This window comes from Podarcis pityusensis (genome assembly GCF_964106645.2).
Source record: "Podarcis pityusensis genome assembly, chromosome: 17".
Taxonomy (NCBI): domain Eukaryota; kingdom Metazoa; phylum Chordata; class Lepidosauria; order Squamata; family Lacertidae; genus Podarcis; species Podarcis pityusensis.
In genome coordinates, this window is record NC_138042.1 from 19,218,935 (window position 1) to 19,335,682 (window position 116,748).

At 43.3% G+C, this 116,748-nt stretch overlaps 1 protein-coding gene across 1 annotated transcript; it reads right to left on the minus strand.

Moving 5' to 3' along the window:
* Positions 1 to 11,871: 11,871 nt before the first annotated feature.
* On the minus strand, positions 11,872 to 72,564 carry LPAR1 (lysophosphatidic acid receptor 1). Its single transcript, XM_080987915.1, has 4 exons — positions 72,259 to 72,564; positions 46,883 to 47,030; positions 38,549 to 39,296; positions 11,872 to 14,440 (listed from the first exon to the last, which is right to left on the minus strand). Exons 2-4 carry the CDS (start codon positions 46,940 to 46,942, stop codon positions 14,139 to 14,141), a joined length of 1,110 nt encoding a protein of 369 aa, XP_080844041.1. The 5' UTR covers positions 46,943 to 47,030; positions 72,259 to 72,564; the 3' UTR covers positions 11,872 to 14,138.
* Between the last annotated feature and the right edge of the window lie 44,184 nt (positions 72,565 to 116,748).

A 116,748-nucleotide genomic window follows, 5' to 3' on the forward strand; every position in this document is an offset into this window, starting at 1 on the left:
ATACACCGCATGAAGCCAGCAGGGTTATGTGAATGAAAAGAGCGTCATTCACTCTCCTTGGCGGTGAGATCATTGCCTTCTAAATTTATCAGTTTTCGTTGGGGGAGTTGGATTCAGTTCACAAGACGGGGATGCCAGGGAATAAGGCAGTCGGAGTTGGGTTACAGCGAAGGGGACTTGGAAGTCTTTGGTACCCTGCCGATCATTAACAGGATGATACAGCATGTCTCCCAGAAAGGAACAGCAGGGGGAACGGGAAGTTCTTAACATCCAGACATGTGACAGTCTGTTGAGAGATACGCCAAGTGCACTTGACCCCTAGAGAGAAAAGCCTGCAGAACTATGGAGTGCCTTGGGGTCCTCTTAGCTGCCGTTTGCAACCACCACAAAGTCCCAAGCCACATACTGACAAATGGTCAGGGACCACAGCTGCCCTGGTTGCAAGGCCTTGAGCAAACACGCAGTCACCCAGACAAGAATGCCTTTGCACATAGTCAGATAAATGTGTAAACTTCCTGAGCTAAAGTTTAGGGCCCTGCCCAGGACTGGAAACTTCATGCTCCCATCTCTGTTAGTCATTTCTCTCTGTTCCTCCACCAATCTAGTTTACGTAATCAGCTGTCAGCCAGCACTCAATCACACCGTTCAAAGTTTGAGTTAACTCTTCGTTGCGTGGCAAGACCCCTCTCCCTTTGTGAAATGAAGACACAGGACACTTTATTTAAAGTTAATGGGCGTAAAAGTCCACAACGTTATTGATTACAGGAATTGAGAGGTATTGGCCTTAGGCACTGGTTCCTATCGACTACCCGGCTTCAGCCCAATTGCATGAAGACCGGGAAGGGTTAACCACCAGCCGGGGGAGTCCTGCTGAAGTACGCCAACTAGGATCCCCCGGGTGTCACCGCTCGGGGGCGTGCCTTAGGCCCACACCTCCATAGGCTTCGGACAGGGCAACGCCCCCCGGAGTCCTTTACCAGATTACCCATTGCTTTGGGGAAGGTGATGGCGCTTCCTCCCCCCTTCATTTGCATAACAATACCCCTGCCAATGCCTAACCACCAATACCGGGAAAGTTGTGACGTTTGCTACGAGGTAGGCGAAAAACCAAATGGCTGGAAATTTGCCAGATGGAAAAATTCCTACCAGGCCCCTTGTGGCGACCAACCGGAGTCCATAGCAAGGTCAGGAAGCTAAACCTAAGGAAGGGAGGGTGGGAAACCGCAGCAGCTGGAACGGGGAAGAGAGGAAAGTCCCCGGGCGCGCCAGCCTTAAATGTGCTAGGCCACGACTCCCCGGCCCACCGATTGGCTGGCCGGGGCGGTGACGCGCCCGAGGATTCCCCTACTCTCGCGGGGGCTGAGAGCCAGCCCCCGCGTGCATGGGGAGGGGGTGGGCCCACAACCCCACCTCCTCTCCAGCTCAGAAGTGGCTTTAGCAAAAGCACAATCTCTGCACACTTAGCTGAAGCTCAGGCCTAATGAGCACAGCAGCTCATCCCCAGTAGGTCTGGCCCCATGAATCAGCTGCCAAGACTGAAAGTTCCTGCCTCCCCACTGCCATCTATGTCCCCTTGTCTCCAGGGCTTTCCCCAAGCAATTGGAGACTGTGTCTGCATGCAGTCTGCCTCTGCTCTGCCCTTTTCAGCTCTCTTCTGGTACTGGGAGACAAGGCGGGAGGGAAGCTTGTTACAGCAGGAGGGGGAGACCCCTGTGACTCTTCATCAACCTGACTCATCTCTGTCTATTGGCTTTCCTCCTCCCACCCTCTTGCTTCAGCTTCTGCCTCTGATTCTGGACTGCTCTCTGCCACCATCTCCCCCAGCTCACGAAGCCCTGTTATCTCTTCATCTTCTGACACCTTCTCTTCCCAGTCTTCTCCCTCTGGCCACTCATCAGTCCCCCCACCAGTTCCCAGGCTCTGAGCCTTCTTCTCTTCGGGGTTCCCCAGCTGGTTCCTCCCACCCACTCCTCCAGTTTTTGACATCAGTTGTGATATGGAATCTCTCAGCCCTTCTGCATGGTGTGGAGGAAAGAGAATTTTTTTTCTTCCTCTCTCATAATTCTATAACTTGGAGGCATTTACTGAAGCTGAATGTTGTAAGATTTGGGAGAGGTATGGAGGATAAGTCTACCAATGGCTTGATGGCTATATTTCCACCTCCACTTCTCTGAATATTAGTTGCTGGGAAGCCCAAATGAGGACAGTGCTGTTGTGCTCAGGTCCTGATTTCAGACTTCCGGTTCGCCACTGGGAGAACAGAATGGAGCAATGCAGGAATTAGAAACAACAACAACATGTGAATATTATCGAGATTTCCAGGCACTTCCATCCCTGATCTCAGCCTTTCCCACCCTTCCAGTTGCTGCTTTTAACTTCCACCTTCCCTGACAGTTGCTCATGCTGGCTGGAGCTGATGGGAGTAGTGTTTCCCAGGTTGGGAAAAGCTGGCCTTTCCAATGTGGCACCCTGTGTACAAAAGCAGACTTCTCTAGGTGCTGTCTGGAAGCTCAGAAGCAGGGTCCGAAGGCAACAGTTCTCCTACCTTGCCTGTCAAGGCCACTTCTGGGTCCCTGTAGGGATGAGGGCAACACATAACGTTGAACATCTTCTGCATCTGGAATGGAAAACCTGATGTCTTCTGGAAGTTGTAGAACTCCCAACTCCCATCAGCCTCAGTGAGCATGTCCAATGGTCAAGGATGGAGAGAATGTTAAGCTAACTTTGGAGAGCACAAGTTCCACAGCCCTGTTTGGCATCCTTCCACACTGGCTGCTCTACATATATCTTTAAAAAATCCAGCTGGGTCTATACACCAGCGACAAAGCCTTTATCTCAATGTTATCTCATAAACACAGTGCTATAAACACTCTCTTGGATCCCGGAGGAGGACAAGCTGCAGCATCTCAGTGGCCATCATGTTTTGCCAGCGACCTTCCATGACACAAACCATTGCGCCAAGCAAAACGAGCGCATTGTTTATTCTGAACCATATGTTGACTCAGCACGAAGCAGCACAAATATTTTTCTTGGCGAGCTCACTGCACTATGAAGCAGATGCTTCAAAACAATGTTCCTTTTTCCACACCAGCCTATGTCGAACAAGCCCAAGGGTTTACTTACTGGACGGCAGTGTTTAAAAAGCGTTGGATAAAATATTATGGTATACTACATACTAGACGGTTTAGAAAGATAAGCAGGTTTTCGACATGAAAACAAGAATATATGGTTCAAACGATAATGAGCTCAGAACAAGATTCTGATTCAGGACAGAGGAGTTTGTTTTGTTCTGTAGTGGGGAATCTCAGGCTCAGGAACTGAGTGCGCCCCCCCAGGCCTCTCTGCCTGGCCCTTGTGACTCTTCCCAGGCCTCACCCCCTCTGTGGCTGTGCTCTTCCCCTCCTCAAATGTTTTTGCCTGGCTGGAAGTGTGCTAATGACTTTTGCTTGCGTAAGGTTAGGTGTGAGTGTCTGGAGGCAATTGGAGGGTGGATGGTGGCTAACGGATTGAGGTTGAATCCCAACAAGACAGAAGTATTGTTTCTGGGTCACAAGGGATGGGCAGGTGCGGGGGATTCCCTGGTCCTGAACAGAGTAACTGTGCCCCTAAAGGACCAGGTGTGCAGCTTAGGAGTCATTTTGAACTCATAGATGTCCATGGAGGTGCAGGTCAATTCTGTGTCCTGGGCAGCTGTATACCAGCTCCGTCTGGTACGCAAGCTGAGACCCTACCTGCCCGCAGACTGTCTTGACAGAGTGGTGCATGTTCTGGTTATCTCCCGCTTGGACTACTGCAATGTGCTCTACGTGGGGCTACCTTTGAAGGTGACTCAGAAACTACAACTAATCCAGAATGCGGCAGCTAGACTGGTGACTGGGACTGGCCGCCGAGACCATATAACACCTAAAAGACCTACATTGGCTCCCAGCATGTTTCCAAGCACAATTCAGAGTGTTGGTGCTGATCTTTAAAGCCCTAAACGGCCTCGGCCCAGTATACCTGAAGGAGCATCTCCACCCCCATTGTCCAGCCTGGACACTGAGGTCCTCCTTCAAGGGTCTTCTGCTGGTTCCCTTACTATGAGAAGTGAAGTTACAGGGAACCAGGCAGAGGGCCTTCTGGGTAGTGGCACCCTCCCTGTGGAACGCCTTCCCATCAGATGTCAAGAAGATAAGTAACCATACAACCTTTAGAAGACATCTGAAGGCAGCCCTGTATAGGGAAGCTTTTCATGTTTAATGTTTTGTTATGTTTTTGTATATTCTGGAAGCCGCCCAGAGTGGCTGGGGCAACCCAGTCAGATGGGCAGGGTACAAATAATAAAATGATTATCATTATTGGGCAGGGAGAGAGTGGTTCCAGACTATTCAATGAACTTCCTGGCTAAGCAAGGATTTGATCCTCAGTTAGCCACATCTGCTGCCAACTATCCAAACACTACAGTAATCAGTATTTCCACTCACAACATTCTCCTGTTGTATATATTTGTATTCAGACTTGGTGATGAAGGCCAAGATTCTCTCTCCTACAGTATAAACATTGCAGCCAATAATCTGTGCCACTGGCTTCTTGACCTCCTCTGGGAGCAAGGGTTTTGCTCCATGATTCAGCCATAGATGGCTCTTTGGATGAGAAGGTGGTTAGATTGCCATTCAGAGTATAGCCAATCCTAGCACACTGTCAAATTAGGCCCAGGAATGAGAAGCCCCCTTCGCTTTCGTTCACTCTCATGTTCCAGAGAGTGTCCCACCCATTAAGGCCCCATTAAGTTACTAACCCATTAAGAACTAACCCATTAAGTTAGTTCAAAAATATACTGGTTCTGTATCTCATTGCTTTGTTTCTAATGATTAGGCATTTATTCCAGAAAAATGCCTAGCTACGATAAGAAAAGATGTTTAAAATGATTATACCTTTTAAAAAAACAAAAAACCTGAAGCTTTTCTCTTAGGCATTATAGTGATATAAGTTCCAAAACCATTATTAAGCTGTATATGTATGCAACTAGGATTTTGCATGCACAAACATGGAAGGAAGAAGAAGTTCCCACCAAAGAAAAATAGATAAGTATCGCCATGGACTATGTGGAATCAGCAAAGCTAACAGCTAAAATAAGGGTGTATCTACACACAGGGGGAAAACCCCCACTATTAATAAGTCAGAAATTAAATCGTTATAACAAAAGAAAAAAAGTGCTATGGAAAATTGCTAAGAATTTTTTTTGCTTTACTGAACCATCTGGTGTTGCACTTTTATAACACATTCAAAACACTGTTTTTTGACTAATGTAGCTGAGTCCTAAGAAAACCTAGTTACGATTGTTTTGTGGAAGAATGGAAACCTTTTTTGGACTACTTAAAGAAATATTATACTACTATGAATCTGCGAGCAGGATTTGAACTATGAGCAACTGAAGGAATTGGCTATTTTTCTGAATCATGCAGAGTGACGCAGCGGTTTCACCCTCGAAGCCCTAGTGATGGAGTAGACTCCACACACAAGGTTTTGAAGATGACTCTTCATGGCAACTATTAACAAGCAGTGCTATTTATGCATATCAAATCCAATGCAATGCATTTCTCTCCCTTGAGCCCAAGAGAGGATTTTCTTGCTTCTAAAACTCCTTTGAAGTGGTCCATAAATTACATCTTGTCTGTCTTCACCAATTCCTTCCAACGTCTCCACACTTGGCAAAACAATGGCAAAACAACCAGTCAACTTCCCAACTCCCACCCAGACTTCCTGGTTTAGTTGTGGCTTCCTAAAAGAAGAGGTGAAGGGGCTGCAAGGAGGTGGGAAAAGCTTGAGATTTGTTGTTGTTTAGTCATTTAGTCGTGTTCAGCTCTTCGTGACCCCATGGACCAGAGCACGCCAGGCACGCCTGTCTTCCACTGCCTCCCACAGTTTGGTCAAACTCATGCTGGTAGCTTCGAGAACACTGTCCAACCATCTCGTCCTCTGTCGTCCCCTTCTCCTTGTGCCCTCCATCTTTCCCAACATCAGGGTCTTTTCCAGGGAGTCTTCTCTTCTCATGAGGTGGCCAAAGTATTGGAGCCTCAGCTTTAGGATCTATCCTTCCAGTGAGCACTCAGGGCTGATTTCCTTCAGAATGGATAGGTTTGATCTTTTTGCAGTCCATGGGACTCTCAAGAGTCTCCTCCAGCACCATAATTCAAAAGCATCAATTCTTCGGTGATCATTGGCTTAATCAGCTGAGATATTATCATCTGAATGGGACCAATGGCAAGCTGATTTTAAGACACACACACCCCTCTGCTATTTAGTGAGCATCTCAACACAATGAACAAGGCAGATTTCAGAACAGTCCAGCACCATTGCTGCAGAATTTCCCTTCGTTTCCCCAAAAAAGTTGACCTCTTATACTTTGGCTACCCTACCTGCAACATCTGCTTTGTGTCCCATGTTGGAAATAGTTCTGTGACACGAGGTGATTATGTATGTGCATTTTCGAGAAACACTCAGCTTCACCTGAAAGGTTCGCCATTGTATTATTGGCTTCAAGGGGAGCAGAAATAGTGTAACGCTGACAGTTTTTTTGTTTTTAAAATCCCACCTGGGACTCCCAAGTTGTGGTTCTTATAACATTGGCGGTTCTGCAAGATTAAGATTTATGGCTCCAAAGGCAAGGAGCGGCAGAAGCTTTTCCCGTGCACTCATAGACTGTTAACACAGATTTATGAATTGTTTCATGCTATTGCTAAAGTTACATAAATGTGGCCTATGGCTGACCTTCCTTGGCAGCTTCCCGGGTTTGCGACAGGAGATCTATTCATTACAAAAATGTGTTGGGATCCCAACCATTTGACTGATCCTAGACACTCGTTTTTCAGCAAGCTGGACACAGCAAACACCCTGAAGCTCTCCTCTGTAGAATGTCACTCCCTGAGAGTTGCATACTTCTCCTGGCAGATGCAAGGCATAAGAGGGCCTCAAAACACATGCACGCACAATCGCTTTCCATTAGAATTCCCAAGAGAGCAAAACATGATGTTCAAGTACCTAGGAATTCCACAATGCTTATTGCCAAAGGGAGAAAAAACAATTAATTCTGTACCTCTTTCTCTCCCTCTCTCTGATCAGCTCCAGAGGGTAGGGTACACCCCAAAAGAGATTTAGTAGGGAACACGGAGGGACAGGAGGAGAATGTTCCATTGCATAAGGAGAAATTATCGCAATGATGGAATGGTCTATGTTGAATACAACTGCCCCATCCCACAAAAAATGTTATTTGCTTTAATAAACTTTTTTTTTTTAAAGACAGCTTTACATTGATTTTCATAATCTTTGCAACACTCTGAACTTCTCTCTATTTTTTCCGATGAGATCAGTCACCGTTGTGGTTAACAGAAATATAAATTGACGAGCTGCTTCCTGGCAGGAGATATTCCCCATCAGATACACTGCACCTCAGGGTGGGGCGACCTCATCCTGAGACACAATGATTTTCAAGAAAAAAACTATAATAATTTATAGTTTTGGCCTGTGTGGCTTTTCAAAAAATCCTCCATGGCTTAGCTATCTGTTTATTTCATTCTCTCGTGTTTCCCGAAGGTTCTAAATGAAGATCTCCAGTTTTAAAGGGGACCAGAGTTCAAAAGATCTCCTTCCAAAGTCGATATCCAACAATCCTTATGTGGCCTTTCAGACCACACACAAGCTGTTTTATTGCACGCAAGAGGCAGGCTTCCAGAGGCGGCCAAAGCTCAAACAGGCAATCACAGAATTAACCATAACTGTTAAGCGTAGCTCAGTGCTAGAGGAACAGCTTTACGGGCAGAATGTTGCAGGTTCAATTCCTAGCATCTCCAGGTGGGACGAAGAGGGATCCTTTGTCAGAATCCCTGGAAAAGTGCTGCCACTCAATGCAGTAAGTTTGTGCATTTAATGTTGGGAACTATTATGAGAAAAAGGTAAAGGTAAAGGGACCCCTGACCATTAGGCCCAGTCGTGACCTACTCTGGGGTTGCAGCACTCGCTTTATTGGCCGAGAGAGCCGGCGTGTGGCCAGCATGACTAAGCCTCTTCTGGCGAACCAGAGCAGCACACGGAAACACCATTTACCTTCCCGCCAGAGTGGTACCTATTTATCTACTTGCATTTTGACGTGCTTTCGAACTGCTAGGTTGGGAGGAGCAGGGACCGAACAACGGGAGCTCACCCCATCACGGGGATTCGAACCACTGACCTTCTGATCGGCAAGTCCTAGGCTCTGTGGTTTAACCCACAGCGCCACCCGCGTATCTATGTGCAAAAGTCGAAAATTGAGCCTAGCTACCAGAATATTATCAGCAAAAGTTGATATTAGATTATTATTAAACACAGCTTAAATTTCACTTAGCGTACACAGTACACTTTCATATTGTCAACCTCAGTCCCAAACCATTTCACACACTGCCATATATGAAACTCTGGGGTCTACACGGATGTCCTTATTTTATTGGAGAGGAATGCTGGAGGGTATGGAGTTATCCGACCCCCGAGCCATCTGAAGGCAGGCCTGTGTACAGGGAAGGTTTTTTTTAGTGTTTTATTATGTTTTTATATATGTTGGAAGTCTTCTTCTTCTTCTTGATTAGGGCGTCCCTATTTTTATCAGGGAAATGTTGGAGGAGATGCATTTTTGGTTCCTCCATAATGTGGGAACTTCTTTTGTGATTCAACCAACCTACGTGATTCAGTTATTCAAATGATGCTGAAATTGGGTGGAATCCCTCCCTAATGACTCCTACATCCCCCTGGTTAACAAACAAATTAGATTTAAATTATTAGACCAAACAGAGGGGGAACTAGTAAAAACTAGAACCGCTTTATAATTCTGAAATCTTTTTGTAGCTCCAGCACCACATTGGTAATGTGTGAGTCAGTCTTCAGCACGCACTTTTTGAACCACTTTGTTTTCCCTCCCTAGAAAGGATGTTTCAGCAGGGAGTGTTGAGCAGAGCAGAGTTAAAGTTTATATGAAATTCAGGGGGCATTTCATCACACAACCAGCTTAAATCCAAGAAGCCTAGGTGAATTTAAACAGCACACATTCTCCTGATACCTCCACATCAAGTACTGTTACGTGAACTTCAAAGGAATTTTTAATAAAACCGTAACATCTTTGATCTATATTTATAAAACTGAGCTCAAGTATAAAATGGATCATGTAAAATAGGAAAGCACATATACGAAGGGATTAACACTGGAATGTGCGGATGAGCTGCCTGGAAACTGAGCCAAGAAAGAGCAAACACACACTTTAAAACCAAGGTAACACATTATAGTCCTTCCAACAAGTTTCCCAATCTTCTTTAAGGCCTGAATTAAACTTCTATCCAGCCGGGCAGGTGACTGTGGGCACTTTGAAGCTGTTGGTATTTTTGTGGGTGAGATTCAACAGCATACCTGCAAAATCAATTTTGTGCGGTTAAAGTGGATTTGGAGCTATTGAACAACAGATCTGCTTTTTCCAAGGGATTTTTTCCCCAGGCATGGGGAACTACATTGGAAAGTGTGGAATATCTACTGTTTGATAGTACGCTGTATAGCCTTCCTGCAAACAAACAAGGATGAACGCCCAATAAACAGGTCATCTGGAAGTGACCTGCTTAAAGCATAGCCCTAAGAAGAAGGCCATTTATTTGCCTCTTCATGCTATTTGGACCATGCATCTTCACAAGTTTTTTGCTCCACTCAAAAGATGCAGATTGTGTATGCTTAATAGAGTGGTACCTCCGGATACGAACTTAATTCGTTCCAGAGGTCCGTTCTTAAGCCGAAACCGCTTGTAACATGAGGTGCGCTTTTGCTAATGGCGCCTCCTGCTGCTGCCATGCTGCGACTTCCGCTGGCATCCCGGGGCAAAGTTCACAACTGGGAGCATCTACTTCCGGGTGAGCAGAGCTTGTAACCTGAAGCATTAGCAAGGGGGGTGGTATGTAACACGAGGTTCCACCGTATGCTGCCCCTCTTGTCCGTGCAAGGGGGATGCCTCTTCAAATAATTTTGGGTGCACCTTTCAGCGTGCTTGGAAGTTGTGGGTTTTGGGGACACACACAGAGAGGAACAGCCACCACCATTTCTCAAACAGAAGCTGCTAATGCTTTTGCACACTAGAACTGCCAATGACTTCTGTAAATAATGTCGCTGCAAAGAAGGTGACAATAGAAGCATCTGCTGGAGCAAACAGCCTTCCATAAATGGAAGGACCCATTGGAATGAATGCGCTTTTGTCACATTTATACAAGATGCATCCCTTATGTGTCAGAGGTTGTGTGTCCACTGGGAGTTGGGGCTAGCGCAGTTCTAAGACACAGATATATTACACTAAACGCAATCATGCTACAAGTCTTAAAGGGAGACAAAGATGGGATGGATCTGGAGGAATTCTCATGTGTGATGTGCACAGTCAACTGGTTTTTAATCTTGACATTTGAGAAACCATTTGCTAACCACTACACTTGGCCTTTCTATTTTGATCTAGCCTGCCAGATTGTTTATTTCTTCAGAGGTCGCTCTGTGCGAAAGATCAAAGAGCAGCCTTGGAATTTCTGCTACCGAGAGAGAAGAGGCATGTCATCATATTAAAAGTTGGTCCTTGGGTGGGCCTCCCTTCTCCCTTGAGGACCACCTCCTCTTTCTTCAGCGACATACTGAAGTGTTGGGCTGCCTTTGGGAATAGAATTACTAGGAACATTCCTGGCTCATTCATGCTTGCCTAGCAAAACACAAGCTGGGAGGGAGTTCCTTATGAATGCTGATAAACAAGCAATAGAGTTAACATTCTCTATGGTTGCCCACAACGTGCTTTGATGTTCTGTGTTTGCGAGACAGTAAGGATAGCTCTTGTAGGAGCAGGTGACTGGATGAGCCAATGTGCCTGCGGACAGCTGTCCAAACCCTACCAACAACCCTACAACTCATAGGGCAGCACAAGGGGGAGGCAGGCGCAGTGACATGCAAGATGGGTTGAAGGTCTGCTTGCCTTTCGCTAGAGAAGATTTAATGCTACAGCAACAATCGCAGAAGAGGTAGATGAATAGTGAGGTGAAGCTAGGGATGAGTGCACCTGTCAGTTTTGGTTCCTATCGGTTTCTCATTTTCCATTCTTAAGCTCAGTTCTTCAAATATCCTTATCAGTTCGTGGGTGTGAGGTTTTGTGTTCCCTTTGTGTATACATTACAGTACAGTCGTACCTTGGAAGTCAAATGGAATCCATTCTGGAAGTCCCGACTTCCAAAACGTTTGAAAACTAAAGCGAGGCGAGCTCCTGCAGCCAATCAGAAGCCGTGGAAGCCCCATCAAACATTTGGCTTCCAAAAATAGTTTGCAAACCGGAACAGTCACTTACGGGTTTGCAACATTTGGGAGCCAAAACGTTCGAGAACTAAGCTGTTCAAAGACCAAGGTATGACTGTAGAGTCTTGCCTACACATCTTATTGCCACAACTGTTCTGGATATAGCTACTTTTCTACTTACAGTGGTACCTTGGGTTAAGTAGTTAATTTGTTCCGGAGGTCCGTACTTAACCTGAAACTGTTCTTAACCTGAAGCACCACGTTAGCTAATGGGGCCTCCTGCTACCGCCACGCTGCTGCTGCACGATTTCTGTTCTCATCCTGAAGCAAAGTTCTTAACCTGAAGCACTATTTCTGGGTTAGCGGAGGCTGTAACCTGAAGCGTATGTAACCTGAAGCGTATGTAACCCGAGGTACCACTGTATTTATAAACTGCTTAATTGCCAAAGTGGCTTCTAAGCCATTTATACGATTTCTATAGTTGTAGTATAGAGGAACATTTTAGTTCTGTTTGGTTGAGGGATGCCAAACAAATCCAGTGAATGATGACAGGCACATGTACATCAAACATTACATATTCATCAAGAGAACTTTATTAGTGGCTTAGCATGGAGGGCATTTTAAAAAAAATCTAACAGTCTGACTTCTTCATTAGGCAAATTACATAAGTAAAGAACAATGGGTTCATTGCTTTTAATTTCATTTCATATTTGCCATCTCACAAACTTTTAGTTAACTGGCAGGTGATTTCTGGGTACCTTTTGGTAGGATGAGCCACACTTCTCTGTTACTTTCACTTAGGATATTACTAAATATTCTATGTTTGTACATACTCTTTACCTTTTTGACATTGCTATACGTTGTTCTTAGAAATCTACATACTCTACCTCACAAACATGGTACTATCTTGAATGTGTTGCTCCAGAACATTAGAATGAGGGATCTATTTTAAGCAAAGGTCTCAAGCAAATGTTCTGTCCGATGTACGCAGATTCTCAGCACAGAAGGCCTGCAAATTTGTTACTGATGTAGCGAGCTACACCAATATCACAACGGTCCCAAATTCTTTTTTTTTAATCCTTAGCCTTCGCTATAGAGAGCTCTTTATATTTAATCTCCATCAAGAGATTACAGTAACGAAAGCAAAGGCTTAACTCTAAATCCATTTTTCTAAATAACAAATCTTGTTTGTAGGAACAGAATACTAACACATTTTCATTGTGATACTGATTTATGTTGTCTGTAAAACAAAAATCAAAACCAAACAGAAATTGGACTCTGAGTCAAGGAAATAGTTGGATGACAAGGAAAATTAGGGCCGAGGTGCAAAAGCACTCAGAATTTGCCACCTCTTTCTTAGGTAGTAAATGTGGGGTTACTTTTTTGTGTGTGTGGGCGGGGAGGGGTGACTGAATTGGTTCATCTGATTTTCGGTAAGAGTTGCCTACCGTAGTAAGATTGCCTTTTCCTACATCTTAAAATACGCTGTCTGCGAGGGTGATGGTGGTGATAAGTTCCATCTCTCTACCTACTGCCATTTGAACCTTAAACCTCAGTGAACAGAATATGAAATCCAGTCCTGGCATGAGTGGAGAGAGGCCTGCTGTTGCCATTCTCACAGCCAATGGCTTTAAAAATAAAGAAAAGACGGAGATATGCCCACTAGATTAAGCATTCCCCACTGGAACTAGATAAATCTGTCATCCCCCTCAATCCTGTCACAGGCTTTTTAAGGGCGAGTAGGAGGAAAACTGGCCACATACATCCCAGCCCTAAGCAATCTGAAAAATCAAAAAGAAATATCTCCCACTCTGTGCAAAACAGCGAAGAAAATTCCTTCTTTAAAAAAAGTTTTACTTTCCCCCAAAAGTAAAATCCCTTTAATTAGAAGACTTGACACTACAAATACATTTAAAAAACATACGCATGGTCATGCTTCACCTTAGCCAATTTGAAGGTGGCTGTTTCAGAATTTTATAATCCACCATAAGATCTGGCCATGAGAAACTTCTTAAAACTTCCAGTATATGTCACGCAGATTGCTTAATTCTTTACTAAAGAATGGTAAATGTCTTGGGGGCAATATAGCCAGTCACCAAACAACTCTTAATTCCCACCGATTTCAGTGTGAGAATTAAGCACATCCATATCTGCAACAAGCCTGCTTTCAAACTCTAGTAAATCAAGGGAAAGACATTCATTTCCCAGCAGCTATATTGACAACTGTAGTAGTAAAACAGGTGTTTTTCATTGTTATTGGCAGTGTAAATAAAAATGAAGGCTACAACAGGTTTCTGTCCTTGCCCTGAAAATGTCCATCACAAAGCATGCTGATGGGGATAATTATTAATGAAATGCATTTTAAAAACAACAACAAGGAGGAAGCCTAAATTTCTAAATGAGAAGGCACTGATGCAGTTATTAAGCTTAATTAATTGGAGAGGCTTTCAGTTAGGGCCATCACAAAAATATCATCTGATGAAGGCTAGTTATGAGTAGCTTTAAAAATGGCTTTCCCAAACGTTTGTCAGCTTCCCAGTGTAAGCAGCTGGTTTTCTACTTCCACCAAGCAGAAGATAAAAACAAAACAACAGTGAGGCTTCTAAAGACTGGGCAGTTTTTGTGGACTGGGCACTGGTGAATAAAGTACTATCGTCCATTAGTGATTAAAGTAGAGCTTAGTAAAATTGTTATTTTCCTCTGCTTCCAAGACCTCCAACAATGTTGTCAATTGTTTTATAACTAGTAATCCACCCAGCACTAAATTCTCATGTGTGGGTGTCTTGTTTTTGTTTCCTTAAAAAAAGAAAAACAAAAAAACCCCTTTCAGTTCAATTTCAAACCACTGAGTGATCATTACTACACACTCCGGCCAAGATGGTGTGGTTGAGCGATGAGGCTGATCGGTCAGAGCCTTCTGTTGGGCCATTGGCATTTTCGTTCCGCTGACAACAAAGAATCTGTTTGAAGGTCGCGCTCATTTCCTTGTCCCGGTAAGAGTAGATGATGGGGTTCATGGCAGAGTTGAATTCAGCAAGTAACAAGAAGAATTTTTCATATGCCAGGACGTTGCACTGTGGGCAACAAACATCAAGGAGCAGCAAGACTAATCCTGGAGTCCAGCAGATTATAAAAGCACCTGGAATGAAGAGGGAGAAATAATATATATGAATATCTCACGAGTAAGACTATGGGCTAAACTGAACACCTCAAGCATAGACAGAAGATTATTATATCTGATTAACTGCCTTTATAAAGACACTGTGCTGAAAGTGTGTTGCTCTGCAAATGGCCAACTTATAGGATCTGTACCAGCCACAAGGATGCATTTTAGCTCAGGCACTCTTTAACCTATACATAAGCGACATAGTCCAGTGTCTAACATCTCCAGAGTTCCATGCCCCTAAACTGGCCTCAGATCCAATCTCTGTACTATTATATGCTGATGATGCAGTTCTCTTATCCCAAACAAAAATAGGCCTAAAAAGATTGATAAGAGAATTCTCAGTGTATTGCCAGAGAAAACACCTGGTTGTAAACTATCAGAAAACCAAAGTTATGGTTCTCTCAATAAAATATAGGCCCCACAGTTGGCGTATGGACAATCAGCCAATCGAACAGGTCAAAGCTTTCAAATATTTGGGCCTTATCTTCCAGTCCACTGGGTCATGGGAAGCAGACCTTTTCTGCATATACTGCAATGTTTTACTGTTGCTATGGCCATTGGCTAATGCGAATAAAGTTTTATCTGTCCGTCTGTCTATCTATCATCTATCTATCTATACACATATTTTGCACACGTTCACCACATTTTAAATATTATGCCTTTCCTCCAAGACGCTCAATGCCACACATGGTATTCAGTTATGTTCATTACTTTCAACAGGTCTACTTTGAGTGAAGACCAGTTAATCCTCAGCTTTGTGTGGTAGGCTAGGCTGAGATATTGATTAGCACAGAGTGCTTCAGGACTAAGCAGGGATTTGAATCTAAGTCTGTGGTAAGAATCCAGTATCTTGGTGCTCCCCAGGTATTTTTAGAAGTGAAAAATAAATAAATAATACTACGGTTTTTAAATGGACAGTGTAATTTATAAATTTGGACCTGTCATGCCAAAAATTGGCTGAAGCCACACCAAAGTCATCTTTGGGTCTGCCATTTTGATTCAAAATGGTGGCCAGCATCCCAAAGTTGTCGAAGACCTTCCTCCACCCCCATTGGGAACTCTCATGCCAAATTTGGCGGTGGTACCTCAAGAAGTGGCTAAACCTACAGAGAACAGACAGACAAACCATATTCCAAAATACGTGTTGTAAACCTCCTTGTGACCATTTTTGGTGAAAGGTAGTATAGAAATCTTTTAAGTAAACAAACAAGCCTCAAAGTAGGAAAGAACCCATTTCATATGCCTTTCAGGGAAAGTTTGCAAGACACATTCAGTGGAACATGAGATGGGGGAGAAGCAGGGACAGTCATATCGGTCTATTTCTGATCCGCGTCAGTTTTGTACTGGTTGGTTCACTTCCGTCCTGTTTCCTCATAAATATGTGAATTAAAAAGTAAAGCATGAAAAGTCACATTTAAATTTGCATTTTATGGCAAAATACATTTTACACATGTATTTTATCTCAACACACGCATTTCTAAGGGTATTTTATCCCAAAATACGCCAAACAACAGTCCAGTGTTTTGCCCCCACCAGTAACTGCATCGCAAAATTTGGATAAGTGTGGAATCTAAAAGGTAGGAATGTTCCAACCTGTATATTCATTCAGCTTGCCCAAATATGCTGTGGTATGGTCCCCTAAACCACAGGGTGTTTGCAGCCCCCTTTTATGCCAGATGGCAGTGTCATCAACTCCTCTTGGCCCGAAGAGCCTCAGCTCATCATAGAGTAGGACAGAAGACAGCCTCTCTCTTTCTGCTCCTTCCTACAAACCATTAGCCATGCTCAAAATCTTCCTTACAGGTGTGTTTATGCCTGCTCCATTACACCTAAGCTTGCTTTGTCCAGCCTCATCACATAGGCAGACCAAACAAAATTCTCCTCTAGCCATAATAATGCCATTTTTCCTGAGGACTGTGAGAAAAGTAACCCTCGTACTCTTGCATTAATCAGATTTTCCTTTTTACATGCTTTTCCAGACATGGCTATATGAAAGGAATAATTCTATCAAGGACTGACCTTCCAAGATTCTGAACAGATGGCCACTTACTATAAGTAAGCAAAAGTCTAATCTATTATTTGACTTGGGAACATACCCTTTCAAAATAACTATGTGGATTTCTGCAGCACAGCTTCTCAACATCTATTAAAATACCTGCAATAAAGATAAGCAAGATTACCTATTGTCCCCACATTTTGGGGGGTGGGAGGCGATTTAGCTATTCCTTGAAGGAAATTGCTGTATTGAACTGTTTAAGCAAGCCAGAGGTAACATAACAAGAAGGTTGGTGGTGGTGTATGCATAGGAATAGTTCAGTTGCCAGAGCACGAGACTCTTAATCTCAGGGCCATGGATTTGAGTGCCACATTGGGAAAAAGATTCCTGCATTCCAGGGGCTTAGATGGCCCTCATGGTATATATTCCAACTCTAAAATTCAAATAAAAAAATTCCTTCCTGTAGCACCTTAAAGACCAACTAAGTTAGTTCTTGGTATAAGCTTTCGTGTGCATGCACACTTCTTCAGATACAAGTGTGCATGCACACGAAAGCTTATACCAAGAACTAACTTAGTTGGTCTTTAAGGTGCTACAGGAAGGAATTTTTTTATTTCGACTATGGCAGACCAACACGGCTACCCATCTGTATCTAAAATTCAAATATGATTTCGAATATTTCAACACATGACTGAAAAGCAAGAGCTGCAACCATCTTGAAATGAAATCCATACGTAAATAAGGAAAGAATATGGCATGCTACCGGCTCCTGGGCCAAAAATATGAAAAGGATCAAAATAGTTGTCTCGGATCTCAGTGGATCATCTCTCAGCATGGAGATATTGGAGAACAAGGCTCTACACTACAGGTTAATCCCCACGGAAGCCTTAAAACAGTGGTATTCAAGCAGTTCAATTGCCATGACAGATCCCATTGCTGACAGTGCACTGGCATACATAGCTGTCCTCTTCCCCAAAGGTAGGTTAGGCTGAGAGTGAGTGACTGGCCCAAGCCCACCTAGTGAGCTTCATGGCTGAATGGCAACTGGAACCATGGTCTTCCAGGTCTTATGGTGTCACGTTCCTGTTCATGGGTGATCAAAGTCCTGGCAGGGGATGTCAGGACCGGGGGCAAGATGGCGGGGTGGGAGCAGGAATGGGGTTCCAGAAGCCAGGAATCAGGAAGCAAGGAGTCACAAAGTCAGGGATCCGAGGATCAAGAAGCAAGGAATCACGAAGTCAGGGGTCCGAGGATCAAGAAGCAAGGCAGGGAATATGTTGCTGTGGCAAAGAGCCAAAGGGAAAATGCTGACCTTATATCCCTTCCTGGCTCTTGCCACCAGGTGCTGTGAGTTACCAATCGGCCTCACCTGTGTGGCCACGCCTTGCCTCTTCAGAACAAACTTAGGAAGGCCCCAGTCCTGCAAGGTCCTATTGGTCACAGGGCCCAGCTCCTGCACGCACACCTGACATATGGTGACATTCCAACCACAACATCACATTGATCTGACGCTACTTAGAGTGCTGCTGCTGCCACAGCCAAGTAAATCCTCCAGGACCTACTGATAGATGAGGAGGCTTTCTCAAGAGCACAATGCCTAGGGACCACTCAAACCTGGAACTGGTCCCTGTTCCCGGAATAAGAACAGCTCCATGAAGTGCTGCTCAGTAAACCAAACAGCTTGAAAGAAAGGTTTTCCATTGTTATGTTTCTTCCCCTGCAATGTGCAAATATATGGTATGGCATGACTCACTTTGCATGACACGACAGCTAGATTCAACATGCCTGGCCGCTGCTGTGGACAAACTAAGATCCGATTTAAATGTTGCACCAGGGATGCGAGAAAAACCCATGTGAGGTTCTATGCAAGTTGGTATCTCACTTAAATCAGGTCATATCACTCATGCATGCAGCTTTACTACATTATGGATCGATGATCTCTATAGGTGTTCAATACATGGTGACTGTGGTCTGGGTCAGTTGAAACATGAAGCAGCAGGTAGAATGCCGTTAAGTGTCTTGTTTTCTTTTGGTTTTGTTTTACATTTCCAGTGTTACCTTTTAATCAGGCCTAAGCATGTGCTCCAGGGATGCGGGTGGCGCTGTGTGTTAAACCACAGAGCCTAGGACTTGCCGATCAGAAGGTCGGCGGTTCGAATCCCCGCAACGGGGTGAGCTCCCGTTGCTCAGTCCCTGCTCCTGCCCACCTAGCAGTTCGAAAGCACGTCAGTGCAAGTAGATAAATAGGTACTGCTCCGGTGGGAAGGTAAACGGCGTTTCCGTGCGCTGCTCTGGTTCACCAGAAGCGGCTTAGTCATGCTGGCCACATGACCCAGAAGCTGTACTCCGGCTCCCTCGGCCAGTAAAGCAAGATGAGCGCTGCAACCCCAGAGTCAGTCACGACTGGACCTAATGGTCAGGGGTCCCTTTACCTTTACCTTAAGCATGTGCTCCAGATAGAACATAGTGGAGGTTCTTTTGCTTACAATATGCAAAGGGTTCTCCAAGGATATGAAATCTGAAATCCAAAAGCTCAAAACTATCCTGTTTCAACTCTTGTACTAATTGCAATGGGACAATATTCTTATTTCAAATGACAGGGTAAGAGTCTGTTTGAAAAGTTATCCAACAAACAGCTGAAGTATCTCTCAAGCATGATACATTTTATTTTTCTTATGGGGTAGGATTATCTGGTGACACAGGAATGCGCCTGCCCTTTCCAAATCACACACCACGGGGAGTCTACTATTCTAGGCTACTCCCAGTTCCAAAATATTTCATCCCTTACTCCTGAACATGAAAAGAGGATCAGCATTTTTCATGAACCAAAAAAGGATTATTATTTTTTTGTTTCGCCTGGAGAAGGAATCAATGAGGCAAAACTAGAAGGAATGAACAGATGGTGCCAAGGTAATAAAAACCTTAAAGGTGAGCATGGCAGAAGGGAAGTTATTTCAAGGCTTTGATAAAAAAAAGAGAGGGGGGGGAAGCATTTGAAAGGGCTCAGTTACTCCTACATAATTTATACCTCCTGGCTTCTAGGCCTGTCTTATCCTTGTAATCCAAAGGAATCTTGTTTTTATCATCATTGCTTCCAGATTCCTAAACAAGGGAATAATAAGGCATGGGAAGAATGTTTGCAAATCCAAAGTTGTGGACCAATTAGCTTCATCCGTGGAGTGAAGCAATGAAGTCTAATGGGCATGGCTGAGTTGGGGCTGACGGGATCCCTATGTAGGCTTGAGAAGATGGATTGGGATAACAATTGGATTGATACGTGTAAATAATATAGGTTACCTAATTCATTCACCACCTGCTCAAGAGTGCCTGTCAAGTAGATCTGGCCTACTGTGGGCTCGCCAGTTCTTTGAACATATGTTGCAACAATTAAAAAGTACCTCTTTATACTCTGACTGCAGTTGGGCTGCGCCTAACCCACAGGTCAAGGCAAAGTCGTGTGAAACTGACCCTAATGACCAGTCACCCAGAGCGAGGGGGGAATATGCCTGAAGCTTTTCCACAAATCCAACTTGGGAGTTTCTTCTCCATGTTTCAAACTAACATTTATTTCAGTCACATGTTTTGGGACAGGAGTGATGCTCAAAAATACTTATCAGCATACTTAGCTTAAAAGAAGAAATACGGAAAAGCCAGGAACATTGTATTAAAAGGAAGGTTTTTGCACAAAATAAGGTTCTGGGAATATCCGTCTGCTGTGCCACTGATTTCTGCACAAACCATATCACATTATATTCTAAGGTTCAGAGTATAGCTTAGGCAACACCACTCACGTCTGAGCTGAGCTAAGTAACAGGCTTCACACATATAGTGGTACCTTGGTCCTCCAACTTAATCTGTTCCGGGAGTCCACTCAACTCCCGAAACCATTTGAAAACCAAGACATGGCTTCCGATTGGCTGCAGAAGCTTCCTGCACGCAATCGGAAGCAGCGTCGGACATTTGGGTTCCGAAAAATGTTCGCAAACTGGAACACTCACTTCTGGGTTTGTGGCGTTTGGGAGCCTATTTGTTCGGGAGCGAAGCCTTTCGAGTAACAAGGTACCACTGTACATGTAATGATTTTTATTTTTTTTAAGAACCCATTAACACAGTCTTCTTTTATGGAGCAAAAAGTCATAGTTCTTAGGGTGCCACGTAGAATGGAATTTATATCTCAGTATCAATTGGGGAAAACTGAAAGCACTTCAAATGCTACGGCTGGATTTCTTAATGACGCAGGCAAAGTAAGTTTTCATTCTTCAGTTAACAAACTGAACTGCTTAGATAAACAGAGGAACTTTAAAGAGGACAGAAGTATTTGAGTTAGGACAGTCGGGATTTTCATTGGTATCTAAAACCAGAAAGATAATGTGAAACTAATGTTATGAATGAGGCCCAGCTGTTGTCAAGACAATTTGAAGCATTTACCCACTACAAAAGTTATAATGCAGTCCCCATGGAATCCCATCCCTGCCAAAACTCTGACACTAACAGGAAGTGTTTGTGTCTTTATCATATTTTATCAGTTAAACAACTCTGCTATGCTGCTTCAGTGCAAATGCTATTTAAAAAGTCTGAGATATGGCATTAAAACATATGAGGCATTTGGCCAGTGTTGGTGCCTATAGATTATGACACGAGTTTTAATTTGATGCTCTGTGAGCAGCCAACTGGGGTTAGAAGGGGACTATTCTGCTGTTTTCTATTTGTGCTGGCAATGTGACTATACTCCTTAAATACACCAGAATAGGAGATATGGTTAATGTAGAGCAATCTCAAGTTAAAGAACATCAGGAATAGTGGTGAGCTGGAAAGAGAGGGTTGAGTTTCACAAAAAATTCTCCCTTCCTCAGCTATTTTTGTGTGAAAGTGTTAATGGGGTTTACTAAAGCAACTTTCAGCCTCTTTGTCTTCCTCTGTTGCACTGCATTGGCAGTTTCCTTGGTTTCATCAGTGATGGGCCAATACATTCGGGCAAATAACTAAGGCATCTCAACTTTGCCCTGTTGAAAAGGCAACCAGGCCGACACATTGTCATGTCTTGACCATTCTGATGATGATCATTACATTTATATCCCATGTTTCCTCCAAGGAACTCAATGTGGTGTACATAGGCTCACAATAACCTTTTAGTAGGTCGGGAGAGAAATTCCATTTAGTTTGCATTTAAAGGTGAATCCAGCTACCTTACACTTTCTGAAGCAATACATGAACTGAAACACAGGTCTTAGTATAACCACTACACACCACACGTGGTGGCACTCTGGTCTAAACCATTGAGTGTCTTGGGCTTGCCGATCAGAAGGTCAGTGGGTCGAATCCTGGTGACGGGGTGAGCTCCTGCTGCTCTGTCCCAGCTCCTGCCAACCTAGTAGTTCGAAAGCATGCCAGTACAAGTAGATAAATAGGTACCACTGTGGTGGGAAGGTAACCAACGTTTCCATGTGCTCTGGTTTCTGTCACAGTGTTCCGTTGCGCCAGAAGCGGTTTAGTCCTGCTGGCCACATGACCCGCCACAACCCCAGTTGCGTAATGGGGTTGCATGAGCGCCACAACCCCAGTTGCGTAATGAGCGAAACGGCACCAGGTGGCAGCACAGAGGGAAATCACAATAACGGGAAACAGCCATAGAAAAAGAATATTGGGGTTTTTTGGGGGGTGGAATAAGACTGAAATCCTACGTGCACTTACTATTTAAAGAAGTGTGACTTAATTCCAGGTGGGTATGTATAGAGTTGTACTACATGTCTTATTAAACTCAGTGAGGCTCATCTCTGAATAGGTTCCTTTAATGTTGTCTCAGTTCTGGCCTTGTGGGAGGGGAAATGGCGGAGGTCGTAATAAGCTGGCAGTTCCAAGGTTTTAGTTTGCCACACAACACAATAGACCCTAGCTGTTACTCTTAGCCATGTGTTTTTGTGTAACTCAATGTACTTCTTGCTCTATAAGCTCCTCCAGTATAACGGAAGTTTGGTTGCTTCCAGGTGGGTGCTTATTGTTTGATCGGTGCTCCTCGTGCATGGAAATTCCCCACAGCTTCCATATGTTGGCATCAAACTGGTAGTCTGTATTTTCCCCTCACTTAATCCTGATGGGCCCTTTCCACAGAAAATACAACCAGTTATTTTAAAAGGGAACCTGTTTCCAAAAACCCATTTACAACATCTGTACGGTCCTTCTACAGCAGGCATTTCCAAACTCGACCCTCCAGATGTTTTGGGACTACAACTCCCATCATCCCTAGCTAACAGGACCAGTGGTCAAGGATGATGGGAACTGTAGTTCCAATACATCTGGAGGGCTGAGTTTGGGGATGCCTGCTCTACAGTATTAAGCTGCAAGCACCCTTGGTGCTGGCAACCCATACATCTGGATACTCTTGCTAATTCATTAAAAATTTTGAGGCATAAGGGATCTTGCGTGAGTGCAAGCAGTTGCACTGAAAGATCTTCCAGCTTTCTGAGATACTACTACCTGAAAAATGTGGTTGTTGAAAAACAAGCATGAGGAAATTCATGCAGCACTTTCTGTCTTTGGCATGAACCAAAGTACTGCCACTCATTAGGCATCGGCCAAAATAAAGGCAGGCTAATTAAAGGATGCAGATTACAGGCCTGGGAGCAGAAGGAATTCAGGGAGCCATTCATTGCTTCTGAGCTACAGTGTTGAACTGGGTCCATTAATTGACTGATAGCTGAATCAAACAATGCTCAGCGGTCCCACATTTCTAAGCACTGTTTTGGAAAGCACCACATCCCTGTAAAAACACAACATCTAAAAGGGTTGCCATCTAAAGCTGCTCCTTAACGCACTGGTGGAGCTGACATTTTCCCACAGCAAACAACAATGGTCTAAAAGGGGCATGCTATTTTCAGAAAAATGGCAAGCAACCCTCTTTTTTAAAAAAACCATTCCCCAGATGAAAACATGTAACTTAGGCAAGCTGAATTGCTTAACCACCTTCCAGGATTTAATCCAAATACATTCAAAACACTACAAAACACTTGCCAATTTTGCTTTAAGGACAATAAATACACCATCTTTGTGAATGCAGAGGTATTCTGAAATCGGGGCCACTGCTGGAACAATCACCGTGGCAATGAAGCAGCAACACAACCATGTTATTGCAAGATCTATGGCTCACCACAAGAGGTCACCTGAAGCACAAAGTCAGAAATAACTGGCTCGAAGGCACTATTCACATTTGACTTCTCAAGTGTGTGATAAATATATCCAAGAGCTTTGTAATTTCTCTAGTTTATCCATCACAGGGCAGGGGGCTACTTTTAAATACGTTAAGTATTATATTTGCTACTATTTTTTAAAATCCATCTTAAAGTTCAGCAATATATATATATATATATATATTACATTACAGATTCCTTATTGGTGCTGCCTGGGAACTTGACCCGAGGGCAAAATTCAAAAGCAAGTCCCTTTGAGTAATCTCCATGCTACTGATGGGGATGCCCTTGTTTTCATTTGCACCAGTGAAATTCTGGGTAGATTTGAATCCAAGCGACAAATCCCAAACTATAAGACAGCCTGCACACTGGAACAAATTAAAACCACCTTTCTTGCTTTTATGCTTTTAAAAATATAGGCCTGCCAACATTTCCCTGTGTTGTTGAAGTATCGTATTTTACTAATGCTTTCATGTCATATTGACATTCAATCCAAAGCACATATTGGCCTATATTTAGAGCCAGCTCTTTCTTAGCTTTTATATAAGGACTCAGTACTGTACCACAAGGGTTGGACTCCAACTCTCATCCAGCCACCCCAGCCAGCATGACCAATGGTCAAGGATGCTGGGAGCTGTAGCCCATAAGCACTTGGAAACATTCCCCACTCCTGCCATATAAGAAGAGTGTTAGCAGTCGGCCAAGGATGCGACTCAAGAGCTAAGGGGTTGGTCAGGTTGGATCCCACCAGTGGGGGGGGCACACAAATCGTGCCTCTCTGGCTCTCGGTGTGGCTAGGAGCGCACCTGCCCGCTCCCTGGGCTGCCTTATAACGAGTCAGCCCATTGGTCCATGTGCTCAGTATTGTCAACACTGACTGGTCATGACTGCCTCCCCCCAGGTTTGAGACAGGGTATTCTCGGCCCAACCTATAGATGCTGAGGGTTGAATCTGGGGTCTTCTGTATGCAAACCAGGTACTCTGCCAGTGAGTTTTGGCTCAGTAATTTCTATTTCTCACTCTGCCAGTGAGTTTTGGCTCAGTAGTTCCAACAGCACTTTTCATTCAGTGTTAGAGCTCAGATACTCAACAAATAACTCGGAGGCCACATTAACCCTTATACTGACCTCTGTTGGTAGGCACGCCTTTGCAAACACCCTAAATTGAGTTCTAATTAATATTTTCTGCAAGGAAGAGGAATATATCAGAAAAGAATAATATCTCCTTTAAGAATGTATGGGTTCAGTGGTGACTCTGCAGTAGTTTTCCTTATTCGAAAGTCTTCATTCAGTGTCTATTCTAGAAACAGTCCATTGTGGAAGTATCTCTCATTTTTTGATATTTTGATTTTTTTAAAAAAGAGGGGTTTAAGTGGGTCAAGTACAGCCTGTAAGCCCCAATGCACTCCTTAGCATTCCAGAGTTACTAAGGAAGTTTTCCACTGAAGAGAGGGGATTTTAAATGTAAGAGCAGCCATGCCATGTGGAAAAGCAATGGAGGCTCCTAATGCTTGGTTGAGCTGAAATAACAAGCACTGCTGATGAAAAACCCAGCTAAAAAGAAATTAAATAGTTCTTCTCTATTCAGCAGCCATCCACTCAAGAATGTCTTTTCTCCAGCTTCAGGCTTTGCCTAACTCAGTAAAATCTTCTGGAGCTGTGCTATATCTCAGAGATGGTGGTTAAGTAAATAATAATAGTACTACTATTAATAATAATAATAATAGGCAGATGAGTGCAAAAAGAATTCACCCTAAATGGGGGGGGGGGGAAGCATAGTACACAAAGGCCAAAAATTACAGCCACCAAGGAATCTTGCTGCAGCTTACACATCTGTTTCTATCATTAGAATTGTAGCTGCCACTCATAGAACAATAATTTTTATGCCCTTATGGGTTTGCCTGCAATTTAGATGGCAAATATAATAAGAAACACTGAAACAATAACATGAGGTCATGAATTAACCGTTCAAGGGCTGACTCAAGATTTGCTAAGACTTTAGAATGTTGCTTTAGCACAATCTCAGTTGCTTGGCACTGATGATACCCGTGAAAATAGTATGCAGATGTATGTTAATGATATGTACCTAAGCTTACAATTCAGCCACACCCTCTTTATTTTTGATATGGCTCTTCTGCCTAGAATTCCCACAATGGAACCGAGGAGTTTTCCCACACCGTTAGTTATGGACTCTGGTCCAGACTTCTATCATTGCTGCACTTCTGTACTGCACCTATGACATTTTCTGAAAGCTCTTAATTTTATTTGGCGGGGAAATACACTTCTTTCCGGGGACGCGGGTGGCGCTGTGGGTTAAACCACAGAGCTTAGGACTTGCCGATCAGAAGGTCGGCGGTTCGAATCCCCGCGATGGGGTGAGCTCCCGTTGCTCGGTCCCTGCTCCTGCCAACCTAGCAGTTCGAAAGTGCAAGTAGATAAATAGGTACCACTCCGGCGGGAAGGTGAACGGCGTTTCCGTGCACTGCTCTGGTTTGCCAGAAGCAGCTTAGTCATGCTGGCCACATCACCTGGAAGCTGTACGTCGGCTCCCTCGGCCAATAAAGCGAGATGAGCGCCACAACCCCAGAGTCGGTCACGACTGGACCTAATGGTCAGGGGTCCCTTTACCTTTGCACTTCTTTCCCTGATGCATCCTCACCTGTTGTAAACCTTGTGTCAACTGCTCCATGGGAAAGTACCATAGGCTCTCTATTGCAGGAGTAGGAACCTCATTTCAGAAGAGCATGAGATTTCAACTGTCCATGGTTCCTTGGGCAATTTTGAATGACAGATCATGTGAGAATGAGCTAGTGTGGACATCCAAAGATTATTAGATCTTCTTGGCCCTTTAGTTTTGTTTCATTTCACAGCTTGTCACCACATCTTTTTCTCTTTTTTTATGAGTAGCAATGCTACAGAGCCTTCGTCACCTCTGAAAGTCAGCTGCTTTCCTATGGGTCCATTAACACACAGTATTATCTTTATTTTTAAAGCCAACAAAGCATCACACTGCCAGATAACACATAACACTCATGTCATGACCTAACCTTCCCTCACTCCAGTCAAATATTTAGCAATATACCACCTTTTTAAAATTTAAAGTAAATAAAGAGTTGAAGGCGGAGGGGAAAACGTAAGCAGGAACTCGATCAGTTCTGACATATTCACAATTCGTAAGTGGGGTGCCACAGGGATCTATCCTGGGCCCGTTGTTGTCCAACGTCTTTGAAAATGACTTGGATCAAGGAATTGAGGGGGTGCTCATCCAATTTACAGATGACACCAAACTGAGAGGGTTGGCTAATGCCGCAGATGACAGAATCAGAATTCATGATGGCCTTAACTGATTGGGGAACTGGACCAAAACGAACAAAATGGATTTCAATATGGACAAATGTAAGGTTCTACACTTAGGCAGGCATAACCAGCTGCAGAAACAGAAGATGGGAGGACACCTGGCTTGCCAGGGGTACATGTAAGAAGGATCTAGAGGTCTTGATAGACCACAAGCTTAACGTGAGTCAATGGAGTGTTGTAGCAGCAAAAAAGGCTAATGCTATTCCAGGAGGACCTTTGTGAAAGTAAGAGCTGTTTGACAGTGGAACAGATTCCCTCAGAAAGTGGTGGACTCTTTCACTGGAGGTTTCAGGCAGATGTTGGATCTGTCATGGATGCTTTAGTTGAGATTCCTACATTGCAGGGGGTTGGACTAGATAACCCTCAGGATCCCTTCCAACTTCACAATTCTACAGTTCTATGGCTGTTGCCATCAATAATCAGGAAGGGTTGACAAAACAGGAACAGACATCCAAACTTAAAGCTGCTGTAGTGCTTTCCACTCAGTTGCAGCAGCACCTCTTGAAATTCTTCCCTTTTTTATATATAAAGAGCAATTCACTGAACAGGTTTCCATGACCTCATATAGATACTTTACTGAAAATAACCACCTTCCACTTATGTCACTAATCCTCATTGAAGCTATGAAAATGTAGCATTTCCTTGAGCTGTACAGCAAACAGAGAGTAAGGCCTGCATGGTGAAATGTCAGCTTCAATCTGCAATGACAGCAAAGGGTTCTTGCTTGCAGGGGGAGGTCGGAAGTGGGAAATGGTCAAAACTCCAGCATGCCTTGTTAAACTCTTTCCTATTGGAATCGCCCTTAGCTGATGTGTTGCACTGCTGGAATTACTGGGTCGTCCAAAACAAAGCTTTCTTTTTGTGGAGGAATGCATCAACACCTTAACTTGTAGCTTGTCAGGAATAAAGGTGCTTGTACTATACTTTGGGCCAAAAAAAGTAATTTTCTATAGCTTTGCATTGAATTAATTAATATTGTAAATCTCCTGTAAAGGTAAAGGTACCCCTGACCATTAGGTCTAGTTACGGACGACTCTGGGGTTGCGGCACTCATCTCGCTCTATAGGCCGAGGAAGCTGGCGTTTGTCCGCAGACAGCTTCTGGGTCATGTGGCCTGCATGACTAAGCTGCTTATGGTGAACCAGAGCAGCGCATGGAAATGCCATTTACCTTCCCGCCAGAGCGGTATCTATCTATCTACTTGCATTTTGACGTGCTTTTGAACTGCTAGGTGGGCAGGAGCTGGGACCGAACAACAGGAGCTCACCCTGTCGTGGGGATTCTAAGCGTTGACCTTCTGATCGGCAAGCCCAAGGCTCTGTGGTTTAGACCACAGTGCCACCCACGTCCCTTTACCTTATTTTAATAGTTTTTTCCTTTACAAATATTAGCACTCATCACAATTTAAAATGGGCAGTTCTTTATAATATTTCTCCTAGTAACAACAGATATGGATTAACTGGATCTTGTACTTCATTGTTCCAACAAATGATAACCAAACTCAATTTTTTCTACAAATATTGTCATTCATTTTGCCTTCTTTCTCTCTAATTGTGCCTGTCAGCTTGACCATATATAGACAATTTCCCATACCTTAGCAATCCAAGTGTCTATAGATGGTGGTTTAGGTTTTTCCCCATGTTTTGACAAATTAGCATTCTAGCTGACATTAATAAATAAGACTACCTTTTCAAAATCTTCCTCTGATGTAGTAGCTCTAAGATAACCAAACAAAATCCCAACTTGATCCCATAACCAAGGATACTTCTTATTTCTTGTAAAACAGCTTGCCAAAAGGTCTTAATTACGGGACATTCCCATAGCACATGATCTGTACTGGACGCTTTACATTTCCAACAATGATCAGTCCAAGCTGGATAAATTCTATTCAGTCTGGCTGGTATTAAATCCCACTGAGTGATGGTTTTACTAAGAAAAATCCTGAAGATTCTTACAGAAGGTAAATCATGGAATATTTTTCCATATCCATTTTTCTACTGGTATTATTCTTAGAATGTCTGCCGTCCATTTTGCCTGGCAATGGTTACTAAGCATTTCTGATTCTGCAATGATTTTACAAATTTGTGCTAAAGTTCCTGGCAAGTGATTTACATTTGTAATTAACAGTTCAAAAATTTTATAATTTAATCTGTATCTTCTTTTTAAGTTATTTAACATATGCTTTATTTGTAAATACTGAAGAAACCCAGCTGTTCTATTTGGTGGCATTTTGACTAATCAATCTTTCATTGAGTTTCTTTGTTTGACCAGCCTACTTTGCTTTCAGTTTCACAAGTGATTTCAAACTAAACTATTAGGTGAATTATTGTTAACAGTAATGATGATCAGGCAGCAATGAAAACAGGTAATATAAAATATAGGAGGAGACTAGGATACATGCTTTTTAACAGAACATGTGGGTATAAAACGGAGCTATTGTGCAAAGGAAAAAACAATCCTCCTTTCTCTTTCTCTCACTCACTCACACACTTCAAAGTACTTGGAATACCCACTCTTAACAGGCATCCTTTAACTGCAGCTGTGCAAACAATGATCTGCTCCATTGGCCATTCAAAAACCCTTACAAAACCCAGTTATCTTCCAAAATCTCTAGGAACACCAAGGCTGCTGTGTCAGAGGTCCTCTTGGGAGCCAAATTCAATAAGGTGAATCTTTTATTAAAGACACTGGTCCCTGTCTAAGCCCAATGTGCATATATATATGTCTGTACAAAATTTATTCATGCAGCGCATTATTGCAATTGACTCAGTATTCATCTCATAATTTAATTCGCTGTGTACAATTATTTATGGTGCGAAGCATGTAGACAGAGACTCCCTCTCCCTTTCTTGCAGTACTGAACCTCAGCTCACTGGAGCTGAAGAGTGATGAGATTTGTCAGGACAGACAAAAGGCAGCATGCCGTGAAACTACAGAATTCAGTGCCACAGGATTTGGTGGTTACTTGCTCATGCAAAGTAAAGCAGGAGAAGGCTATCAATGGTTAGTAGGATCAGAGGCAGCTTGCCTCAATTACAAGCTGTTGGGAGACAACAATATGAGTGATGGCTACTGCCGATATGCCTTGCGTTGACCTTGTGTGGGGGAGGGAAGGTGTGGCCATCACCTGCCCCTCCATGCTTAAGGGTATTCCATTAAAGGAATCCGGGGGTGTTGATCTAGTCTGAAGCCCTGCTGGGAGGCTAAGGCCTTGACATGACCCCAACGGGAACACCAGGGGGAGCTTGAGTTGGTTCGCATCGACAGCCCCCCCCCCCCCCCACCGGTGGCTTACCCTTACTTGGACTTCTTGCACAATGGGCAGGAGTCAGATATAGTCAGGTCCAATCAATGCCTAAGCCAATACCACTCACATTCTGTAATTTCAATACAGTGGTACCTCGGGTTAAGTACTTAATTCGTTCCGGAGGTCCGTTCTTAAGCTGAAACTGTTCTTAACCTGAAGCACCACTTTAGCTAATGGGGCCTCCTGCTGCTGACATGCCGTCGGAGCCTGATTTCTGTTCTCATCCTGAAGCAAAGTTCTTAACCTGAAGCACTGTTTCTGGGTTAGTGGAGTCTGTAACCTGAAGCGTATGTAACCTGAAGCGTATGTAACCCGAGGTACCACTGTAAAGTTGTGGCCAAAATTTGCCCAATAACATAAACCTAATATCCGTGTCCTTGTGTGAGTTATTTCCAACGAGGGGGGGGGAGGCTGCAGGGTCTCGACACGCAACAATATGAGTGATGGCTATTGCCGATATGCCTTGCTTTGGGGCTCTCCATAAGTAGCTTCTTAGCTACTGTGGGGAAGAGAATGCTGGACTAGTGATAAGACAGCTTTCATTTTATGTTCATTGCTCCCACTGCATAAGGGGACATTTATTAAATGGCCTAGTTTTCACATAACATTAAGCCATGATTGTTTAACAAACCACAGGCTAGCCTCCAGATGATCAAACAAACCATAGCCTGTCTCTTCAAAGCTTGATCTGCCGTCTATCTGCTCTCACACCTTATAGTTTCGTGAACTTCTGGGGTGTGGTGGTCAAACAAACTATGGTTAAAGAAATGTGGATGGGTTTGATCAAGCATAATGCCAAGCCATACTTAAAACAAACCACAGTTTGTAAGAAGCTATGGCTTCAGATCATGGTTTATTGGCAGTAGAGAAACCAAAGGTAGGTAGCTGTGTTGGTCTGTCGTAATAAATAACAATGATGTAAGATTTTAAAAAAAAATTATTGAAAGATGTTCCAGTAGCACCTTAAAGACCAACTAAGTATAAACTTTCTCAGTGTGAGCTTTCTTGTGTATACACACTTCTTCAGATTCTCTGAATGAGAGGTCACTATAACCTTATAACTGTTGGTGACTGTTAATGATGGCAGTTGGTTCCACAGGGAAGGGCAAGGGATTTTTAAAGGGAAAGATGATCAAAATTAGCTTTAGCATGTACAATGGGACATGAATCCAATCTCTCTATTCAGACCAGGTCTCTCCATAGTTTTTAGTTTGGTAATGAGTTGTAATTCAGCAACTTCTCTTTCAAGTGTATTTCTAAAATTCTTTTGCAATAAGACAGCTACTTTAAGATCTTGTATAGAATGTCCTGGGAGACTGAAGTATTCTCTTATTGGTTTTTCTGTTTTATGATTCCTGATGTCAGATTTATGTCCATTTATTCTTTGGCGTAAGGTTTGTCCTGTTTGTCCAATATAGAGAGCTGAAGGGCACTGCTGGCATTTGATAGCATATATAATGTTGGAAGATGAACACTTAAATAGGCCTGAGATTCTATGATTCTATGATGTTACTGGGGCCAATAATGATGTTGTCCGGGTGTATGTGGCAGCAAAGTTGGCATCTAGATTTATTACAAAGTTAAGTATGTGGGAAGTGAGAGCTGGACAATAAAGAAGGCCGATCGCCGAAGAATTGATACTTTTGAATTATAGTGCTGGAGGAGACGAGAGTCCCATGGACTGCAAGAAGATCAAACCTATCCATTCTTAAGCAAATCAGCCCTGAGTGCTCACTGGAAGGACAGATCCTGAAGCTGAGGCTCCAATACTTTGGCCACCTCATGAGAAGAGAAGACTCCCTGGAAAAGACCCTGATGTTGGGAAAGATGGAGGGCACAAGGAGAAGGGGACAACAGAGGATGAGATGGTTGGACAGTGTTCTCGAAGCTATCAGCATGAGTTTGACCAAACTGCAGGAGGCAGTGGATGACAGGTGTGCCTGGTGTGCTCTGGTCCATGGGGTCACGAAGAGTCGGACACGACTAAACGACTAAACTACCACAAGTATGTGGGCATGGTTGGCACATAATGCTAAGCCAGTTTAATAAACCACGGTTTAGTATGATGTGCAAACCAGGTGAAAATGTTTGTTACAGGGGTACCTCAGAAAATGCCTTCCCAATGACAACTGCTCCAAAGTTTTTGTAATGTGTGATGTGGCCAGTCCACTGCAAATTTCCTCCATGCCCCGTTAGTGGCATGAGACAGAGCTGTGTTTAAGTGGCTCCTGGGCTGCCAGCTAATGTACTATTTGTCTTGGAAATTCCATAAAACTAAAAAAAAATAAAAATAGTCTTTTAACACCTGAATCCTGGACATATTTACTCAGAGGGTCTTGGATCCAGGAAAGGATGCCTAGTATTTCAATCTGCTTGAAGCACAAGTAGACTGCACTAACCATGTTCCCGTAAGCTCTCTTTTCTAAAGCACATTTCAAATTTAAAACTTTTCTCTTAGGCTTTGAATCAGTGCCTGACCAAGGTCCATTTCCATGCCTATGTATGCTATATAAATCAATTTCTATGTAAGCCCCAGAGCAAAGAGGCACACTATGGAGAAGGAGTTTTATGTTCTCCATTACTTTAACTATTTCAAAAGCAGCCTTGTTAAAAAGAGAAAAGAGCTCAAACTATGAAATCATTTCCTTCTGTTTAAAATATTTTACTCCGAGGGGGGAAAACACAAAAAGAGCATGAATGGGGAGGGGGGCATCTCTTCTGTTTTGACTTTGCCCCAAGATTAAACATTTCAGCAATTCTGTGGGATGATGCAGTGTGCCAGCTCCCGACTGCTCCAGCAAGAGGCTCAAGTCATCTTAGTCATAAGTCAAAACAATGAACCCTCTTGTGAAACTCGATTGGATCCCACATCACTCATGCTACCAGGAGCAGATTCCCCCCCCCATCTGGAGAAGGGAAACCATCCTATTGGAGCAAAGCAAGGCTGTAAAAGAGATGGCAGGCACAATGTTAGGCATTTACTGGGCAGATAAACAAGATTCTCTTGTTTGGCCCTTCTATGAGTACAGAGGGGATGGATGAAAACGCTTTTCTGTTCATTGGAAAGATCCGAGGCCCCCCCCCCCCACTATACTAAAAAGGGAATTACTTCAGAGAGAAAGAAAGAGAAGTTGCCTGTATACAATGTGGGTTTAAATGGATTCACAGGCTCTTCAAAAACGAAAGCACTTAACCTCTGATCTTAAACTCATTGCACAAAAGCACATCTCCATGACATGAGTGCAGCTTCCTTTTTGAAGAGCCGCCATATTCTATACATGCAAGTGAGGATCATATTTTGATTGTCGTTAGGACGCCTCCTCTTTCAATATTCAAAAACTATTGCGATGGCTGAATGACTTGCCGCATCTCCGATTACGTTCCTAGCTGCGTGAAGGGAGAACTCGCACACTTCTTCATTCTGTCACATGCAGGCCACGACTCTAAGGCATTCTTTGCCACACATTCATGCAACAGACATTAAAACGCCATTTATCCAGTAATCGGATTTGGTGTCTACTTAATTCTCCCAATATAAAAAGAGTTAAGGCAGTTCAAACTTTGTTTAAAAGCTAGCTGCGGGGACTTTTCCTTTAAAAGAACACAAATATTTATTTTCCCCCTTTCCTCCTTCGCAGCAAGAGCCTTCATTTTGTCTCAGATAACAGATGCAACAACCAGGTGCTGGGGCAATGGAGAAGCCGGAGTACTTCTCTCTCTCTCCACACAGTATTGTATACAAGGTTTACTGATGCATAAAGCCAAAAGTTTATTTGGAAAAATCCATGCAACATGCGGATAAACATTCAGTAATCTTTTCCACACGCATGTCTGAGAGCATATATTAGGCCTATTTAGCTTTTCCAAAACTAGGAAATACAGTCTTGGCAGAGACAGATCGCTAACATTGCCATTCATGCTGTACAGAAAGAAATGCCTGAGGTAGAATGCAGAATTTTCCACTCATTTGCTCTTTCAGTGATGGCAGCTCTTTAAAAATGAGGGATAATTGGCAGGTTGACCTTCTACTCAGGAACTCCATTAAAACATTTCAGTTTGGAAGAACCAAAGTGCTTGATAAGTTATGGAAGCCTAAATCTGAAAGTCCAAGCAGAAAGTATTATGCTCCCACTTCCCTGAAGCCTACTAAACTGGTGATGAACACCATACAGCCATGCTTCTGACACTGAAAAATAATGTATACTTGGGGTACTATTCAAATTTGTTAATTGTCTGAACAAAAACTACAGCTTTTGGTTGACAGGCAGATATTGGGTAGCCAGTAGAATGTGGTGCTTAGAGTCCAGTTTCAGACTAGGACTGAGGAAGCCTAGTTAAAATTCCCAAGCAGCCATAAAACTCACAGGGCTAGTTATAGTCTCTCAGTCTAACCCATGGGTAGGCAAACTAAGGCCTGGGGGCCAGATCTGGCTCAATCGCCTTCTAAATCCGGCCCACGGATGGTCTGGGAATCAGCGTGTTTTCGCTTGAGTAGAATGTGTCCTTTTATTTAAAATGCATCTCTGGGTTATTTGTGTGGCATAGGAATTAGTTCATTCCCCCCACAAAAGAAATATATTCCGGCCCTCCACAAGGTCTGAGGGGCAGTGGACCAGCCCCCTGCTGAAGAAGTTTGCTGACCCCTGGTCTAACCTATCTCACAGGACTGTGAAGATAAAATGGGAAAACCACATACAGCACCTTCAGTTCATTGGAAGAAAGGTAAAGAATATAAACCTAATAATAAACAGTGCTATACAGTGGTATCTCGGGTTAAGTACTTAATTCGTTCCGGAGGTCCATACTTAACCTGAAACTGTTCTTAACCTGAAGCACCACTTTAGCTAATGGGGCCTCCTGCTGCCGCCGCGCCGCCGGAGCATGAGTTCTGTTCCTATCCTGAAGCAAAGTTCTGAAGCACTATTTCTGGGTTAGCGGAGTGTAACCTGAAGCGTATGTAACCCGAGGTACCACTGTATTCAGATATGATGTGACAGATCTCAGTAGATATTTATTCTCAATGTGTTCAGAACTCTGTAGAAGTGTTTACAAGTTTTTAATTATAAAATTGCTTAAGCTTTCGTAGAATTCTAAAAATATGGTCTCAGGAAACCATCAAACACATTTCTTTCTTCTCCTTATTAAAGAAAACTACCATATTGGCCTGAATATAACCCACACTATTTTCCAAAATTCCAACAGTGAAAAGTTTTAAAGCGGCTTATATTCATGACCTTATGCCACTGGCAAAGTGGCGTGGCTCGCCCTCCCCAGAGAGCAGCCTGGGACAGCAGGGCAATGGCGCACAGTCCGCCCACCGCTCCCAAGCTTTCTCTAAGCCGTTGGAAAGAAGGAGGAAGGAAGCAGCCCAGATACTGTATTTTTTCTCTCCCCCCCCCCCTTCAATTTAAAAGGTGCGACTTATTTGCGAGTACGGCTTATATTTGGGCCAATACGGTAATGTTTTTATCTTATATATTTAAAAGTAATTATCACCTCTGAAAAACCAGGCAACCTCTTCTTGTAAGCCATCAAAGCAACATTTGCACTTGGCATCCCATGGTGTTTGTGTAAAAGGTAAAGGGACCCCTGACCATTAGATCCAGTCGTGACCGACTCTGGGGTTGTGGCGCTCATCTCACTTTATTGGCCGAGGGAGCCAGTGTACAGCTTCCGGGTCATGTGGCCAGCATGACTAAGCCGCTTCTGGCGAACTAGAGCAGTGCACAGAAACGCCGTTTACCTTCCCGCCACAGTGGTACCTATTTTTCTACTTGCACTTTGATGTGCTTTCAAACTGCTAGGTTGGCAGGAGCAGGGACTGAGCAACGGGAGCTCAGCCCGTCGTGGGGATTCGAACCGCCGGCCTTCTGATCGGCAAGTCCTAGGCTCTGTGGTTTAACCCACAGCGCCACACGCTGTTTAAACACGCCACCCGTGTTTGTGTAGTGCAGTCTTAAACATGCTTATTTAGGTCCATCTGCACTATGTAATAACTGCTTAAATTGCTTTAATACTGCTTTAAGCGCATAGTGCAGATGGGGCCTTAGATAGCGACCGGGTGATAGCACTCACCTGACCCCAGGTTGTCTGTGTCACTTCTGCTTTCTAGGAGGTAGAGGGGCAAGGGGGTGGTGAGGTGCAAACACACTAGCAAGAGTGCCAGACTGGCTCTGTTGGTGTATTTGCAGTGTTGGCCTTGCCCCTGCACCTCCACCTTCAGGTAAGTGGCGGTGATGCAACTGATGAGGGATCAGGTGAGTGTTGTGGCTGCACCATGCTATCCGCTACTGCTTAGAAGTAAGCAGTACTTCTAAGTCCAGCACAATCCTGAACTTGTTTACTCAGAAGTTAATCCAACTCAAATCAACAGGCCTTACACCTTAATAAGTGGAATTAAATTTTTCCCCATTTGTGTTGATATTTATGTCCTGTCTTTCTATGCCAAAGGCAAAGTCAACTTAGTATCTCTCCTTGAAATTAGTTTTCACTCATAGTCAAACACCAGTTCCTGAAAATCCTCTTCTTTAGTTTTAACTTCCAAGATTTTTAGCATAACACGTTCAAACAGCTGCCTAAGTTTCCTGTATTTCTTACAGTATTGCTTGCAGATATGTTAAGGGGAAAAGAGGGATAATCTTCTTTTCTACAGCTAGCAAAGTTATTGTTAACAGCTTCATAAACAGAAGTACATCTCAGTCCCACAGACAATAATTAGTAAAGGATAATGGACCATGATTAAATTCACATCCCTGTGCATGTAAACACTGGAGAGAGACTGTAAAATGAGGGCTGATGCTGCTGAGAGCTATGTGTGTGTTTAAATATTTTGAAAGCCACAGCACGTGCTGGCTCCGGTCCTAACAATTACTATCAAAACAATGTAAGAATCATCACTGTTACTTAGTGAGGCTTAGTCGGGTATGACGAACATTAACATGCAAAGCCTTTGTTATATTTTCAGCAGGGGAAAATGAGCATTTCACTCCTATTAACTGCCTGAATGTACATCCAGCTTTCAGAATGTAGTTATCTTCATACTGAACCAACAGAACAAAAGGATGCTGAATAATAGCCAGCAAACCATCTGGTGCCAAGACATGCTAAACTGCACATGCTAGGCATTAACTATCAAACAAAAAGACCCTAATATAATATCTGCAGATAGTTATTTTGTTGTATACCATACCAGTGCCGAGGGCCTTCTGGCGGTTCCCTCGCTGCAAGAAGCCAAGTTACAAGGAACCAGGCAGAGGGCCTTCTCGGTAGTGGCACCCGCCTTGTGGAACGCCCTCCTCCCACCAGATGTCAAAGAGAAAAACAACTACCAGACTTTTAAAAGACATCTGAAGGCAGCCCTGTTTAGGGAAGCTTTTAATGTTTAACAGACTATTGTTTTTAAAATTTGGTTGGAAGCCGCCCAGAGTGGCTGGGGTATTAATAATAATAATAATAATAATAATAAATAAATAAATAAATAAATAAAATGAAACGGCCTTTCTTATGCCTTAAAAGTTAAGTGTACCTTCCAATGAGCAAGGAGGAAGTCAATGCAGTGAGCCTCCTTTCCACAGTACAGTGGTACCTCAGGTTAAGAACTTAATTCGTTCTGGAGGTCCGTTCTTAACCTGAAACTGTTCTTAACCTGAAGCACCACTTTAGCTAATGGGGCCTTCTGCTGCTGCCGCGCCGCCAAAGCACGATTTCTGTTCTCATCCTGAAGCAAAGTTCTTTACCCGAGGTACTATTTCTGGGTTAGCGGAGTCTGTAACCTGAAGCGTCTGTACCCGAGGTACCACTGTACTATATTAGCATCAATAGCTGGAGCTCATGTGGAAGGCCTTCCATGATTGCAGCAGCACTTCCACCTGCATGATAAATGCTGGATACAGCTGGGGTGCAGGACGGAGGGAAGTTAACTCTGTAACTTGTACAATTTAGAACGCTGGTGTTAAGTGTTGGTGAAAATGATCTTATAAAAATAGGAATGCAAACTGAGCAAGTCATTCATCCCAGCAGTCTATGACTTGGAAGACTTAGAAGTAAACAGTCACAGAACAAGGCACAACTGAAATGTGTATTTTACATCATGAAATACTTTTAACACGCAGCATTTTCTTGAAATGCAATGCAACAAGAGTATTGGCGGGGAATGAGTCCTCCATCTTCCCAGCAAGGATTGAATGGTGTCCCATTTGGGATGGCTGTGAGAAAAGAAAATCTGCCAAACATACTCACCAAGCACAATGACCACAGTCTTCAGAAGACTCATCATGGTATCCCGATTCCTACGTGGTCCAGAACTATGCCTAGACATTCTCATAGTCCTCTGGCGCACGTACCCAAAGATATGAGCATACAAGACCACCATGACTACAAAGGTGACCAGGTTGAAAATAGCCCAGAAGACCAAGTAAGAGTCACTATAGAGTGGTGCCATGTTGGAACAGTGGGCGAGGTCACAGATGCAATTCCAGCCCACGCTTGGTATGGCGCCCATGACAATAGCCATAGTCCAAATGACAACAATTACCACCACCACGCGCCGATTACTCATCCGGGTATGTAGCTGCATGCGGAACACTGTGATGTGCCTCTCAATGGCGATAGCCAGCAAGTTGGCAACAGAGGCTGTCAGGCTAGTGTCAATGAGACCCTGGCGAAGGAGCCAGGTGCTTACAGTCAGTCTTCTAGTGTTGGGTCCTGTGTTAAACATTAGGTAAAAATACGCCAGCCCTGCAAAGAAGTCCGCAGCAGCTAAGTTAGCCATTAGGTAATAAATAGGAAAGTGAAAACGCCTGTTGACGTAGATGGCCACCATAACTAAGAGGTTGGCTAGCATGATGAAGACACATACTGTAATCCCGAGTCCCATCACAAGCTTGCTCACAGTGTTCCATTCAGTGGCTAGGTACTTCCCACTTCTGTTGTAAAAGAAGGCAATGGTTTCGTTGTAGTAGCACTGGGGTTCGCTCATCACTGTAGACTGAAAAGAAGAAGACAGAGCAGAATTAGAAGTTGGGATATGGAAGTACTGCAGTGCTAGAAAACTAAAGACCACAAGAACAGGCAATCAAAATCAAAGAACAAAACAAAAGCTTTAAAACTATGGTTATAAAAAAAAGAACGTATGGAAAATGACATGTTGGTGGAGCTGAATCTGTCTAATTTAACAGGTGGTATAGTATATGTCAGCTCTGTAGTCACTGGTATCCATTTCAAATTTACCAATTTTGTTCGAGATACTATTAATATATTTCCACAAGAAGTATATGCATTGAATAGGGATGCTGGTGAACCTGTCTGGGCTCAGGTCTGGAAACAACGCCTTGCCTCCAAAAAAGAAAAAAGGAAAAAACTCAACACATTCCCAAGCCCCAAGTTATAATCTGAGCCAGAGAAGAATTCCCAGTTCCATGCCTACCCTCCACACCAGTCCATGCAATTCCCAACCCACCTTCCTCCCTCCACTTTAAAGATAACTTACCAGGCTGCTGAAGGTGAGAGAAGTGGTGGGGCAAGGGGGGAGAGATGTGGGGAGGTTTGTGCCACATAACTATGTGCAGGACAAAAGACCTGGTGGACAAGGTGGACCTTGGGAGAAACTGCAGGAGATGTAGCTCATATGCCCAAGAGACTTTAATCTTGTCCTGGAGGGATAGATTCCTCTAATTCTCTCTCCCCATGTGCTGCTGCTTCCATTGCCACTAAACTTGGCCAGTTATCCTTAACGAGAAGGGCAGTCCAGGGCATGACAAGACTGGGTTGGCTTGGGACTTGTTTTGGAAATATTGTAGCTCAATTCATTTCTGAGCTAAACTGACATGAGGGAGAGGGAGCTTGCCCATCTTTAATAGTAAAGTGTAGTATTGAACAAAAGTTACCTCTATGGGTAAAAAAATATGTAACAGATAAAAGCTTTTCAAGCTTAATTAATTTCCCACCTTGCTGTCTAGTTAGTGGTCAAATAGACTGCGTAAGAATTACAAGCCACCGGAAGAGAAAATTCAGCTACCATATTTTTTGCTCTATAAGATGCACCAGACCATAAGATGCACCTAGTTTTTGGAGGAGGAAAACAAGAAAAAAAATATTCTGAATCCCAGAAGCAAGAGGGATCTGGCGTCTGGGATAACGTCTGGCTGTTCTGGTTTATGGGATAGCTGCGCACAGCCTCTCCCGGGCAGTGGGAGGAAGGCTCCCTCAAGTGCCGCGCTCCCTTTAAAGAGCACACAAAGTGTGTGTGCGGCTTTTGGGGGCTTTTCCCCTAGGAGGGAGAAGGGCAGCCCTTCTCCCTCCTCGGGGAAAAGCCCCCAAGAGCCGCACACACGCTCCACGCAGCTCTTTAAAGGGAACGCTGAGCAGAGCCTCTTGCCTGCATTTGCTCCATAAGACGCACACAGATTTCCCCTTACTTTTTAGGAGGGGAAAAGTGTGCCTTATAGCGCGAAAAATACGGTAATTAGGTTTCACACCAGTACTGCATTAACTATCACTGCGCTACAAGCGTTAAAACTTTTGTTAATAAACAGTTTTATTGTATTTTTCTATAGGTTCAAAACAAGGAAAGCAACAACAAAATCAAAGGAGGGGAAACATAAAAAAGATAAAGAACCAAACATTCCTTTAGGCATGTATGGTACAAAAGGATAGCAATGAATGAATAAAGTAGTTCAGTTACATAGCACCCTCAGAATTAATGTGAGGAAAACAAAAAGTGTCCTGACAATTTAAATATATATCATTCCAGTTTATGTGGGGTAGCTTCTCCCATACAAAGCTAAGGAACATCTTTTGATGAAATTGTTGCATGCTATCAGTTAGCGAACTCCAAGTTTCCTCGCAGAATTATAGTCCTAAGGCTTCTTTAAGAAAAGGGAACAACTGCTAAACTAGTTTTGTCTGTAATGTAACTGTGCCTTCTAGTGTGGCCATATGTATGCATGCTGTAAGTAATTAAGAGAATGCAATGTATATTAGATGTCATCTAGCAGGATTACACCTAAGAACATCAGTGGATTTCAGTTTCTAGCTAAAAGACTATGTGGAACTAGCAAGTCTGAAAACTATTCAGTGGAAATCTTACTGGAGCTGAAAAGTCAACAGGAGAATGCAATCTATCACTGCCTCTGTAATAGACTAAGTTATTTGAAAGGCTTCAGCTAAGAATATCCCAGCACACAATACTGCCTAATTTTTTCAAAGTTAATTATATTTGTACCTTGGAAGTCGAACGGAATCCATTCTGGAAGTCCGTTTGACTTCCAAAACATTCAGAAACCAAAGCCGTGGAAAATTCTGAAAATCGTTTGGAAGCCAGAACACTCACTTCTGGGCTTCGATCATTCAGGAGCTGATTTGTTCGAGATCCAAGGTATGACTGTATAAGCAACAATTTTTATTCCGAGACATTGCTGTGAACAGATCCTGATTACAGAATGCAATTCACTGGGTTTGCTACTCTCTGCTGTGTTACCTATTTATGGGTGGTATTTAAAGGAGGGGGGAACCCTATTACTTAGGTGCAGAAAATGTAAATTATCAAGCCTGCTTGCACTACCCTGCTGCATGACAGTAAACCTTACACTGTATAGACCGTGGGCAGAGGCAACATGAAAATTTCATTTTATGGAATCCATGCTGTTCCCTTCTGCTCACGCTGTCCCTTAATGTTTGTTTGTCTTTTGTGCCAACTATCTATCTCCATTATCCTCTGGTTCTCTTCATTCATTCCATTCACATAATAAATTTGTGTATATTTATATTTAGACATTTTAAAAGTACCAGAACATACCACTTTCAGTCATTTCCACTATTTACCATATTTTTCACTCTATAAGATGCACCAGACCATAAGACACACCTAGTTTTGGGAGGAGGAAAACAAGAAAAAAAATATTCTGAATCCCAGAAGCCAGAACAGCAAGACGGATCACTGCGCAGCGAAAGCAGCAAACCCTCTTGCTGTTCTGGCTTCTGGGATAGCTGCGCAGCCTGCATTCGCTCCATAAGACGCACACACATTTCCCCTTACTTTTTAGGAGGGAAAAAGTTAGTCTTATAGAGCAAAAAATACGGTATATCCCCCACTTTTGGTTTTGCAAGGACAAAGAAGATTTGCACTGTAGTGGGCTGGGAGTCAAACACTTCTGTCCTTGGCAAATATGTACTGAGTGGTTTGTCCCCTATATTACCTGGCTTACTTCAAGTGCTGAAAAGTCACAATAACCTAACAAATAAATAAATAAATAAATAGGAATGAAGAGCTGTAGTATGAGAAAATTGGGTTGTGGTTTCCTGTTCTTCTGATAAGCTTTAAAAACTTGCTACTGTTCCTAAATTTTGGTTCAGAGCAAATGGTATGCTAGGTTGGATTTCAGTAGAAATATATTTTTAAACCTTGAAAATTGTGAGATAGGGACTTTTTCTTCTTTGTGAAAGGAATTTAAAAATAAGCAAACTCTAAATACAGTCTATTCAATAAAATATAAGATACACAAACTGTAATTTATTTTAAGAAAATAACAGTATGCCAAATAAGATTCCATTATCCTTCAGTCATTGATCCAGCCAGCTACTATTCCAAAGCAGTCAACAACTGCAAGCAAACAGTCCTTCCAACTAAAGTATTATGTAAAATATGGCTACAGATTTGAACTCCAAGCAGAAGGCATTTTAAGACACCATCTTCTTGATTCTATGTTTACTTGTTTTATAAAAAGCAAACCAACTATTAGCGTTTGAAGGAAGTTCTGGTTTCAGCATCTTGGTGTCTGAATCTTGTCTTGCACCTCCTTGCAAGTATTTTAGAAAGCAGAATATTATTGTTCCTATCATCAAGGACGAAAGGAAAAGTTCAAGAAAATCCCATTATCTATTTTCTCCTATTTGCATTTTAGTTTGAAACCTGAGTATATAATATGCAGCAACTGTCGAAGAAAGTCATACGAGCTGGACAGTTGTGTGTGACAGAGGAGCTTGTCCAAAGTGTGCATTACCAAAAAGGGATTTTTAGCAACTGGGAGTCTGTGGAAACAACTGTGTGTCAAGGAGGTCAGAGACCTCTTTGGAAGCTATGATTACAAACCATAAGAGACCCTGTTGGAAGCTATGATTACAAACCTCCACAGACTGCCAGGAAAAAACCAAATAGGGTGTTGACCTTCCTTACTATTTATTCATTGTAAAATTACTACAAAGGAACAACAAAATGAAAATAGCTTGAGAGAGAGAGAAATAGAATACACACAAGGAAGTCATATTGTCCTTAACCCTCAAATGGCGTTTTTCTTGAGAAAGAGTGAAGGAATAGCCTAAACTCAAAGTGCCACATTCCCTAAGGGCTACTTCCAGTATTTTATCACTGTCATTTATACAAATAACATAGCACACTCTTTCATCAGGGCTGACATTGTGTTAAGCTGAATCCAGGGGCAGCATACAAAAATAGTGGTGGCCAAGACAGTTATGACCCACACGACACACACTCCCGAAGAATTTATGTAATCAGCAGAAACCCTACTGTGCTCATCTGGGTTACTCCACCTCTTGCCCTCCCTCCTACCACACTTCCTTTTCTGCTGTGGTGTCAGAAAGCCAAGCATGGGTCTCATTCCCTTAGAGGCGGGACAGCCCTGTCAGGCTGATTCAAACCAGGAAAAAAAAATGCACTGCCTATTCAGGCCTTACATAATCAATCAGGCTATGATTTTTAAATGTGGTTAGCATTCTCAAACTCACAGTCTCCAACTATGTAATAAAACATGCTAACTATTATTCTGTGAATTGTTCAGCAAACAGCAAGAGAGAAGTCCATGCCCCACACAACTGGCTTGTGGGGTGGGGAACTGGAAGAACCTCCAGAACAGCAATTGGGGGAGGTATAACAACAACAACAACAACAACAACAACAACTTATTATTTGTACCCCACCCATCTGGCTGAGTTTCCCCAGCCACTCTGGACGGCTTCCAACAAAGATTATGTATGGAATCTCTACAGGGAACCAGGCAAAGATTAAAAATACATTAATATGCCACACATTAAAAACTTCCCTGAACAGGGCTGCCTTCAGATGTCTTCTAAATGTCAGGTAGTTTTTTTATCTCTTTGACATCTGATGGGAGGGCGTGCCACAGGACGGGCACCACCACCGAGAAGGCCCTCTGCCTGGTTCCCTGTAGCTTTGCTTCTCGCAGCGAGGGAACCGCCAGAAGGCCCTCGGTGCTGGACCTCAGCGTCCGGGCAGAACAATGGGGGTGGAGATGCTCCTTCAGGTATACTGGACCAAGGCCATTTACGGCTTTAAAGGTCAACACCACCACTTTGAATTGTGCTTGGAAATCAGTTTATTTTAAAGACTCTCCTCCTGCAAGAGAGGGGAGTGGTTGTGGTCGGGAGCCGGACTCCACCTCAAGCAGGGGGCGTTAGCCCCCCTGCCTCCCACTCACCAGGCTGGGGCCCACGCCCACGGGCAGGCACCCAACCAGGTGCCTGCGAGGGGGCGTGTTTAGCAGCCTAAATTGCTGTGGCGCCAGCCTTCCGGCCTCACTTTTCGTCGTCCCATCGCGAGTCACCCACCCTCCACTCCCTTAGAGCCCAGGGTCTCAGTTTTTCTTTTGGCCTTGCTATGGACCTTAGGTTGGTCGCCCTGGTTGTCCGGGGGGCCTGGTAGGAAGTTTTCCATTTGGCATTAGGCTTTTTGGTTTTTTCACCTACCTCATAGCAATCGTCACAACTTTCGTGGTATTGGTGGGTAGGTTAGGCATTGGAATAATGTGTTGTGGTGTGTCAAAGGGCTAGGTGTGGCCATCGCCTACGCCTTCAATTTTTGGGTATCCCGTTAATGGAATCTGGCGGTCGTGTATTCTGTCCGATGCCTGCGTGGCGGGAGGCCATGGCACGACCCTCGGTGACATCAGGGGAAAGCATATAGTTGGATTAGCATCAACAGGCTCCACCAACTGGTGAATAAACCCCCCTGTTTGAGACTCACCCCTCTCTGAGGGGCTGGAGTCAGCTGACGTAATCCAATGCCTAAGCCAATACCTTTTCACTTGCTGTAATCAATAAAGTTGTGGCCTTTTCTTGCCCATTAACCGTATATCACGTGTCCTTGTGTTTTCATTCCATTATGCGGGGATCGGGTCCTTGAAACACAAACATTTGCTCTTCTTCAACTTCAGAGAAACAAACCACAAATAATGAGAAGGCCGTCTTGTAGTTTGTTTCCTCTGGTACACCAGGAGTAGGGGTAGAACAACTTATTTTAAAGTATGGTATAAAGTGATGTGCAAGTGGGTTTTTCAATGCTGCCTGGTTTTTATAGACATACACTCCTCAGTATGAAATGCCATAACACTCAGATGGTAATGAACAATCAACTTGTGGAACTCATGGAATGGCAGAAAAAGTAAGTAAAGCCATTATCCAAACCCCATTAAGTTATATTTCCTTTGGACAGAAGGTTTTAGGGGGCATGATCATACCACTCAACTTTTTACTTTAAAAAAAATAAATCCTGGCAGTATACTAGACATAGCAAACATAGATGACATTCAATCAAGGTTTACTTGCTTTGATGAACCTTCCCAGGGGAAAAAAATATGTAAACAGCATATACAACTAAGTAAACAGAAATCTGAGGCCTTGGAAAAAATGGGTTTTCTATCAGTGACCCACTGAGGTCAGGTCAGGCAAGCAGACCACAATTTCATTATAGCCTTAGTGTTCAATATATGCATTACGTGCTAACTATCCTACATCATGAAGGGGAAAATACTTGGCATTCTATAAAGCATTGCTTTTGGAGGCTGCCCTAGTTGTTTCAATTTGTTTGCTTTTCACATATTTTCCATCTTATCTTAAGCCACTACAATTCATCTTCATGTAACTTTGGAAGGTTAATCATTTGGGGGTGGGGGGGTGGGGGTTTGACGGGAATGAATATAAAGTGCAATTACTATGCTGACAAGCATATTCTGTAACAGGCATACCAAAAGTGAAAAAATGCTGTCAGAGGATTACTTCTCAGGATACACTACTCCTTAGCAATAACAGGCACTGTCTACACATTACAGAATTTCACGAACACCTTTATCAGTTTACAGTTTATCAACTGTACATTTTACAGTGACAGTTTATCAACGTCTTGGATATATGTTTTATTTCAAAATCATCTGAGAAAGGCTTCCCTCATTTTGTCCTTTAAGAATGGATATAGACATTTCACAAAGCTGTATCTGTGTTGGCTTCTAGCCAATTAGTACCTCTTGTACTGCAAAACCAGATATGGTCTTACCTATACTACATTTGCAAAATGTTGGCTGAATTAAGTTAAGTCCCCACCCCCCCAAAACACTTCTGAAACCCTACCAGCGGTGGTAGCTAGAAAAAGCTTAAAATATGTCACAGCTTGGGGTCCTTTTCAGCTGACCAACTGTCAACTCTTGCCATTTAGTATGGTACATGATTGTTTTACATAAGAGCTTAGAAATGTAAGCTTGACAATTGCACAGGCATAAAAATTTAGCAGCAGAGCTTAGTAAAAATCTTGTAACTGTTTCTGCTTACCTCAATTAGCTGTGGTTGTGTGATCACAGAAAAGGGAACTTCGGCTGAAGGGTCTGCCATGGTTAGTGGTCTGTTAAACCCCTTCCTTTCACGTATCAGATGTTTAAGTAAAGTCTGAGTCAGTTCTCAATCCTGCTGACATTTGGGCCTAGAAGACAGAAAACACGTTTTAGAACCTTAGAAAAGTCAAATGAAATTACTAGGTGGATTAACGCGACAAACCTGTGTGAATAATCATTTACCAAAAAACACCCCAAACTAAAACAAAATGAAATACCATTTTTTAAACATAAAACAAGAAAGTTGTGCATAAAAAGACCAAGTGCTACTTCCAACAGCCATTTTCATCCAACATACACAGCAATACATTATTTCACACAAGGAGAAAACCTACATAAATTTCAGAAATCCTTAAAAGATGCATTTTAAAGTTAGATTTCAGAAAACCTTTAATGTGCTAAAACTCCAGTTAAAACAAAGCTGTAACTGCAAAGGATCTTAAGTGTTTTGAGATCCCAAGTTCAGTATGCCCCAACTTACGCTGGGTTTACATTCTGGGGAGTGCGCCTAAAGCCTAATCCACATACTGTATAGTCAAAACACAGGACTGCCAAAGTCCTTTTCCTCCTGGGACGCACGCCCCCTTTCTCTTTCTCTCTCTCTCTCTCTCTTTTTTTTTTGCTAAGTGCATAGAGCTAAATATGCATAAGCTGCAGGCTTTCTGTATACAAATTTGCAATTGCAAAGCATACTGCAGAATTGGGTGGTGGGTGTACCAGCACCAGTGTAGGAAACAGACTATCCCTTCTATTTTGTGCTGCGGCCACTGCACCTCAGCTCATATTTGGCACAGCTATATTTATGAAAATCTTTAGATATTTCTATGCGAGTAAAGTTTGTGTTTTCGTTTTGGCCAACTGAAAAATCCTGGGTATTGAAATGGGTTTTGCTTCTTTGAGCTACAGAGGGGCTGAACTCTATATGTTCTGATGGCCTCCTTCTGGAACGTCTAGAGGAGCTGGGAGCAAAGTTATGCAGCGGTTTCGCTCCTTTCTCCTGGGCCATGTCCAGAAAGTGGTGTTGGGGGATGAGTGTTCGGACCCCGGGTCTCTCACTTGTGGGGTGCCTCAGGGCTCCGTCCTCTCCCCCATGCTTTTTAACATCTACATGAAGCCGCTGGGAGAGCCCACCAGTATGGAGCTGATACCCAACTCTACCTCTCCTTCAAATCAGAACCAGTGAAGGCGATGAATGTCCTGTGTGAGTGTCTGGATGCGGTTGGCAGATGGATGGTGGCTAACAGATTGAGATTGAGTCCTGACAAGACAGAAGTAATGTTCTTGGAGGACAGAGGGTGGGCAGGTATGGGGGATTCCCTGGTCCTGGGTGAGGTAACTGTGCCCCTGAAAGACCAGGTGCACAGCCTGGGAGTCAGTTTGGGCTCACAGCTGTCCATGGAGGCACAGGTCGATTCTGTGTCCAGGTCAGATGTTTACCAGCTCCATCTGGTACACAGGCTGAGACCCCACCTGCCCGCAGACTGTCTCACCAGAGTGGTGCATGCCCTGGTTATCTCCCACTTGGACTACTGCAATGCACTCTATGTGGGGCTACCTTTGAAGGTGACTTGGAAACTACAACTAATCCAAAATGCGGCAGCTAGACTGGTGACTGCTCCTGGGATCATATAACACCGGTCCTAAAGGATCTTCACTGGCTCCCAATACGTTTCCAAGCACAATTCAAAGTGTTGGTGCTGATCTTTAAAGCCTTAAATGGCCTCGGCCCAGTATACCTGAAGGAGAGTCTCCACCCCCATTGTTCCTCCTCCAAGGGTCTTCTGGTGGTTCCCTCACTTTGAGAAGCAAAGTTACAGGGAACCAGGCAGAGGGCCTTCTTGGTAGTGGCACCCTGCCTATGAAACACCCTCCCATCAGATGTCAAGGAGACATCTGAAGGCAGTTCTGTATAGGGAAACCGTTTACAGTGGTACCTCGGTTACAGACACTTCAGGTTACAGACACTTCAGGTTACAGACTCTGCTAACCCAGAAATAGTACCTCAGGTTAAGGACTTTACCTCAGGATGAGAACAGAAATCGTGCAGCGGTGGTGCAGCGGCGAGCCCCATTAGCTAAAGTGGGACCTCAGGTTCAGAACAGTTTCAGGTTAAGAATGGACCTTCGGAACGAATTAATTTCTTAACCTGAGGTACCACTGTAATGTGTAATGTTTTATTAGGGTTTTATTACTTGTTGGACGCCACCCAGAGTGGCTGGGGAAACCCAGCCAGATGGGCGGGATATAATCATCACCATCATCATTATTAAGAATCCTGTTAGGTTCTGCTTGTCCAACATTTTTCATTTTCATGCTGTAAACACTGTGGCTACACAAAAAGATAATCGACTGAATCATGGTTTGGTTTGAAACATTAGGAATGAAATGCAGACCCTTAATATTGTACCCTCATTCCTTTCCTTCCCCTGGACCTAAAGGGAGGAGATGAAAATGAAGAGAGGATGAGCTACAAACAGTGCTTGAAAAGTTTGTTTATAAAATCCAGTAAAAACAAAACACACACACACAGACACAAACACACAATCTAATTGTTTTATTTTTTCCCCCAATCATTTCCCAATAATTATTTATTATTTATTATTCCCAATCATTATGATTTATAAGCTTCAACAGCAGCAACACTTTTCAGATAGTAAAAAATGGTAAATACAGTGGTACCTCAGGTTACATACGCTTCAGGTTACATACTCTTCAGGTTACAGACTCCGCTAACCCAGAAATAGTACCTTGGGTTAAGAACTCTGCTTCAGGATGAGAACAGAAATCATGCAGTGGCGGCGTAGCGGCAGCAGGAGGCCCCATTAGCTAAAGTGGTGCTTCAGGTTAAGAACAGTTTCAGGTTAAGAACGGACCTCCAGAATGAATTAAGTACTTAACCAGAGGTACCACTGTACAGTGGGTGCAATAAAACCAACTGGTGCACGCTCTCTCTCTCTCTTCTCTCTCTCTCTTCTCTCTCTCTCTCTCTTCTCTCTCTCTCTCTCTCTCTCTCTCTCTCTCTCTCTCACACACACACACACACACACACACTTCTCGGTGCTCCAAACCACGATCTGAATGATCATTTGACTGCAGTTTGTATCTAAAGATTCCACAAAGAATCTTCCAAAGTAAAGGATTTTAGACAATCAAGTATTTTTCAGTTGAGATTGTCTGAGTTGCAAAGTTCAATAGCCACTGGCATTAAAGAACTTACCCAAGTCTATTGAAACCGAGCTACATATAACTTCAGTGAAGATTGCTAACAGGTTTCATGTAACGGCTGCAAAATGTGCAGATACAAATGCATGGAACTTAATTCCATGACAGCTGACAAATTCTTCAGGAAAAGTGAGCTCCTGCAACAACCTTTTGCAGGGTATTCCCAAGCCCCAACAGAACGCTCCTGTTCAGGCCACCAGACAGCCTTGAACAGAAGCTTTGTACTACTGTACTATTTAGGGCTTGCAGAGAGCATTTTTTTCTTTCCACTATTTCTGTGCTATTCAATAAAATGTTAAAAGTGTTGCTATCAGAGCTTGCTTTCACCCTTCACTCAGCGCAAGCACTTTATTTCTCTATAGGAAGTGGGGGAGCATAGGGTGATTTTTAAAAAAACCTCACGCCCTCAATTTCCTCCGTTGTCCTTTTCTTAAAATGACACTTAACACATTCCGTGTCTCAGCTGCCCCCAGCCACAGACTTGATTGCTAGACTTGCGCAGTCTGCTGACTTCTCTTTAGATAAATATACCCAGATTCAGTTCCATCCTAGCACTATGTTACTGATGCTCAGGCAATGCTAGTTTATTACCCAGGACATTCTTTCCTCTGATTTTTTTTGTTGTTGTTTAAAAAAATGTTGAGAACTTCCCATACTGATTATATACGGGCATTAGCCCATTAGATAGATAAGTGATATTTGCCATGGTGCTCATAGTACAGATTGATTAGCACCAAGAAGGGTCCTTTCTTTAAATATCTTTCTAGCATTACTAGCTGGGACATGGGTGGCGCTGTGGGTTAAACCACAGAGCCTAGAACTTGCCGATCAGAAGGTCGGTGGTTCGAATCCCCACAACAGGGTGAGCTCCCGTTGCTCGGTCCCTGCTCCTGCCAACCTAGCAGTTTGAAAGCACGTCAAAGTGCAAGTAGATAAATAGGTACCGCTCTGGCGGGAAGGTAAACGGCATTTCCATGCGCTGCTCCGGTTTGCCAGAAGCGGCTTAGTCATGCTGGCCACATGACCTGGAAGCTGTACACTGGCTCCCTTGGCCAATAAAGCGAGATGAGCGCCGCAACCCCAGAGTCGTCCACGACTGGACCTAATGGTCAGGGGTCCCTTTAGCATTACTAATGATGCCCAGTGAGAGCCCTGCTTTTCTGAGTCAGGTTTAAACACAAAGCAACAATCTTAAGCATCACATGCCATGGTGGAATTTACTTCTGCCTCCTTCTTACACATGGTTGTTATAACACATTTTCTTCGGTGTCCTACACACTTCCCAATATTCCATGAGCAAAGAAACTTTTTCAGCCTGAAGGCCATATTCCCTCATGGAAAATCTTTTTTTTGGGGGGGGGGAGGCCAGAAGCAACATTGGGCGGAGCAATGGATCCAACTCTTGCCTTTGTAGTTGGTTATAAGTGAGAGCTGGACCATAAAGAAGGCTGATCGCTGAAGAATTGATGCTTTTTGGATTACGGTGCTGGAGGAGACTCTTGAGAGTCCCATGGACTGCAAGAAGATCAAACCTATCCATTCTGAAGGAAATCAGTCCTGAGTGCTCACTGGAAGGACAGATACTGAAGCTGAGGCTCCAAGACTTTGGCCACCTCATGAGAAGAGAAGACTCAGACCCTGATGTTGGGAAAGATTGAGGGCACAAGGAGAAGGGGACAACAGAGGACGAGATGGTTGGACAGTGTTCTCGAAGCTACCAGCATGAGTTTGACCAAACTGCAGGAGGCAGTGGAAGACAGGAGTGGCTGGCGTGCTCTGGTCCATGGGGTCATGAAGAGTCGGACACAACTAAATGAGTCAACAACAACAACAACAACAACAATATTCTAGCCACACACACACAAGGTAGAGGTTTCAATTCTCCATCTAGCAAAGTGAGAAGCATTATCAGAGTTCAAGGCCACATTTCAGCAAAAAATGCTCGAGAATGATGAAGAGCAGGGTCAGTAAGGGCTATGGCCTGAGAAGAGGGTCAAACAGGAGACTGTAGGGCTACATTCATCCCCCAGGCCTGAGGTTCCCAATCCGTCATTCTTCTTCAAAGGTACATTATTTTTGATATTTTTCAAGCATCATGGTCAGGAAGAATTTTATTTTTCTTATTAGGTGTGGAAGGATAAATAAATGCATGTACCACTAATGCTTCCAGGTTTGTCTGGAGAGGCAAAGTACCCAAAGGGCAAAGTAGCATGTTCTAGGAGTGATGACCTTCCATTCCTGAACTCAGTTTAGCTATTGCATCTCCATTCTTCTCCCTTGCCTCTACACACCACAGCCTCTCCCTTGACCTAGCAAATCTGCAAGATTGTATCAGGTCATTACCCATGAGCTCTCACTCAGTCACTTTGTATAATTGTTCATATTCATTATTTGGTTCATCCTCACAAGATATTTCAAAACATGCACTTCAGCATTAATCTGTTCTGGAGTGCACAATTTGTGAGCCACCAAACCAAACATAGCCCACCAGCTATTTTGGCAGCCCACCAGGAGATCCATAAATCTCCTATTTTTTCTACCTAGCAAACAGCTAAACAAGACCGTTTGAAAAAACACTTTGCCAGTCCCCATTTATTGCTGGATAGACTGTCCAAAACAGGCCTGCGTGGTCTACAAAAATTTGTGAAACAATAGAAGATTGCCTCTATGATTCCAGAACCACTGGACATGGCTCCTGTTGTGGAATTAATCTGTATGTTGGTTTCATTTTGCCTCAATATCTGTGAAAATGTGATTAATTATTGTTAAGAAGATCTCACCTACAGGTGAATACCTACAAAGCCGCCTAAAACTATATGGCCCAATTAATGTCCATGAATATTACCAGTGCTAAGGTTCTAAATGTTGTTCTTGTTGGCAGAATCTGTCCGTCTTGGGAGACAATGGAGAAGTGCGCCTTTGGGGGTAAAGTCGAACTGTTGGAATTTTAGAGCCTATTGTGGTTGTAGAGATCGATAGTGGAGAGAGATGTTTTGTTGCAGCTGGAGCCTATGAAGGCATTCAGTTGTGCTGCTGCAGATGTTCCACAGTGCTTTTTCTCTTAGTGCTCCTCCCAGCAGCCTTTCCTCCTCTGGTCACTGCTATGGATGCGCAATCTGTCTGTGTCCAGGCACTGCGGTTGTCTGCAAGGGATTCCGACACGGCAGGGCTGATATTGCCAGCTTTCATGTCATGTTTGCGGACATCTTTGTAACGCAGGGTTGGTCTGCCAACGAACCTGGTGCTTGAAGCCAGCTCCCTGTAGAGCATATCCTTGGGGAATCTTACCATCTTCCATTCTGTGGACATGACTAAGTCAGCATAGATGTCACTGAGACAGGAGTATGGACATGCTGGGAATGTGGGCTTGGAAATGCCCATCTTTGTTTGAGAAACTGTCTTGCCATGTGATACCCAAAATCTTCCTGACGCAGCACGTGGAAGGTGTCAAGGCATTGCTCCTGGTGGTTGACCACGACTCCCTTCCATAAATCAGTGTCTTCAACACGTAAGCCTGGTAGACTTTCATATTGGTATTGGACATCAACATCACATTTTCCCATACTCTTTTGGAGAGGCAAGCCATTGCTGTAGCTGCCTTGCTAATACACTTGTCCAGCTTAGCATCAATGAATAAGTTGCTGGCAAAATATGGTCAGTACCAAAACCAAGTTCTTTTTTAATGACATCATGGATGGTAACATTTCATATTCAATTTGTGATGTAGATAGTGTAGTTCTGCTAGTGTGGACGACTGGAGACCAATTAAACTGGGGTAGACATCACCTTGTCGACAAAGGTCCGTATAGTTAAAGCTATGGTTTTCCCAGTAGCGATGTATGGAAGTGAGAGCTGGACCATAAAGAAGGCTGATCGCCGAAGAATTGATACTTTTGAATTATGGTACTGGAGGAGACTCTTGAGAGTCCCATGGGCTGCAAGAAGATCAAACCTATCCATTCTTAAGGAAATCAGCCCTGAGTGCTCATTGGAAGGACAGATCCTGAAGCTGAGGCTCCAATGCTTTGGCCACCTCATGAGAAGAGAAGACTCCCTGGAAAAGACCCTGATGTTGGGAAAGATTGAGGGCACAAGGAGAAGGGGACGACAGAGATGGTTGGACAGTGTTCTCGAAGTGACCAACATGAGTTTGACCAAACTGTGGGAGGCAGTGGAAGACAGGAGTGCCTGGCGTGCTCTGGTCCATAGGGCCACGAAGAGACGGACACGACTAAACAACTAAACAACAAGGCATCTGTTCTGCAGCTTGTCCAAAAAACAATTTTCAGGAACTGGTACAAGCAGCTACAACTGAGATGTAATTTTCAAGTCTGTTCTATACCTTAAATTTGGAATACTTTTTTCAGAAAGGAAAACCACAAATTCTTCAGAAATTATTTATCTACATTTGGAACTGAGGACTTTATTTTAAAGCCCAAATATAAATATGCCCCCCCAAAGTTATGCACATGGGAATTTTTCAACCTAAGAGGTTCCACAGCCTTTGTAAAAGTCACCAATTAGAAGGTCAGTCAATAAAAGCGACTCACCATTTACATGGGGGCTACATTCCAAACCCAAAGTGTGTGTCAGTGAAATTGCATAAAATAGGGAGTCACCTGTATTTTCTTTCAGGAAATTTATTGAAGCCAGAGGCTTCTAACGTTTCTGCAGGTGCTGTTTCTGAATCCAATGGTGTTTTTACTTTTAGGTTTGGTTAAAACCCTTTAAGCTGGGAAATGAGTAGGAGAATGGGCATTAATGTAGCAACTGGCTATAAAAATACATTATACTGACTTTTACAAGTAAGTAAATTTTGATTTATACCCCGCCCTCACCGGCAAACATCAAATATCAAATACATTAAAACACAATCAAACAATTGATTAAAATACAGCTTAAAATTAGAATCAGGATAAAATTAAATGGCTGCCCACTAATTACAACCATAGGGGTCGGGAACCTCAAGTATTCATCAGGGCTAGCTATCCATGTTGGTCCCACATGAGCTGATAAAAGAGCCAAAGAGGTCGGTGGAAGAAGAGTGGAAGAAATTCAAAGATTATCTACAGAAATATTGTAAAATTAATGAATGTTAGAATGATGTTGGATAGAAATTAAGTGGTTTCCAGCTGTAATGCTTTAAGGGAATATGAAAAAAGGGTTATAAATAGGTAAAAATCTAATGCTATTATTTTTAAGATCAAGGATTAGGATAATTAAAGAGGGTAAGGATTTGCTGAACCAACAGATTGAAGTGGAATACAAAAAAGGGAGGTACGAGGAGGTCCGGGAAACAAGCTAAAGGAAAATAAGTAATGGAAAATCTGGGTGTTTTTAACCATTTTTATTTTGTATTTTTGTTATTTTTTTCACTTTTATTGTAATATTTTAAAAAATCTTAATAAATATCTTATTTAAAAAAAAAATAAAAGAGCCAAAGAGGTAACTTACAGGGTCCCATAGAGGGGTCAAACTGGGCCCGGACTGAAGGCCAGGTGGAACAGCTCCATCTTGAAAGGCCCTGTGGAAGGATGTCAAGTCCCGCAGGGCCCTGGTGTCCTGCAATAGAGCATTGCACTAGGCTGGGGCCAAAGCCGAAAAGGCCTTGGTCCTAGTTGAGGCTACTTTAACCTCCTTGAGGCCCGGGACCTCCAAAATATTATTATTTGCAGACTGTAAGGTCCTCCACAAGGCATACCGGGAGAAGCGGTCCCATAAGTACGAGGGTCCTAGGCCGTATAGGGCTTTAAAGGTTAAAACCAGCACCTTAAACCTGACTCTGTACTCCACCAGGAGCCAGTGCAGCTGGTATAGCACTGGATGAATGTGGTCCCATGGCAAGGACCCCGTAAGAAACCTCGCAGTGGCATTCTGCACCCACTGGAGTTTCTGGGTGAAGCGAAAGGCTTTTATGCAAAGTGATAATTTAATATGCAAAACATAGAGAGATTCCCTAAGTAGCTGAATAGCTTCTATACTGGGCTACTAATGACTTTCAGAAAAATAATTAAATGAATGGCAAATATTACTAGATTGATTCCTGGGAGTACACAGAGCTTTTGACCATCACTTCTTGAAGCATCCTCTTACTTATTTCCTTTTATTTTAAAAGCCCAAGATGCCAATCCAACACCACTGCAATTGGAGCTGGGGACACTTACAGGAAAAATAAGCTTTCAGTTAATTGTTCAGTAACTTTTGCAGAAAAGTTGCAGCACTTCAGTAAATAAGTATGTGGCTTCTCAACAGCAAGAAGCCTTCGGAAATTCATGTTCTTTCAGATCCTTAGAACTGTTTTGGGGGTAAAATGAGATCAGAGGCCTGCTGCAAATGGTGATTTAAAAACAACCAATGACTGATTAATGCATGTCCAGAAGATACACAATTGCACACACATGTGCGGTGCAGAACCCGGAAGTAACCCAAAAATGTCACTCAACATGTCATGAAAAGGGTATAATGGGGGCATGGCAGAACAGGGTATAACAGGGTGGGACACACATCTATGTGCTCCACTGGTGTGCACAAGGGCCAGGACAGAACCCCAATATGAAATAATCACCACCTGTATTTATTTTTAAATGTATACTGCATTTTGCCAGCTCTACAGAGGAGTCGCTCAAAATGGCAACCCATAAGACAAACATAAAAGCAACCCATGAAAATGCAAATTATCAAATGATAAAAAGCAGCACAAACAAAAATGCTAAGAGGAGCACCAGCAATCAAAACAATCTAGCAACAGAATCAAAAGCTTGTTTAAAAAAGAGTATTCTCAATTGCTTGCAGAATATAAATAAAAACATCTTTGGTTTAAACCTTTAAAAAGTAACTTGTGAAGAGGCTTCAAGTAACTTTTTTAAAGTCAGTAAACGTTTTGCATTTCTCTGCAAAAATGATACTAATATTCAACATTTCTTCTTCCACCCCATAGAAATACATTTTGTATTCACAGAGCAGCCTGCGAGCCATACATGACATCAGTCAAATTATGAATTGATGCTTTGTGTACAGATACGGAAAACAGCACTGTTGTGAGCTATTAGTACTACCAAAATGCTTTTAAAGCTCTGCTCGCTAGAATAAGCAAAAAGTTGCATCAGAAATGAGTAGGATATTTTAAGAGCTCCACAAATGGGGCTGTGCATGTAGGCAGTAAGTGGGGCCTCTGAAGCAGATCACATGGTATAGGCAAGTTGGTTTGAATTAAGGCAGTCCTTCAGCTAACCCGATCTTAAACCACTTAGGTCTTTAAAGGTACAGTGGTAATAATAATAATAATAATTCATTATTTATAATCCGCCCATCTGGCTGAGTTTCCCCGGCCACTCTGGGTGGCTCCCAATCACATGTTAAAAACAATACTGCATTAAATATTAAAAACTTCCCTAAACAGGGCTGCCTTCAGATGTCTTTTAGAAATAGGATAGCTGCTTATTTCCTTGACATCTGAAGGAAGGGTGTTCCACAGGGTGGGTGCCAGTACCGAAAAGGCCCTCTGCCTGGTTCCCTGTAGCCTCACTTCTCACAATGAGGGAACCGCCAGAAGGCCCTTGGCGCTGGATCTCAGTGTACGGGCTGAACGATGGGGGTGAAGTTAAGTACTTAATTTGTTCTGGAGGTCCGTTCTTAACCTGAAACTGTTCTTAACCTGAAGCACCACTTTAGCTAATGGGGCCTCCCACTGCTGCTGCGCCGCCGGAGCACGATTTCTGTTCTCATCCTGAAGTAAAGTTCTTAACCCGAGGTACTATTTCTGGGTTAGTGGAGTCTGTAACCTGAAGCGTAGGTAACCTGAAGCGTATGTAACCTGAGGTACCACTGTAATCACCAGCACTTTATACTGGACACAGAAACGTATTGATAACCAGTAAACCAGTAAATAAAGGCACAATGTGTCCCAACTATCTACTATCAACCAGTAATCAGGCACGTTTTTCTGAAGAAACATAAGAAGAACATCAGGCCAAAGGTTGATCTATTCCAGCACCCTGTTCCCAGTGGCCAACCAAATGCTTATGCAAAGCCCACAAGCAGGACCCAGAACCTTGTACACAGAGTCTCTAAGAGCTAGCTCATTCGTACATGATTTCGTCTAATCTACCTTTAAAGCCTCCCAAGTTGGTGGCCATTACTACACACTATCATGATTGTAGAAACTGCAGTAGCAAGCAATCTTTGGGTAGAAAACTCTTCACTTAAAAGATATAGACATATTTTTGTCATTAACCTCTTGCGTGTCGAGGTCCCCAGGGCCACCCCAATAACTCACACATCACACAGAATTTTTGTTTAAGATTTTTGGCATAATTTTGGCCACAACTTTATTAAAATACAAATTTGTGAGTGGTTGCTTAGGCACTGGTTGCGACTATCTGCCCCCACCATGGGGGACAGACTGACATTCCGCACGATGCGAAAGTCAGAATAGGGGAATACACTTGGGGGTAGCGTCGGAGCAGGGAACCTGCCCTCAGCCCTCCCCAAATGCAACCAGGAGCTCATTGCTATGGCCCGAGCTCCCCTGACAGACTGGACAAGCAATAGTTAGCCCCCAATTCCTTTAACGGAATCCCTTGCAGCAGCAGCATTAGAGGGGCAGGCACTCAACCACTTCCCCTCAACCAACCAAACCATAAACCAATGCCTAACCACAACCTTACAAGTTGTGACGATTGGCTACGCAGTAGGCAAAAACCAAATGGCCCCAGCCAATCAGCCAGATGGACAAAATTCCTACCGCGCCCCTGCCCCAAAGCAGACGACCCCATGACAGGCATAGCAAGGTCAAAGCGAACAACCCTATTCTAGGGAGGGAGGGAGGGGCAATCCAATGCACGGTCGAAAAGAGGAAGCCCTAGCCTCGTGAAAGAAGTTTTAGCATTTCTGGCTGTCAATCAACAAACGGTAACATTAACTTCTTCCCAACAACAAGGGAAGCCCCAATCGCATCAGTGGCCAACGGTCAATTAGCCCACCCCCAACTTTGGAGTGTCCTGGCGGCCCCCACTGCAACACGTGCTCTTTCTCAAAGTTAATGGCACTGGACTGGGGTAATGCAGCTTCCAAGTGCTTATCAGCATTCTAGAATAATTAAACCAAAACCCATAATCCAAACATCTTCAACTGCAATTGTTTGTTATAATGCTACTTATTAAGGGGCATTCAAAATCTTTAAAATTAAAAGCACTTCTGAAAGATTTGCTGTAGGGGACTATTTAAAGGGCTGTAGTGCTCCCCAAAATTGCCAGAGTTCCCTATCCAAAATAATAAAGAATAGATACAGTATAAGTAAAATGTTCCACTGTTCTAATCTTGACACCCATTTGGTTTACATCCACATACTGTATGTAACCTTTTACAGATACTGGCAGCTGAATGAACTATTTTAAATTCTCACCCGCCTCTGATTCTGGCAGGATAAACAGTGATAAACTTTATTAGAAATATGTGGAAAACAATCCCTTCTCCTTTGTGCACTGAATTGATTTCTATCTCAAAGAATAATACAAAAATTAACTTAAGCAGCATATTTCCCAAAGCTTTGTGTGCTCACTAAAAAATAAATAAACGAATGATAGGTAAGGTAGTGTACTTTACAGATGAATGGATACAGCTGTAATTCAAAGGTACTTTCCTCAGTTAGGTTGCAGACCAAGATGTTCTGAACTCAACATTAGCTACTGAATAATCTGTAACCGTTTAGCAGACAGTAACTTCACTGTGGCCATTAAAATGGAAAAAAAGGGTGATGGGCATAATTCAAACACAGGCTGGGCAGCAATAGGATGTGATGGAGCAGCATAGCCAACAAAGAATTCAAAGCCTGGGCAGAAGATGGCGGCAAAGACTAGCCTGGACCGCTATGCCAGCCTGGAGGTGGTGTAGAGACTGGGTGTGATGGCCTGGGATTCGGATTCAGATGCTGAACCTGAGGAATCCCAGCCTGCTCAGGAGTCCCCGCCTCCAGAACCAGCTGAGCCAGGGCTGGGGCTTGAGCCTGAAGGGTCCTCACCTGTGCTGGATCCTCAGGTGCAGCCACCAGCTGAGTCTGCTCTGGCTCCTGAGATGATGGAGGACCCATTGCCTGCAGGTGCTCTACTCGCAGCCCCGTCAGGGGAAGCTGAGGTTGCCTCTGGGTCCGGTAACCCTCCAGCCTCTCCTGAGCTGCAGAGGCTCAGGGCAGAGAGGCGTAGAGAACTAAGTTCCCGCAGGAGGAGTGCTCGCCTCCAGGCCAGGAGAGGTGAGTCACCTGTGGACCGGGGCTGCCCTATGCCTTGGAGAAGATAAAAGCCAGCCAGCCCCAGTCCCAGGTTGCGGGAGCAACATTGTTGGTAGCCTGTTCCTGCCTGCACCCTGTCCTGCTCTTCTGCCAGAGTTCCTGACCTCACCTGACTCCCTACCTTGGACCAGCTTCAGCCTTGATGGACAGCCTCCATACCGCACCCTCGACCTTGGACTGGACTTGGACCTTGCCACACAGTTAACCCTCAGGACCAGCACACTGGGCCTGGATTAAGTCAAGTGATGACAGTAGGGCCAGCTCAGGATACAGGAAATCCCAAGCAAGCTCAGCCTTTCCTCTGGAACACTCCAAGTTAGGTCTTTCTGCTGGCAGATAGTTCAGTTGGTTAGGAAGCTCCATTTAGTGAGTGGAACAGGGCTTCTGCAGCAGCAGAGTGATACTAGTGTCACTCCACTGGATGGGCTGGGCAAATGGGTCTGAGGGCCCTGAAGGAAATACAGGCCTGATTTAAAGCTCCGAAGTGGGATCCAAAGTAACGCTCTTGTCTTTCTTTCCATCCCATTCCTCAGAAGCCTTTGTGGGTAATGATAGGAGGGGAGAAGAAAAGCTAAATCCCTCCCCACTTCTCTCCTCCTCCGAAAAGGATTTCTGGGAAACGAAGTAAGCTGACTAAAGTAAAGGTAAAGGGACCCCTGACCATTAGGTCCAGTCGTGGCTGACTCTGGGGTTGCAGCGCTCATCTCGCTTTACTGGCTGAGGGAGCCGGCGTACAGCTTCTGGGTCATGTGGCCAGCATGACTAAGCTGCTTCTGGAGAACCAGAGCAGCGCACGGAAACGCCGTTTACCTTCCCGCTGGAGTGGTACCTATTGATCTACTTGCACTTTGACATGCTTTCGAACTGCTAGGTTGGCAGGAGCAGGGACCGAGCAACGGGAGCTCACCCCGTTGCGGGGATTCAAACCGCCAACCTTCTGATCGGCAAGTCCCAGGCTCTGTGGTTTAACCCACAGCGCCACCTGCGTTCCGTAAGTAAGCTGACTACCACCACCCTTAAATGTTTGGTGTGGTTTTTCCCCCCAAAACCAAAAAATAAAAGAAAAATTACAAACATCAAATTCAGCATCCATATTCGTTTCCTAGCACAAGCCTGTTACATGATTAATTAAATCAAATATACCTAATTACTCTAAACGTCTCTTTGCTGTATACAAATAAATCACAGTTAGACATTTTATATTTAAACTTTTATCTTATAAATAATATTTCAAATTCCCCCAAACCCCCCACTCCCCTTCACCCATGTGTGATCTCAATTTTTTTGCTTCTTCCGAAATGTTTGGGGGGTTTTGGGGGGTTTTTTTGCTCCCAAGCATTCTAAAATGGAAAAAAGGGGGAGGGCGAGCAAGTGGTAACTAGGCCATCACATGTGTCCACAGATTGCTCCATAGTTTCTATGGGGGTTACTTCACAGCCAGTGTGGAAGGTTGCAGGCCTTGGAATTACTATTCTGACCAAGTCAATAACATTTTGAACTCTTGAATGTGATATCTATATCATTTAATAAACAGACAAATGACTTTTATGAAATCACATCTCTGATTTGTTAAATTTCCAGTTTTAAACTGTGAGAGTGTCTCTTTTGTGGTCCGATGTGCATAAAACAAGTTGTGAAACTTAGCAAATGCCAAAAAATTAACACATGCCTAAATTTGAGGCCCTCTCTGAGCCCGAGTTCTGAGGCCAAATGACCCTCCTGAGCCCCTTCTTATAAGGTCTGTGTGCATCCACCAGAAGATTGTGGCAGCGGGCACAGACCTGCTTTATCCTCATGTTGTTGTTGTTTAGTCGTTTAGTTGTGTCCAACTCTTTGTGACCCCATGGACCAGAGCACGCCAGGCACGCCTGTCTTCCACTGCCTCCCACAATTTGGTCAAACTCATGCTGGTAGCTTCGCGAACACTGTCCAACCATCTTGTCCTCTGCCGTCCCCTTCTCCTTGTGCCCTCCATCTTTCCCAGCATCAGGGTCTTTTCCAGGGAGTCTTCTCTTCTCATGAGGTGGCCAAAGTATTGGAGCCTCAGCTTCACGATCTGTCCTTCCAGTGAGCACTCAGGGCAGATTTCCTTAAGAATGGATAGGTTTGATCTTCCTGCAGTCCATGGGACTTTATCCTCATGTGTTGTGTCAAATAGACACCCCTAGAGAGAACACCATGGAACACCAATGGGCTTGAACCCATGACCCTGAGGTTAAGAGCATCTTGCTTTACTGACTGAGCTATCCCAGCATTAATAGATTAATAGATGCAAAATAGATTGCAATGCGGTATCTTAAATAAGGCATCTAAAATACTAATGACCAATTAAAGTTCGATTTTACTTGTTAGGAATACAGCTGCTACCTCTCAGTGGAACTGAGCCTTACTCTATTTCCCACTTTAGGTTCTTCTGAACCTGCCATCTAAATTCTTTAATCTTTTGTAACCTAGTAATTAGATGTATTTCCATCAGGCAAAGTAGGCGGTAGTCTGGTTAACTAGAGTCTAGTGCAAAGGTTAAGGCAGTAAAACATTACCTCAGGCTAAGGAGCCAAATTGGCATTTACATCCTGCATTAGTGTTTTATGGCCACATCAAAGAGACATTCTTCCATGCAAAGGAGCTTCCTTCACAACTATGTACACAGTGTAAAACAACCTTCCCAATCATTCAATCAATCACTGAGAATCACTGAGAATACACCTGCCTTGCGGCACTTGCAAGATGCACACTAACATGGCAACTGTTCTGGAAACTGGGACAATCAGAGAATTTCAAAAACAAAGCAACTGTGAAAGAGCTTTTTGTCTGTCAAGCTGTCTTGTTATCTTCTCACTCACACCTTCCATCTCTCATACGATGGCTTAGAGAACCAGGCAGGGTGATGGGAGTTGCAGCACAAACATATATTTGAGGGACACTATGATTACCTAACCATGATTGCAAATGTTAATGTTAAGATCAGTACATACACAATGGAGGGAACATAAGCATAATGGTCTGCTTGCAAGACCTCCTAAGCTGATACAGTCATACCTCAGATTACAGACGCTTCAGGTTGCGTTTTTTGGGGTTACGGACCGCCAAAATCCAAAAGTACCAGAACGGGTTACTTCCAGGTTTCGGTGGTCACGTATGCACAGAAGTGCTAAATCGCGGTTTGCGCATGTGCAGAAGTGCCGAATTGCAACCCATGCATGCACAGACGCGCCGCTGCGGGTTGCGAATGCTGTGGGTTGCGAATGTGCACAGATCACGTTCACAACCTGAGCGTCCACTGTATAGTACTTGGGAGTGTTGGACTGGGACCTGGAAAACGAGGATTCAAATCCCCCCTTGCCCATCATACTCACTGAGTGACCTTTAGCCAATCACAGCCTCTCAGCCTAACCTACCTCACAGTGCTGTTGTGAGGATTAAATGAAGAAGGTGAGAACCATATATGCCAACTTGAGCTCCTTGGGGGGGGGGGGAGATGGGATGTAAATGAAATAATAATTCAACCTTAATAATAATAATTCAACCTTGGGTTCCCAGATAACAACTCCACCCCATCTGGGGACCACATGAATGTACATGTCAGCAAAAAGGCCTTAGGTGGATCAAAGGAATTGCAAGCTCCTCTCCAGAAGTCTGCCCACCTCCTTAGCTTTCTCACCAAGTCATTGTTTATGCGAAGCAGCTCAGTGGTAACAATGGAGGGTGGGTGGCTGGGATTCCTACACTACCAGGGAGGGGAACATCAACATTCAGGAAACTCCTGATGTCCTAGTCAATAGGAAATGTCATGATGGCCCACAAATGAAGGGTACTATTAATTATATCATGCAGAGCAGTAAGACAACTTTTGTAAAAACTCACAATAAAACCACACTGATATGTGTATGAGGGGAGAAAATGCACAAGGCTTACTTAGGGCTGCAATACATCCAAAATAACCATGATTTGTCCGTCGGAAATGGCGTTCGGGTATGAAATGGGCGAAAACATCTGGGAAAACCCAGGCATATGGCAGCTCATAATGCTGAAAAAAACTCAACAACTTTGCCAAAAGAAATATGGCAACCCTAACTTACTTAAATGGTAATAATTAAAAATTTGAGCTTATAAGAAAAATGCAGGTCATTTTTCCTAAAGGTTCAAATAACTTCTCATACCAGCAAGTCTGAGAACCTTCAAGTATTATAGGCCAGTATTATTATCTACATACTGAGGAAGAGCTGAGTTGTCTAAAGCCACCTAGTGAATTTGTGGCTGAGTTAAGATTTTTCATTTTTGCTAGAACAAAGTATTTGGTCCAACAGTTTTCAAGGGGGTGCATCAAAAACCATCACAGAAGACTGGATTAGTTTTGGGTGAGGGGGAGGCTGAGTGAGTAGCATATTTCTATTTACTTTGTCTTACTTTATTAGGTATGTCAGAGGTTCCAATTATTTTTCCTCTTTCTTTAGTAAAAAAACAAAAAAAAAATTGCTGCTTGAAGGGTTTTTTTGATGCTACAGTATTTGATAAGACAACATTTTGGAAAATTCACCACTCCCCCCAAAATAGCTGATTATCCTATGTGGAGGACAAATGGCCTGCAAAAACATGGGAGGTAAGATATTTGGCCCAGCTCTAATTTGAACCAGGAACTTCTTGGTTCATTCTCTAGGGGAGCACTTAGCGAGTAATTCGTTGAATTCAGCAGGACTTGTTTCCAATTAAGCATACATAGGCCTGGGCTCTTGAATCACTATGCTAACTCCATTTTCATTTTCATGCTCTAGTTCAAAAACAGAGTAAATGTATGATTAAGCGTAATGTACACAATCTATGGAAATTTAGCACATTTTTTTTTTAGCCAACCAATTATCTGTCCACAAAAGCTATCTTTATTTAAGCAACTTATGCTGTTTAAGTTGAAGGTAAGGAAGAAAAAGAAAACAGAACAGATGTTTTCCATACTTTACTGTATCTTCATTTATTTAAAAAAAGGAGGGGCAAGGAGGCTAATATGACCTATTTCCAATGCTTACATTTGTTATTTTGAACATAGTGCTGAAACTGTGCAAATTAACTGGCAATCCTTCCACGTCTTTTAACACAGCTATACCATAAAGATAAACCAAGAAAAACAAAATCTAAATCCTAAGAAATGTAAACAGCAAGAACAGCCGTTCTTTTTCAAGAGGTACTGTTTTCTTCACAGCCACAGTCAATACTGGGCTTGATTCAAGCATATCTGAGATGCAGCAGTTTAAAGGAATCACAGAACTTGCAACTTTCAAAACCGATTGCAAAACAAGATTCTTAGCATAGCAGCTCCACATCTTGGAGCTTAAATCATGGCACAGAACAAAAAAGTAGGGGCTCCATATTACATAAAATCACAGGTGTTCATAGGCAAGGAATTTCCATCTACCTCAAGCAAGCAAGTCAAGCCACGCATGGCAGTATACAACCTTTTACATTCTTTAGCCAGTACAACCAGATAGTAAATTATTTCCTAAAAACCAAATAAATTACGGGATAAAAAATACCAAGGCACCAAGAAAAAACCTTGGTGTAGCTCATGATTGGATGCGGGTGGCACTATGGGTTAAACCACAGAGCCTAGGACTTGCCAATCAGAAGGTCGGCGGTTCGAATCCCCGTGAGGGGTGAGCTCCCGTTGCTCGGTCCCTGCTCCTGCCAACCTAGCAGTTCGAAAGCACTTCAAAGTGCAAGTAGATAAATAGGTACCGCTCCGGTGGGAAGGTAAACGGCGTTTCCGTGCGCTGCTCTGGTTCGCCAGAAGCGGCTTAGTCATGCTGGCCAATAAAGCGAGATGAGCGCCACAACCCCAGAGTCGGTCACGACTGGACCTAATGGTCAGGGGTCCCTTTACCTTTACCTTTACCTTTAGCTCATAATTACTGAGGAAAAAGCTTGACTGCAATTCCTGATTCAGATGAAATGCTAAGCCAAATCCTACCTTATGTAGGTAGCAAAAATGACCAGGAAGGAGCAGAGCAGCAGTGAACTCTCTTCTCTGGGAGCTAATAAGACTTCCATGTCCCTGCTAAGCCACAGTTTAGCTTAGCACAGGTGTAGGCAACCTAAGGCCCGGGGGCCGGATGCGGCCCAATCGTCTTCTCAATCTAGCCCACGGACGGTCCAGGAATCCGCGTGTTTTTACATGAGTAGAATGTGTCCTTTTATTTAAAATGCACCTCTGGGTTATTTGTGGGGCATAGGAATTTGTTCATTCCCCCCCCCAAAAAAATAGTCCGGCCCCCCACAAGGTCTGAGGGACGGTGGACCGGCCCACGGCTGAAAAAGGTTGCTGACCCCTGGCTTAGCATGATGTTTGAACCAGGCCGCTGTGAAATACAGATGCAACCATATGAAAACGCATACTGAAAAGAAACAATTCTGCATTGTGTGGAAATATCACACATTAAAATCCCACAACTAAATAAGGACTAGTTCATCCTTAAGTTCCTCTGGCTTGCATTATTCATCTAAACGTTAAGAGAAAGTAGAGGAACATTCCAAACTAAAAATGGTATAGTTGTATACATCACCATAATATCTCTAGTCATTTCTGTGTCATATTAACTCCCTTGTGCTCCCTGAAATTCTAAATTTCAGAAAGCAGGGCAAAAGAGTTATTAGACTACAGCACGGTATGTTTGAAGTTCGAGGTAATGAGTTATACATTTATAAGCTTGAAAATTAATAGATTGCTACTGAGAAACTCTGTGAAATCTGAGATTGCAGTCAAAGGCAAGAAATTCTGTAAGAGATCTATGGAAATTAAGGCTGTAATCCAATGCACATTTGCCTTGGAATAAGCCCCACTGAATAAAGTGGGGGCGGGGAGCGGGTTTGAACTGTGAGCATACACAGGCCTTACCTATGTAAGCACAGTGTGTGTTTTTTTCAAATGGCCATGTAGAATCTACAGACCTACAGTGCTTTTTTTTTTTTTAATTAAAAAGGTTAAGATAAGCTAAAACTACACCTCTGTATTTGTATAAATAGCAGCCATGACATGAATTCCATGAGCCAAAGTTCCAAATGCTAAAAACAGATATATGTATATATTTCCTGCATGATAGCCATGCAAGACTTTTGGCCCACAACAACCCCAGCAGACTCCAGAGCCAACAATTTTCATTGCCAAACTGAAATCAAATTCCCCAACCTGGAAAAATGAGTCACTGTAGAGCAGAACACACAATGCAACAAAAATATGTTGGCACCAACGAATGATTTCCCACTCCCTGCTCTTAAAGATATATATAGAGAGAGAGAGAGAGAGAGAGAGAGAGAGAGAGAGAGAGAGAGAGACATATACCTATACCATCTATATCTATATCAACTGTATCTATATCTACATCTATCTATATCTCCAAGTCAGAAGCACCTAGAACTTGGTCAAATGAAAAACTTGGTCAAATGCACAAATGACCAAAATAGGGGTGGTGCATTTTACCCAATATTTGAGTTTCGATTTATTGACATTAAAGAAATGGCCTAGAACCACTGGCTAGACCTTTTTGAAAAAGCTTATAATTCATGTATTCATTCATTTACTATGTTCCATTTCTTTTCCACCATTTGCCAAACACACAGCAAGGGTAACAAAAAATTAGGAAGAAGAGCATCATTGTACCAACTTGCTCAGATTCCACAACCAGATTGTTGACTGAGGTCAACTTATTGGGAACATGAAACTCCCTTCCTTGTTATGATAAAACATATTCGCCGGCTGACTGTTTCTATCTGAGCACAATTCAAAGTGCTAGCCATGACCTTTAGATCCTTAAATGGCTTGGGATCAATAGGAACCTTCATGGGTTTAAACACTCTTCATGCAGGGATGTGAGGATGTGGAGGTTTTCAGGCTCAGGCACCCCCTTCCAAGAAAGGCTGTTTTGGCCCCTTCTCTGATGGCATTCTAGTAGCAAGTGAAGACCTCCTTGTTCAGGCAGGTCTTTGGCCTGTTGCAAACCTCTTCCTATGTTCTTAATTGTGGGGCAGCCTCTCTACATTCCTATGCTTGTTTGTAATTGACCCATTGGTGATACACTTTGTTGATTCTGAAGGTCATAATATAATGAAGAAAATAAGTTGGTCTCTGAGGAATGTAGATATAGATATGGAGGACTTCATAGCAGTAGTGTCCAAAACACAATGGGGAACTAACACAGTTCTTTTCTGTGATCAAAAGAGCTGGCATGTTCTATACAAACTGATGTTCCTGAACAGTCACCAATGACAGTCCACATCGAGCACGCAAGTGACAACAGACTACCTTGAGGTTACAGAGGCATGAATTGTCGTCATCGTATCCTGGTCAAATAGACAAGCATGTGAAAGGTGTCAAACAAAATTATTTCAGTCTAGTGTGGTTCAACTTCAGTTAGCTCACCTACTTCCAAAATGTCACCATGGCAAGAAACACAGACTCTGTAGGACCCGGGTCAGATTAAAAAGAAGCACAGCTGGGTGACACCAGCATAGGAATCCAAACCTCCATGCAATCTCACTACACAGTCAAAAGAAGTGTGAACAAGATGGAGCCCTCTAGGAGTTGAATGGGAGTAAATGGGGTAGAGATGCACAGCTGGCCATTTTAGCCCTCTGTCTCTTCTTAACTGAAAGGAGCAGAAATTGTAGACTTGTGACACAGCTCTGGAGTATTAAGCCTGCAGGAAGATCTAATGATCGGTGCCAAGCAATGGCAATTATAAATTGGCATAAACCAAGAAACACAATTTCTCTTACTTTCCCCCTCCGTGCAGGGTTAGCAAACATGATGCCCTCCAGCTGTTGAACCACAACTCCCATCATCTCTGACCACTGGCTATGCTGGCAGGGTCTGATGGAAGTTGTAGTCGAGCAAAACATCTGGAGGGAACCACGTGGTCTGCTCCTGTCCTAGTGAGTGAAGCCAGCGATCATAAATCGTCAAGAGCTGTGGCTGTTCCTATTATTGTTTAGGGAAATCCCTAAAAACAGAAATGTCATGATTTAATGGGCAGAAATGTAAAGCGGAAGAGATCCTATCAACATGTGGTGGGATGGATTAATATAGAAAAACACTGTTTCTAAAACAGTCAGAGAACATGTAGAGCAACTTGCACGAGTGTGGTACTCTCCAGATGTTTTTACTACAACTCATATCAGCTTGAGTCAGCACAACCAATGGTCAAGGATGATGGGAGTTGTAGGTCAAAACAAATGGTAGGCACCCTAGGATGATTTAGAGACTTCACTTGAAGTTAGATTCCCAATTTGACTCACAGGAGAGGGGGGATAGAAATACAGTGGTACCTCGGGTTACATACGCTTCAGGTTACATACGCTTCAGGTTACAGACTCCACTAACCCAGAAATAGTGCTTCAGGTTAAGAACTTTGCTTCAGGATAAGAACAGAAATCAGGTTCCGGAGGCACAGCGGCAGCAGGGGGCCACATTAGCTAAAGTGGTGCTTCAGGTTAAGAACAGTTTCAGGTTAGGAACAGACCTCCGGAATGAATTAAGTACTTAACCTGAGGTACCACTGTATGGATAAAGATGGTCAACTTTGATTTTAACCTTTCTTTCTTTCTTTCTTTCTTTCTTTCTTTCTTTCATTTCCAGTTTCTTCTTCTGATCTAGACTATGCCTGGTTATCCTTGTTCAGCCTCTTCAAGCTTAAGGAAATGAAATTGGACAAAAGACTTCTGTGTATACATTCTTATCCTGAGCTCCTCTGCATTTTTACAAAATCATGCTGATACTTTTTTCTTCTTCTGTAGTTAAGCAAGCACATGTATAAAATAGGAGAAAGCACGAAAGGACTTAAATCAGCCCGGAATTTGTGACGCTATGAATATTAATTTTAAAAGTATGCAGCATTTAGTCCACGCAAGCCTCATTGCTTTGACGATTATTTCAACTAAAATGCTTTGTCCAAGGCAAGACAGCTTATGAAAACGCAGTGCTTGAAACATGCTCTATTTACACACTTTCCTTTATACTTAGCAGACCAAACGGTGCATATTTAAGACGAAGTCCTTATTCAACTTTTAATAAACTAAGGCCGCAATATTACACATATGCCTAGGAATAAGTTCCATTGAACTCAGCAGGACTTACTTCTGAGTAGACACGCATAGGATTGTGCTCTAGGAGTAAAACTCTAAGTATGTTTACTTAAGAGTAAATTTCACTGGCTCAGTATGATTTATTTCTGAGTAAGCAAGCCTGGGATTGGGCTGCACAGCTAATTAGGACCAGAAAGAGGCTTATATTTCATGTTAATGGAGAATTATCATCATACAGTGACTAAAACATATCAGAATTGTCTGCTGGGGTGGGGGGTGTGTGAAGAGAATCAACCATTTCGCAGCTTTTCAACCACCCTGACTGCAAGAATAACTTAAGGTGGTTAAAACGTGCTGTGGGATTTCTAATCCACACCCAACAATATTGTCATAAATTGCCGAAGCAAGGAAGCTGACAACGGGTTAATTCTTGAGAACTGAATCCTTATGCATTTCCAACACCTCAGTTTAGGCTGAGAGCAACACTCCCAGGGTGTCGGCCACTCTTGAAACTTCAAAAATACCATATGGCTCCAAGGAGCGGAGGTTGGGGGGAGAGGAGGAGGGAAATACCTAGGTTTGGAAACCTATTGCAGAGTAACAAATTCCAAAGAAATCAAGATGGGATCTTAAACCTTAAATTCCAAAACTGGGCGCCTTATTTTTTTTTTTTTTTTACCACCAAGGGGAAGAACTCAAAACTCCCGTTTGGAAAAAGGGGCGCAGAACTTGCAGAGAGTTGTGGTTCTTGCTAGACAGAGGAAGAATCTTGTTTACTATGCAGCAAATTTCATCTTAAACAAGGATACTCGAGATTGGGTTGGGGAGCGGGGAAAACGACAGCTTGACTTGGAACGAAACCACTCACAGGGGTGCCAACTTGAATAAAATATTGAGGGGGGCCTGTAAGCCCCGCCCCACATAATCCATCACAAGGCGCACAAACACCATTTGAATGGCAATGCCCATTCACGGGGAGGGGCACCCCCCAAATATTTTATAGGGGGGTTAGGGGTGCCAACTTGGAATAAAATATTGGGCGACAATAAGCCCCGCCCCCACATTCCAAGATCGGCAATGCCCGTTCACTAGGGGTTGGGGAATATTTTATAGGAGTTTTAGGGGTGCCAACTTGGAATAAAATATTGGGAGGGGGGCAAGTCAGTCCAGCCCTGGATAATCGATCACATGACTCCATTGGAATGGCAATACTGTACAGCCCACCCACTTTTTATTGGGGTGGGTGGGAGGTGGAACCCCTCGAAATTTGGGGGGGTGCGCGCGTAAGATGACCCCCCACCCCACTCTCGGAGTTGTCTCCTGACCTCTATGGCCACTAAACCTCCCCACGAAGTCGCCCTTAAAGCCCCGAGGAGGAGGAGAAGAAAACGAGCGGATCCCTCCAATCGCACCCATTTAAAACCCAGCGACGTGGAAGGAAAACTCTTTTTTTTCCTTACCCCCCTGGCGAAATGGAAGAGAGAGGAATAGAAGAAGCTATTCGAAAGCAGGGAGAGAAAGCAGACATTCTTCCACCGAGGAGGGAAACTTTTTTGGCGGGGAGGAGAGGAGAGGAAAGGGATTTTTCAGACCGACGCCTGGGAAAAAATAAAAAATAATGATTGCCGAGTATTAGAGAAGCCGATTTCCACCCCCCAAAAAAGTGTGTTTGCCCCCCCACCCACGGGAAAAATCCACCCACCCCCTTACCTACCTCCCCCACCCCCACCCCACTCCGCGTTTACCTGGGCCAGGCGATGCGCCCCGCAGCCCCAAGGACGGGCTGAGCCGGAGGCGCGTCTTCCCGCCGCCTCTCGCTGCTAATGCCGCCGCTGCCTCGTCCCAAGTCGGCCGCCGACTCCAGCCGCTCACTTCGCGGCGGCGGGGCAGCGGGGAGGAGGAGGAGGCGGCGGCGGCGTCAGCAACACCATCCTCTCCCCATCTCCATCTCTCTCTCGGAGGGGACTCGGAGGCGAGGCTGCGCTCCCGAGCAGAGCGGTGGCGGCGGTTGTGGGGCGCTCAGCCTCGAACTCGCCTCCTCGCCCCCCTGCGCCGCCGCCTTCGCTGCTGCTGATTCTTCTTCTTCTTCTTCTCCTTCTTCTTCTTCTTCTTCTTCAGGGCTCCGCGGCTCTGGCGCCTTTTTCCCCACCCCGCGTTGGAGCCGCGTGCCCTGCGCAAATGGCGCTGCTGCCCGCCTCTCTCTCTCTCTCTCTCTCTCTCTGAGGGGGAGAGTTTTGAGGGTTAAGTATAAACTGGATTCACGTGTAGGCTAAACAAGGCTATAGCTTAGGGCCCCCTCTCTTGGGCCCCCCCAAAAGAATTAAAGGAGAAAATAAAACTGGATGTACATTTCCAAAATACAAAATATAAGATTAAAAAAAAAAACCACCTACATACAGCAACAGTGTTTTGTGTTGTGTAGGCTCCTATGATGTAAGCAGGCATGTCCAACAGGTAGATCGTGATCAGGTAGATCACTGGTAGATCATTGGCTCCCCCCAAAGAAGCTGAACAACTGTGGCTCCCTAAAGAAAGTCAACTTTTTACCTCCTCCCTGAAAAAAAACTCAACAACTTTGACCCGAACTGCCCCCCCAATGGGCCTTTCTCCTTCCTAAATCGTCTGCACACAATGGCGGAAATCACGTCTGTGCAGAAGCCAGTGCGGGAAATCGCGGGCAGGTGTGCTCGCACGCACACACACACACACATACAATCCAGCCCACAGAGGGATCTCCGCTGGAGTGATCCGGCCCAGGAGAGGTAAACCTTGCCGACCCCTGGTGTAGACAGGATTTGGGGGTATAGTATAGCCAGAGACAGTTTGACACATTTTAAAAATCCACCCGGACAGATATTTTACCTCTGAAAAAGAGGACGTGTCCTGGAAAAAGAGGACACATGGCAACCCTGTAACGTCATCTCCAACTCCTCGAAAGATTCCATCAACGGTGTCTCTGAAAAATTTTCCATATCACTTGGGAAGACAGGCGAACTAATGTCAGTGTACTGGAAGAAGCAAAGATCACCCGTGTCTAAGCAATGATTCTTTAGCATCAACTTTGTTGGACTGATCATGTTTGGATGCCTGATTATCGTCTTCCAAAGCAACTACTCTATTCTCAACTTAAGAATGGAAAGTGAAATAGCAGTGGGTAACAAAAGAGATTTAAAGACTCTCAAGGCAAATCTTCAAAAACTGCAATATAAGCACGAATAACTGAGAAACACTGGCCTGCAAGTGCTCCAATTGGAAAACAGCTTTCTCCAAAGGTGTCGTGGATTTTGAAGAAGCACGCACTCAGAACGAAAGGGAGAAACATCCTAAGAGGAAGGCACGCTTGGCAAACCCTCACCATGATCAACCCCCCCCCCGGAAACCTATGTCCCCACTGTGGAAGGACATGTGGATCCAGAATTGGCCTCCACAGTCACTTACGGACTTACTATTAAGATCATGTTCATGGAAGACAATCTTACTTGATTATGAGTGATTGCCAAAGAAGAGAAGAAGAAGATGATGGTGGTGAAGAAGAAGAAGAAGAAGAAGAAGAAGAAGAAGAAGAAGAAGAAGTGTGTGCTCCCTTTACACAAGGAGTGTTACTCACCAAAGGTGCCAACTTGAATAAAATGAATCACATGACATGGCACCCCATAAAATGGCCACCCCATAAAATGGATCACATGACATGGCACATGCACACACCATTGGAATGGTAATGCCCATCAACTTTGGGGGGACAGCCCCCTAAAATATTTTATGGGGGGCCGGCCAAAGAGACCTCAGCCTGTAGGAGTTCAGCCACCTCCGTTTGACCTTACACTAGATGCAACCCATCAGCGGTGTCAACTTGAATAAAATATTGGGGGAGGCAAGTAAGCTCTGTCCTACATAAGCGATCACATGATGCGGCGCAAACACACCATTTGAATGGCAATGGCCATCAACTTTGGGGGGAGGGGAAGCCCCCTCAAATATTGTATGGGGAGGGCGTGAAGGGACCTCGGTCCCCAGGAGTTGGCTCCTATGTTCCCCAGCCACCTTTGTTGACCATACACTGGTTCCAACCCATTATTATGATTATAATCCTACCACCGCTCCCCTGACACCCCTTACACACCCAAAACATGTACAGTGGTACCTCGGTTTACGAACTTAATCCATTCCAGAAGTCCGTTCTTAGACCGAAACCGTTCTTAAACCAAGGCGCGCTTTCCCTAACTAGGCCTCCCGCTGCCGGTGCCCTTCCACCGTTCAGCTTCCATTCGTAGACCAAAGTAAAGTTCGCTAACTGGAACACTACTTCCAGTTATGCGGAGTTCATATACCGAATAGTTTGTAAACAGGGCTGTTCTTAAACTGAGGTACCACTGTAAACATAGTTTATTATTATTATTATTTATTGCTTGCTTTTCACCATTAGGTCCCAAGACAGCTCACTATGGCATAAAATACAATATTAAAAACAGTTCAAAACAAATTGCAGTCGCTACTATAGTAGGTCCTAAAAAAATACACCTTTCAAGTATCAAAGGCCAGGGTGCATTTTGTTCCATTCACTCTCCAGGAGTTTGGACTTGAATGGATACATCTAAAGTAGTTCTTTGTATGCCTATATATATATATATATATATATACACATATACTGTATAGATACAGATATATAATTTGACAAACAAGAAGGAATTCACCAGTGTCTAACTGATACTAAGTTGCAAGCAGAACATTAAGAATAAAATACAATTCAAGTCTGTTAGATTGTTTGTTAAATTTTCTAGTTACTTTATCCTGCCCAAGGCAAGCCAAAGCAACTTACAACCAAACAAGCATTCGCACAAAACAAAGTTGCACAACAGAAACACTGAAATATAACCCAAAGGATGCAAGAGAGCCAATGCATGCATTACTAATGTGGCATGGGAGCCTCTTCCCCATGGATCAGGTCCAACGCTGCTGTGCTACCGTTTCCTTGGAAGAACCACATGGTCATGAGAAATGATGTTTCTTCCAAAGCCCACTTCACCCAATACTGTATAGCCATGGGAAGGAAGCAAAGATATGCTTGGCCCTTCCTACAGGTGTTTCTAGATGGATGTTAATTGTGGAATTGGTTTCTGCCATCCATGTGATGTTGTCATCAAAATGCCAGCTCTTAGCTATACTTTGTTTAATCCAGATGTACCCATTCCACAGAAAAACTGATTTAAAAATAACTCGTTGTATATCTGCAATCACTGCTGGTGTATAAGCTCATAAGAACTTTTTTTAATGGGTGGTTTGTCACACGTGACTTACCTAAGCGCACCGTAGCCATTTCTAAAAGGGTGGCCATGACTGTGCCTATTTCAGCATATTGCTGCCTGCAAAAGGCACATTTGAATTTTAGCAAGCCAGTTAAGAGCAGCTGGTCCGTCAAGATCTCTGCACAGTATAACATATGAGTGCTTAATCCTCAGAGACTGTCATTACAGTACATATATTAGGGGTTTGGGTGTGTGGTGTTTTTTTTTTTTTTTAAAAAACCACTCTTGTGGAAGCCTTAGGCAAATTTAATCTTGCTCAATTCCTCAGTATTATTCCCCATCCCCAAGAAACAGAAATGCGTTGTGCCATTCTCCAAAAGCACAGTGGACGCTCGGGTTGTGAACGTGATCCGTGCAGGAAGCACGTTCGCAACCCACAGTGTTCACAATCCACAGCGCCGTGTGTGCACACGCACAGGTTGTGATTCGGCTCTTCTGCACATGCGCAAAGTGCGATTTAGTGCTTCTGCACATGCGTGACTGCTGAAACCCAGAAGTAACCCATTCCGGTACTTCTGGGCTTTGGCGAGTCTGTAACCCGAAAAAACACAACCCGAAGCGTCTGTAACCCGGGGTATGACTGTAGAAGCTTCCATCCCCCTCCATTGTGAAACACGGTTACTAATGCTTGTTTTTGCGTACTCTTGTGCACAAAACCTGGTTGGTTTTTTTTAAGGTGCATATACATAGGTGCGGAATTACCTGCAGGTGTGTCCTGGTTGTGAAGAGGATTGGGTGAGGTAAGAGTTTATTGAGACAAGGAACAAAACAACAACAACACTACCTGCACGTTTTTTGTCATACTTTGTCCACTAGTGTGGATTGCAAGCTGTGGAATAACAATTGGTCCTGTGGCTGAAAATATGTCAATGTGTGGATGCTTGCGTATCAATTGCACATGCAAAAAAAAAAAAAAAAAAAAAAAAGGACCTGAATGATCTGTTTGCAATATATGATCTCTGCCTGGAAGTAGCCCAGGTGATTCCTCCATCTAGAGTTCTGCTGATCAGGAACTTAATTTTACAGGAGGGAATGGCAGCTTCCTTCCATGATCTGCTGTTCCCACAGCCAACAGTAGGCCTATTTGATACCTTTCTTGAATCTAGGAAGGAGACCTGGCATTTCTTAGGGTGCAAGATGTGGCCATGGGCCTTGAGTTGGTGATCCCTGATTTAAATGTTACTGGAGTGACATGCAACTAGATTACAAGGGAGTAACTCTTCAGACACTGCTTTAATGTATGGAAGAAGCCTTAGCTCTCATTGGTCTCCATTTTTCCTGTCTGTCAGCTGCGTGCTCAAAATACTATAGATGTGCCTGCCCTATAAACTTCCTTCTGCTTTCTAATAATTCATTGTGTGTTATTGTTGTTCTAAAATAACCACAGCTTTTCATTCTTTATTTGGTAGAGTTCATATCCACTTGGTTATTCACTACATCCCTTTTCATTGTCAGTGTGTTCCCATTTCTTCTTCCAGGCAGCATAATATGCATTGTTTGCTTTCAAAATGAAAAATGAGAATCGCCATATCAAGAATACGGTACCAGCATCAGTGCATATTGTTTGTGTACAGTTTGCACAATAAATCTCAGATTAATTCATGGAACCGGTGCAACAAGGGATGTTTTTTGTATTATTTAATTTTACTAATTGAAGATACATATGTGTGAATATAGAAAAAAGATCATGTATTATACATGCACAAAAGTTTTATTATAGACCTCTTTGAGTATATTATCTCCCTGCTATTGTGTTTTAAAAAATCAGCAATGCTGTGGACCTCAACCTCTTCATATCTTATTAGGTAGGCTGAATGTGAATGTTAGCTGTCCTGTATAATAAACAAATAAAGTCAAGGTTAATTATCAGCTGTGAATAGCCCCAGATTACTTAAAAAAGAAAAGATAAGCTTGTTTATCAGTATTGGGTCTGTCCCCAAGGAAACTTAAATTGCTTAATACTATTAGATTGCTGGAAGTAAAAACTTTCCTTTCCTTTCCTTTCCTTCCTTTTTTTTTTTTTTTTTTTTTTTGATGGAAGCTAAATAATGAAGTAGTAGTAGTAGTAATAATAATAATAATAATAATAATAATAATAATAATAATACTTTATTATTTATACCCCGCCCATCTGGCTGGGCTTCCCCAGCCACTCTGGGCAGCTTCCAAGAAAACATTAAAATACTGTAATACATCAAACATTAAAAGCTTCCCTAAACAGGGCTGCCTTCAGATGTCTTCTAAAAGTCTGATAGTTGTTGTTCTCTTTGACATCTGGTGGGAGGGCGTTCCACAGGGTGGGTGCCTGGCTAAGGAGTTCACAGAAAAGTTTTGCTTCATATTAAGGTATCTGCACTTTCTAATTTATAGATAAGGGTAATAGTTTAATGAAATGCCTCTCCGCCCCCTCCCCACAAAAACCTTCTGAAGCATCTGTCCTCAAGCTATCCAATCTTTCCCAACCTGGTGCCCTCTAGATGTTTTGTCCCATGGCACAAACATCTGCAAACATCTGCCTGTATGCAAACAGAGTGCATGAAAACTAGCCCTCTGGCTCTGTTCCACCAATCAGCTGTTCAGCAGAGACCATGTGACCTGCTTAAAAGCGCAATACAGTCGTACCTTGGAAGTCAAATGGAATCTGTTCCGGAAGTCTGTTCGACTTCCAAAACGTTCGGAAACCAAAACATGGCTTCTGATTGGCTGCAGGAAGCTCCTGCAGCCAATCGGAAGCCGCAGGAGCCCTGTTGGACATTTGGCTTCCAAAAATAGTTCACAAACCGAAACACTGACTTCCGGGTTTGCAGCATTTGGGAGCAAAAACGTATGAGAACTAAGCTGTTCTGAAACCAAGGTATTACTGTATTAGAAGCTCAGCTACTGTGCCAGATTAAACCCTGTGGAGGCCCCTGGGGAGTCAGGATCTTGGGGTCTCCCTCACAAATTATATCCTAATGCCTTTTTTGTTTTATTAACCAACAAGATCAAAATCAAATCAATATTATTTTGATCCATTTGGCAAAATTAACTTCAATAATAAGAAATCAGTCGCATCAAAAATTTTAAAAAAGGAGTCGAAATGTTTTGATGAATATGGCAAAATATTGCTCAAAAAAAGATATGCTAATATGCCTAGATCAAAATGGGAAGTACTGGATGGAAGAAAAATTAGTGAGGAAAGATAATAAGAATATATTGATGATTTGAGAAGACTGTAGAATGCAAAGATTATTGTAAATTGTATAATGTGGAGGAAATCGAGTGGGGGCGGAGGGAAGTGGGAGGAAGGAGAAAATAATATTATGATGGACTGAGGAAATGTAAATGTAAATGTATGGGGGGATGGGGAGGAAATGGCTTTGGTACATTTGTGTTGTAATGTAATATGTGAAAACCAATAAATAAATAAATAAACAAAAATTAATAATATTCTTTTGATCCATTGTCTCAGGGCCCCTAAAAGACCTGGGACCCATAGGCCGGTGTGGCCTACTTTGTGTATTTGGTAATTCAGCACTGCTCAGCTAGAATGCACACCACAAATAAAAATGGTACCACCGGGGCAAAGAGAATGCCAGTATTGTTAACAAGCAGAGTCAAAGAAGCTATCAGAGGTAATAAGGCTTCCATGTCAGAGGAGCAGAAACTTATGCACGGCGCAGAAAAAGTGGACAGAGAAAAGTTTTACTTCCTTTCTTAATAGCTCTAGAACCTGTGAGCAACCAATTTCTGCAGACTGTTGGAATATTCAGGACAGAAAATCCTCTGTCACGCTGTGCATAGTTACACAATTCAATTTCCTCCCACAAGAGGTTGTGATGGCTACCAACTGAAATGGTTTAAAAGAGGATTAGACACATTCATGGGGCATAAAGACTATCAAAAGCTGCTTGCCATGAAGGCTTCCACCATCCAAGACATTAGGTGCTTCCACACTGTTGCTATTTTGGGTGTGATTCAATCAAACCAGCAAATTCAGGTTGCACAATTATAGCTGGTAGGGAGGTCATGTGCAACAAACCTGTTCTTATGAGCTGCATGGCTATACTTTGCAATCTTTTTTTTGCAAGGTATGTAATTACAGTTTTTTCCTCTTCAAGGAGATCTTCCATAGGCAGAAGCTCAAACTGCACGAAGATCAAGTGCTTGCAGCTTTCATATTTGTTGCAAAACTTACTGAAGAGAACAGGTAAAACATATTGTGTTCCCCTTCTCCATCAAAGCAGAGATAATGCTCCAACATGTGCTCTTAAAGTAAAGTAAAGGGACCCCTGACCATTAGGTCCAGTCGTGACTGACTCTGGGGTTGCGGTGCTCATCTCGCTTTATTGGCCGAGGGAGCCGGCGTACAGCTTCCGGGTCATGTGGCCAGCATGACTAAGCCGCTTCTGGAGAACCAGAGCAGCGCACAGAAACGCCTTTTACCTTCCCGCCAGAGCGGTACCTATTTATCTACTTGCACTTTGATGTGCTTTCGAACTGCTAGGTTGGCAGGAGCAGGGACCAAGCAACAGGAGCTCACCCCATTGCGGGGATTCGAACCGCCAACCTTCTGATCAGCAAGCCCTAGGCTCTGTGGTTTAACTCACAGCGCCACCCGCGTCTGAACATGTGCACTTGCAAATATACAAAGCATTGTTACTACATATTGCAATTGCATGCATGCATGTTTTGAAAGGCAATTGTCCTTTTCTGTTTGAGGCTTTGAATAGCTGTAAGATAGGGCTTGCGGTCCAACTGTTTGTTGACATTATTTGCATTATTTTTTTCTAGAATTACTGAGCTCTTTTTGTCTTTGCACAGTAAGGACAGATCGATTTTCGAAGGATCTGTGCAAATGAAGTGTTTCCACCCAGCCAGCAATGGAGTGATAGTAGGGAGAAATGTTGTCTTTTGCTCTTACAGAGTAAACAGGGGTCCTTATCTCTGATCTCAGCACTTTGGTACTTGACCCTCAGATTGGAGATAACAGATCCCTCAGACTGCCTTTCAAAAAAAGGATCTCCAAAGAGTAGGCAGAGGATCTTCTATCTCAGATTTCAGTGCTAAGTGCCACAACACTTAGTTCTCTATCTTTTTCTTTTTTTAAAAGGTGGCCTTTCACTCACCTGCAATAGACTGAAGGAAAAGCCACTTTTTATATCCTGTCTCAGTGCTGTGGTGCTTAGCACTGAGGGGAGAAGTAAAATCCCCTTCTGACTGCCCTTTAGAGAGGATGGCTGCATGCACACCACATATTGTGAAAGCACATTTAAAGTATATGACTTCCCCTCAATGATCCTGGAAACCGTTGTTTGTCAAGAGTGCTGGGAACTGTAGCTCTGTGAGCCATAAATTACAGGTCCCACGATTCTTTGCAGGAAACTGTGCCAGAGTGGTGTAGTGGTTGAGAGCAGTAGACTCATAATCTGGTGAACCAGGTTTGCTTCCCTGCTCCTCCACATGCAGCTGCTGGGTGACCTTGCACTAGTCACATTTCTCTGATGTCTCGCAGCCTCACTCACCTCACAGAGTGTTTGTTGTGGGGGAGGAAGGGAAAGGAGATTGTTAGCCGCTTTGAGACTCCTTAGGGTAGTGATAAAGCGGGATATCAAATCCAAACTCTTCTTCTTCTTCTTCTTCTTCTTCTTCCTCCTCCTCTTCCTCTTCCTCTTCTTCTTCCTTCTCCTTCTCCTTCTCCTTCTTCTTCTTCTTAAATGTGCTTTCAGTGTACAGTATGTACACAGCCAATGTCTAAATAATAGTCAGAGGGATATTTTATACCCAATTCAGAGGGCTTTGGTCTGGTATCAGCACTGTGGTGGTTACAGCTTAGACTGGAAGGAAATGTTCTTCTTGTTGTCCTTTAGGATCCCGAAAGAGTAGTCAGAGAGATATTTTATCTTCTGATCAGTGGACCCATCTACAGCCTCAGCACTGTGTTGATTTGCACTGAGCAGGGCCGGCCCACCCAGGAGGCAAGGTGAGACGACCGCCTTGGGCAGCAGAATCCACAGGGGCAGCAGATCCCAATGTAGATCTTTATGTTCCTGATGCAGATCTTCACTCACCTCTTCTTCTCCAGTGGGAAGGAGGACACCGCTTTGTGGTTCGCCTCAAGTGCCAAAATGTCTTGGGCTGACCCTGAGATATAAGATCCCTCTGGTGTCCATTTATTGTGAATTACGTTTTGTATTTTATTGTTTATGTTAACCAACCCAGAGAACCTGATTGGAGGGACAGTAAACAAATATAACAATAGAACACACAAATAACAATGTCCCAACATCATTGGTTTAGATTCTCTGATGTCAATGAAAGGTTGGACAGCTAGGCAGCTGAAAGTTAGAATGTGGAAAAACATGGTATTTGAATTCTAGGATCCATGAGGAATTTGTGTTTTATTGAACCAAATAACTGCTGCCTCCATGCTATGGGCCATCACGCAACACCTTCTCAGCACAGATTTGTTGAGTGGTTTTCCAGTCTTCAGATGAAAGTAAAGAGACAACAGTTTCTGCTTATGTATGAGATTTCAATCAGCTTCTTGCATATGGGAAAAAGGGAAAACCATATGTTTTTAAAATACTTAATAAATTTAACTTCCATTACATCAGGTATACACAGCTTTAAGAATTAAGCATATTTATGTAATTGTACACAGATGCGCACGATGTGATTAATTATGAAAGCTACCTCTGGCATCTTGAAGTCTTAAAAGCTGGAGGAAGGAACAGATTCCAAATGAATATTTTTGCAGTGACTTAGATTAAAAGTTCATTTTATACAAATATGTGAATTTAAAAGAAAGCACGGCATTTCCTACAAATCCGGAAACTTGTGAAAGTCATACCTCTCCTAGATTTGTTACTAAATTCTGTTCCACATTATTTTTTTCTTCTTAAAAAAAAATTACTTTGTTTGAGTGTCTGATTTATGTTCACAAAAGGCAGGAAGATAAAAACTAAGATGAAAAGTCTGCTTTCTGCCCACTCAATGTCTGTATAATATTACAAGGTTCTTTTAATGTTGATTTTTCGTTTTGAGGCTAATACCTTGAGGCACAAGAAATTTAATTAAGGAAAAGGTTTCAGCTTTTAACTAGATGCAATCTGTTTTATGTATGGTCAGAAAGCCTAAATCCAGATTCCCTCAAATGTGTCTGACCATAGTTGTCTTCCAACCAATCCATTAGAAATTTATTAGAAAAAGCCATTGTTTACCAGAAACATATAAGTGATTCAGAAACAGAAATTACAGTCAGAGCATATTTTTAATGATTTCTGTTTGCCATTAGTGCCACACGTTACAGAAGATGGTGATGTTCAGCAAGTATGATTCACATAGTATTTCTGTAAATGTTTTTTTCCGAGACTTAAATTGGATCTATTATATTTACTGTCAGAAATTACTAAAAAAAAGCACTTAGTGAAGGCTTGGCTTCCTTCCCTTTTAGATTGATCTAACCAAATAATTAGCAGGGCGACAAAACAAACTTAGTAGCTATCTTAGAATGACAGAGAGTCCGAGACAGAGAAGGAAGTGGATGAGGAGAGATCTCAGGGGCAGACTTTGTGGGCGCTGGAAAATTTGCTATAAGTACTCCCAGTTATAGACTTTGAAAAGCCAGGAGTAGGAGCAAATTGGATCAGGAGCATAGCATTGAGGGAAGAGAATTTCATTTTGTGCCGTTAACCCAATATAAATGCCTGCCCCTGAAGCTGCTTTAAGCCATGGCATACCCTCCAAAATTTCTCTGATGAAAACAGGGATGTCCTAGTCCAGAGGTCAGCAGCCTTTTTCAGCCGTGGGCCGGTCCACTGTCCCTCAGACCATGTGGTGGGCCGGACTATATTTTTTGGGGGGGAATGAACGAATTTCTATGTCCCACAAATAACCCAGAGATGCACTTTAAATAAAAGCACACATTCTACTCATGTAAAAACATGCTGATTCCCGGACAGTCTGTGGGCCAGATTTAGAAGGCAATTGGGCCAGATCTGGCCCCCGGGCCTTAGGTTGCGTACCCCTGCTCTAATTAAATGGTAAAGAGAGAGAGTTTTCCCAGGGAGAGCGGCGGAAAAAAAGCAAGCAGCTCGTGGAAAACCACTTGGACCCACATTTTCTAGTTGCGGAGCAAGCGAAGTGAAGAGGAGACCTCAACGTTGACAGCCTTTCCCTTCCAGATTTTTGATGAACAATACCTGTGCCTACATGGTATGGGTTGCTATGAGAATATACTCTTCAATAGTGAGAATTTGCTATTTTTGCACTTTCAGAATGACAGTACAATTCTACACACATCCGCTCAGAAGTAAGTTCCATTTTATCCAGCGGTGCTTACTCTCAGGTAAATATACCTAATTCACACTGTCCAGAGCAATGCAGACCAAAATACAGATAACCTTCACAATTTGTGCGTCCCCAATTTTGCAGTGCAGTGCAGTTCTCCAGCTGAATCCTTTGTGTTGTTGTTGTTTAGTTGTTTAGTCGTGTCCGACTCTTCATGTCCCCATGGACCAGAGCACGCCAGGCACTCCTGTCTTCCACTGCCTCCCACAGTTTGGTCAGACTCATGTTTGTAGCTTCGAGAACACTGTCCAACCATCTCATCCTCTGTCATCCCGTTTTCCTTGTGCCCTCCATCTTTCCCAGCATCAGGGTCTTTCCCAGGGAGTCTTCTCTTCTCATGAGGTGGCCAGAGTATTGGAGCCTCAGCTTCACGATCTGTCCTTCCAGTGAGCACTCAGGGCTGATTTCCTTAAGAATGGATACGTTAAATCCTATGTACAAAATTGCATATAATAATAATAATACCTTTATTGTCAATGTACAACCTGTGTACAATGAAATTAAATATGCACAATGAAATTATACTCACATAAAGTGAGCGTATATGTGCAGATATGAGTGCTAATAACATTAAAAATGAATTATAGCAGGGAGAATTTCATGAAAAAAATATTGGGAGAACAACATTAGAAGCAAATTCCTGAGGACTTTTTTTTTTAATAGCAAACTGATGTGGAAATGTGGAGAAGGTTGGAAAAAATGAGAAATGTAGGGAAACAAAAATGGACATATTTGCGCATGCACAGTCTGAGGTGATTGGGAAAAGGGGTTTGCTGCTAGATACATGAAGACTCCTTGCCTTTGAGGAAGACCTATGGTCAAAACATGTTTGTCATGAATCTTCATAAAATAAGTTACTACTTCCTAGCACCAGCTTCTTCCTTTGTTCCTCTGTTTTTGTTTTTGGGACCTGAGTGAGTCCTTGTCCCTCTGCTCCAAGGCAGGGCTGCTTTCTGGTCAATTAAGTTAAAGAAGGATGTATTTAATGTAATACGTAAAATCTGTGACTTCTTTTGTTTACTGGGCAGTCAGAGCTAAGAGGGAGATTAAAAAGCATGCCAGCAATTGTTTAATATGATGTATGGTGCTGGAGGAGACTCTTGAGAGCCCTATGGACTGCAAGAAGATCAAACATATCCATTCTGAAGGAAATCAGCCCTGAATGCTCACTGGAAGGACAGATCCTGAAGCTGAGGCTCCAATACTTTGGCCACTTCATGAGAAGAGAAGACTCCCTGGAAAAGACCCTGATGTTGGGAAAGATGGAGGGCACAAGGAGAAGGGGACGACAGAGGACGAGATGGTTGGACAGTGTTCTCGAAGCTACCAGCATGAGTTTGACCAAATTGTGGGAGGCAGTGGAAGACAGGCGTGCCTGGTGTGCTCTGGTCCATGGGGTCACAAAGAGTTGGACACGACTAAACGACTAAACAACAACAACAACAAAAACATTGTGCTGTGGATTTATTACTTTGATTTTGTACCTGCGGGTTTCATGAAGGCCTTGGCTGAAGGTAAAACAATTTCCTTGATCCTTTCCTCAGCATTAAAGGGAGTACCAACCCATATTTGTAAATCCTTGGTGGAAACACTGTGAATTCTGAAAAGTCTAACATATATGGTTTTTTCTTTTCTTTTAAAGCCAGCACATGCTGGTTGCTTTGTTTTAACTCCACTGTAGTTAACAAACTCACAGGAAACTCACACAGACAAGTAATTTGAAACTGATCTGTAACAGGAAGTCTAGACTAGTATTTCACATGTGCAGTAGAGTTTATTTCTATCCATTTTCGTGATGGCTGTTTTCAACAGAAGCAGGATTTGCTCTGTTGGAGAACAGGATCTTTCCAGGCCTAGGTGGACTTGCATGAATAATTTGCCATTTCATTCTCTCCCCCTCCCTTTTTTCCTTCTGAAATTGCAGGATACATAATGTATTCCACCGACTACAGTAACAATGAAAATGTATGAACACTGATGGACTAGGAACCCTCAAACTTTATAGAGATTAAAAATAGTGAAAGGGGTTAGCATGTGTGAGGCTGTAATATTAACCAGCTACAAAGTGTTTTGATATATGTAGTTAATGAAAGCCCTTGCTTGGAGGTATGAGTGGGTCATTTATGTCTGCACAATAACAACCCCAGCCAGGACCATATGAATGCCAGATGGCTGGAACTGTTCCATTCACCAACTGATATATCTTCATTGTTTTGAATTTGATTTTGTAGCTTTTTTTGCCTTCAGTTATTCAGTTGCAACCTTTAAAAGTCTTGCTAATTTCTCCCATAAATTGCAGGCCATTCTGCATCCTGTGTTCCTGTGTCCCATTGGTGTTACTGATGCGTAGGGGATGTTGCAATTGACTAGCACTTTTGGAAGAGCAATTGATGCTTACAGGTAATTCAACGTTCCTTGTGTTTCACTGGGACTGGAATTCTTTGAGTCTTGTTTGTGATTTTTGCCACTGACCTTGGACTGGTACCTTTACATATGATACCTTTATTTCCTTAGTTGCACTGATTTGTGTGTCTTGTGGGATGGACTTCATCATAATTGTGAACAGTGTGGAGGGCAAGGGGGAATCCTCACTCTTATAATAATGCAGTGGTATCTTGGTTCTCAAGGGACGCGGGTGGCACTGTGGTCTAAACCACAGAGACTAGGGCTTGCTGATCAGAAGGTCGGCGGTTCGAATCCCTGCGATGGGGTGAGCTCCCGTTGCTCGGTCCCTGCTCCTGCCCACCTAGCAGTTCGAAAGCACGTCAAAGTGCAAGTAGATAAATAGGTACCGCTCCGGCAGGAAGGTAAACAGCGTTTCCGTGCACTGCTCTGGTTCACCAGAAGAGGCTTAGTCATGCTGGCCACATGACCCGGAAGCTGTCTGTGGACAAATGCCAGCTCCCTCGGCCTATAGAGTGAGATGAGTGCACAACCTCAGTCATCCACTGGACTAAACACACAGCTTTTTACTTTGGTTCTCAAACACCTTGGTACTCAAACAACTTGGAACCCAAACACTGCAAACCCAGAAGTAAGTGTTCCGGTTTGCGAACTTTTTTTTGGAAGCTGAACGTGCTCCATTTTGAGTGCTACACTTCCGTTTTGAGTGTTACACTTCCGATTTGAGTGTTACGCTTCCATTTTGAGTGCCACACTTCCATTTTGAGTGTTATGCTCAGGTCTGTCTGTTTTTGCTATTTATTTTGTGTTTTTGCGGCTCTTTGTTTTTTGTTTTTGTGACTGTGTGGAACCCAGTTCAGCTACTGATTGATTGATTGATTGATTGTGTGTGTGAATGCAGGACATTGTTTATTGCTTTCATTTTATGGATCAATGGTTTCGTTAGACAGTAAAATTCATGTTAAATTGCTGTTTTAGGGGTTGTTTTTAAAAGTCTGGAACGGAATTAATCCATTTTGCATTACTTTCTATGGGAAAGCCTTGGTTTTGGAACGCTTTGGTTTTGGAAAGGATTAAGTTTGAGAACCAAGGTACCACTGTACTACAAATAAAATTGACTGGAACTCACCACCACAAACTGGGATTCAAACCACTGACACAGATGGCTTCCAAAAGAATGAGATAAATAGAGGACAGTTCTACAAGACTGCAACCCGGCCCATACCTACCTGGGAGTAAGCGCCACTGAACTCAGTGGTTATTTCTTCTGAGTGCACTGTCAGGGGACAGGCGAGTCTGATCATTTGTCTCATTTTTACACTATTAAACTTAGCTCTCCATACGTCAATGGTAATAACGATGGTATGTTATTTCCACCAATATATGCATTTCTGTGCCACACTTGACCCTGATATACGCATTTCTGTATGCATTACTTAGCTAGAGGAGGGCAGTGCAAAATTCAGGGAAGTATAAATACCAAAGGATGCCTATGTTATGGTTCACACATAGTTTTGGAAAGTGGGGGTTGGGTAGGTTTGTATTTGCATCTGAACTGTATCAAGTATCTGCCCCATCCTCACTGTCAATATCTATTAGGACTAATAGCTAGATGGAAGTTCTGAGTACAGAAGCTGTCTTTTCTGAATAACAGATGCCGTGTTCAAGATCACCTTCATAGGTTGCCCCTGTGGAGATGGTAGCACAGAAACAGTGGCACATGTCCTCCTGTCTTGTACTCTCTACAAAGACCTGAGGAACGAGATCATCACCCCACTTGTACTAACCATCCCAGGGCGCTTAACCACTACCACAATGCCCTTTCTTTTATCAGATCAAAATGAGCAGATAACAGCAAAGGTTGCCAGGTTCATAGCAGGGGCAATCAGAATAAGGGCCACTAACTGACGGCTAATTCAGGACTTTAAATTGTGCTCTTATATCAAATTTCCTTTTCTGCATATACTGTAATGTTTTACTGTTGCTATGGCCATTGGCTAATGCGAATAAAGTTTTATCTTATCTTATCATAGGTTGCCTGGAAAAAAAGAACATGATGGAAATAACAAAGAAAAAGATAGAATAATAGAATCGTAGAGTTGGAAGGGACCCAAGGGTCATCTAGTCCAACCCCCTGCAATGCAGGAATCTCAGCTAAAGCATCCATGACAGATCACCATCCAACCTCTGCTTAAAAACCTCCAAGGAAGGAGAGTCCACCACCTCTTGTGGGAGTCTGTTTCACTGCTGAACAGCTCTTACTGTCAGAAAGTTTTTCCAAATGTTTAGTTGGAATCTCCTTTCTTGTAACTTGAAGCCATGGGTCCAAATCCTACCCTCCGGAGCAGAAGAGAACAACCTTGCTCCATCTTCCATGTGACAGCCCTTGAGATATTTGAAGATGGCTATCATATCTCCTCTCAGTCTCCTCTTTTTCCAGATGCTGGAATAGCAGAGAAAAAGATGTGTATTTTATGTTTCTACCATTTCTCAATTTCACATTTACAATTTAACCTGAAAAGATGCTTGGTTATTTTGGCTTGAGGTTTTTCACCTCCCTCATCTAGACATACAATTTCTTTCGGCATACTTTATGACAGAAAAGTGCTAATTTTATTTGCGGGCCATGTGAAAAGTAACACTTTGACACTTTGCATGTCGTTGGTTACAGACATGGAAAATTAACACCACTAGACCCTAAAATATCATTTCACACTTTCCATGAATTTGTAATTAGTGGAAAATTAAAAGTATGCATATGGTTCCTTTAAAAAGAAGGAATTGGATACTCAAGAGATGTCACATTTGGCAGAATTTGGATACATGCTTTTATGGTGCAGGGAGGGGAAGAAAAAAGAAAGAAACTAATGAATGACAAAGAGATGAAAACTGAATTCACTCATTTGGGTCCCCCTCAAAGCCTTGGCCCTCTGGGCATTCTAAAACATGCTAAGTGTTGGGAACGTGACAATAATACTTCAACAGTTTTGGTACATGTGGTTTGGAAAGATATCAATGCCAGGATTATTTGCTGTGTCTTTTAAATCCAGAGCTGTTCTCCAGTCGCTTCATACATTCTTTGATTTGGAAGCTTCCTAAAATTGCTAGGCCTTGAACTGCTAGGCCTCCACTAACAGAAAAGTGTTTTATTTTCCAATTTCCAAAGTCTCATCTTGTGCTTGTAACTGAAACGTAGTTGGAAAATCTTCCAGATAAGCCCATTAAAGAACCAATAAGGTTAACCATGTGAGGATTCCATGTAAGGATGTTCCTTAAGGTAAAGGTAAAGGGACCCCTGACCATTAGGTCCAGTCATGACCGACTCTGGGGTTGCGGTGCTCATCTCGCTTTATTGGCCGAGGGAACCGGCGTTTGTCCGCAGACAGCTTCCAGGTCCTGTGGCCAGCATGACTAAGCCACTTCTGGCGAACCAGAGCAGCACACGGAAACGCCGTTTAACTTCCTGCCTATTTATCTACTTGTACTTTGATGCGCTTTCAAACTGCTAGGTTGGCAGGAGCAGGGACCGAGCAACGGGAGCTCACCCCGTTGCGGGGATTCAAACCGCCGACCTTCTGATTGGCAAGTCCTAGGCTCTGTGGTTTAACCCAAAGCGCAGGAAACAAATTAAGAGCAAGTGGGGTGTTAGGAAAACAGGAGTCATCTTGAATTTGCCCATCTTATATCCGTCCTCCCTTATATTAATTAAAACGAATATGGTAACCTAACTAGAAAAGAGTTTATGTTGTAAGGTTTCCTTCTCAAACAAAGCCACCAGACTTTTTTATCTTGCAAGCAACCTTCATGTGTTCTTGTGCTGTTATCTAATTCACAGTTCAGGCCTGGGAAAGTGTGAGTTTTTGTCTTGATGCTTGGCGACCTATTAGGAGAAGCCTTGTGTCATCCACTTCCCCATGAAATCCTTCCTTCTCGCTTCAAAGTCTCAGGATGCCCCACTGAACGCCAACACTGAAACAACTTTGGGATGCTTGCTTCCTGTAGGAGCAAAGCTCATGTAGCACTAAGGTAGCAAAACACCACAAGAGCTGTGCTTAGAATTAGAGAGCATTCTGTAGTCTGCCTTTTTGAGAAATGTATGGTCTAAAGCTGGTCCAAATATCTCCCCTCTCATACTTTCATGGGATAATTCATTGCCCGCAGAAGTGTAATATCTATGGTGGGTGAATTCTAAGACTATTCAGGGTAGGTGGACAACTCTGTCAATTTTGGTTTCCCTCAGTTTCTCATGTTTCCAATCTTAAATTCAGTTGTCCATATCTCCACATCGTTTTCATTTCTTTAAAAGTCTTTAAAAGTCCTCATGAGAATTCATCAGCGTTTGTGTGCAATTTTCTCCTAACAATATACATTCGTATGCAATTTTGCTTAATGTACAACTTTTTTTGCAAAGCACTTTCCTCTAAAATAGTGCATTTTGGTGTGTTGTTTTCATGAATATATGCACTTTAATGAATGCATTTACCCCAGAATATGCATTACAGTCATACCTCGGGTTGAAGTAGCTTCGGGATAAGTATTTTCGGGTTGTGCGCTGCGGCAACCCAGAAGTAACGGAGCACATAACTTCCGCGTTTCGCTGCTCGCGCATGCACAGACGGCCAAAATGACATCACGCGCATGTGCAGAAGTTGCGAATTGCAACCTGTGCACGCACAGACGTGGGTTGCGATCGCTTCTGGATACGAACGGGGCTCCAGAACGGATCCCATTTGCATCCAGAGGTACCACTGTATTTAGCTGGAGAACTTGCATAGAGGGTCCCTCCAAGACAATATGGTACCTGAGGCAAACTATAAAATGGCACCCCATTCTCCACATGGGAAGAATGGGTTCGTAGAGATCTGCATCAGGAACAAGGAGGGGAATCAGGAGGAGAATAAAGCTCTAAATTGGGATTTGCTGCCCCTATGTATCTTGCCACTTGAGGCAGACACCTCACCCTGCCTCCTGGGTGGGCCGGCCCTGCTCGCAAAATTCAAAGAGGTGAATTTCAAAGGATGGCTGAATTTCAGTTCTCATATTTTTTTCAGAAAGAGCAAATTAGATGGGCTCACATTTAAATGTGAAGCAAATCAAATTTCTCCCCCATACATAGTGGGTGGTCTTAATCTTTAAACCCCATGTGGCTGAGGATTCTTCTTTATTTTAATTTTACTGAAATGAGGAGGAGGAGGAAAAATCCTTGCTGCCACTGCAAATGAAGAAGCTGTTGCAGTTTCTAAGCATCTCCTCCTGAAAACATGAACGGCACAGCAGTCTTGGAGCAGGCCTATTTACCAGGACGTTTTCTCTCTTGCTTATGGAATCTTTGGTTTTATTTCACGTTAATAACACCGAGTCCCACATTCTACAGGGGAACGGACACTTCATAGCTGAGCTAAGGGCAGAATACAACCGAGAAAAGCATTTTCCAAACAATGCAGCCTCTCAACTTTGCCCACATTATTTTGTTGTTTGAAGGAAATAAGTAGCATGCCATCTGGGTGAGCGGCCCCATCGCCAAGGGAATATGTAAATCCCCATTCCGACAAACACTTCCTGTCCTTCAGGAAGGATGAGTGCTTTCTACAGGAACTCTGGGGAAGAGTGTCACAGCTAGAGATAACATGAAGGAAATGTAAACTCTGGTTCCTTTCTCCCTACCACCCATCCTAATTATCCGCCACAGCTTCAGTTATTTAACTGAAGGTCATAACCCTGCTCAGATGGTATTTCGCCCTTAGGAATGGTTGGCGGTCAGCTTCAGATCCATCTGTACCTTCTCCCTACTCTCCTGACTGTGTTTTGCATGTAAGACCTTAAATAAATGAATGATACAGAGCTCTTGCCTCAGATAAACTAGAACTGCCACCAGTGCTTTTGCTGGGAGTGCATGCAAGATACCCTTTTGGTGGCAAGGCATTAATTAGCCGAATGGGCCCAAGTAATCAATATTGACACTAGCAATGTTTAGCCTTTATCTTGAAGTGTTGTTTCCCCCAGAAACCCCCCCTCACCCCCCAAAAAAAGCATGGGCTGTAAAAACAATATCTGTGGTCACCATTCTCGGCTGTCGTGCATTCCCTGTGGAATGCCCTCCTACCAGATGTCAAGGAGAGAAATTAACTGCAACTTTTAGAAGACGTCTGAAGGGAGTCATGTATCAGGAAGTTTTTAATGTATGGTGGGTTTTATTTTATTTTATGTGTGTTGGAAGCTGCCCAGAGTGGCTGGGGCAACCCAGCCAGATGGGCACGGTGCAAATAATAAAATTATTATTACTATTATTATTATTATTATTATTATTATTATTATTACAGTGGTACCTCGGGTTAAGAACTTAATTCATTCTGGAGGTTTGTTCTTAACCTGAAACTGTTCTTAACCTGAAGCACCACTTTAGCTAATGGGGCCTCCCGCTGCTGCCATGCGATTTCCGTTCTCATCCTGAAGCAAAGTTCTTAACCCAAGGTGCCATTTCTGAGTTAGCAGAGTATGTAACCTGAAGCATCTGTAACTTGAAGCGTCTGTAACCTGAGGTACCACTGTATTCAGGTTGGCCCGCTTTTTAGACCCTTGTACAAAAGTTATTTTTTGTTAGCCCCTTTCTCTCTTTGAAACTGTCAAATGAGGCTGGATAGCTCAGTTGGTTACAGCGTGGTGCTGATAATGCCCAGACTTCGGGGGGTGGGGGTGGAATAGAGGATCTTCAGGGTCCCTTCCCACTCTACAATTCTAGGTTGCTCAGAAACTATGTGATAAAAAATATGACTTTCTGCACATGTTCAGGCTGACCCAACATGTGCAGACACTCTTTCAGGTTAACCCCATCCACTTGATAAATCTTCTCAAATTGGATCATATCCAGCCACTTAATTCTTTAATATAAATATTTTACATATGCCACTGGGCAATATTTGTAATTAGGTCTCCAGGGCAGAGACCCAAATAAATTTAGCCAGACTAAAGTTGCCTTGAAATTAATGGGAGGTAAATTAGTTCCACTAACCCTATCAATTTCAATAGTAATTGATGATTGCTTCTTTGATTAGCTAAGGCTAGTTACTTGAAGACATATCAGTTTTATTTTGCCACCCAATCAGAAAAGTTAATTTATCCATACGGTTTTTATACTATTCCATATAATAAGTAGTTTGCATAAAAGCATGAAAATATAACAAGGGCATTCAGTAAAGTTTCCTAGCAACTTGGTAGAAGCAGAGCAAAGCTATACAGTCGTACCTTGGAAGTCAAACGGAATCCGTTCCGGAAGTCCGCTCAACTTCCAAAACGTTAGCAAACCAAAGTGCAGCTTCTGATTGGCTGCAGGAAGATCCTGCAGCCAATTGGAAGCTGAGGAAGCCGCATCGGATGTTCGGCTTCCAAAAATAGTTCGCAAACTGGAACACTCACTTCCCTGTTTGCGACGTCCGGGAGCCAAAACGTTCGAGAACTAAGCTGTTCAAAAGCCAAGGTATGACTGTATATCATAGATAAAACTTAGCTGCGTAAGAAACAACAAAATTGAAATTTTAAGAGTCTGAATCAAAGAAAATGTGAGTAAATATTTAAAAGTAATGACTGTCTCTTAGTGGTGGAGCATATGCTAAATGCTCCATAGATCTCGGAGCAGTTGTAAGCATAAAATTACAACATAAAAAACACAAAATAAAAATAAGAGCAAAACCAAACCAATAACCCCCTTCTCCAACAACACATTTAAAAGAGCAGCGGATGTCAACCAGCCAAAGGCCTGGTTAAAGAAAACTGTTTTTGCCTGGTGCCTAAAAATATATAATGAAGGCACCAGGTCAGCCTCCCTGGGGCAAGCATTCCACAAGTGGGGAGCCACTGCAGAAAAGGCCCCTTTTCTGGACCCTCTGGACCTGTCACGGAGGAGGCACATGAAGAAGGGCCTCAGGTGATGATTGCAGGGTCTGGGTAGGTTCATATGGAGAGGGGCAGTCCTTGATATTCTGTGAAGGACACTTGCTACCAACGGCAAAAGTGGGTGCAGGAGCCAGGCCCTGTGACCAATAGGACTTTGCAGGACTGGGGCCTTCCTAAGTTTGTTCTGAAGAGGCAAGGTGCGGCCTCACAGGTGAGGCTGATTGGTAACTCACAGCACCTGGTGGCAAGAGCCGGGAAGGGTTATAAGGTCAGCATTTCCCTTCAGCTCTTTGCCACAGCTACACGTTCCCTGCCTTGCTACGTTTGGTTTCTTGCTTCTTGATCCTCGGACCCCTGATTCTGTGACTCCTTGCTTCTTGATCCTCGGACCTCTGCGTTCGTGACTCCTTGCTTCTTGATCCTCGGACCCTTGGCTTCCTGACTCCTGGCTTCTGGACCCCCGTTCCTGCTCCCACCCTGCCATCTTGCCCCCGGTTCTGACGTCCCCCGCTGGGACTTCAATCGCCCATGAACCGGACCATGACACCTGGTAAACTCCTAGAGCTGGTCGTACCTACCGCAAATGCCCCCAATTTTTCCAGCGGCGGAATCAGCCCCGGATACACAATACTCAGTGAAACGGTTTGGAACACCAATGTATATAATTTAATTTGAATCTGTTCTCTAACAAGGAGTCTACTGAGCTTAAAAAACAAAACAACAAAGCTTCATCTTTCAGCTTGGAAACGTTCGACTGAAACACCCCCCTCCCAGCACCCTGCCTGCTCTACAAAGGCAGAGTGGAGCCTTACAAACGGCACACTGCAAAAACTGTAAAAGGCCCGGAAGCCATAAAATAAGCACAGCTGTATTCCATAAAGTCTCCCTCCGGTGCTGAGGCCACTGTTAAACTGGCTGGATGCTGAACACTTTAGCATTTATTTCGATAATTTGCAGGGGTAATAATTTCTAAAGAAGAGCAAAGACCAAACCAAACCCAGACCTCTCTTTTGCTAAATTCCACCAATATAACTTTAAGGACAATTTGCCAGCCATATTTGAGGACTCCCCATAGCCAATGAGATGTTTTCTGTGCACCATGGGAAATGGAACCAGGTTTCTTCTATATTAATCTTCTAAAGCACAACCTCCTGAGGCCCATAGCAGTTTAAAATATGTATATATGATCAGTGCTTTTTTCCTGGGGGGACGCAGGGGAACGCATACCCCTAAACATTTTGTGAATCTTTGTACTTTTGTCCATTTACTGTATTTATTTTTCCTGATTTGAACTTTAAAATGGTGATTTTCTTGAGTCAAAATGAGAGTACCCCTAAACATTTTTTTAAAAAAGAAAAAAAGCACTGTATATGATACATGTGTTTGCATATTTGCAATTCAGTTGTGCTTAAAGATGGAACTAGGTTTGGTTGGCAGAAGCTGGGACAGAACAATGGGAGCTCACCCCGTCGCAGGGATTCAAACCATTGACCTTTCAATCGGCAAGCCCAAGAGGCTCAGTGGTTTAACCCACAGCGCCACCCGCGTCCCAGCTTCTGCCAACCTAACAGTTTGAAAGCACACAGTGCAAGTAGATAAATAGGTACCACTCTGGTGGGAAGATAAACGACGTTTCCGTGCGCTGCTCTGGTTTCTCCAGAAGCGGCTTAGTCATGCTGGCCACATGACCGAGAAACTGCGGACAAACGCCAGCTCCCTCAGCCTTTAAAGCGAGATGAGCGTTGCAACCCCAGAGTCGTTCGCGACTGGACTTGTCAGGTGTCCCTTTACCTTTAAGGATGGAACTACATGACAAAAAACAGTTTCCTGTTTGCCTCAAAAATGCTAATCTGGGGAAGGGGATGCATTTGCAGGAGAGAATTGGTGGCTGGGTTCCCAGCCCTTCCCAAGCCTGATGATCTTCCCCTGTAAATGTATGCAAGCTGAGTTTTGCCTACACACACACACACACACACACACACACCTCCCCCTCCCCCTTCCTGCAGCTTGTGGTAGTTAGACCCAGTGACAATTTTTTCACTTGAGCATACAAACTGCCTGTAGTCACTTTGGATGAATGAATACAACATACAAAGGTTATCCATGTGTATGTGGTGCAAAACGTATTATCAAGGGATTGAAGAAGAAGAAGAAGAGTTTGGATTTGATATCCCGCCTTTCACTCCCTTTAAGGAGTCTCAAAGCGGCTAACATTCTCCTTTCCCTTCCTCCCCCACAACAAACACTCTGTGAGGTGAGTGGGGCTGAGAGACTTCAAAGAAGTGTGACTGGCCCAAGGTCACCCAGCAGCTGCATGTGGAGGAGCGGAGACGCGAACCCGGTTCCCCAGATTACAAGACTACCGCTCTTAACCACTACACCACACTGGCTCTTGAAAATAGGTAGTTAACGGTCCCATTTAGCCAAGAACTGCTGGACTATTTGGGGCAGAGCCCTATACTTGAGAATTATCCATCTTTCTCAAGAATTAAAGAGCACAGCTGGTTCTTGTATTTTTAATAGCCGAGGACTGTTTCTTCTCCTACCTGGAAAATGTATCTGGCAGAGCAGTTTTAAAAGACGATCCCCTGGCGATTTTCAAGAAATGAGGCACTCCCTTTCTCCCTGCAAGAAAACAGGATGGAGGGAGCCCATAACAAAATGTGCAGGAGCAGAAATGCTCCTTCATTAAGGGAGCAGTTCGGTGGAATGAGTGAGATATTCTGGCAGTCAAAGGTTAAGGCAGGGTTTTTCCTGGCTTCCGAAGACTGGAGCATGCTGTTTTCGGAATTAAAATGGGAGACGTTCTTCACTCTTACGCTCTCGACACATTGTCAAAGTAAGAATTACTCAGTAGAAATGGAGCCCATCTATGTTCCTGCCTGGGTCATGAGAATCATTCTTCTGCCTGTTGTCCTCCATTGTGCATTAAGATAATGAAATCGAATCCAGTTAGTTCTCCAGACCTTCCAAGTGTTCCTATTTTCCAGGGACAGTACCAGATTTACAGAAGCCATCCCGGTGTCTGATTTGATCCTGGAATGTCCCACGTTTCCTTAGGACTTCCCTATTTTCATCAGAGAAATGTTGGAGGGTATGGAGTTTAGCAACCCCCAAGCCAAGGAGATAAGTAACTACACAACCTTTATTTGTTTATTTCATAATTTTATTTTTCTTGTTATCATTTTACAGATATTATCACCAAAATAAATTTACACAACGATTTTAAAATATCAAATCATCCGCCCCCTTTCTGCGGTTACTTATGTTATATCTTTTACCACTGCACATCCAATTCATTTCTATTTACTGTTTATCCTTTATGTTCTGTTTAGGTTATTCTCACGTTCTTATGTCAATCCTGCAAATAATTTCAGTTGTTTGCCATCATTAATCAAATATTCAATAAAGTTTCCCCATTCTGTATTGAAACAGCCCTCTTCTTGATTTCTTAATCTTCTGGTAAGTTTTACCATTTCTGCATACTCCAACAGTTTTTGCTGCCAATCTTCCTTAGTTGAAACTGTTTCCTCTTTCCATCTCTGGGCATATATCATTCGAGCAGCTGTGGTAGCATAAACAAATAATTTCCTTTGGGTACCTCCGAACCTATTACCGTATTTTTCACTGTATAAGACACACTTTTCCCCTCCTAAAAAGTAAGGGGAAATGTGTGTGCATCTTATGGAGTGGATGCAGGCTCCATGGCTTCAGCGAAAGCAACGCGTTGCTTTCGCTGAAGCCAGGAGAGCAAGAGGGGTCAGTGCGCACACCGATCCCTCTTGCTCCCCTGGCTTCGCTTCACTGGAGGGGCGCTGCGCAGCTTTCCGTCTCTACGCAGCACCCCTTTGCAAAGCGGGAGGAGAAATGAAAGGGGCTCCGCTTCTCCTGCCGCTTCACTGAAGGGGTGCTGCGCAGAGAGGGAGAGATTTTTTTTTTCTTATTCTCCTCCTCTAAAACTAGGTGCGTCTTATGGTCGGGTGTGTCTTATAGAGCGAAAAATACAGTACTCCTAAAAGAAAAGCTTTGGGGTTTTTCGTGAATGTTATTTTGAGCATCCCCCCCCCCAACTCATTACGAATAATTTCCCAGGGAACCACGCAGAGGGCCTTCTTGGTTGTGGCACCCACCCTGTGGAACACCCTCCCATCAGATGCCAAGGAGATAAGAAACTATACAACCTTTAGAAGACACCTGAAGGCAGCCCTTTATGGGGAAGTTTTTTAATGTGACTGGGGCAACTGAGTCAGATGGGTGGGGTGCTACTACTACTACTAATTGAATAGGATGTCCCTATTTTCTTTGGAAAAATGTTGGAGGGTATCTTTCTGTCACTACCTGATGATGGAGGTGGTACCTAACTCCTACTAAATTACAAAAATGTATAGAAAGAAGGCACATTTTACCACATGTGCCCAAAGATGGAAGGAGGACAATCTACCTACAAAAGAATGTTTGATAAAGATGATGGACTATGCCAAAATGGCGAAAATGACTGGGAAAATCAGAGATCAAGAGGACAATAAATTGAATAAAGAATGGGGAAATTTTATAAGTTACTTAAAAGAATACTGTAAACAATTAAAAACACTGGCAGGATATATTTTTTTTTAAACACACACTTGCAATGAAGCGAGAACTATGGTAAGAATTGAGTTTTAAGAAAATATGGAGAATATGATACGATGCAGTTTGAAAAGAATATCTAGGGAAACTGTGGAGGGAAGTCTTGGGATTCTGAGAATCCTACTTGTAAAATGACTATGGTTTATGTGTGATGACAATTGTTGAAAGTGAAAATGAATAAAAAAATAGATATAAAAAAGATGATGGAGGTGGTTTTCAACTGGTGGCCCCACAGTTATGAAATAGGTGAGGCTCCATTGGCAATGGCCATCTGCTGGCTCTTGAGGACATACTTGCTTCTCCTTCTTCTTCTCCTCCTCCTCCTCCTCCTCCTCCTCTTCCTCCTCCTTCTTTTTTGCACCCTACCCATCTGTCTGGGTTGCCCCAGCCATTCTGGGTGGCTATTGCAAGTGGCTATCTGATGTTCCAGCTTGAACTTCCTGCTTCGGTTGTTGATTGTACGTGTCCTGCAATTGGTTTTGTACTTGTAAACCCCTTTAGAAGCCGTGGCGATTAAGTGGCATGCAAATTTAAAAATGAAACGAAAATGAACATGCCTCCTGATCGGAAGCAGCAGATCCTATCAAGAAGCAATGGTCAGCCTCCTCCGAGTTCTTCTACATCAGGTCAGAACTCACCCCATGAGAAATTATTTGCCCTCAGCAGAGGCTGCTTGGGAAGAAGGCAGGTGAGTGGCAAGAGCATGCATTTTTCACAGAGAAGGTTCCAAACTCCCAGCATTTCCACTATTGGCCAGAGGAGATGATACTGGAAAAGAGGGAAAATAATCAGATCTGGGTTAAGGCAAAATTCTTGCAAACTGTTCAGAGATGGAGCTGCTAGCCTCTTTTTTGAGTGGGTGCTTGAGCTCATGGGAAATTAAATTATTGCTTACAGCACACAAACAGCAGTATCATGTCCAATAGCTTAGGAATTTCTGGGTTAAGGTCTTAGAAGTAGACACAGGCAAACATTCCATCCACACTTCATTATTTCAACTATCCTGACTCTTAAACCTACGTCATCCTCACTGGTTTCCTTATAACTCTCCCGGCCTCTTTTGTTTATGCTGAAATCTGGAGCGGGTGCAGACGCAGGGAGAATGTCTATTTTTGTTTAATTTTTATTTATAAATTTTATTTATACAGTATACATCACAACAATTATTTTGCCAAGTTTTAACATTTTCAATTTTGACTCTCTTCCCCTTCTTTCTGCAGTCCCTTACGTTTATTTCTGTCCTTTCCTGCATACTCCAAATTGTCTTAACTTACTCTTTTATTTGTCTATTCTAATTGATCTATCTTTCTATCTATCATCTATCTACATGCACTGCAGGTTTTTACAATAATCCTGCCAATGTCTTAATCTGTTTACAGTTTGTTTGTAAATACTCAATAAACCACTTCCATTCCTTTCTAAAAAGTGTGTTGTCTTGATTTCTTATTCTTCTGGTAAGTTTTGCCGTTTCTGCATACTTCATTAGTTTATGTATCCAATCTCCTTTTGCTGGGACCTCTTCACCTTTCCACTTCCGAGCAAATAACATTCTTGCAGCTGTAGTTGCATAATTAAAAAAAATTCTATACTGTTGGGTAGTTCTAATCCTATAATTCCCAAGAGAAAAACTTCTGCGTTTTTTAAATGAATGTTATCTTAAACATCTTTTTCAATTCATTATAGATCATTTCCCAGTAAGCTTTAACAAGACCACCACATGTGAAAAAGGTACCTTCTTTCTCTTTTCATTTCTAACACTTATTTGACTTCAATTTATACATTTTCGCCAATCTACTAGGCATTGGGTACCATCTTTATAGCATTTTCATACAATTTTCTCTTAAACCATAGCATGCTGTAAATTTTATATCCTTGTTCCACAATGCAGGGAGACTGTCTAGGCCAAGGCAGACAAACATCTCTTTCATATTAAACTTTGGCTAGAAGTGGGCTTTTCTTTTGATTCCCTGTAGAAGAACCCCCTCCTTCCAGTTGTGAAAGGTGAGCAGAAGATCAAAGGAACCAGCTTCCAAGTTGCCAGACAGCAACGTCACCGAATACAGATGGAAAATCCATTATTCCTCCAAAAACAAATAAACAAAAAACCGAACAAGCCAAAGCCTTGTTTAATGGGGTTTGGGGCTAGCTTGGACGGAACATAAGGAGCTATTTACACATCTCAGCCATGTTGTTTGTTCTGCAGAATATTTTACTCACATCCTGGCAGCCCTAGGCCGTAGCCTGGCTTAAGGCTCATGTGGCTCACAGCTGCTTTAACACAGCTGTACTAATAGTGCTCGTTGCACGCTGATTTTTACTGCCCACTTGCACCCTCTCCTCCAAGCAGAAGGGATATGGAGATCATTTTTACAGCTTACGCCACAACAGCACAGACAGCACATTAAGGTTATGGGTGCAACTTCCCCACAGTTAGGCAGGCCGTATTGTAACGGTTTGCCAAGGAAACCCGAACCAGGCGTTTCATTGGGGAAGTGGGACATTTGTTCCAAGTTCCAATACGTTCACTATTGACCTTATAGCAGTGGCCTGCGACCAAACGTTTCGTAGGGAAACAAGTAGGGTGTCCGATATTTGGCAGGGAAAGTACAGAGCGGCTGTCCCTATTTTCCAGGGACAGTCCTGAATTTACAGAAGCCATCCCAGTTTCTGATTTGCTCCTGGAATGTCCTGCTTTTCCTTACAATGTCCCTATTTTCATCAGAAAAATGTTGGAGGGTTGTCCAAAGCCCAAGCCATCTGAAGGCAACCCTGTGTAGGGAAGGTTTCTTTTTAATGTTCAATGTTTTATTGTGTGTGTGTGTGTGTGTGTGTTGGAAGCTGCTCAGAATGGCTGGGGCAACCCAGTCAGATGGGTTGAGTATAAATAATATAATTATATAATATTATTTTCACTGGACAAATGTTGGAGGGCAGCCACCTATGTTTTAAAGCAGTTCCTATTTTTAATCTGCAAGCTGCTTTGAGTCCCTGTCAAGGAAAAAGATGGCTATACATAAACATAGAAGGATAATGAATAAAAAATATCCGACAAAGAAAGTAATGTTGTTAAGAGGATGGTGCAATCGTAGAGTGACAGAGACAGGGAGTTTTAAGTCAGAAGGGAAACCTCACCCAGGAGTGGGCGCTACACAGAGAGGCCTGCTGTTTGAAGGGCTCCCCTTAGCAACTGCAAATAATAATAATAATAATAATAATAATAATAATAATAATAATAACAATAATTTATTTATACCCCACCCAAAGTTACACAGCAGCATGGGATTTGTAGTGTTTGTTCTTTATTTACTTAAGTGTCTTGTATATCGCCCTCTGCCAATAGGCCCCAGAGTGATAAATGTATAAAACAATACAGGCTGCTTAAACATCACCAAACCAATTAAACCCCACTAATGAGGCAGAAATCTGAAGCCAGAGAAAATACAGTTGCTTAAAAGGCAGATAGAACCTGAGGAGGAAGGCCTCTATATGAAACCATCTATGACCCAATAAAGCATATCAAAGAATCGCTGGTGCTATGGAGACCTTGCAGTATCAATATTTGCTCAGAGGGGAAATGCGTTATCACTCAAGCCGGCAGCACTCATGAAAGCAAACCGTTGCATGTTTATGTGATAGGAGCCCTATCTGGCACCAAACCAGCATTCACCGTTGAAAACCAGTGCAGGCGCAAAGGAGTTCCCGAACATCTACTTCAGTAGTCTGAGAGTACTCCTGGATTCCAGCTTGTCACTGAAGTCTCAAGTGATTTCTGTGGCTAGAAGTGCTTAATAATAATAATAATCGTTATCATAATAATATTTATACCCTGTCCATCTGGCTGGGTTTCCCCAGCAACTTTGGGTGGCTGCAGTACATATAAAAACATAGCAAAACCTCTAACATTAAAAACCTCCTGATACAGGTTGGCCTTCAGATGTCTCCTAAAAGTTGTGTAGTTGTTTATCTCCTTGACATCCGATGGGAGAGCGTTCCACGGGGACGGCGCCACTGCAGAGAAGGCCCTCTGCCTGGTTCCTAGTAGTTTCACTTCCCACAGTGAGGGAACTGCCAGAAGACCCTTGGAGGAGGACCTCAGTGTCTGGGCTGGATGATGGGGGTGGAGACACTCCTTCAGGTATATTGGGCCAATGCCATTTAGGGCTTTAAAGGTCAGCACCAACTCTTTGAATTGTGCTCGGAAACGTACTGGGAGCCAATGTAGGTCTTCCAAGACCGGTGTTATATGGTCTCGGCGGCCGCTCCCAGTCACCAGCCTAGCTGCCGCGTTCTGGATTAGTTGTATTTTCTGGGTCACCTTCAAAGGCAGCGCCACATAGAGCGCATTGCAGTAGTCCAAGCGGGAGATGACCTGGGCATGCCCCACTCTGGCGAGACAGTAAGTGGGCAATCATAGATCGGGGGTAACCTGGTCTCAGTTGTCCATCGCCCAGTAACTTCCTGTTTGGACTACTGTAATATGCTGTCTGTGGGGCTGCCCTTGAAAATGGCCCAGAGACTTCAGCTAGGGAAGAATGCAGTGGCTAATAGGGCAGTCTGAAAGGACCCTGTGTCACCAGCCCTGAAAAGGCGGCACTGGCTGTCATTGAATTTGAGGTGTTAATGACCGCTCCCCACATTAAATGGGGGGCACCCTTTGCGTGGTCGTGCGCAGCCCCCTGGACCCTATGCAGCACCATTAGCACAGGCTTGGCTTCACCTCTCCCTAGGTGGGATACCTGGAGATCTCTGCCAACCTCAGTCAGTTGCCCAATCCTGCCTGGGGAGGTGTTGCCAAGGTGATCAGGCCAGGTAGGGGGAGGGACTATCTGCCCACACAATAGGGGGAGGATCTTACCTGGGAATCGTCAGTTGGCTCCAGAGCTTCTCCCACCCTACCCACCCTCAGTTCAGACTCCTTTTGCAGTTTAACCTTTTCTCCACAGGTACGTGGGCGCTGCTACATCAAGGTCGCTGTTGAAGGGCCGGAAAGGAGTTTTCCTGCATTGGCAGGTTTGCCTTTCCTGTAGCAAAACGTCACAACTTTGCCGGTATCAGCCCTAAATGGGGGGGGGGGGGAATGCAGCGGTGACCCACGCCCCTCTCCTCTTTGTGGCGGCGATACCAGGGTTCCCCGTTAAAGGGGTTGTTGGAGGGGAAGCTTTGGCCTAGAGGTCGTCATTGCTTTCCCCTGTGACGGTAGTGTAATGGGGGCAGGCTCTCTCTGCTTGAACATATGTTCTCCAGAGCCAGGCCACCCACCCCACACCGGATAGCCCTGATGTCCCCCAGATCCCCTGCAAGGGATAAAAGGGAGGGATAAAAGCCCAATGCCTGAGCCAAGGTCTACCCACATCTGAAACATAATAAAGTTGTAGCCAATTTTAATCCCATAGCACGTTGTCTTGAGTCGTTATTCCACATGGAGGCCGCCCAGGGTTTGGGGGATTCCGCCTGTCCATGCAATACTAGCATATAAAGACCTAACTGTCTTAGAACCCCGGTAAGTACTCAGAGAAGACCTTGCGCAATATCAACCATCTCAGTCCTAATAATAATAATAATTTATTTATTTATACCCCGCCCATCTGGCTAGGTACCCCCAGCCACTCTGGGCGGCTTCTAACAAAACACTAAAATACAATAACCTATTAAACATTAAAAGCTTCCCTAAACAGGGCTGACCTTAGATGTCTTCTAAAAGTTTGGTAGTTATTTTTCTCATTGGCATCTGGTGGGAGGGCGTTCCACAGGGCGGGTGCCACTACCGAGAAGGCCCTCTGCCTGGTTCCCTGTAACTTGGCTTCTTGCAGCAAGGGAACTGCCAGAAGGCCCTTGGTGCTGGACCTCAGTGTCCGGGCAGAATGATGGAGGTGGAGACGCTCCAATGGCAGGTAAGGTCCTGGTGATGTCACCACAGGGCCTTCCCCATTTGTCAAATGTCCTCCCTGGTGAGGTGTGTCTCACTGCTTCCATATTGGTTTTCAAGTTTATATATTTTATCAGTTTTCCAATCAATTTAACATTTCAAAGTTTGACTTCCTTCCCTCTTTTTCTGCCGTTCCTTAAATTTATTTTTCAATATCTTCTGCAAATCCAAGTTCATTTAATTTGCTCATTTATTTATCTACGTTAAATATATACTCTTATGAAACTGCAGGTTATTGCAATAATCCTGCTAATGTTTTTAATCTGTTTCCAGTTTATCTGTAAATATTCAATGAACCATTCCCATTCTTTCATATTAAAAGTTTGTTATCTTGATTTCTTATTCTTCCAGTAAGTTTTGCCATTTCTGCATTTTCCATCAGTTTTTGTATCCATTCTTCCTTTGCTGGGACTTCTGCTTCTTTCCACTTTGGGGCAAGTAGCATTCTTGCTGCTGTAGCAGCATACACAAATAAATTTCTATACAATTTAGGTAGTTCTGTTCCTCTAATTCCCCCCCAAAAAGCTTCAGGGGTTGTTTTTTTTATAGGGTAAGAAATTGAAAACATTCCTTTTTACATAAGCATTTGATGGCTGATAAACAATGCAGCCCTAAGATTACTGGCTGAATTTGTTAAATTGTTTCTAGAATGTTTGTAAGTTGTTTTTAGAATGCCAAACACTTTCTCCCCCACCTCCTAACGAGCTTGGAATGATGCATTTAAAAGCAGAAATTCATTGACTCCAGAGAGCTTTATGGGTTGCCCTTGCCTCAAACTCTCTTGCTATATATATCTCCTGTCATAAGACGAATCCTCGGCAACATTGGAGACGACGTTCATTCACAACTTGCAGCTGCTTGACTTCTGGCCAAAACGAGATTCCCAAAACCTTATGCATTACGAAGCGTCAAGGTCCCAGTCGAGCTCCCTAAAGGGCAGGGAAGGAAAACATGTGGGTGGAAATATGGATTCTTGTGCGTTGTTGCTGGCACGGCTGTGGGCGTTTTGGAGCCCTTCTGAGATGGGCTGACATTTCACCTTAAGGCATGAAGCCTTCAGCGCTCCTGATTTTAATGTAAACACTTAATAGGAAGAGCTGTTGACCTCAAGAACCAGGCTTTTCCCTTTTCTGTTTTTGGCAGCGTTTGGGGGGAACTAAGAAGTTCAGCCATGCAGTTCTGAGAACTTATGTCACAGGGCCATCAGCAAGATTTGGCTCATCCCCCCCCCCCCAAACTGTTTCCATCCCAGCTAGTTCTTGGTAACTTAAAGAACTAGTGCCTGAGTTTGCTTGTTTCCCCTCCTTCCCCATTGCCTTTTTCATTTGTGTCATGTCTTTTAGGTTGTAAGTGCTCTCTCCCTCCTTTTTAAAATCAATTTGTAAGCTGCTCTGGAAGCCTTTTCCACTCAAGATCAGGGTGAAAAGACTTTAAGCAAGGAGCTAACCTTCTAGCTTTTGACAGGCAGAGAGAGGCAAGGACGTAGAGGAAGGGCCTTAGTTCAGTGGGTGAGCATCTGCTTTGTAGCATAGCTGTCAGCTTACAGATTTGAAAATAGGGGACCAGCAGCCTCAAAAATAAGGGATCAGCAGCCAAAATAAGGGATTTTCTGGGCACAGGTATGTTCAACTTCTGAGCCCCTCTGAACCAGCCAGCAGCCAAACGAAGCCTCAAGTAGTGGTTCCCACAGCGCAGCAACCCGGCAAAGGGGATGCAGCAAGGAAAACCACCATCACCTCTCCGCTGGGAAGCACTGAGCAAAGGCAAGTCCCCAGGCATCGCAGCCGATTTGATTGGCACAAGGCATGCAAGCTCCACCCCCCAGTCGTTCTTAGACGTCTTATTGGGTGAGCAACGCAGCCAAGCAACACAGTTGGAGCCTCCCTCCTCCCTGGCCGGCAGGGAGGGAGGGAGAGGAGCTGCTTCCTTTGAAACCTGGGAAATTTAAGGGACATCATCAATAAGGGACAGCAGCGGGACACGGCGCTGGGATAAGGGACTGTCCCGCCAAATAAGAGACGCTTGACAGCTATGTTTGTAGGCCGAAGGTCTCAGGTTTGATCTCCAGCATCTCAAGTAGGGCTGGGGAAAGTCCCCTGCCTGAAGCCCTGTCCGTCAATGTCGACAATACTCATCTAGATATTAATAGGCAAGATGTTAAATTGTTTTTATATGCAACAACAGTGGCAAGAGTATTGTTAGCCCAGAAATAGAAGCAAGAAGAAATTCTGATGAAAGAAGAATGGCAGACAAAATTAATGGACTACGCAGAATTAGATAAAATGACAGGAAGGATTCAAAACCTGCAGGACCAGAGATTTACAGAAGATTGGAAGATTGTTTAATTACTGTTGAAAATGATATGTTGAAAAATTAATAAAAATTAATATATATAAAAAAGAAATACTCATCTAGATAGACCAAAAGTCTGATGAGGCAGCTTCCTATAGTCCGAATGTAGTTGCATGTTTTTGCTTGCTTCCAGACAACCTGTTTATTGACCTTTCATCCTGATTTGTCCCTACAATGTTTGCAAGATTAGAGAACTTTGGCTATTGTCAGGGACTGGGCAGAAGAGGAATGGTGGAAACCGCCTCCCCAGCCTGACTCTTCCAGAGGAGAAGAAGACAGTTCAGAATTACAACAGGGGTTTGAGGGAGCTCTGAGGCAGATGAGGGGAAAAACTGGGAAATAATGGGAGAGGAGCAGAAAGCATCAGCAGAGGGGCGACAGCTGACGGACACAGCGTATTTAGAAAGCATTCCAGACCCCCCTCTCCCAAAACCCTGCGAGCCTTGAAAGTAGGAGAGCAAAGAGCTCAAAGGCAGAGGGCACGTAGCAGCACCCGTAGAAGTGACACATGAAGGCAGAGAGGGAGGCAACACCATTATTCTAAGAGGCTGCATTTCTAAGTCTCTCTGTGAATATTGAATAAAAAGCAGTTAGTAAGAACTTTCCCTTGTCTTATCTGTTCCTGGCATCCTGCCGTGTGGGTTGGCTCCTCTAATGCCTGACAGCTATTTGATGAGCATTCATATTTCCTAGGAGGTTAGAAGACTTTGTGTCAAGCAAATGTTCTCCCATGCTTTCGAGCACCCTTCCCCCATCGCTTATGGCAGAAATCCAATTTTGAGGGGAAGCAGTTTTGTGGAGCAAGATCCTCAGATCAAACCTCTAACTTCACAAGCCGAATCTGCTTGCGTGTGAATTGCACATGGAAAGAGTAATGATGTAAAGGTACTGTTGGCTCGGGTTGTGGGTGAGAAGCAGGGGTTATGTGTAAGACTTTGCTGGAAGAGACGGAGAGCCAGTGGTTAAGAGCGGTAGACTCGTAATCTGGTGAACTGGGTTCGCGTCTCTGCTCCTCCAATTGCAGCTGCTGGGTGACCTTGGGCTAGTCACACTTCTCTGAAGTCTCTCAGCCTCACTCACCTCACAGAGTGTTTGTTGTGGGGGAGGAAGGGAAAGGAGAATGTTAGCTGCTTTGAGACTCCTTCGGGTAGTGATAAAGCGGGATATCAAATCCAAACTCCTCTTCTTTTCAAGGTGGGTTTTCAAGGAAGAGAGAGTGCTGTCACTGTTCCTTTATATGGCCAGAACTTTTTAAGAGCTACTTCTTGCTGAAGGAGGAAAAAAGGCTGGCCACAGGATACTGGTCCCGATGGACCTTGGATAAGCATATTTGTCAATTTCAGTTTCCCATTTTTTCCCACTTTTAAGTTCAGCTCTCCACATTTCCAGATCAGTTTGCTGCTGCTTCTTTTTTAAATTCTGGAAGCTTCACCAGTATTTCGCTGCAATTTTCTCTTAATATGCACATTTCTTTATGAAATTGTGTCTCATGTTCTTTCAAAGCAGCTTCCCCTAAAATAATGCATTTCAAACGTTATTTTCAAACTACCGTACTTTTCCATGTATAAGACCATGTTTTTTTATTCCAAAATCATGCTCAAAATTTGGGGTCTTCTTATATATGGGTAGTGCACTGTGGGGCCATGGGGTTGGTTCCTGCCATGAGTTGGAGATTGTTATTGGTGGCTGCTGCAAGGGCTGTTGTTGATTGGCTGTCGCTGCGGCAACTGGGCAGGTGATTTGCTGCTTTTTTTCGGCGATGGGACAGAGGATAGGTTACATTGTCGACACGGGCGAGCAGCATTGTTGGTCTGGTGGGTGAGCGATTTTTGGCATTCCCCCTTAAAAAAGCTCAACAACTCTGCCCCCTAAAAAGTTCCACAATTGTGGGCAATCCTCCCCCCAAAAAGCTCAACAACTTTGGGGAATCTCCCCCCCCCCCATTTTCTTAATTTTGAGTCCCCCAAAATAGGGGGCGTGTTATACACAGGGGCATGTTATACACAGAAAAGTGCGGTAATTTATGTATTTTAATATACTTTGCCCCACTCCATGCTTTGTTGAACACATTACTCAGCTAGAGAACTGCACCGAAAAATTCAGAGAAGGGTGAATTGTTAAAAGATGGGTATGTTTCGCTTTGCATATTGTTTTGGAAAATGCAAATCACATAGATTTGCCTCTAAATGCAAACTGATCTGAATTCCTCCTTCATCCCTAGCCCTTGGTCAGATGATCCAGTAGGGCTCTTTTTAATGTTCTTAAGATGTTACCCAAAAAAAGAAAGAAAAGAGTTGTGGAAAAGCTGGTGTTCAGTTTCTACCTTAATTTTAGAGGCTTGGGAGGTTAGTTTGAGTGAATAGCCCCAGACATTTGGCAGTGTGTTCAAATCGAAATAGAAGCACTGATGAGTTAGCCAATTCTGATCATTCCCAGCTGTGGCTAAGGCTGTGTTTCTGTCATGCAAAACCTGTTGCGTTCACCTGTATACAGCTATTATGTTCCCCACATTGAAATGTGCATAGAGCTCACTTAAGTAGCATGAAAAGAGCTGTAATTTGTTGCAGTTGTTACCTTTTGACCTATTCACAAATTTGCGTTTAAGTTACGAAACTTACCAAACCTCTCTCTCCCTCTCTGTGTGTTTAATATTGTGACAGGAATCTTGGGCATTTCAGCCCTTTATTAAATAAAACAATTTCACAGAGATTTTGAAAATATTGAATTTGAAAATATTCACAATTAGGGATAGACTCACAGAATCATAAAATTGTAGAGTTGGAAGGGACCCCAAGAGTTATCTAGCCTGGCAAAGAAGATCACACACGGGTGGAGGGAAGTACTGGGTTGTAGGGGAGGGAGGTGAAGGGATTAATTGAAATTGTTAAAGATTGGTATAGGATTTAAGAGATTTAAATTTCCATAAAGATTCTATAAGGAAAGCAGAAAGCAGCAAGAAATATCAAGTAAAGGTATAGGAAAGGAGATCAGTGTAAATGAAAACATGAGACTTACGGTTTTGCTATATATGATTTTATTTTGGAGTTGTCTGTTGTAAAGAATGTATATTATGTGAATAAAATAATAACAAATAATTGAAAAAAAGAGTCATCTAGCCCAACCCCCTGCAAGGCAGGAATCTCAGCTAAAGCATCCATGACAGATGACCATCCACCTTCTGCTTAAAAATCTCCAAGGAAGGAGAGTCCACAACCTCCCAAAGGGAGTCTGTTCCACTGTTGAACCACTCTTAGGGTCAGAAAGTTCTTCCTGATGTCTAGCTGAAATCTTCTTTCTTGTCATTTGAAGCCATTGGTTCAAATCCTACCCTCCAGAGCAGAAGAAAGCAACTTTGCTCCATCTTCCATTTTGACAGCCCTTGAGATATTTGAAGATGGCTGACATATCTTCTCTCAGTCTTCTCTTTTCCAGGCTAAACACACCCAGCTCCTTCAACTGTTCCTCATAAGGCTTGGTTTCTAGACCCTTGGTCATCTTGGTCGCTCTCCTCTGCACACGTTCCCGCTGTTTGGGCAGGGTGGGCCCTAAAATGTTTTGTACTTTAGGTATACAGCCCCCCCCCCAAGTTCCCTATGTGAGACAAATGGGCAGAATTTTGGCATGCAAAACTAGAGAAGACCTAGTAGTTTCATTGGTTGGTTCTGGGATAAAACAATTGAGCCATGGGTGGGGCCATGCCACAAACTGGTGGGTGGAAACTGGCAGAATCTAGAGGACAGATGGGGAACCACAGGAGTTTGGCAGGGGTCTGAACATGGTCCCCCAGGACTCCTAATCCAACCCTCAAGACTCTTCAACAGCCCTGACCTATCTCCCAGATGTGTTCTGATACCTGAACATATCCATGGTGACCAGTAGGGATACTGCCAGCAGTAGCTTCTGCCCAACCACCACCTGGGAACATTCATTGGAGCTCTTCCGGGGCACCCTGCCATTCATTGAGCTTCCCCATTGGCTGACCTCCACGATAAGGGCAGTATATCTCTAAATGCAACCTCCCTTCCTTGTTCTTCATGAGCTCCCCCAGAGATATCTGGATGGACACAGTCGGAAGGAGAATAGTTGATTTGTGGAATGTTGGACTGAGCCATTACAGCTCTTTTTATATCCGGAAAATAGACTTTTTTGATGATGATGATGATGATGATGATGATGATGTTAGAAGGTTCGCTTGGGGATGTGTTATGTTCTCCTCCCCTTTCCCCTTGGAGCTGATTATTGATTCCTCATAAACAAGAAAGCCTGCGATAAATGGATTTCTCTGGGCACTTGGGGCGGAGTGGAAATAAACTTCCTCTTGTTAACTGTTTCCAAATTTCCCAGTAGCTAACATTCCTTTAAAGATCCCAGCCCCCTGTCAATTGGGTCTCATTTCTCTTTGGAGTCAGTTTTGGCTGGTCTGTAGTGCCACCTTTGACCTCCAATGTGAATTCCATGAAAAAGACCCATTCAGCTTATCTTTCATATCTCTGCATTTTCATCGTGGACACAAGCCAGGGGTTTCCTCTTGCGACTGATGGAGAGGCACGATAAACAGAAGACATGCATTCCCGAGACATTCTCTTCTTTCCCCCTTTCTTCCCGTTGTGTGTGTATGTCTCTCTCTCTGTGTCAAAGCCTTTGAAAGTCTGTCATGTAGGATGGAAATATATTGCTTGTGGTCTGGACTGGAACTGAAAGCAGATATTCACAATTCTCCCTCTTACAGATCATTTGGAACATGGGCTGGCAACGAAAGCTCAAAAGGCAAGCCAATTCTTGGATGCTGAAAGGAAAATTGGAGACTCAGTTCCCATTGTAGCCCTCCGTTTTAAGTTACATTGTTTTATAAGAAACGGAGAACATCAAACCTGGACATGTTTGTGCTGGTAAATCAACATCTTGTAGGAATGAATATTCTGAGGATCTTATTCCTGTTTGCTCAGGAAAAGGTCTCACAGGTACAACTGCAGTTACCTCCTGCCCAGTGGGTGTGGTTAGGACTGCAGTCTGTTAAGAATTCCCCACTCAACTGTTCCTCATAAGGCTTGGCTTCTAGACCCTCAATCATCTTGGTCACCCTCTCTGTACATGTTCCAGCTTACCAATTTTGTTGTTGTTGTTTAGTCATTTAGTCGTGTCCGACTCTTTGTGACCCCATGGACCAGAGCACGCCAGGCACTCCTGTCTTCCACTGTCTCCCGCAGTTTGGTCAAACTCATGTTGGTAGCTTCAAGAACACTATCCAACCATCTCGTCCTCTGTCGTCCCCTTCTCCTTGTGCCCTCCATCTTTCCCAACATCAGGGAGCCAGTATGGTGTAGTGGTTAAGAGCGGTAAACTTGTAATCTGGGGAACCGGGTTCACGTCTCCGCTCCTTCACATGCAGCTGCTGAGTGACCTTGGGCCAGTCACACTTCTCTGAAGTCTCTCAGCCCCACTCACCTCACAGAGTGTTTGTTGTGGGGGAGGAAGGGAAAGGAGAATGTTAGCCGCTTTGAGACTCCTTCGGGTAGTGATAAAGCGGGATATCAAATCCAAATTCTTCTTCTTCTTCTTCTTCAGGGTCTTTTCCAGAGAGTCTTCTCTTCTCATGAGGTGGCCAAAGTATTGGAGCCACAGCTTCAGGATCTCTCCTTCCAGTGAGCACTGAGGGCAGATTTCCTTCAGAATGGATAGGTTTGATCTTCTTGCAGTCCATGGGACTCTCAAGAGTCTCCTCCAGCACCATAATTCAAAGGCATCAATTCTTCGGCGATCAGCCTTCTTTATGGTCCAGCTCTCACTTCCATACATCACTACGGGGAAAACCATGGCTTTAACTATATGGACCTTTGTGTGCAAACACACCTGTCCATTCTTTCCTTCTTTCTTTATTTTCTTTTGGCGGTTGGAGGATGGATGGCAGCTAACAGATTATGGTTGAATCCTGACAAGACAGAAGTACTGGTTTACGGGGACAGGGAGCGGGCAGGTGCGGGGGGGTCTCCCTGCTCCTGAATGGCCCCTGAAGGACCAGGTGCACAGCCTGGGACTCATTTTGAACTCTCAGCCGTCCATGGAGGCACAGGTCAATTCTGTGTCCAGGTCAGCTGTTTACCAACTCCATCTGGTACACAGGCTGAGACCCTGCCTGCCTGCAGACTGTCTCACCAGAGTGGTGCATGCCCTGGTTATCTCCCGCTTGAACTAATGCAACACCCTCTACATGGGGCTACCTTTAAAAATTAATGAATGTTAGAAAAATGTTTGAATGAAGCTACATGGCTTTAGTAGAAATGTTATAAGGAATTAAGTATAAATAGATTAATAGAGTATTAAAGGAAAAAATAAGGTTAGAATGAGTTAAGATAATTATAGGATAGAAAACAGAGGTAGATGGAAAGGAATTGCTGAAATAATTAACAGAAGTGGAATACAAAAAGGGAGGTGTGACGAGGTCGAGGAAATAAGTGAATGAAAGATGGGATAATGAAATTTGATTTATTTTATTGTTGTTGCATTGTTTTGTTAGTTTAATGTATTGTATGTGTTTTTTCTTTTCTTTTAGTGTTTAATTTTTTTGGAAAAGTAATAAATATTATTTTTTTAAAAAATACATGGGGCTACCTTTGAAAGTGACTCGGAAACTACAACTAATCCAGAATGCGGCAGATAGACTGGTGACTGAGAGTGGCCGCCGAGACCATATAACACCAATCCTAAAGGATCTTCACTGGCTGCCAGTGCATTTCTGAGCACAATTCAAAGTGTTGGTGCTGACCTTTAAAGCCCTAAATGGCCTTGACCCAGTATACCTGAAGGAGTGTCTGGACCTCCATCATTCAGCCCGGACACTGAGGTCCTCCTTCAAGGGTCTTCTGGCGGCTCCCTCACTGCGAGAAGCGAAGGTACAGGGAACCAGGTAGAGGGCCTTCTCTGTGGTGGCACCTTCCCTGTGGAATACCCCCCCATCAGTTATCTGAAGGCAGCCATGTATTGGAATGTTTAAAATGCTTGATGTTTTTATTATGGTTTTTAGATATGTTATAAGCCACTCAGGGTGGCTGGGGAAACCCAGCCAGATGAGCGAGGTCTAGTAGTAGTAGTAGTAGAAATATTATTATTATTATTATTAACAACAACAACAACAACTATTATTATTATTATTATTTCAGTTCCTCCCAGTTACTAGGGCAAGATTTGGAAAGTTGCTGGAGGGCTTCATTTTGTCTCATCAAATATTATGGCACTGGAGTCTGATGCTTGACCTCTTTGTTGATCTTTCCAGTAGTTTTATTGCAAGATAAATTTGCTCAAGAGAACAGCTTGGTACTATCAGGAGGCAAATGCCACAGATAGCACAGATCCGCCTGGGTAGAGAGCAGAAGGCTAGGTAAAGTTTGTAGTTTAAAAGGGGGCAGATCTCTCTTGACTATGGTGAGTGATGTTTCAAGACAAACAAAATATCTGATAGCTTTGCACAGAGAACAAAGAATGCTTAGGAAGCAGTCGTGTGCCTTTTCAAGTCCTAAGTTCTCCTTCTCCCTTTGATGCCTGAAAAAAAAATATCCCACTTGGTTTAATGAAAATCATGCAATTTCAATGAAATTATTATTATTATTATTATTATTATTATTATTATTATTATTATTATTATTGAATTTACCAGCTAGCTGCAAGAAATATGCTGGATGTTTATGTTTATTTTTCATATTTCACATGCAATTATAGCCTGCTATTGGCTATGTTTTTCACACAAAACATTGCATGAATGTTTTCTGAGAAAATTTACTAGTCATACTGGAAACACTTTCAGCTTTCTTGGGGGCAAAAGAACCCCATATGTTTTGACCAAGGAGGAACCTCCACAGGGATCTCTGAGAAATTTCACTGGACTTCTTAGATTCCTGTTGACTGCCCTCAACAATTCTCAAATTTATCTTGAAGGCGACTCCCCAGATTCATTTTGCATTTCCTATTCGGCAAATTTCCAGAGACAATTCTGGTGGTAATACTTTGCATGCAGACGACTCCAGGTTCGCTCTCTGGGACCTACAGTTTAAAAAGAGGATTAGGTACAGGCACTGTGGTGTAGTGGTTAGAGGACTTGGAAAACCAGGGTTCATATTCCCCACTCAGTCATGAAGCTCACTGGGTGATCTTGGGCCAATTCCTGCCTCTCAGACTAGTCTACCTCAGGGGGTTCGGGTGAGGATAAAATGGGGTGAGGGACACCTTGCACACCTTAAACACCTTGGAAGACCTTGTGCACCTTATGCACACCTTGAACTCCTTGGAGGAGGTGGTGATTAAGTGCAATAAAATAAACAAAAATAGTGGGTGATGTGTTACCATGCTTGCTCAGACATGCGAATCTTAACCCATTTTTTTAATTTTTAATTTTATTTTGACAAAGTAATAACCATAAATAAATAAGAATAAAAATGTGCACCCCACCACTGAGACCATTCCATTGTAACTCCCCAACCTCCCAAAATTTCAACATCTCTTGTGATGGTTTGACCCCTTTCCGTTTCAACAGTACAAATTCTACAAACACCCTCCATATCTCCTCAAAATCATTTCGTCTTACCTTAATGGCACATGCTGAGTTATCATTTAAGGACTACTTTTAAGGGCTGCATTTCTGCATTCAGGAAATGAGCCCTTCTGTGACAGGAATGACCGGGGGATTTTTAGCTGATATGTGCTCATGGAACCATTGTTTCCTGTTTAGGGAAGTTTTTAATGTTTGATGTTTTATTGTGTTGTTTTTATTATTCTGTTGGGAGCCTATTGGGTGGGGTATAAATGAATAAATATATTATTATTATTATTAATTTCCCTCTGCACTCTGGCTTCATTCTGCTGGTCAGGTTACTCTCTGTCCAGTAGAGCTGATTCAGGAACTTTGTGAATATAAACAGGAGGACAGCATTTATCATTTTACAGTGATGGCCAAACTTGGCCCTCCAGCTGTTTTTGGACTACAACTCCCATCATCCCTAGCTAACAGGACCAGTGGTCAGGGATGATGGGAATTGTAGTTCCAAAACAGCTGGAGGGCCAAGTTTGGCCATCACTGATTTAAGATAATTTAGTCGAGGTAAAGCACTTGGGCAGTGACAGAAATGGGAATCAGAGCTTTCCCTGAAATTGTGTTTTTGTTGGTGTCGCAGGAAACACCCCCCCCCACCCAGTCATTCAGTTTGTACAAAGTTCACACACACACTCTCACACACTACTGTTATAAATTCATAGAAAATCAACCATACATCGGATCTGCACTGTTCCACTTTTATTTTACTCCATGAAGGAAGGACTACAAAATGCGGAAGGTTTGATACAGGCCAGCCATAATCCCTTGAGCATACCAGCACATCCACAGGAGCCCTGCCCAGTTGCTATGCCAACTCTGATGG

Excerpts from the sequence above, each read along its gene's own strand:
- LPAR1 (XM_080987915.1), bottom strand. The coding sequence starts at position 46,942 with ATGGCAGACCCTTCAGCCGAAGTTCCCTTTTCTGTGATCACACAACCA. Across the intron at positions 39,297-46,882 it reads CACAACCACAGCTAATTGAG|TCTACAGTGATGAGCGAACC; the intron begins GTAAGCAGAAAC and ends TCTTCTTTTCAG. Across the intron at positions 14,441-38,548 it reads GACTGTGGTCATTGTGCTTG|GTGCTTTTATAATCTGCTGG; the intron begins GTGAGTATGTTT and ends TCTTCATTCCAG.